We start from the raw sequence: 131,005 nt of genomic DNA, 5'->3' as shown, positions 1-131,005 counted from the left end.
CTGTCCATCACCAACTCCTGGAGTTCACTCAGACTCACATCCATCGAGTTGGTGATGCCATCCAGCCATCTCATCCTCTGTCATCCCCTTCTCCTCTTGCCCCCAATCCCTCCCAGCATCAGAGTCTTTTCCAATGAGTCAACTCTTCTCATGAGGTGGCCAAAGTACTGGAGTTTCAGCTTGAGCATCATTCCTTCCAAAGAAATCCCAGGGCTGATCTCCTTCAGAATGGACTGGTTGGATCTCCTGGCAGTCCAAGGGACTCTCAAGAGTCTTCTCCAACACCACAGTTCAAAAGCATCAATTCTTCAGTGCTCAGCCTTCTTCACAGTCCAACTCTCACATCCATACATGACCACAGGAAAAACCATAGCCTTGACTAGATGAAACTTTGTTGGCAAAATAATGTCTCTGCTTTGGAATATGCTATCTAGGATGGTCATAACTTTCCTTCCAAGGAGTCAGCGTCTTTTAATTTCATGGCTGCAGTCACCATCTACAGTGATTTTGGAGCCCAAAAAATTAAAGTCTGACACTGTTTCCACTGTTTCCCCATCTATTTCCCATTAGTGATGGGACCAGATGCCATGATCTTAGTTTTCTGAATGTTGAGCTTTAAGCCAACTTTTTCACTCTCCACTTTCACTTTCATCAAGAGGCTTTTGAGTTCCTCTTCACTTTCTGCCATAAGGGCGGTGTCATCTGCATATCTGAGGTTATTGATATTTCTCCCGGCAATCTTGATTCCAGCTTGTGTTTCTTCCAGTCCAGCGTTTCTCATGATGTACTCTGCATATAAGTTAAATAAGCAGGGTGGCTATATACAGCCTTGACATACTCCTTTTCCTATTTGGAACCAGTCTGTTGTCCCATGTCCAGGTCTAACTGTTGCTTCCTGACCTGCATATAGGTTTCTCAAGAGGCAGGTCAGGTGGTCTGGTATTCCCATCTCTTTCAGAATTTTCCACAGTTTATTGTGATCCACACAGTCAAAGACTTTGGAATAGTCAATAAAGCAGAAATAGATGTTTTTCTGGAACTCTCTTGCTTTTTCGATGATCCAGCAGATGTTGGCAATTTGATCTCTGGTTCCTCTGCCTTTTCTAAAACCAGCTTGAACATCTGGAAGTTCATGGTTCACGTATTGCTGAAGCTAGGCTTGGAGAATTTTAAGCATTACTTTACTAGCATGTGAGATGAGTGCAATTGTGCAGTAGTTTGAGCATTCTTTGGCATTGCCTTTCTTTGGGATTGGAATGAAAACTGACCTTTTCCAGTCCTGTGGCCACTACTGAGTTTTCCAAATTTGCTGGCATATTGAGTGCAGCACTTTCACAGCATCATCTTTCAGGTTTTGAAATAGCTCAACTGGAATTCCATCACCTCCACTAGCTTTGTTCATAGTGATGCTTTCTAAGGCCCACTTGACTTCACATTCCAGGATGTCTGGCTCTAGATGAGTGATCACACCATCGTCATTATCTGGGTCGTGAAGATCTTTTTTGTACAGTTCTTCTGTGTATTCTTGCCACCTCTTCTTAATATCTTCTGCTTCTGTTAGGTCCATACCATTTCTGTCCTTTATCGAGCCCATCTTTGCATGAAAGATTTCCTTGGTATCTCTAATTTTCTTGAAGAGATCTCTAGTCTTTCCCATTCTGTTGTTTTCCTCTATTTCTTTGCATTGATCACTGAGGAAGGCTTTCTAATCTCTCCTTGCTATTCTTTGGAACTCTGCATTCAGATGCTTATATCTTTCCTTTTCTCCTTTGCTTTTCCCTTCTCTTCTTTTCACAGCTATTTGTAAGGCCTCCCCAGACAGCCATTTTGCTTTTTTGCATTTGTTTTCCAGGGGGATGGTCTTGATCCCTGTCTCCTGTACAATGTCACGAACCTCATTCCATAGTTCATCAGACACTCTATCTATCAGATCTAGGCCCTTAAATCTATTTCTCACTTCTACTGTATAATCATAAGCGATTTGATTTAGATCATACCTGAATGATCTAGTGGTTTTCCCTACTTTCTTCAATTTAAGCCTGAATTTGGTAATAAGGAGTTCATAATCTGAGCCACAGTCAGCTCCTGGTCTTGTTTTTGTTGACTGTATAGAGCTTCTCCATCTTTGGCTGCAAAGAATATAATCAGTGTTCAATTTTTTTTTTTTTAACTTGGCTGCAAAGAATATAATCAATCTGATTTTGGTGTTGACCATTTGGTGATGTCCATGTGTAAAAATATTCACAACCTTTCATTAATTCCAATATGTCCTATATAGAAATGTAGCCTGTTTATTTGGAAATTAATATTTCCTAAGGTGCTACCACAAATGCTGTGGGATAAAATTCACGGTTTGTGTGAAGGTGAGTGCTGTAGGTGGAAAGGAGAAATAATGAGTTGTTAGAGATGGTCATTGTCATAGTGAGGTGGATGGACCACAATGGTGGCAACAAGTCCTCTGAGATGATTGACATGCTCCATCTTGGTGCTGATTTTTTTAAACATGTATTTACTTATTTGGCTGCATCAGATCTTAGTTGCAGCATGCAGAATCTTTTAGTTATGGCTTGTGAACTCTTAGTTGCAGCATGTGGGATTTAGTTCCCCAACTAAGGACCAAACCTAGGCCCCCTGCATAGGGAGTGTGGAGGCTTAGTCACTGGACCATCAAGAAAGTTCCTGGATGCTGTTTTGTATCTGACAGATGGCAGACATTTGCATGTGGAAAGACACAGACTGAAAGCACACCTAAACTTGGAAACTGCAGCCAGATTAGGAAGCTAAGTAGTACAGTGGGAGAAAGGGTAACTTAATGCTTAAGACTGTAACAGCGAAAGTGAAATTGTGTGTGGTGGGAGGGGGGAGGTTAACCAAAGTGAGCTGCTGCTGCTGCTGCTGCTGCTAAGTCGCTTCAGTCATGTCCGACCCTGTGAGACCCCCATAGACGGCAGCCCACCAGGCTCTCCCGTCCCTGGGATTCTCCAGGCAAGAACACTGGAGTGGGTTGCCATTTCCTTCTCCAATGCATGAAAGTGGAAAATGAAATTGAGGTCTCTCAGTCGTGTCCGACTCCTAGCGACCCCATGGACTGCAGCCTACCAGGCTCCTCTGTCCATGGCATTTTCCAGGCAAAAGTACTGGAGTGGGTTGCCATTGCCTTCTCCGAACCAAAGTGAGAGATTTTAAAAAATCCCTTGTGCAGAGATAATTAGCCACCAGCAAGTTGGAGTCACAGGTACCAGAGGAAAGCAGATTTATGCATAGATAGAAACGTTTCTTGGTGCAACCACGTAGATGCTTGACTTGGAGATTCCACAGGTGGTAATGTACAGAAAGATATTTTCTCAGATGCAGAGCAAAAGCAATCTCTGCAAATTCTATTCAATATCTTGAATAGGATACAAAGTACAGTGCCAAACCAAGATGGAGTATGCCAGAATTGAAACCAAGAGTACTGTCATGAAATACAACTAAGAAGGGAAAAACATAACATCTCCCATTTGAGGAAGTTGGCTACTAGGATAGTTAAGATAGAAAAGGTAAACTTCTCTAGGCTGGTGAACTTCAGAGATCTCTGGATGTATCTGGTTGAATGTGGGGCTCCAAGGTCACTCTGACAGATTAAATGTCGTTTTATATATATATATATATCAGATCAGTCGCTCAGTCATGTCCGACTCTTTCCGACCCCACCCCATGAATCGCAGCACGCCAGGCCTCCCTGTCCATCACCAACTCTCGGAGTTCACTCAGACTCACGTCCATCGAGTCAGTGATGCCATCCAGCCATCTCATCCTCTGTCATCCCCTTCTCCTCTTGCCCCTAATCCCTCCCAGCACCAGAGTCTTTTCCAATGAGTCAACTCTTCTCATGAGGTGGCCAAAGTACTGGAGTTTCAGCTTGAGCATCATTCCTTCCAAAGAAATCCCAGGGCTGATCTCCTTCAGAATGGACTGGTTGGATCTCCTTGAAGTCCAAGGGACTCTCAAGAGTCTTCTCCAACACCACAGTTCAAAAGCATCAATTCTTTGGCACTCAGCCTTCTTCACAGTCCAACTCTCACATCCATACTTGATCACAGGAAAAAAAAAAAATATATATATATATATATATATATATATATATATATGAAGTACACTTGGCTATAGAAGTAGTCATTGGCAAGGTCATCGTCATTGTGTGGTAGTAGTTGTGGTAGTAATTTTAATAGTTACTATAATTATTTTGAACGACATGATATGTGTCTCTTGATAGGTCTTGACTTAGGAATTTTATGTCCACGCTAATAAATACATACTTTTGGAGATATGGAAATGGTCAGGAAATGACAACCCACTCCAGTATTCTTGTCTGGAGAATCCCATGGACAGAGGAACCTGGCAGGCTATAGTCCATAAGATCGCATAGAGTCGGACACGACTGAAGCTACTTCTCATGCATGCACAGAAAGTAATGTTTGTTGAAGACTTCCTGGAGAAGAATTGGTAGCTATTATTTAGGCAGAAACAGGCCCCCCTGCCCAGCAGATTCTCTATAATTCAATTAACTAATTTCTATAAATCTACTGGGGCCCTATACAGGCCAAATAGCATGACACAGAATTCAGACTAAGAATACCTGGAAGTTGTTCTCTGTTACCTCCTTGGCAGATGTAAAGATGGAGATACTCTAGGGATTTTCCCACTGATGGTCCAGTGGGTAAGACTCAGCACTCCCAATGTAGAGGGCCTGGGTTCAAATCCTTGGTCAGGGAACTAGACCCCACATGCTGCAACTAAAGATCCTGTGTACCACAACTAAGACTTAGCACAACCAAATACTTAAAAAAAAGAAATAGAAAGAAAGAAAAAGAAAGAAAGAATGCTCCAGAGATCCAGCTTCTAAAAGAGTTATCCCCATATTTGCTCAATTAGAGAAGGGCAGAAGTAAGTTTTGGCTTCAGATAATGATTTTTTAAGAGACTGAAGTTTTACAGAGCTCAAATTTTTCCTCTTTACAAAGAGTACCAGTTTCCTCAATATTAATAAAAGTTGCTACAAACCCCTTCTACAGAAGGCATTGCCATTCTTGTGGTGGGGAGTAGAGGTAAGCCTAGACTTGGAGTCTGAGGGGAGACAGAGGCACAGGATGACTTACTGAGGCTCTTGACAGATATCTGAGTAGCATCTGCAACAGAGAGCTGCCCTTCCTCTATGTGTAAAAATACCACCTAGTTAGTGGCCTAGACTTCCTGGGGATGGCAGGTGCAGAGGGGCCCCCAAGAATCAGACAATTCATTTTGAAGCTTTTTACTTTCTATTTTAATTGTATGTTTGTGGATTTCCCAGAAGATGAATGGGTTATGACTTTCCATGTGGGAAGGACAATTACCGAGAACTGTGGACCATGGGTCATTGACTATCCCATCCCTTAATAGCATCACCTACAGCAGCTTTCTATGGATGTCTTCCTGGTAGCTAAATATCAGTTTGTGACAGAAAAATAAATAAGCACTAAGATCCAAATTATATCCTGGCTTTCAATCTCGATTTCCCTTTAGAGGTTTTTGCTCACTCTTCTAACATGCTCTCCTAGCAACTGTTTCCCAGTGCACATAGGTATAATCCCCAGTCAGAAAAAGCATTCATACATTCATTCAGGGATGGATAAATTTTACCTAATTTTTAAAATGCATAGCCAAACAGGTAAGAAGGGAAATTCCCATATTATAGATTTTAAAAAGGAAGTGAAAACAGAGTGCTAAACATGTAAATTACATTACTGTTCCCCTGGGGAGGAGTGGGGGAGAAAATATTACACTAAATAATTTTTATGGGCTTCACACTTAAAGTCCATATTGAATCAGGAGACAAAACCTTGTTCTTTACATCTGTGTCTCCATTCCTACCCTGCAAATAAGTTCATCAATACCATTTTTCTAGATTATATATATGTGTTAATATAAGATATTTGTTTTTCTCTTTCTGACTTACTTCACTATCTATCACAGGCTCTCAGTTCATTCACCTCACAGTTCTGCATTTGTACCTTTTGGAAAAATGAACTCACAGTCTATAGCAAAAAGAACTAGAAAGTAAAAATTCATGAAGAAAGAAACTGGACCAGAGTGATACTATCATCATAGCAGAATAAGAATTTTCTTCTGTCTTTCCTTTAAGACCACCAACTTAGACAATCACCAAAGAACAAGAGAGCCTTGTGGACATCCAGGAGTCCAGCAGAGAATTTTCAACACACTATTGAAGCAAAAATTCAGATGTTGGATAGACTGAAGGGGAATATTTAGGTGTGCTGTGTGACAGTGGTGGGGAGCAACTCAGAAAGTATCAGAAAGGACTCTCAGAGGGGACCAGAGGGACATAAATGTTACTAACTGCATCACAGAATCCATCGAGATGTCTGTCCATGAGCCACAAGGGATGGCATTTGTAAGTTCTTACACATCTGTAATTATTTAAATTTAAATTCAATTCTTCAATCAAGTGGCTGAATGGATAATAAAACAAGGCTTAACTCTATGCTGCTCAGAAGAGAGACACATCAATTATAAAGATACACACAGAACAAAATAAAAGAATGAAAAAACAAATTCTGAGTAAATGAAACCAAAATAAAGAAGCTATATTTATAGCAGACAAAATAGACTTTAAGTCAAAAGCTATAACTTTTGGACACAGTGGGGGACGGAAAGGGTGGGATGAACTGAAAGACAAAGAAGGTCATTTTATAGTCTGCAGCTGCTGCTGCTAAGTCGCTTCAGTAGTGTCCAACTCTGCGACCCCATAGACAGCAGCCCACGAGGCTCCCCCATCCCTGGGATTCTCCAGGCAAGAACACTGAAGTGGGTTGCCATTTCCTTCTCCAATGCATGAAAGTGAAAAGTGAAAGGGAAGTCGCTCAGTCATGTCCGACTCTTAGCGATCCCTTGGACTGCAGTCTACCAAGCTCCTCCATCCATGGGATTTTCTAGGCAAGAGTACTGCAGTGGGGTGCCATTGCCTTCTGGGTCAATTTACCAAGAAGATATAACAATTGTATTTATGTACCCAAATAAATACATAAAGCAAATACAAACAGAACTAAAGGAGAAATAAGCACCAATGCAATAACTGGGGACTTAACTACCCAGGGTCTACAATGAATAGATCATCCAGAGAATCAATAAGGAAAGAGCAAACTGGAACAACATTATAGACTTAATAGACCTGACAGACATATATAGAACACTCCATTCAAGAGCAAAAGAATATACACCGTTTTCAAGCACACATGGAACATTTTCTAAGCTAGATAATATGTTAGGCCACAATACAAGTTCTCAACAAATTTTAGGAGAAATAAATTATATCAAGTTTTTTTTTTCCTACTGTAATGATAAGAAACTAGAAATCAATCACAGGAGGAAAGCTGAAATTTTACAAATACATGGAAATTAAACAACATGCTTATGAACAACCAATGGAGCAAAGAAGAAAACAAAAGGGAAGTCAACAAAATATCTTTAGGAAAAATAAAATAAAAACATAACACACTATTACTTGGGAATGTAGCAAAAACAGTTTAATGAGTAAAGGTTATGCCTATAAAGTCCTAAATTAAAAAAAGAAAGAAAGAAAGAAAGACCTCATTGAACATCCTAGCATTATACCTCAAAGAACTAGAAAAACAAGAACAAATTAAGTTCAAAGTTAGCAGAAGTAAGGAAATAATAAAGATCATGCAAAAATAAATAAAATAGAGAATAGGAAAACAGTAGAAGACAATAAGAAACCTGGTTATTTGAATAGGTAAACAAAATTGACAAATCTATGAAACAAGAAAAAGAGGATTCAAGTAAATAAAATTGTAAGTGAAAAAGAGACATTACAACTAATAACACAGAAATACAAGGGACCATAGGAAACTACTATAAACAATTATATTACAACAAATTGGACAACATAGAAAAATAATTGATAGATTCCTAGAAACATGCATTTGAATAAATGCTTTCAAATCGTGGTGCTAGAGAAGACTCTTGAGAGCTCCTTGGACTGCAAGGAGATCAAACCAATCAATCTTAAAGGAAATCAACCCTGGATATTCATTGGAAGGACTGATACTGAAGCTGAAGCTCCAATATTTTGGCCACCTGATGTGAAGAGCAGATTCATTGGAAAAGACTCTGATGCTGGGAAAGATTGAAGGCAGAAGGAGCAGAGGGTGGCAGAGGATGAGATGGTTAGATAGCATTTCTGGCTCAATGGACATGAACTTGAGCAAACTCCACTAGATAGTGGAGGACAGGGAAGCCTGGTGTGGTGCAGCAACAAAACCCCATGGGCGGCAGAGCCTGGTAGGCTGCAACCCATGGGGTTGCTAAGAGTCAGACATGGCTGAATGACTTCACTTTCACTTTTCACTTTCATGCATTCGAGAAGGAAATGGCAACCCACTCCAGTACTCTTGCCTGGAGAATCCCAGGGATGGGGGAGCCTGGTTGGCTTCCATCTATGGGATTGCACAGAGTTGGACACGACTGAAGTGACTTACCAGCCGTAGCAGCAGCAAGGAAGCATTTAACAGGAAGCTTCCTGTGTTCTGTTTGGGATCTGTCATGAATCCTCTGTCCCTTATTAATTCCTGAATATTCAGAAATTAAGTGGCTTCAATGGCACCCCACTCCAGTACTCTTGCCTGGAAAAATCCCATGGATGGAGGAGCCTGGTGGGCTACAGTCGATGGGGTCACTATGAGTCGGACATTACTGAGCGACTTCACTTTCATTTTCCACTTTGATGCGTTGGAGAAGGAAATGGCAACCCACTCCAGTGTTCTTGCTTGGAGAATCCCAGGGACGGGGGAGCCTGGTGGGCTGCCATCTCTGGGGTCGCACAGAGTCGGACACGACTGAGGCGACTTGGCAGCAGCAGTAGCAGCAGCAGCAGCAGCAAACTACTCCTGGGGGCTTAGGAATGCATGCATTTCCTTCATTAGTTTTTCCATATGGTGATAAGTAACTATTTATGACCCTCTTCCTTTTTATGAACCATATGATAAAAGTGATTATTTACAACCCTCTGTCTTTGATATGGATTGCCTTATAATGTTTTGTAAGTGTGGAATTTTGATTTTTATCTCTGCTGAAAATAGTTACCTTGTAAGACAGTATAAATACCCACACAATGTTGAATAAAACACCTTTGCTCCATCAGATCTTGGGTCCCCGTGTCTTTCTTTCTCCCTCTTTCTTTCTCTCTCTCTCAGGCTAATTCTCTGGAGCACAGAGGCTCACTGAGCTCATTTTCTTACCCGGGCTTCTAAGACCCCCTGGTGAAGGCGCACTGTGCCTTCACCCCCTTGAGAGGGCGCTTGGTGCCTATGTGTAGCAGTGCAAGCCTTGTGTCAAAGGCTTTATTGGCTTTCTGCATAAACCAAGGAATATCAGCCTCTTTATTTCTCTCTTTTACTTTCTTATCGTCAACTCTGGACCACCAGGTTCTGGCCCATTAAAGGACCTCAACAATAGATGAAAAATTAAAGTTATAAAATTATCTCAGTAGACACAGAAAAGGCTTTGACAAAATGCCAAAATGATAACAACTTTCAAAATTGTATACAGAAGGAATGTACCTCCATATAATAAAGGCCATAAATGACAAATCCACAGCTAATGTCATACTTAAATGTGGAAGGTTGAAACTTTTCCTCTAACACCAGGAACAAGCAAGAGTGCCCACTCCTACCACTCCTATTCTGCTTAATACTAAAAGTCCTAGCCAAAGCTACTGGAAAACAAAAAATAAATAAAAGGCATCCAAATCAGAAAAGAAGGAAATTTGTGTTTGCAGATGACATGATTTATATATAGAAAACCCTGAAACTCCACCAAAAAAAAATTGCTAGAAATAATAAAATACAGTTAAATTTCAAAATAAAAAATAAAGACAAAAATCAGTTGCATTTCTATGCATTAACTATACATTATCTGAAAAGAATAGCATTAAAAGCAGTGAAATATTTAAGAATAAATTTAACCAAAGGGGTGAAAGATCTATGTATTTAAAACTGTACAACCTTGATGTAAGACATAGAAGACACAAATAAATGTGAATATTTCCTTTGTTCATAGATTTAAATAATTAATATTGTTAACTATCCAAAGCCATCTCTAAATTTAATGTAATTCCTATCAATATCCTAATGACACTCATTTCACAGAAATATAACAAAGAATTCTAAAATTTATATGGTGCTACAAGAGTCATCAAATAACCAAAGCAATATTGAGAAAGAAGAACAAAGCTGAAGACATCACATATCCAGATTTTAAACTATATTTCAAAGCTATTGTAATAAAAACAGTATGGTATTGACATAAAAACAGACACATAGACAAAGGAAACAGAATTGAGAGCCCATAAATAAACTCATGCATGTATGGTCAACTAATAGTTTACAGCAGAATGAAGAATACTCAGTGAAGAAGGGACAGTTTCTTCAATAAATGATGTTGGGAAAGCTGGATATTCATATTCAAAATAATGAAACTGGACTCCTATCTTACACTATTCACAAAACAAGACAAAAACAATCACATAGATACAAAGAACAAATTAGCAGTTACCAAAGGTGAAGGGGGGTGAAGATAGCAAAGTGGGTAAGGGAACTAATTATATAGTAATAGATTTAAAGTAAACTCTTGATGGTCAGCACACTGTAGTGTAAATGTAAGTCAAATTATAAATATACATGCTGCTGCTACTGCTGCTAAGTCACTTCAGTCGTGTCCGACTCTGTGTGACCCCATAGATGGCAGCCCACCAGGCTCTCCCGTCCCTGGGATTCTCCAGGCAAGAACACTGGAGTGGGTTGCCATTTCCTTCTCCAATGCATGAAAGTGAAAAGTGAAAGTGCAGTCGCTCAGTCGTGTCCGACTCTTAGCGACCCCATGGATTACAGCCTACCAGGCTCCTCCATCCATGGGATTTTCCAGGCAAGAGTACTGGAGTGGAGTGCCATTGCCTTCTCTGATAAATATACATATAAAATGTATACAATATTATAAACCGATGTTATCTCAATAAAAAAAGAAAAATAGAAGAAACACAAATGAGGAAAAAAATAAAGAATTTGACAAGTAGAAAATAAAGACTGGTAGCTCAAAAATGATTAAATGATAAATTTTATGTTATTTATATTTTACTAAAATGAAAAAGAAAAATGTGTTATGATTTATCATATCGTAGGATACTACACAGCCTTTTAAAATAGTACAGACTTTAAAATTTCATGATATTTTATTAAATATACGTACTTCTAAATATATTCACATGTATGTAGAAGTGTTTCTACAAAAAAAAAGAAAAATATCTGCAGAGTTAAGATTTTAACAATGCTAAGCTTTTAACAACTGGTACCACTTGTGGTGTTAACTTATAGGGAAGACTTTAACTTTTACATTATATAGTTTTTAAATGTTTTAGTTTATGTGTTAGCTTATGATTGTTTTAAAATTAAAATATGGACTTCAAACCATATTATCACATTTTCAAAAAATGTGTGAATTAAGGAAGAAAATATATTCCTAAAACTTCTAGAAGCTGCAACAAATATAGAACCGTGGATGTAGTGAAACTTACAAAGATTATATCTCATTATAAATATGGCAGCATCTAGATTAGCTTGTGCATATAAAATATGTCATTAAAACTGAATGCAACCACAACAGAATTTTATGTAACTTTGATTTAATTCTAGTTTGGTAATAGTGACTCAAAAATTCATTGAGTCACATATTTTATGGAGGAACAGGATGATCACTGTAAGAAACATGGCTTAGAGCTCTGTACTGTCTGCTCAGAGAAAGTACTTGCCAAAAAAGAATATGGATGCAGCTCTCTGTATGGAGCAGTCCCACAAAATCACTAACCTTGGGTTCATGCACTCTAGGCTTCACTGTCTCACTATCTCCAAGATCTCAAGTTCTTTTATTCCCATCCTGTTTCCACTTATAAAAAGAATTTAGAGCAGAGTTTGACCTGTACCTGAAAGAACTAATAGGAATCAAGCTCTAATAACAAAGTTTTTCCCACTCCTGAGTTCAGGTGGGTTCTTCCAGATGATCTCTTCAAAGCTTGAGCAAACTGCACTTCACAGTAGATGCAGAAATAGTTTTATGGAGGAAAGCACCTGGATGAGGTGTACTGGAATGCTAATTCTCCCAGGATCTCTGAAGGACATAATAGTTTTGAGGTTTGGAGTCATGGATGGTTTTCCAAGAGCAGAATCTTCTGTAACTCTACATAACATCATCATAGTCCATATCTGTAAGATCTGCCTTCTTCAGCCTGGAATATATGGCTGAGGAGTCCTAGAAGCAAAAGTAGAACTTGAGCAGGATAGAACATGGGTAGAACTTGAGCAGGGAAAACAAATAGAACATATTTTCGCAGGTTCTCTTTCTGATCTGCCTGGACACACCCTACCATGGTGCACCACTCGAGACAGAACACAGACCTTTCTGGAAGACTGTGGCCCTAGGCATTTTCAAAGGGCTTGCGTCACATTGTTAGGCTACAGACATGGTCTTGATGAGCTGTAAACTGAACTACGTATGCAAAACCTTCTTTCATTTTTATGGGTTTGTATTAGGCCATTCCATAGGCTATAATTGTTTAAGTGCATCAGAATTATGTATCCATAAACTAAACTTAGCCTGTCGCTAGAGTTTATCAAGGACTTGAATTCTGTTCAGAGACGATTGGCTGCCACACCACACAAGACAAAATTACAAAGCACCTCCTCTATTTGCATACATGCAAAGTTGGAGTTTCTACAATTTTCTGAAAGCAATTGTGTATTATTAGTGAAGTCTTGAATTGATCAAGGTTTAGAAATTACCAATTTTTCAATGACAAAAATCACTTTTAGTTTCATTTTATTCAATATCAATTTAGTTTTTGACATGTTGTTTAGCTAGCCTTACAGCACAAAGTGATGTATGCATGGTAAAACAGTATTTCAGAATAAAGATTTTCAAACCAATAGAACTTTTAGACTAAGCATGCACTACAGTTTAGCTACAAACCTTCATACATCCATTGCTAAAAAATATGCATATAAGAGCCTCTAGAATTATCTTGTAAAAAGATGCTTTACTGTTATAATTGGATGTTTTTATCCCCATTATGTGGGGAGATAAAATAGGAGATAGATGATGAGATCTTTTGTTTTTTCCAAGTGGCCATAGTTTTAGAAGTTTGAGACCCAGTCCCCAGAAGAAGGAGTGAAAGAGCAAGGAAGAAAGAACAAGGATTCTAACTCACCTTATCCCCAGGATGTGTCCCCAGGGGTTCTTCTGTGAAGACAAATATATGTGAGATTCCCTTTAGAGTCCTTCCTTAAATTAATGTTAATGAAGACTTCTTCCTCTCCTATATCCTGTAACTTGCATCCATTAATATTTTCTGTCTTACTTTTCTGCCATCACAAATATGGCTAGGAAAATTGGCACATGTGAGTGTGAGGGCCAGATGGTCCCTCCTAGCATTTGCTGTTGCTGTTTGATTGCTAAGTTGTGTCTGATTCTTTTGCAACCCCATGGACTGTAGCCCACCAGCCTCCTCTGTGCATGGGATTTCCCAGGCAAGAACACTGGAGTGGATTGTCATTTTCTGTTCCAGGGGATCTTCCTGACCCAGGGATTGAACCTGCAGCTCCTGCATTGGCAGGTGGATTCTTTACCACCGAGCACCAGGGAAGCTCCCCTGGCATCAATACCTCTCAGTATTTCTGTGTGCATCAAGCACAGGGTGGGACTACAGCCACAACTAGGCAACCACTTTGGGGTGCTATAGAGAATACAGAGTTGGTACCATTTCCAACGCTGCCAACAGACAGGGGGTGAGATACACAAGTTAGCATCATTACTAGGACCTACTCAAGGCAGCTTCCAGTCCACAGGCCAATCTTCAAATAGGCATAGCAATACTCATATTCAACTCCAAGGATAGAAGCAGCAGTGCCAGCTGCTATGTTGCCATACACAGTCACCGATTATCCTCCTGGCTCCAGGAAAGGCAAAATCAGAGACAAATTCACTCTCTCATGTCTCACCTGCTGCTGATGGCTGTTCCTGTTGCACACAGTACACCAAAGAATAAACCTCATCCCCACTTACAATATTCACTGAAAGAGAAAGAAGGAAGCCTCATTATATGACACAGTCCCTTCTTCTTGACATTTAATTCACTCTGTACCTACCACCTATCACAGCCATGAGGACAGAGGAGTCACTGATTTGTAGAGGTGGCAGGGACACAGCAGAGTCAGGTTCGGTTCAGAGACATCACCAGCCCCCTCTGCCTACTTTGGCCCAGGTCATTTGGGAAGCCTCACCATTTTCATAGTCAAAGTGTAGTTGCTCTGGGGCTTGTGAGTTGAAGTAGGTGGATTCTTGGGGTACAGGGCTGGGAATGCTCCTGAAAACACAGAAACATACGTTATCTATTGGATAGAATCCCAGATGTTCCAGACATAACTATCTGGGACCATGAGTAAAACAGTGTAGGAGAGAAGCCTGAAGGAGGAAATGTCCTGAGAGAATGCTAATTTATGTGGAAATCAGCAATCAGCACAGCTGTCTGGTACAAGCCACAGCTCTATGCTTGCAGTGAGCAGGGCATTGCAGAGCATCCCTAGAGTACATATTCCAGGAGTGTAAGGTTCTTATCTGACAGCTCTCTGTGGTATCGCCCACACCCAGGATAGTGCTATTTGCATAATAGGTTCTCAGTAAATATTGAATGAAAGAATAGTTGTTTACTCCAGATGGAACCAGTTGCTACATAGAACAAGCAGCTTGAGGAAGGAAAAGATAATGGTCTTGCATATGCATGTATAACTGAAAATTTTCAGTAAATCTGACTTGTAATTAGAATTACAAATAGATGAAATTAGTAATTTCAGCTATTTTGTTGTGGAAAAAAATCTGGCTTTTACTGGCAGAAATAATAACATGCTATAAAAATGTATCAAATAAATACTGATATTTCCCAATGAAAGTATTTTAAAAATCTTTTCCCCCTCTAAATCAACAAGGGCCTACTGTATAGCACAGGGAAATATACTCAGTGTTTTGTAATAGCGTATAAGGGGAAAGAATCTGAAAAAGAATATATTAAAATAGCTGAATAATTGTGCTATACACCTGAAAGTAACACAAATCAACTATACTTCAATAAAATAAAATCAAAAATAAAATTTTAAAAATATCTTCCTCCTTTAATCTTCTAAGAAACATCATCAAAAGTTTTTCAGTATGTTGATTGTTCTCTGGCCTGTATTCTGGAAATGTGTGTATATCTAAACTACTCTGAGATATTTCAAAGCTCTCAAAATCTTTACATGTGTTCATGATTTCTAGAACTCAACAAAATGATTTACATACTCTCAGATATTGGTTAATTGATCGAATAAATGTATGAAACTGGTCAATATAGTAGAGCTTTCTTATTCTGCAGATTTAGTGAAAGAGATAAATTAGGACAAATGATGACAGGATTTACATTAATTAGCTAATATATAAAAGAAGAGGAATAGCAAATGAAATTACCAGTGGAAGAACTCTGGAGTAGCAGTTTTAGGTATGATAAAACATGGAGAAAAGCTCACAAGAGAGAACAATTCCAAAAAATCTTTAATAGCTTTATCTATATATAATCAGTGCACAGAGAGCAAACAGAGGTCTCACCTGACTGCATCCTTGGCTGGTCGTCTTCCTACAAGTCAAACAAATGAACATACATGTCAGTGGAGGAACTCTCTCAGTGTTTTCATACAGTCCTTGTGCAAGGACTTGTCTTATTCTAGCATGCCCATTGCAAGGTGCTCTTTTGTGCCCAGAGTACATCCTGGCAATTATTTGGGCAGATCCTTCATACTGCAGTTGAAGCGCTTTAGGTCCAGAATAGTCAAATGAGTTGCCCAAAGGCAGTTAATATCAACTTTGGACTTGAGTCTAAGCCTCTGTACCACACCTATAACATTTTTTGGTTTTGGCTTTACAACCATACAATCTAATCCTGAAAGTGCTCCCCTGGTGGCTCAGACAGTAAAGAATCTGCCTGCAATGCAAGAGACCCAAGTTCAATCCCTGTGTTGGGAAGATCTCCTGAAGAAGGGAATGACTACCCACTCCAGTATTCTTGCCTGGAGAATTCCATGAACAGAGGAGTCTGGTGGGCTACAGTCCATGAGGTTGCAAAGAGTTGGATACAACTGAGCAACTAACACTCACTCTTCAACCTAATCCTATCATAACAAACTGCACTACCATAGACACATTATAGTTGGGGTGAGGTCTCCAAATATGCCTGAAAATCTTGGAATTTAAGTGAGAATCTCACATCTTCTCTTGCCCCATCTCCAACTTGCTCTATGAAGAACATGAAACCTGAGATTAAACATGCAAATAAATATGTAATTATCAGTTGAAATGAAGTGTGAAGCTATTGGTACTCTGATCAAGAACGTGTGCTATGATTTGCTTAGTAACTCAATTGTGTACAACCATGACCTCATGGACTGCAGCCTTTCAGGCTCTTCTGTCCATGGGGATTCGCCAGGCTAGAATATCAGAGTGGGTTGCCATGCCCTCCTCCAGAAGATCTTCCCAACCCAGAGATCGAATCCAGGTCTCCTGCATTGCAGGCAGATTCTTTACTGACTGAGCCACCTAAAACAGAATTGTAGGCTGTGTGGCCAGGTGAAGCCTCTTGGAGAAAATGACATTTAAACTGAAAAGTGACAAAGACAGCAATGAACAGACTGTGTGAATGCGTGGTTGAGCATGTCAGGGAGAAAAAAACATGTGTGACAGTATTCTAAGGCAAATAAGAATTAGTGCATTGACTTTAACTGGGAGATAGTCAGTGTAACTGGAACTGTTCATTGTATTTCTCTTCCAGTGGCTGATTAGTTATTTTAAATAGTTACATTTGTGTATAAACATTAAACCACTGAAGTTCAAGGTATCAGCTTAACCTCAACTGATAACATGTGGGGTTGAAGTGTTTTACTAAAAACTTTCACTACTTTAATAGATACTGACCCATGTGCTGGAAAGTTGAGGGGAGAGCCTGTGAGCAGATAAGTAGGCAAGGTAGCTAATGGAATATATTCATCCTTAATAGTATAGATGTCACAAATCTAGCCTTACTTCAGTGAAAACAAAGATCACAGTAACAAAATACCAATCTCTATAAATACTAACCTATTTTTCTCTTGAGCCAGCAGCAAAATAATAGGGCCAAAGTGGTGGGAGCAAGGATGCCAAGCACCAACTCAATGACTCCTGAAGTAAGAACTTCATTTCTGTCTTCCATAGGCACTGAAGGAAGAGACCTGTACATGAGCTGCCAAGGAGAAGGGCTTGGGTTTGGGGTGAAGATATTTTGAGCATGGATTGAGGCCATTCCTGCTCTTCCTGGGGCAGGTGGGATTTATTTATACACCCAGGGACATGCAACTTGTCACACTGATGAGAGGAGAAGAGAGGAACCAGCCTTGATGTCCTCATGGTCCCTTGCATACATCTCCCAGGACAGGACTACCTGCAAAGCCTCATCTTTGGTAGCATACCCACCGGAGACATTGTGGGGTCAGCAAAACTCTCCCAGGATGCTGAGAAGAAACACTGACCAAGACAGCTCCACAACTCAAGCTATACCTGTGATGTTGAGTGGTACCACCTCACTGCGCTGGGCCACCTGGCCATTGTTGGCCTCGCAGTAGTAGTTTCCAGAATCTTCTGCAGTCAGAGAGAGGTTGAAGGACACTCCTCCTCCAAAGGGAGCTGAGCTGTTCCCCAGGGCACCATCTTCATGATAAAACTGGTACAGGATCGGGGGAGAGCCTCTCTGGGCTTCACAGTGAAGTTCCACTATGTGCCCCACCACCAGCTGGGCTGCAGGAGCCCTGAGGGTGAGGACAGGGCGAGACACTGGAACTGAGAGATAGTAGACTGTCACAGGAGGTCTCTGATGATGCCACACTCCCAAGCCCTGCCCACAGAGGCTCAACCCCAGTGAACTTTCTCAGGGTGCCCCAGAGGAACACACTGGCTGAGCTGAAGGGCAGTGGAACTTACTTCTGACAGTGATGCTCACCAGCTCACTGAAGCTGGGCCCATAGCCATTGTCAGCTGCACAGTAATACTGGTCAGAGTCATTCTCTCTCACTGCAGGGATCTCAAACGTTGCCATCAGTGAATGCTGGGTCTTCATTTTCAGACTTAAACCCCGGGCTCCTCTGAACCAGAAGAAGGTGATATCTCCTGTGCCCTCAGTGACCAAACACACAAGAACCAGCTTCTCTCCCTCTATCAGGTGTCCACCTGGAGGTTGTATCTCCAAGCTCACATTACCGATGGGGACTCCTACATGAATACAAGATGACACAGGAAGGCCCTGAGTAGGAAAGGTTTCAGGGACAGGGTACTTGTGACAGTCCTGGAAGCAAAGGCCTCTGGTCAAGTCAAAAATTTATGTAAAGGTGGGATGAGGGACAGGTAAGGAGTCCTGCTGATTTGGAATTGGCACTGGTTGGGTTGAAGATGGCAGGGTAAGAAAGACACCATAATATTCCTATGGAGGATGCAGTGTCTTCTCCCTGCCTAGAATGGTGTAATTACCAGAACCGTGATCTCTCAAACTCCCATTTTTAAAGGCACAGTAGTATAGTGGTTAAAAGTCTATGTTACAAAGCAAACTGCCTGGGTTGGAATGTTGGTTCCAACTCTTCTTGTGTGTGCTTGCTTGTTTGAATTACTTAAGTTCTCTGAGACTCAATTTTCCACCTGTAAAATGGAGATGATAATGGTAGCTACCTCCTACAGTTGCAGGCTTTAATTAAACAACATGTGGGAAGCACTAGAACAGGGCCTGTGGCATATGAACTATCCAGTGGCTTTTGTAGAGATCCAGGTCCACAGTTTTGAGTTTTGAGCAAGTTTGGGAAAGCTCAGCTTTCGGGAGGTATTAACATTTGTTTATGGTAGCATGGATACCTCTTTGTTTGAGAGTGGGAGAGGATGTCAGAAATGTCCACCCTGATATGGGATAAATATGGTTCAGAATCACAAAACACCTTCAATTCCCTTTTATCTTTCAAAATCAGACCTCAACTTTTCTTCCATAAGCCTTTCCCCCTTGGCCTTTTCTTCAAAGCTTCCTCTTACCACCTCAGTCAGACTTATCCCTTCTCTACAGTTTCTATCAATAGTCAACCTGTACAACATGACCACCCTCATTGTTTTGGATGCCAACCGAGTGTCAGCTTCTCACAGTCAGGAACTATGTATTATGCAGCTTTCTCCTCCACACCCTCCAGCACAATGATGAAATACAGTAAGGTCTTTCTAAACATTCTCTTGTTTGCTTAAACAGGAATAGCAGGAATAAGGGAAGACTGCTTAAGAACTCTGATAAAATAAATATTAAGATGTTTCCTAAACATCTATTTTAAATACTATTTTTTTAGGTTGAATCAATCAAGTCTTAAAAGTTGAAAGTTATTTGAGTTTATTGTCAGTAAATTAAGAGATACTGTAACTTCACATGCCTCACTTTGACATTTATGGTGTCATCTATTAAAATATCCCTTATGATGTGGAAAAATTAAGATTCTCATATAGTTCTGGTGGAGTGAATGATTCAGCCACTTTGGAAGTCAGTCTGGCAGTTTGGTTACTATGTAACCCAGCACTTCAACTCCTAGTTCTAATATAAGAGAACTGAAAGCATATACCTATACAAAAATTTGTGCAGATTATCCATAAGTCAAAAGTTGAAATAACCGAAATGTCCATCAACTAATAAATTGATAAATAAAATGCAGTATATTCATACAATGAAATGTTATTCAGCTATAAAAGGGAATGAAATATTGATACATCTAAACATCAAGGAATCTTGAAAATATTGCCTAAGTGAAAGTAGCCAAAGGACAACATGTTATATGATTCCATTTATATGACATGTTCAGAATAGGAAAATCCATGGAGATAGAAAATACATGGGTGGCTGCATAGAGCTAGGGAGAGAGGAGGGGGAAATGGGGACTGACTGATAATGAATAAGGGATTTGTTTTGGGGATGATGGAAATGGTCTAAAGTTGATCATGGTGAAGGCTGCCTAACTGTGAATGTCCTAAAAATTAATCGTGCACTTCAAATGGGTGGATTTTGCACTATGTGACTTATATCTCAATAAAACTGTTATTTTAAAAAGTTAAAGAGATGTCCCTGGGAGTCCAGTGGTTAAGACTCTGACTTTCAGTGCAGAGGGGATGAGTTCAATCCTTTGTTGGGGAGCTAAGGCACCACATGCTGTGGGATGTAGCCAAAAGTTTAAGAAATTATCAACCAAAAAAAAAATTTTTTTTAATGACTCTGATGAAGAGAAGTTTAGGTGCATGCCTCAAACAGCATCCATGCATGCAGGAGCAGAACACAATAGTCAGGGAAGACCAGACTAATGTCTCTGCCCGTCTTGGCCCACCCCAGCAGTGGTCCCCACTGGCACTCACTGTGAACTTCTATCTGGACTCTTCGGCTCAATTTGGCTTTGATAGATGTTATCTTTGCTTGACACCAGTAGGACCCTGAGTCTTCCTTCCGCACGACAGGAATCCGGAATTCTGGGAGGCTATCCAAGGCCGGCCCTAGGGCTCGACCATCTTTGTAGAAGAGGAACTGGAGCTTGGCATCCAACTTCTGTGGAGGGGGCTGGGTCTTACAAGTCAGGGTCATTGTGTTCCCCTCTATGGGCCGAGAGGGGCTGACTATCAGAAACAGTTCTAGAGGGAAGAAATAAACACATATTCTAGGGCAATGGAGCTCAGAGATCCTGATCAGAGGCACTTTGTGTTCTCAGCAAGACTTAAAGAACCAGCTCATTGGACACACAGATCACTTCTCACATTACCACCCCGTCTGGACATGGCCCATGGGCTTCCAACTGCTCACACACAACTGTTCACATCCTGCCCCTACACAGTGCCACTTCCTTCCACAAGGCAAACCCTTCCCTTTGACCTGGCTCTTACTTTTTGAAGTTTCTATCCATGAACTGAAATTACTCTTGGAGACAACGCAGGGATACCAATGACTGACACTAGAGTTGGCACTGGAGAAGGCGAAGCTTGAAGTTTTAGGGAAATATACTTCATTTATCCTTGTGATAAGCCGTACTTGTCATTTTCTTCTGTTCCTCTTTCCCTGATGTCTCAGACCCACATTATCTCTTTCAGAGGTAGAATATGACACACGGAAGATCAGTCAGTTTGGGAAATACTCAGATGAACTTGATTTTTTAACTATTTTTTCCTGCCCCTTTTATTGCTATTCCTAATGGAAGGAACAAGCATGCACTTGCCAAGAAATAGTCTGCACCCACACACCCATGTGGCCCAGATCCCTTGCTCTGGGACCTCTATACAAACCCCTACAGAAGCCATGTATCCCTTTTTGGCCATAGGGGCTCTTTTCTGGATGAATTAAAGATGAGTAAAGTTGTATTCTGCTTTCATCTTACGTCCTTATCTATCCCACTTGCAGCAGTTCATGAAATATCAAAAGCCCTGATAGCATTTGCTCTTAGCATTTGTTTATCCAACCTTCAGAGACTCTGTTCTTTGAGAAGTTTTAAGAATATCCCTAAGAAAAGCATCTTTGTCTCCTTATCAGGTAAAAATGCTAGGTGTTCTAGATCACTGAGGGGTGATTCCTGGTCCAGTGTCTATAATCTCCAAGCCTTCCTATCGGAATGCTTTACCCTTGGACTTTTAACAATTCAATTCAACCGTGGTACCATGATAGCTCTGTTGGTAAAGAATTCGCCTGCAATGCAGGAGACCCCAATTCAATTCCTGGGTTGGGAAGATCTGCTGGAGAAGGGATAGGCCACTCTCTCCAGTATTCTGGCCTGGAGAATTCCATGGACTATCTAGTCCATGGGGTCACAAACAGTCACGACTGAGCAACTTTCAGTTTCATGGTACCAAAATGTTTGCCTGTGCTGAGGCATGGAATACCCTGTGCATTTAGTCATTTTCTCTCCTTGGAAAGTTGTAGTCCCCAGAGGACTGAGGAGCAACACAGTCTCGGGAGCAGGGCAGGAAAGGGAATTTTAAAAAGGCAACTGTAACCCACTCTTTTGAATGGGTCTGGGGTAAAGATGTGGTAGGACACTGGACAGGGCAGTTTGCACAGGTCCAAAGGTCAGTCTTGCAGTTCAGTTTGTTTCAGAAAATTCTCATTTACAGAGACTACCTGGCAAATTCCTGGTGGCCAAAGCTTTGATTCTTTATCCTGGATGTGACTTAAAATTTCTACTGAGGCTAAAATGAGTCACACACACTTGTGGAGTAAAAGTAGAGCCAGGTGCAAGGCATCATGGCATCAACACAAGGTGTGAATTAGTCTTGGACAAACATCAGGTGAGTAACTGAGTATTTCTGGTCATGGAATTCCTGTGTTTCCTAGTTGCACATTAAGCCTGTGTTGGAGTAGCAGGATAACCCCTTTTAAACCTGCACAAGAGAGCAGTCTTCAATATGTTGTTGTTGGTGGTGTTCAGTCACCAACTCAAGTCCAACTCTTTGTATCCCATGGACTGCAGTATGCCAGGCTTCCCTGTCCCTCACCATCTTCTAGAGTTTGCCCAAGTTCACGTCCATTGAATCGGTGATGCCATCCAACCATCTCATCCTCTGTCACCCTCTACTCCTTATGCTTTCAATCTTTCCCAGCATCAGGGTCTTTTCCAATGAGTCAGCTGTTCACATCAAGTGGTCAAAGTATTGGGACTTCAGCTTCATACTTCAGTGGAAGATTTCTTCTGCAGGGAAATTTCCTTCCCTCCTTGCCTGGTAAAAGTAAGACTGAATTGGGAGCAAAGTAATGAAATAAGCTTGCATCAACCAGAGTCTGAGAGAGAAATCACACTGAGATAACAATTATGGCTGCAGAGGAGGGCTGGAAATAAGAAGAAGGCAGTAGTCTACAATTTGTATGTGCCTCGAGCATTGGCTATAATGTTGTTCTCTGTGGAGGTATGATTTTGGCATTTTCTTCAGTCCTCTAGTGGTGAACCCAGCTAGGGAATACACAGGGGCTTTGGAGCTCTTTCAGCAGAAAGCAGAGATTCTTGCGATATCAGTCTTCAGCACTCCCCGACTTCCTTGTGCAAACAGCATCACCCTCCCTAAACTGAGATGTCCCCGTAAAAAAGACTGTCTAAAGAAGATCAGAGCAAGACCTGCTCTATCAGCTGAGTACATACATGACATGTGCAGAGACTGGTGCAAACAAAAGCAATCTGGGCCCAAGGGAGCTGCTGTCGTCTGTATACCAGATATCAGACAACCATCCACAGACCTCTTGCACTAGCTCAAGTAGCAAGATACCCACAGATCATGAAGAAGAAAAGGAAGTGAGACTCACCGGTTGATTCGCAGAGTGGAGCTGGGAGAGAATTCAGCAGAGATCCGTCAGTACGGGGTGGCAAATCCCAAACATACCTAAAGTTTAACTCCCCCGAGGATTTGCCCAACAGCTCACCTTCCTTTCCTTGTGCCCTTCCTCTCTCCTTTTTCTCTCTGTCCTTCTCTTTTTCCCTCCTTATCACTTTATTTTTCTATCCCTTCCCTGCCCTGCTTCCTTCCTCCTTTCTCTCTATTCCTTTTCCCCTATTCCACTTCAATCACCTGCCTACAAAATGATACACAGTTCTGTTTTGTGATCAAAATTTCCAATAGTTTCTCTCATCTGTGATTATGAGATGGTGTTTTTGTTCTGTAACTACTTAGTGACTTCCATCCTCAAGTGCATCATCCTCACCTCATCTCTCAGAAGTCTGATGATCCAGCTCTAAAGACTTGCTGACTCATCAGCAAGGAGAATGGATGGGGTCATACGTAAGACATAATGCCCCTTTATTTGACAACTTCAGAGCAGAGGAGGGTTAAGCCCAGAGAAAGAATTCAGATTTCTCCAAAGATTCTCTTATCTCTCAAGAATTTACCATATATAGCATATGGTTAAAAATGGAAAATTCTGGGGTAAATGTAGGCTTTGTAGTTAGGTGATGTTGATTTGAATCCTGGCTCTTCCTCCTATGAGCTGTGTGACTCTGGGAAAAACATTTTACCTCTCTGTGCTTTAGTTTCCTGTAAAATAGAGATAATAATAAACCTACCTCACAGAGTTATGTGAAGGTTAAATGAGTTGATATCCACAAAATGCTTAAAAGAATGTCTGGAATTCATCTAGCATTCAGTAAATTTTATCTCACTATTACTATCTATTTTGGCCCAGTTTACTCTGAGATGCCTACAGTTTTAGATTAAATGTTTATTTGAAAAATTAGTTCCTCAGGTACAAGAAGGTAATCAATGAGAGCTAGCATAGAAATATCAATAACCTCAGATTTGCAGATGACACCACCCTTATGGCAGAAAGTCAAGAGGAACTCCAAAGCCTCTTGATGAAAGTGAAAGTGGACAGTAAAAAAGTTGGCTAAAGCTCAACATTCAGAAAATAAAGAGCATGGCATCCGGTCTGATCATTGCAGATGGTGACTGCATCCATGAAATTAAAAGACGCTTACTCCTTGGAAGAAAAGTTATGACCAACCTAGATAGCATATTGAAAAGCAGAGACATTACTTTGCCAACAAAGGTCCGTCTAGTCAAGGCTTTGGTTTTTGCAGTGGTCATGTATGCATGTGAGAGTTGGACTGTGAAGAAAGCTGAACGCCGAAGAATTGGTGCTTTTGAACTGTGGTGTTGGAGAAGACTCTTGAGAGTCCCTTGGACTGCAAGGAGATCCAACCAGTCCATTCTGAAGGAGATCAGCCCTGGGATTTCTTTGGAAGGAATGATGCTCAAGCTGAAACTCCAGTACTTTGGCCACCTCATGTGAAGAGTTGACTCATTGGAAAAGACTCTGATGCTGGGAGGGATTGGGGGCAAGAGGAGAAGGGGATGACAGAGGATGAAATGGCTGGATGGCATCACCGACTAGATGGATGTGAGTCTGAGTGAACTCCAGGAGTTGGTGATGGACAGGGAGGCCTGGCATGCTGCGATTCATGGGGTCACAAAGAGTTGGACATGACTGAGCGACTGAACTGAACTGAACTGAGCATAAAAATTACATTTTATTTACTCATCAATACAACAAATAATTTTGAGTGCTTACTGTATGTCAGGCCTTGTACATTGCACTTAGGTTGCAGGAGTGACCTTGAACGACAATCTTTTCCATTAAGAAATTTATATTATAGTGGATGAGATTCAATTATAAAATAAATATGGGCTGATTAATGTTGAAGTTTGACAGAAACAACAAAATTCTATAAAGCAATTATCCTTCAATAAAAAAAATAAATATGCAACATGATCTCAGAGAATGGTCAGTGTTATATGAAAAATAAAACAGAAAAATGAGTTTCAGAGTATCTTGGGATGGTCTTGACTATTTATATAGATGTCAATTGAGTAGAAACATGAGTGAAATTAGAGAGCAGACCTTCTGAATATTGGGGGAAAAAACATTCCTGGCAGAGAAACAGTAAACAAAAAGACCTCAAGAGGAAATGAGCTTGTTCAAGGCAGAATGAGAAGACAGGTGCACCTGGAACTGTCTAGTTGAGGGAGAGAGTGGTTGATATTTTTGTGTGAGAAGTAAGCCAGAGCCAGTCACAGAAGGCTTGGTGGACTTGGTCATAGCTTTCGATTTTGTTCATGATGTAATTCGGGACCGTGAACAGTTCTGACTTGATATCTATTTGTAAAATCACTCTTCCACTGTAGCAAAACTACAGACTTGCAAGAAAAACAGGATGAAAATTAGTGGGAATTTAGTCTGGAAGAATGAGGATGGTGGCTTGGGTTAGGCAGTACTGGTTGGGCTGTGAAGGGGACAAATTTCAGTATAAGTTTGGAGGTAGAATCAATAGGAATTACTTGTGGATTGAATACAAAGTATAGAAGAAAGAGGAATTAAGTGTATCTAGGTGATTCAATATCAGAGTAATCCAAGCCTATGCCCCAACCAGTAATGCTGAAAAAGCTGAAGTTGAATGGTTATATGAAGACCTACAAGACCTTTTAGAACTAACACACAAAAAAGATGTCCTTTTCATTATAGGGGACTGGAATGCAAAAGTAGGAAGTCAAGAAACAACTGGACTAACAGGCAAATTTGGCCTTGCAATACGGAATGAAGCAGGGCAAAGATTAATAGAGTTTTGCCAAGAGAACACACTGGTCATAACAAACACCCTCTTCCAACAACATAAGAGAAGAATCTACACATGGACATCACCAGATGATCAACACTGAAATCAGATTGATTATATTCTTTGCAGCCAAAGATAGAGAAGCTCTATACAGTCAGCCAAAACAAGACCGGAAGCTGACTGTGGCTCAGATCATGAACTCCTTATTGCCAAATTCAGACTTAAATTGAAGAAAGTAGGGGAAACCACTAGACCATTCAGGTATGACCTAAGTCGAATCCCTTATGATTATACAGTGGAAGTGAGAAATAGATTTAAGGGACTAGATCTGATAGATAGAGTGCCTGATGAACTATGGAAGGAGGTTCATGACATTGTACAGGAGACAGGGATCAAGACCATCCCCATGGAAAATGCAAACAAAGCAAAATGGCTGTCTGGGGGGTGGTGCTTACAAATAGCTGTGAAAAGAAGAGAAGCAAAAAGCAAACGAAAAAAGGAAAGATATAAGCATCTGAATGCAGAGTACCAAAGAATAGCAAGGACAGATAACAAAGCCTTCCTCAGCGAACAGTGCAAAGAAATAGAGGAAAACAACAGAATGGGAAAGACAAGAGATCTCTTCAAGAAAATTAGAGATACCAAGGGAATATTTCATGCAAAGATGGGCTCGATAAAGGACAGAAATGGTATGGACCTAACAGAAACAGAAGATATTAAGAAGAGGTGGCAAGAATACACAGAAGAACTGTACAAAAAAGATCTTCATGACCCAGATAATCACGATGGTGTGATCACTGACCTAGAGCCAGACATCCTGGAATGTGAAGTCAAGTGGGCCTTAGAAAGCATCACTATGAACAAAGCTAGTGGAGGTGATGGAATTTCCAATTGAACTATTTCAAATCCTGAAAGATGATGCTGTGAAAGTGCTGCACTCAATATGCCAGCAAATTTGAAAACTCAGTAGTGGCCACAGGACTGGAAAAGGTCAGTTTTCATTCCAATCCCAAAGAAAGGCAAGGCCAAAGAATGTTCAAACTACTGCACAATTGCACTCATCTCACATGCTAGTAAAGTAATGCTCAAAATTCTCCAAGCCAGGCTTCAGCAATACATGAACCATGAACTTCCAGATGTTCAAGCTGGTTTTAGAAAAGGCAGAGGAACCAGAGATCAAATTGCCAGCATCCGCTGGCTCATTAAAAAGCAAGAGAGTTCCAGAAAAACATCTATTTCTGCTTTATTGTCTATGCCAAAGCCTTTGACTGTGTGGATCACAAGAAACTGTGGAAAATTCTGAAAGAGATGAGAATACCAGACCACCTGACCTGCCTCTTGAGAAACCTATATGCAGATCAGGAAGCAACAGTTAGAACTGGACATGGAACAGACTGGCTCCCAATAGGAAAAGGAGTACGTCAAGGCTGTATATTGTCACCCTGCTTATTTAACTTCTATGCAGAGTACATCATGAGAAATGCTGGACTGGAAGAAACATAAGCTGGAATCAAGATTGCCGGGAGAAATATCATTAACCTCAGATATGCAGATGACACCACCCTTATGGCAGAAAGTCAAGAGGAACTAAAAAGCCTCTTGATGAAAGTGAAAGAGGAGAGTGAAAAAGTTGGCTCAAAGCTCAACATTCAGAAAACTAAGATCATGGCATCTGGTCCCATCACTTCATGGGAAATAGATAGGGAAACAGTGGAAACAGTGTCAGACTTTATTTTGGGGGGCTCCAAAATCACTGCAGATGGAGACTGCAGCCATGAAATTAAAAGACGCTTACTCCTTGGAAGGAAAGTTATGACCAACCTAGATAGCATATTTAGAAGCAGAGACATTACTTTGCCAACAAAGGTCCATCTAGTCAAAGCTATGGTTTTTCCAGTGGTCACGTATGGCTGTGAGAGTTGGACTGTGAAGAAAGCTGAGCACCGAAGAATTGATGCTTTTGAACTGTGGTGTTGGAGAAGACTCTTGAGAGTCCCTTGGACTGCCAGGAGATCCAACCAGTCCATTCTAAAGGAGATCAGTCTTGGATGTTCATTGGAAGGACTGATGCTAAAGCTGAAACTCCAATACTTTGGCTACCTCATGTGAAGAGTTGACTCATTGGAAAAGACTCTGATGCTGGGAGGGATTGGGGGCAGGAGAAGAAGGGGACGACAGAGGATGAGATGGTTGGAAGGCATCACCGACTCAATGGACATAAGTTTAAGTGAACTCCAGGAGTTGGTGATGGACAGGGAGGCCTGGCGTGCTGCAATTCATGGGGTTGCAAAGAGTTGGACACGACTGAGCGACTGAAATGAACTGAACTGAGGAGATTACTAGGAAGAACGGTGGTGATGGTTACAAAAATGGAAGAATGGTAGAGAGAAATAGGTTAAGTTCCATGGTGGTAGTGGTGGTTCATGTAAATCAAAGGATCTATTTGGACATGTTGAGATTAAAATACATATTAGACAGTTGGATAGCAGTTGAATATATGCAAGGTGTTCAAAAGTGAGATCAATGTTGGATAAGTAACAATTTAAAGATGTTTAAAATGGTGCATAAAATGACTAAAGTATATAACTTGGGGAAATGAGTATGGATGGAGAAAAGTCTATATGCCAATCTTAGGAAAGTCAAACATTTTGAGATCAGTAAAGCATCTGGTATTAGGTTAGAAAGAAAACAAACAGAATATAATATTAAGAAGCCAAGTGGGAAAATATTTCCAGAAGTTGGAATGGTCAACTATGGTCTGAGATGTTGAATAAAATGAGAAATAAACATTGAATACTGGGTGAAGCAACATAGAGGTGGTTGATGATATTAATCAGAGCAGTTTTAGTGGAGTGGTAGAGGCAAAGATTGATTCAAGTGGAATCAAGAAAGGATAAGGAAGAACTATAAGGACCTAAAACTGTTTAACAATATCCAAGGGTTAGGAAGAGTTCACTCTAAAAGGATTGAGGACTTGAGGGAATTTTTTACATGATAGAAATATTCTGTACATTGATTGTGGTGATAGTTACATGACTCCAAACCTTTGTCAAAAATCAAAGTCCAGAGAGGCGGTCCTAAGATGGCAGACGAATAGGATAGGGAGACCGCTTTCTCCCCCACAAATTCATCAAAAGAACATTTGAGCGCCAAGCAAATTCTACAGAACAAGTTCTGAATGCTGGCAGAGGACATCTGGTGCCCAGAAAAGCAGCCCGTTGTCTTCAAAAGGAGGCAGGACAAAATATAAAAGTTAAAAAGAGAGACAAAAGAGGTAGGGACAGAGATCCGCCCTGGGAAGGGAGTCTTAAAAAAGAGAGAAGTTTCCAAACACCAGGAAACACTCTCTCCTGTGGGTCTGTGGTGAGCTTTGGAATCTCAGAGGGCAAAATAACAGGGAGGAAAAATAAATAAATAATTAAAACCCATAGATTATGTGCCCAACAGCAACTCCCAGCAGTGCAACAGCCCAGACGCTCGCATCCCCCACTAGCAAGCGAGGGAGAGACAGGGAGGACCAGGGGGCATTGCTTAGGATAGGGACCAGGCCTGAATGCCCTGAGGGCAATCTGAGGGAACTAGCTTGAGATAGCAACCCAGACTGTGGTTGCTATCCCACAATCCCACGAAAAGCCCTAACCACCGCCAGGCACGCTCACAAAACAAAGGACTGAGCAGAGCTATCCGGCTGCAGACCGGCCCATCCCCCACCAGAGACAGGCAGGCAAGGGTAGCCAGAGCCAGAAGGGGGCAATTGCGGTCCCAAAGAAGCATCCTATACCAAACTGCAGGCAGACTTCATTGCTAACCAAGACTTCTTGGGATTCTGGACTGTCGACATCCGCCGGGAGGGTCGCAGCCAGAATCAGCTTACCAGAAGAGAGAAGGCATGCCCGTTGTACACTCAAAAAAACCGAGCGGCTGGGACAGGGAAGGGGATAAGTCTCAGCCTTCAACTGGGGGCGACTACTCGCGCCAAGGACCTGGCAACATGAGCTGCTTGGACCTGGGACGGGCGCAAAACGCAGGCCCAACCAAGTCTGCACCATTGTAGAGTACCCTAGAACCTGAACCTGAGCGGCTTCGACCTGGGAAGTGCATGCAAACCAGGGCCCACATCAGACAGTTCCCAGCAGAGCAACCTAGAGTCTGAGCAGTGTAGACTGGGAAAGCACACACGCTGTGAGTGGGGGCAAACCCAGTGTGGCAGAATCACTGTGAACACACGCCAGTGATATTTGTTTGCAGTGTTCCTCCCTCCCCAAAACACGACTGAACAAGCAAGCCTAAAAAAAAGTGACTACCACCGTTCCGCTTGTGTCAGGGCTGAAATTAGACACTGAAGAGACCAGCAAACAGAAGAAGCTAACATAAACAGAGGGAACCGCTTTGGAAGTGACAGGTGGAAGTCCTGTAGTTAGCACCGACTACATAAGAAGGGGCCTATAGACCATAAGAAGTACAAGCCGAACCAAGGAACTATCTGAAAATTAACTGACCCCACACTGTCCGCAACAGCTCCAGAGAAAGTCTTAGATATATTTTAACTATAATCATTTTTTAAATTAAAAATTTTTTATTTTATTTTTTTTGTTATTTTTAAGTCCCCATTACTCCTTTAATTTTCATTTTTATAACCTACTATTACCCTGCAAAAAAAAAAAAAAAGAGAAAGACCCTATTTTTAAAGCAAACTTCATATATATACATATATATATATATATAATTCTGTGACTTTGTGTTTTCTTTGTTTGTTTGGTTTTTGTTTTTGTATTTTTTAATATTGTATTTTTGAGAATCTAACCTCTACTCAAGATTTTTAATCTTTGCTTTTTGGTGTTTGTTATCAACTTTGTACCTTTAAAAACCCAATCTTTAGGACCCAGTTTTACTTGGGAATGAGATCACTGGCCTGATTGCTCTCTCCCCCTTTTGACTCTCCTTTTTCTCTACCAAGTCACCTCTATCTCCCTCCTCCACCTTTTCTTCTCTATCCAATGGGGTGAATCTCTTTGTGTGTTCCAGGCTGTGGAGAACACTTAGGGAACTGATTACTGGCTGGATCTGTCTCTCTCCTTCTGATTCCCCCCTTTATCCTCCTGGCCACCTCTGTCTCCTTCCTCCCTCTTCTCTTCTCTGTAACTCCGTGAACATCTCTGAGGGATCCAGACTGTGGAGAGCACATAGGGAAGTGATTAGTGGCTAGCTTGCTCTCTACCCCTTGATTCCCCCTCTTCTCCTCCTGGTCACCTTTATCTCCCTCCTCCCTTTTCTCTTCTCCATGTAACTCTGTGTACCTCTCCGTGTGTCCCTTACTGTGGCGAAACTTTATACATCATTAACCTAGATGTTTTATCATCAGTGCTGTATAGATGGAGAAGTCTTGAGGCTACTGTAAGAATAAGACTGAAAACCAGAGGCAGGAGGCTTAAGTCCAAATCCTGAGAACACCAGAGAACTCCTGACTCCAGGGAACATTAATCAATAGGAGCTCATCAAACACCTCCATAACTACACTGAAACCAAGCACTACCCAAGCTCCAGAGCAAGACATACCACGCAAATTCTCCAGGAACATAATCCTGAGCCTCAATATACAGGCTGACCAAAGTCATACTAAACCCATTGACATCTCAAAACTTATTACTGGGCATTTCATTGCACTCCAGAAAGAAGAAATCCAGCCCCACCCACCAGAACACTGACACTAGCTTCCCTAACCAGAAAACCTTGACAAGCCACCATTCCAACCCCCTCCCCCTCACAGCAAGAAACCTCCACAATAAAGAGGAACCACCAACTGCCAGAATACAGAAAGGCCACCCCAAACACAGCAATATAAACAAGATGAAAAGGCAGAGAAATACCCAGCAGGTAAAGGAACAGGATAAATGCCCACCAAACCAAACAAAAGAGGAAGAGATTGGGAATCTACCTGATAAACAATTCCAAATAATGATAGTGAAAATGATCCAAAATCTTGAAAACAAATTGGAATTAGAGATAAATAGCCTGGAGACAAGGATCGAGAAGATTCAAGAAAGGTTTAACAAAGACCTAGAAGAAATATAAAAGAGTCAATATATAATGAATAATGCAATAATTGAGATCAAAAACACTCTGGAGGGAACCAACAGTAGGACAACACAGGCAGAAGATAGGATAAGTGAGGTAGAAGATAGAATAATAAATGAAACAGAGAGGATAAAAGAAAAAAGAATTAAAAGAAATGAGGACAGCCTCAGAGACCTCTGGGACAATGTTAAACACCCCGACATTCGAATCAAAGGAGTCCCAGAAGAAGAAGACAAAAAGAAAGACCATGAGAAGATACTTGAGGAGATAATAGTTGAAAACTTCCCTAAAATGGGGAAGGAAATAGTCACCCAAGTCCAAGAAACTCAGAGAGTCCCAAACAGGATAAACCCGAGGCAAAACACCACGAGACACATATTAATCAAACTAACAAAGATCAAACACGAAGAACAAATATTAAAAGCAGCAAGGGGAAAACAATAAATAACACACAAGGGGATTCCCATAAGGATAACAGCTGATCTTTCAATAGAAACTCCTCAGGCCAGAAGGGAATGGCAGGATATACTTAAAGTGATGAAAGAAAATAACCTACAGCCCAGATTACTGTACCCAGCAAGGATTTCATTCAAATATGAAGGATAAATCAAAAGCTTTACAGACAAGCAAAAGCTGAGAGAATTTGGCACCACCAAACCAGCTCTCCAACAAATGCTAAAGGATCTTCTTTAGACAGGAAGCACAGAAAGGGTGTATAAACTCGAACTCAAAACAATAAAGTAAATGGCAATGGGATCATATTTATCAATAATTACCTTAAATGTAAATGGGTTAAATGCCCCAACCAAAAGACAAAGACTGGCTGAATGGATACAAAAATAAGACCCCTATATATGTTGTCTACAAGAGACTCACCTTGAAACAAAGGACACATACAGACTGAAAGCGAAGGGCTGGAAAAAGATATTCCATGCAAATAGAGACCAAAAGAAAGCAGGAGTAGCAATACTTGTATCAGATAAAATAGACTTTAAAACAAAGGCTGTGAAAAGAAACAAAGATGGACACTACATAATGATCAAAGGATCAATCCAAGAAGAAGATATAACAATCATAAATAAATATGCACCCAACATAAGAGCACCACAATATGTAAGACAAATGCTAACAAGTATGAAAGGGGAAATTAACAATAACACAATAATAGTGGAAGATTTTAATACCCCACTCACACCTATGGATAGATCAACTAAACAGAAAATTAACAAGGAAACACAAACTTTAAATGATACAATAGACCAGTTAGACCTAATTGATATCTAAGGACATTTCACCCCAAAACAATGAATTTCACGTTTTTCTCAAGCACACATGGAACCTTCTCCAAGACAGATCACACCCTGGGCCATAAACCTAGCCTTGGTAAATTCAAAAAATTGAAATCATTCCAAGCATCTTTTCTGACCACAATGCACTAAGATTAGATGTCATTACAGGAGAAAAATTATTAAAAATCCCAACTAATAGAGGCTGAACAACACGCTGCTGAATAACCAACAAATCACAGAGGAAATCAAAAAATAAATCAAAATATGCATAGAAACGAATGAAAATGAAAACACAACAACCCAAAACCTATGGGACACTGTAAAAGTAGTACTAAGGGGAAGGTTCATAGCAATACAGGCTTACCTCAAGAAACAAGAAAAGAAGATGGCGGAGGAGTAGGACGGGAAGAACACTTTCTCCCCCACAAATTCATCAAAAAAACATTTAAGCGCCGAGTAAATTCCACAAAACAACTTCTGAATGCCGGCAGAGGTCATCAGGCACCCAGAAAAGCAACCCAAGTCTTGGAAAGGAGGTAGGAAAAAATATAAAAGACAAAAAAAGGGACAAAAGAGGGAGGGACAGAGTTCCGTCCCAGGAAGGGAGTCTTAAACAGAAAGAAGTTTCCAAATACCAGGAAACCTTCTCACTGCCGAATCTGTGCCGAGCCTTGGACGCACAGAGGGCAACATAACAGGGAGGAAAAATAAATAATTAAAACCCACACATTGTGAGCCCTACGGTAACTCCCCCAGCGGAGAAGCAGTGCAGACGCCTGCATCCGCCATTAGCAAGCGGGGGCTGGGCAGGGAGGCGCCGTGCGGGCTGCATCGCAAGAATCTGGCCTGAATACCCTGAGTGCTATCTGAGCGAAATAATCTGGGCTAGCAAACCAGACTGTGGGATATCTACCACGCGAAAAGCCAGCCCTAACCTATGACACCGCCAGGCCCATGCACGGAACAAAGGACTGAACAGAGATAGCCGGCGGCAGACCATCCCCCTCCGGTGACAGGCAGCCAGAGCCGGAAGGGGACAATCGCAGCCCCAGAGAGACATTATCCATAAAACTGTAAACAGGCTTCTTTGCTAACTAAAACTTCTTGGGGTCTGGACGGTCAACATCTGCCTGAGAAGGTGTGCCGGTGCACAACTAGATAACCGAGTGGCGGGGAGGCGATAAGTCGCAGCAATCGCGCGCGCAAAACACCTCATCACCTGAGCTGCTCGGATCTGGGAAGGGCACAAAACGCAGGCCCAACCGAGAGTCTGTGCCTCTGAGGACTACCCAAGTGCCTGAACCTGAGCGGCTTGGACCTGGGAAGTACAGGCAGCCCAGGGCCGGCCGCGGATGGTTCCCAGTGGAGCAACCTAGAGCCTGAGCAGCGTGGGCAGAGAGGCTACACGCGCCGTGAACGGGGGGCAGACCCAGTGTGGCTGAGGCACTGCAAGCACACGTCAGTGTTATTTGTTTGCAGCATCCCTCCCTACCTCCCCTCAGCGCAACTGAACAAGTGAGCCTAAAAAAAAAAAAAAGTGTCCTCCACCGTCCCCTTTGTGTCAGGGTGAAAACCAGACACTGAAGAGACCAGCAAACAGAAGAAGCTATAACAGCCTTGGAAGCTACAGGCAATAGATTAAAACCCTGTGGTTACTACCATCTACATAGGAAGGGGCCTATAGATCTTGAGAAATATGAGGCGGACCAAGGAACTAGCCAAAAATGAACTGAACCCACAATACTCAACAACAAAACCGGAGAAAGTCCTAGATATATTTTTACTATTTGTACGATCATTCTTTCTTTTTTTTTTTCAATTATTTTTTTAATTAAAAAAAATTTTTTAAGTCCTCTATTATTCCTTTAATTTCCACTTTTATAACCGATTACTTTGCAAAAAAAAAAGAAGACCCTATTTTTTTTTAAAGCAAACTTCATATATATATATATATTTTATAATTTTTTGATCTTTTTTTCCCCTTCTTTTCTTTAACATTGTATTTTTGAAATTCCAAACTCTACTCTAGATTTTTAATTTTAGCTTTTTAGTATTTGTTATCAATTTTGTACCTATAGTTTTTTTTGTTTTTGTTTTTATATAATTTCTGTGACCCTTTTTAATTTTTTCTTTTTCTTTTTCCTCTGTTTCTTTCTCTTCTTCTTTTAAATAACATTGTATACCTGAAATTCCAAACTCTACTCTAGATTTTTAATTTATGCTTTTTGGTATTTGTTATCAATTTTGTACCTGTATTTTTTTTTTTTTTATAATTTCTGCGACTTTGTTTGTTCTTTTTTTTTTCTCTCTCTCTCTCTTTCTTTTTCTTCTTCTTTTTTTAACATTGTATTTTTGAAATTCCAAACTCTACTCTAGATTTTTAACTTTTGCTTTTTGGTATTAGTTATCAATTTTGTACCTATATTTTCTTTATAATTTTTGCGACCTTGTTTGTTTTTGTTTGTTCCTTTTTTCTCTCTTTCTTTTCCTTCTTTTCTTTAACATCGTATTTTTGAAATTCCAAACTCTACTCTAGATTTTTAATTTTCGCTTTTATGTATTTGTTACCAATTTTGTACCTTTAAGAACCCAATCTTCACTACCCATTTTTCACTAGGGAGCGAGATTACTGGCTTAACTGCTCTCTTTCCCTTTGGACTCTCCTTTTTCTCCACTAGGTCGCTGGTGTCTCCTCCCTAACCCCTCTCTACTCTACCCAACTCTGTGAATTTCTGTGTCTTCCAGACGGTGGAGAACACTTAGGGAACTGATTACTGGCTGGATCTGTCTCCCTCCTTTTCATTCCCCCCATTTATCCTCCTGGCCACCTCTGCCACCTTCCTCCTTCTTCTCTTCTCTGTATAACTCTGTGAACAACTCTGAGCGGTCCAGTTGTGGAGTCCACATAAGGAAGAGATTACTGAATAGCCCACTCTCTCCTCTATTGATTCCACCTTATCTCATTCGGGTCACCTCTAACTCCCTCCTCACTCTTCTCTTCTCCATATAATGCTGTAAACCTCTCTGGGTGAAACAAGTTTCAGGGCAAGACATACCAAGCAAATTCTCCAGCAGCAAGGAACACAGCCCTGAGCTCCAAATACAGGCAGCCCAAAGTCACCCCAAAACCATAGACATCCCATAACTCATTACTGGACATTTCATTGCACTCCATAGAGAAGAAATACAGCTCCACCCACCAGAACACTGACACAAGCTTCCTTAACCAAGAAACCTTGACAAGCCACCTGTACAAACCCACACAGAGCGAGGAAATGCCACAATAAAGAGAACTCCACAAACTGCCAGAATACAGAAAGGACACCCCAAACTCACCAATTTAAACAAGATGAAGAGACAGAGGAATACCCAGCAGATAAAGGAACAGGATAAATGCCCACCAACCAAACAAAAGAGGAAGAGATAGGGAATCTACCTGATAAAGAATTCCGAATAATGATAGTGAAATTGATCCAAAATCTTGAAATCAAAATGGAATCACAGATAAATAGCTTGGAGACTAAGATTGAGAAGATGCAAGAAAGGTTTAACAAGGACCTAGAAGAAATAAAAGAGGGTCAACATAAAATGAATAATGCAATAAATGAAATTAAAAACACTCTGGAGGCAACAAATAGTAGAATAACAGAGGCAGAAGATAGAATTAGTGAATTAGAAGATAGAATGGTAGAAATAAATGAATCAGAGAGGATAAAAGAAAAACGAATTAAAAGAAATGAGGACAATCTCAGAGACCTCCAGGACAATATTAAATGCCACAACATTTGAATCATAGGGGTCCCAGAAGAAGAAGACAAAAAGATAGACCATGAGAAAATACTTGAAGAGATAATAGTTGAAAACTTCCCTAAAATGGGGAAGGAAATAATCACCCAAGTCCAAGAAACCCAGAGAGTCCCAAACAGGATAAACCCAAGGCGCAACACCCCAAGACACATATTAATCAAATTAGCAAAGATCAAACACAAAGAACAAATATTAAAAGCAGCAAGGGAAAAACAACAAATAACACACAAGGGAATTCCCATAAGGATAACAGCTGATCTTTCGATAGAAACTCTTCAAGCCAGGAGAGAATGGCAAGACATACTTAAAGTGATGAAAGAAAATAACCTACAGCCCAGATTACTGTACCCAGCAAGGATCTCATTCAAATATGAAGGAGAAATCAGAAGCTTCTCAGACAAGCAAAAGCTGAGAGAATTCAGCACCACCAAACCAGCTCTCCAACAAATACTAAAGGATATTCTCTAGACAGGAAACACAAAAACGGTGTATAAACTCGAACCCAAAACAATAAAGCAAATGGCAACGGGATCATACTTATCAGTAATTACCTTAAATGTAAACGGGTTGAATGCCCCAACCAAAAGACAAAGACTGGCCGAATGGACACAAAAACAAGACCCCTACATATGTTGTCTACAAGAGACCCACCTCAAAACAGGGAACACATACAGACTAAAAGTGAAGGGCTGGAAAAAGATTTTCCATGCAAATAGGGACCAAAAGAAAGCAGGAGTAGCAATACTTATATCAGATAAAATAGACTTTAAAACAAAGGCTGTGAAAGGAGACAAAGATGGTCACTACATAATGATCAAAGGATCAATCCAAGAAGAAGATATAACAATTATAAACATATATGTACCCAACACGGGAGCACCGCAATATGTAAGACAACTGCTAACAAATATGAAAGGAGAAATTAACAATAACACAATAATAGTGGGAGACTTTAATACCCCACTCACACCTATGGATAGATCAACTAAACAGAAAATTAACAAGGAAACACAAACGTTAAACGATACAATAGACCAGTTAGACCTAATTGATATCTATAGGACATTTCATCCCAAAACAATGGATTTCACCATTTTCTCAAGTGCACATGGAACCTTCTCCAGGATAGATCACATCCTGGGCCATAAATCTAGCCTTGGTAAATTCAAAAAAATAGAAATCATTCCAAGCACCTTTTCTGACCACAATGCAGTAAGATTAGATCTCAATTACAGGAGAAAAACTATTAAGAATTCCAACATATGGAGGATGAACAACACGCTGCTGAATAACCAACAAATCACAGAAGAAATCAAAAAAGAAATCAAAATTTGCATAGAAACTAATGGAAATGAAAACACAACAACTTAAAACCTGTGGGACACTTTAAAAGCAGTCCTAAGGGGAAAGTTCATAGCAATACAGGTATACCTCAAGAAACAAGAAAAAAGTCAAATAAATAACCTAACTCTACACCTAAAGCAACTAGAAAAGGAAGAAATGAAGAACCCCAGGGTTAGTAGAAGGAAAGAAATATTAAAAATTAGGGCAGAAATAAATGTAAAAGAAATGAAAGAGACCATAGCAAAAATCAACAAAACCAAAAGCTGGTTCTTTGAGAAGATAAATAAAATTGACAAACCATTAGCCAGACTCATCAGGAAACAAAGGGAGAAAAATTAAATCAACAAAATTAGAAATGAAAATGGAGAGATCACAACAGACAACACAGAAATACAAAGGATCATAAGAGACAATTTTCAGCAATATATGCAAGTAAAATGGACAACTTGGAAGAAATGGACAAATTCTTAGAAAAGTACAACTTTCCAAAACTGAACCAGGAAGAAATAGAAAATCTTAACAGATCCATCACAAGCACAGAAATTGAAACTGTAACCAGAAATCTTCCAGCAAACAAAAGCCCAGGACCAGACGGCTTCACAACTGAATTCTACCAAAAATTCAGAGAAGAACTAACACCTATCTTGCTCAAACTCTTCCAGAAAATTGCAGAGGAAGGTAAACTTCCAAACTCATTCTATAAGGCCACCATCACCCTAATACCAAAACCTGACAAGATGCCACAAAAAAAAAAAAAAAAGAAAGAAAACTACAGGCCAATATCACTAATGAACATAGATGCAAAAATCCTTAACAAAATTCTAGCAAACAGAATCCAACAACATATTAAGAAGATCATACATCATGACCAAGTGGGCTTTATCCCAGAGATGCAAGGATTCTTCAATATCTGCAAATAAATCAATGTAATACACCACAATAACTAATTGAAAAATAAAAACCATATGATATCTCAATAGATGCAGAGAAATACTTTGGCAAAATTCAACATCCATTTATGATAAAAAAAAAAAAAACAACCCTCCAGAAAGCAGTAATAGAAGGAATATACCTCAACATAATAAAAACTATATATGACAAACCCACAGCAAACATTATCCTCAATGGTGAAAAATTGAAAGCATTTCCCCTAAAGACAGGACAAGACAAGGGTGCCCACTCTCACCACGACTATTTAACATAGTTTTGGAAGTTTTGGCCACAGCAATCAGAGCAGAAAAAGAAATAAAAGAAATCCTTATTGGAAAAGAAATAAAACTCTCACTGTTTGCAGATGGTATGATCCTCTACATAGAAAACCCTAACGACTCCACCAGAAAATTACTAGAGCTAATCAATGAATACAGTAAAGTTGCAGGATATAAAATTAACACACAGAAATCCCTTGAATTCCCATACACTAACAATGAGAAAACAGAAAGAGAAATTAAGGAAACAATTCCATTCACCATTGCAATGAAAAAATAAAATACTTAGGAATATATCTACCTAAAGAAACAAAAGACCTATTTATAGAAAACTATAAAACACTGGTGAAAGAAATCAAAGAGGACACTAATAGATGGAGAAATATACCATGTTCATGGATCAGAAGAATCAATATAGTGAAAATGAGTATACTACCCAAAGCAATCTATAGATTCAATGCACTCCGTATCAAGCTACCAACGGTATTTTTCACAGAGCTAGAACAAATAACTTCACAATTTGTATGGAAATATAAAAAACCTCGAATGGCCAAAGCTATCTTGAGAAAGAAGAATGGAACTGGAGGAATCAACCTGCCTGACTTCAGTCTCTACTACAAAGACATAGTCATCAAGACAGTATGGTACTGGCACAAAGACAGAAATATAGATCAATGGAACAAAATAGAAAGCCCAGAGATAAATCCACACACCTGTAGACACCTTATCTTTGACAAAGGAGGCAAGAATATACAATGGAGAAAAGAAAAAAGCCTTCAGAATGGGAGAAAATAATAGCAAATGAAGCAATGGACAACGACTTAATCTGAAAAAATATACAAGCAATTCCTGCAGCTCAATTCCAGAAAAATAAACGACCCAATCAAAAAATGGACCAAAGAACTAAACAGACATTTCTCCAAAGAATTCAGATAGCTAACAAACACATGAAAAGATGTTCAACATCACTCATTATCAGAGAAATGCAGATCAAAACCACAATGAGGTACCATTTCACGCCAGTCAGAATGGCTGTGATCCAAAAGTCTACAAGCAATAAGTGCTGGAGAGGGTGTGGAGAAAAGGTAACCCTCTTACACAATGGGAATGCACCAACTAGTACAGCCACTATGGAGAACAGTGTGGAGATTCCTTAAAAAAAAAAAAAAAAAAAACTGGAAATAGAACTGCCATATGACCCAGCAATCCCACTGCTGGGCATACACACTGAGGAAACCAGAATCGAAAGAGACACATGTACTCCAATGTTCATCGCAGCACTGTTTATAATAGCCAGGACATGGAAGCAACCTAGATGTCCATCAGCAGATGAATGAATAAGAAAGCTGTGGTACATATACACAATGGAATATTACTCAGCCATTAAAAAGAATACATTTGAATCAGTTCTAATGAGGTGGATGAAACTGGAGCCTATTATACAGACTGAAGTAAGTCAGAAAGAAAAACACCAATACAGTATACTAAAAGATATGCAGATGACACCACCCTTATGGCAGAAAGTCAAGAGGAACTAAAAAGCCTCTTGATGAAAGTGAAAGAGGAAAGTGAAAAAGTTGGCTTAAAGCTCAACATTCAGAAAACGAAGATCATGGTGTCTGGTCCCATCACTTCATGGCAAATAGATAGGGAAACAGTGGAAAGAGTGTCAGACTTCATTTTTGGGGGCTCCAAAATCACCAGAGGGTGACTGCAGCCATGAAATTAAAAGACGCTTACTCCTTGGAAGGGAAGTTATGACCAACCTAGATAGCATATTCAAAAGCAGAGACATTATTTACCAACAAAGGTCCGTCTAGTCAAGGCTATGGTTTTTCCAGTGGTCATGTATGGATGTGAGAGTTGGACTGTGAAGAAAGCTGAATGCTGAAGAATTGATGCTTTTGAACTGTGGTGTTGGAGAAGACTCTTGAGAGTCCCTTGGACTGCAAGGAGATCTAACGAGTCCATTCTAAAGCAGATCAGTCCCGGGTGTTCTTTGGAAGGACTGATGCTAAAGCTGAAACTTCAGTACTTTGGCCACCTCATGTGGAGGGTTGACTCACTGGAAAAGACTCATGCTGGGGGGGATTGGGGGCAGGAGGAGAAGGGGACGACAGAGGATGAGATGGCTGGATGGCATCACCGACTTGATGGACATTAGTTTGAGTGAACTCCGGGAGATGGTGATGGACAGGGAGGCCTGGCGTGCTGCAATTCATGGATTCGCAAAGAGTCAGACACGATGGAGCGACTGAACTGAACTGAACGGAACGCATATATGTGGAATTTAGAAAGAAGGTAACGATAACCCTGTATACGAGACAGCAAAAGAGACACAGATGTTTTGAACAGTCTTTTGGACTCTGTGGAAGAGGGCGAGGGCGGGATGATATGGGAGAATGGCATTGAAACATGTAAAATATCATATGTGAAACGAATCGCCAGTCCAAGTTTGATGCATGATACAGGGTGTTTGGGGCTAGTGCACTGGGATGACCCAGAATGATGGGATTGGGAGGGAAGTGGAAGAGGGGTTCAGGATGGGGAACACATGTACACTCATGGCAGATTCAAGTCAATGTATGGCAAAACCAATACAATATTATAAAGTAAAATAAATAAATTAATTCATTTTAAAAATTAAAAAGTTTAGATTATAAAAAAAATCAAAGTGCATCAAAAACTGAATCTTACTACAAAGAAAATTAACAACGAATTTTAAAAAGAAAGTATGGGAGGATGCCAGGTAAAGATAGCAACTCACTGAAAACTATAAAGGGATACATTGAATCGTGAAGCAAATGGAGGTCACATTTCTATGATTTTAAAATAGAAGGTATTATAACATATTTGTATATTTATAGGAAGAGCCCAGGATGGAGAAACATTTTGATGATGGAGCCAGGGAGTCTGGGCCCAATGCACAAGTGGAGAGTCCTGCCTTCAATAGGATGAGGGAAAATATATCCATAATAGGGGGAGAAAAGGCACAGTATGTAAACACAGAGGTGGCAGGTTGATAGATACTGCAGTGGGAAGATGAAGAAATTTCCTTTTGATTGCTTTTCTTTTCCTCAGTGTTCTAAATTAAGAGCAACAAGAGAAAAGTTTGAGGAGAAAGGAGGGAGTATGAGGAAGTGGTCATCAAGAATGGAAGAGCTTTGACTCCAAAAGAATAGGATTGTGTGGCACCTCTGATAGCCACCTAAGATTGGTGTACTATGTTTAGAAAAAAATAAAAGCAGCAAGATTGTGCCTTTTGTTTCGGGTCACATTCAGTTGCTCAGGCACAGGTGTAAAGCATGCAGAAAAGAATGTTAGTCAGAAGAGCACTATGGGTAAGAGAGGTGATTATGTATTTGAGAGTATTGTGATGAAATCTGTGAAGTGAGGACACAGAGTGTACTAATTTACAATGGAAAAGTAAGACTGGGGAGTGGAAGGCACGTTGAATATGGAGCATTAGACAAAGTGAGCTGGAAATATGCTGTAATTGGATGGGAAGGTGGATGCTGAAATCAGACTTTGGAAGTGGGACAGTTGTTGGTAATCACAAGTTTTGGGGTTTGATGGTAGAAATAGGGGAAGCCAAGGAAGGATGGGGGCTTCCCTGATGGATCAGATAGTAAAGAATCTCCCTGCAATGTGGGAGACCCAGGTGATTCTTGGATCAGGAAGATTCCCTGGAGAAGGGAATAATTACCCACTCCAGTATTCTTGCCCAGAGAAAGAATTCCATGGACAGAGGAGCCTAGCAGGCTACAGTCCATGGGATTGCAAAGTCAGAGACAACTGAGTTACTAACACACAACACAGGAAGAAAATAGAGAAATCATTTTAATGATAAGAAGGGAAAGAGACTAAGAGGCCAATTTGTTGTATGAATTATCTTTGTGGCTATCAAAACCATCAAGAACAAAGTCAGAATCAATAGAGGAAAGAAAGACAGAAAGTGAACACTTGCTATGAGATAAAAAAATAAAATGGCAGTTTTCTTCCAAAATCTGGCTCTCCATTATCTATAACTTTCTGCCCAGCTCTGAGCCCTCAGTGGGGAGTAAAGCTCTGAGCACACCTGACTATCACTGGGCAGAAACTCAGTCCTGAGAAACCCCAAATCTTCAGAAGGCAGGGCGCTAGGGGATAGAATCCCACACCTTTCTCTGAGTTGTCCTACTCACCACAGATCAACAGCAGAAGCCTCAGGAACATGAGGACCAGGTTGGGCAGTGGACATGGAACTGAAGGTACTGTCTCATCAAAAAAGAATTCATCTTAGAGTCAAGAGGATGTGGCTTGTCAGAAGTTTGAGGAAGTCAGGATCAGAAGTCACATGATCGGAAGCACACATGTACAGAAATAGAAGGAACAAGAGTCTCCTGAGAGCCACTCTATTTCGTCTGCTCTGGAGGTCAAGAAGATTAAATACACTCCTGTTTATAGCTTGGTTCTATTTCCAAATTTTGAAGACAGTGCATATTAATACATCAGCACCTTCTTTAAGAACTCAGGTAGCTTAAAGTAAATTTCCCAAAGGCAGATTCTGACTGATAGGCGTCTCATCAGGCAGTGGTCCTGCTGAAATTCAAATGGCATGTTTGTCACCTTTGGTAAGTGTGTCTTCTCAACCATATCTAATCAGCACATCCTTTTGCCTTGCAGCAGCCTCAACTGTAGTCACCCTACACACACAAGTGTCACTAAGGCAGGGACGAATGGGCTGTCACCCAGGTTGTGGGTAATGTGTGACAGTAGTTGCACATGATTGAAACAATCATCATGTGTTGATTGAAACATGAAATCAACCACTGGGCATGAAAACAACTGAAAAATAAAATCATGGGAAATTACAAACTAAGAAACATTTATAAGTGAAATTCAGGAACTATGCATATGCAAATTATCTTCTGGGCATTTGACGTAAGTTCACCATTATCACTAACCCTGGCATTTGTAATATGGTTCCTCCCCTCTCCCAAAATTAGGATATTTGTAATCTCTCCCATTTCTTCCCTTAACACCTTGGGGCTACCAGTTCTCCACACTTGAAGACTGTATGTAACTCAGACTGTGCATTAGAAGGGAATAAGCCATCTTAATTTTCAACATTTCTTCAATCTTTGAGTATGTAGAAGTAAGAATGTGTGGAAGCTAAGGTATTAGGGGATATGGGAAGATGCTTTTCAGTAATGACATCCAAGTCCAGGTATCGAGTGCAAAGAGGAAGATTAAGAAAAGAAACAAATGGTCTAATAATAACCTAAATAATAACCTAAATAGAAATGAATTTGTAAAAGAGTAGGCATTGGAGAAGGAAATGGCAACCCATTCCAGTGTTCTTGCCTGGAGAATCCCAGGGAAGGGGGAGCCTGGTGGGCTGCCATCTATGGGGTCACAGAGTCAGACACGACTGAAGTGACTTAGCAGCAGCAGCAGCAGGCATATATTTGGGCTTCACTGGTGGCTCAGATGGTAAAGAATCTGCCTGCATTGCAGGAGACTAGGTTCAATCCCTGGGTTGGGAAGATCCCCTGGAGAAGGGCATGGCAACTCACTCCAGTATTCTTGCCTGGAGAATCCCATGGACAGAGGACCCTGACAGAAAAAGAAAGAAACAAATGGTCAATGATGTGCAAAGCTGGAGGCAAGAGGAGCTATGTTGGGACTAGACTAAAGGCCCCCAGGAAATTGCCACAAACAAGACAGGTGTGCCACAGCTTTGTTTATTTATTTGGGAAAGCCTGTGTAGGGATGAATTCACCTAGTTTAAAGTTTCAGAACAAGGCATAAAGTTCAATGAGCAATGTGGAGCCCTCTGAACTCAGAGCATAAGGCTATGTTTCTGCGTACTCTGTGCTGTTTCACACCTCTTTCCTGAGCTCATACGTGTGCCTTCATATTTTCTTCAGAAGAAAATATCTGTACATTTCTTCTCCATGGGTTTAAAAATGGCATTATTTATTAAGTTCTAACATGTTTATTTTTATAACATTAACCCATACATATCTACTGAGAAGTGGAACATACATTTAAGTTATGTAATACTATGATGAAATGAAAAACCATGAGCCCACCCACAAAGATTCTAATGAGGTCAGTGGGGGTATGAGCAGATTAAGGAGGCACTGGGTGAAAGGGCACACTGCTAAGAAAGCAGAGGAATATGAAAATGAGTGCTGTCACTGGGGCTCCAACAGCAGAATAAGAATTTACCCAAAAGGATGCTACTATTGGAAAATCAGCATCTTTTGCTCCATAGAGCAGTAATGAGGGCACAGAGGTGATTTGAACTCAAATGCAAGAGTTTAGAGAGTGAAGTACCACATCACGATGCAGAGTAGAGGTCTGCAGTTCTGATGAGTCATATCTAACAAATACCAGTTTCTGCAGGGGAAGCTGTGTTGGTTAATTTTAACCAACTTGGCTGAGCTATGGGGCCCAGATATGCAGCAAAAAAAAAGAAAATTTCATTCTGTATATTATGGATGAAGAAAATGTGGTCCATAGAGGAGAAGAAACTTGTTACAAGTCATTGTAGTAGACTGGATTACTGCCTCCTTTGGCTCCCTACCTGTAAGAGAACTGTATGTGCTTTCTCATTGTCAGGTGATTTGCTCAAGTATCCTTTGGGAGGAGTGGATGTCCCTAATTCACTGGCTTTGGGCTTGGCTATGGGGCACGCATTGGCCAAAGGAACTTAAATGTACAAGGTATTTGCTGCATCCAGATACTTAATTGCAGTTCCATGGTTTGGCTTGACTGCTGCTTCAATCTGTTTCCTAGAATGAGATGACAGAGAAAACCTGAATCCAGCCCGTAACCAAAGCCAAACCATGCTGAGGGCAGAGGAACACAGGAAAACCCAACTACCTGCAGCCTTTGGTTAGTCTGAAAGTGCAAGTTGCTCAGTCATGTCCAACTCTGTGACCCCATGGACAGTCCATGGAATTCTCCAGCCCAGAATACTGGAGTGGGTAGCCTTTCCCTTCTCCAGGAGATCTTCCCAACCCAGGAATCAAACCGGGGTCTCCTGCATTGCAGGCAGATTCTTTACCAACTGAGTTATCAGGGAAACCCTCAGTCAGGGCAAGAAATAAAAGCTTACACTGTAAGTCGTGAGATACTGATATGGTTTATTAGCACAGTGAAAGCTAATACAGTCACACAACAGATTTGTGGCCGGGTACTACAAATATACATTATCACTTTGACTTTGTCTTCAAGTTAATATTACTCATTTATTTATTGGATCTCTGCTCTGGACTGTTATTCCTCTATTCCTCAGTTTTCATAAAAAGGAGAGATTTTTCTCTTCATAATTCAAGAAGAATAGTATCAAGGAGATGTGACTTATTAATATTTGATTGACAAATAAAGGAGAAACTATTGAGCATGCCTGCCCTGGTGCCACCTGGGCTTTCTCTTTGAGTTAGAAGGCTTCATCATGCTCTAATCTGCCACCATCCATACAAAAGAGTCTGTCCCTGTTGCAGAGGCCCATGGCTGTCCAGACTGCCTGTGGCTGGGATGGTAAACTTACTTAGTACAGTAGTGAGTTAACAGAGAACGCACTGAGGTCACATAACTGAAGCCACTCCCTCCAGATAATTTTTATTGGTTAGAAAGCTGAAGTTTCATTCTCCTCTACATGACTCCTGCTACTCTCAGTTTGTTTCAAACTGGAGTGAGTAAGAAAGGGGTGTTACTTATTGGTCTCTGAAAATGGCAACATGTGCCATGAACCATACAGCAAGCTGGATTTACAGAAAAAAAATTTTAAGGCGTGTTTCTTAAGTGTCAGAAACCCACAGTATAATAAGAGAAGAGAGATATATAAACAAAACACAGTGAAGTGTGACTAGTGAGGACTGAAATAGTCACAAGTATAGAGGAAACAGCGGAGAGTCTACACGTGCTATCAAACAGGGTAGAAACTAACAACGAATGTCTTTAGAGCATTTGAAATATAGATACTCCAAACTGAGATCCACTGTGAGTATAAATTACATTTTGGATTTTGAAAGCTTCAGTTTAGTTTAGTTCAGTCACTCAGTCGTGTCCAACTCTTTGCGACCCCATGAATTGCAGCACACCAAGCCTCCCTGTCCATCACCAAATCCTGGAGTTCACTTAAACTCATATCCATTGAGTCGGTGATGCCTTCCAGCCATCTCATCCTCTGTCATCCCCTTCTCATCCTGCCCCCAATCCCTCCCAGCGTCAGAGTCTTTTCCAATGAGTCAACTCTTCACATGAGGTGGCCAAAGTATTGGAGTTTCAGCTTTAGCATTAGTCTTTCCAATGAACACCCAGGACTGATCTCCTTTAGAATGGACTCGTTAGATCTCCTTGCAGTCCAAGGGACTCTCAAGAGTCTTCTCCAACACCACACTTCAAAAGCATCAATTCTTCGGTGCTCAGCTTTCTTCACAGTCCAACTCTCACATCCATACATGACCACAGGAAAAACCATAGCCTTGACTAGACGGACCTTTGTTGGCAAAGTAATGTCTCTGCTTTTGAATATGCTATCTAGGTTGGTCATTGCTTTCCTTCCAAGGAGTAAGCATCTTGATTTCATGGCTGCAGTCTCCATCTGCAGTGATTTTGGAGCCCCCAAAAGTAAAGTCTGACACTGTTTCCACTGTTTCCCCATCTATTTCCCATGAAATGATGGGACCAGATGCCATGATCTTAGTTTTCTGAATGTTGAGCTTTGAGCCAACTATTTCACTCTCCTCTTTCACTTTCATCAAGAGGCTTTTTAGTTCCTCTTCACTTTCTGTTATAAAGGTCGTGTCATCTGCATGTCTGAGGTTATTGAAATTTCTCCCAGCAATCTTGAATCCAGCTTGTGATTCTTCCAGCCCAGCATTTCTCATGATGTACTCTGCATAGAAGTTAAATAAGCAGGGTGACAATATACAGCCTTGACATACTCCTTTTCCTATTGGGAGCCAATCTGTTGTTCCATGTCCAGTTCTAACTGTTGCTTCCTGACCTGCATATAGGTTTCTCAAGAGGCAGGTCAGGTGGTCTGGTATACCCATCTCTTTCAGAATTTTCCACTGTTTCTTGTGATCCATACAGTCAAAGGCTTTGGCATAGTCAATAAAGCAGAAATAGATGTTTTCCTGGAACTCTCTTGCTTTTTCGATGATCCAGCAGATGTTGGCAATTTGATCTCTGGTTCCTCTGCCTTTTCTCAAATCAGCTTGAACATCTGGAAGTTTATGGTTCATGTATTGCTGAAGCCTGGCTTGTAGAATTTTGAGCATTACTTTACTAGCCTGTGAGATGAGTGCAATTGTGCAGTAGTTTGAGCATTCTTTGGCATTGCCTTTCTTTGGGATTGGAATGAAAACTGACCTTTTCCCTGTGGCCACTGCTGAGTTTTCCAAATTTGCTGGCATATTGAGTGCAGCACTTTCAGAGCATCATCTTTCAGGATTTGAAATAGATCAACTGGAATTCCATCACCTCCACTTGCTTTGTGTAGGTCTTCATAGAACCATCCAATTTCAGCTTCTTCACCATTACTGGTTAGGGCATAGGCTTGGATTACTGTGACATTGAATGGTTTGCCTTGGAAACAAAAAGAGATCATGCTTATATTGTTGTAAAATGCTCCTTAGTACTTACCCGAAAGAGTTTAAAACTTATGGCCACACAAAAATCTGCACACAGATGTTTATAGCAGCTATATTCACGATTGTCAAAACTTGGAAGCACCAACATGGGATTCAGTAGATAAATGTATACAAAAAAGTGGCACATGCAGACAATGGAATATTAGTACTAAAAAGAAATAAGCTATCAAGAAACATTAATAGATATCACTAAGTGAAAAATCAATCTGAGAAGCATATATACTGTACAATTCCAATGATATGACTTTCTTGAAAAGTTAAAGCTTTTCAGTAAAAGGATCAGTAGTTGCTAGGGGTGGGAAGAAAGTGAGGGATAAATGAGGATTTTTAGGTAATGAAACTGTTCAGTATGATACTATAGTGGGAAATACATGTTTATAAATGTACCCAAACCCATAGAACAACATCAAAAGAGTCTTAATGCAAAGTATGGGATTTGGGTGATAATGGTATTTCACTGTATTTTCACTGTTTTTAACAAATATACTACTCTATTGGGAATGCAGAGAATGGGGAAAGTTATGCATGTGTGAGGGCAAAAGGTGTATGGGAAATCTTTGTACCTTCCATTCTGTTTTGTTGTGATCCTACAATTGTTCTTAAAAAAAATAAAGTCTTAAGATATATACTTTAAAATGTTGGCAAAGAATTCTCCATGAGCACCTTGCATAGTTTCTAGAAAAAAGGGGGACTCAGAAGACTACCAAAATAAAAATACATTAATTAATTATAGTTAATTTATAGTAAAAATAAAATGAGTGGGCCAAATTTCATGTTTCATAATTAGCATGGAATACTAGATATCTAGAGGCTTTGAGGAAACCCCATGATCATTAGAAATTTGGGGTAGGGGAGAATGAAATTTTGCCATTTGCAGAGACATGGAAGGGCCTAGAGACTGTCACACAGAGTGAAGCAAGTCAGAAAGAGAAAAACAAATATCATATAATAGTGCTTACATGTGGAATCTAGAAACATGGTACAGATAAAGTTATTTGAAAAGCAGAAATAGAGACACAGGTGTAGAGAACAAACATAGAGACACCAAGGTAAGAACAAGGGGATGGGATGAATTATGAGATTGGAATTGTCGTATATACAGCACTACGTATAAAACAGATAACTAATAAGATACTACTGTACACACAGGGAACTCAGTGCACTGTGGTGAACCAAATGGGAAGGAAATCCAAAAAATGGGATATATGTATACATATAGCTGATTCACTTTGCTGTACAGCAGAGACTAACAACATTATAAAGCAACTATACTCAACTAAAAATTAAGTAAAAATAAAATGCATGATATTTAGAAAAAAATTTTTTTCTGGCTATCTTTAAAGGAATGCAACCGATTTTTTTAAACACTATTTATCACTTTGTTAATCAGACTAAACTGTTGTAAAAACCACCCCAACATCTCACTGACTTAATACAAATAAAGTTTATTTTTTATTCACAACACAGTCAGCAGAGTATGAGTCATTCAGAGATTCACATAATCATTCAAAGACCCAGGCTCCTTTTAATCTTCTCAATCAGCCCTCCCCTAGAACTTTGGGGTCTTCTCTAACAAGTCAGTTAGGAACAGAAACAGCATGGAGAAGGCAGACTGTTGTTACCTGCCTTGATGTGAAGTGGCATCATTTCCGCTGTGAGAATAGCCCCACCTAGATAAAAGGACCCCTGGCAGCCCTGGTGGCTGGAGGAGCCTGGGACCACCAGGAAACAAGTCCAAATGGGGACTGAGTGTGGCCAATTTGCAGCTGCAGCCTCAGGGTAAATTTCCAGTCCAGGAGAAAAGTGTCTCCCTCCCTACTGGAGATTATGTAGGTGCTTGTGTTTGGTTCCAGCTCCACGGGGCCTGGAGGCCCACTGCTGCTCAGGACTCCTGTAGGAATATGTAGTGAGCATGTGTGAGCTGAGAAGTTTGGGCATTGCTAGAATCTGGAATGGAGCAAGGGTCAGGAGATGCCAGTTACAGGACAGGTTCTGCGGGAATAATGCATATGCCAACTGGCAACTCCTAAAATACTCAAGGGGTAACATTTTCATTGAATGCAGAGGTCCACTTTACTCCATTGCCTTGCCAGGGCAGGGGCAGGAATCTGGCTGGGGTACCTTCTAGTAAGACAAACCTGGGATGGACTCGCGGCATGTCCAGGAAGAAGAAACACACATGACTGTTCACGAGCACTCAGTCATTGTCACTATGCTAATTTCTTCAGGCTCTGATACACTATTTTTACACATGTCCACTTTGGAAATCAAGATAAACAGCCATATTCTTGGGTCAGGAGACACTTTTCTCCTGGACTGTGCTAGCAGGCTAGTGTCAACCTTGTCCTTCAGCTTCTCAATTTCCTCTTTAATGACACATTCTTATTAGACCTCTAAGTCTACCTTTTAGGCTTGTCATGTCTTGCCTTCTTGCTTTTTTGGATCAGTTGGCCTCCTCCAACAGCTGTTGCTTTTATCTGATTGGTTCTCAGGTGTATTATTGGCTAGAATTTTACTAAAGAACTTTTAATGTAAAATTAAAAGGAAATCAAAGTTTCTTTTGTGAAATTCCAACCTTGTTCTACTCTACTTAGGATAAAAGAGCTTTTCAATGACTCAGTCAAGGCAGTTCAGCAGGTCTCTAGATTCTGCTGGGTTGGTCAAAAAGTTCATTCAGATTTGTCCATAAGATGTTATGGGAAAACCCAAATGAACTTTTGGCCAACCCAATTGATATTACATGGTTTAGGGACCATGATACTAATCTGTGAGGAAAATCAGGAAGACCTGAGATAACTGATCAAACAGAGGCAAAATCTCTTTGAGTAGACACGATCAATATCAAAGTGTCCATTAGGTCATCTTCTTCTCTTTTGTTAAGCTAAGTTTCTCTATTTTTCCCATGATAGGAAATAGGGAGAAAGTTCTCCATCCAGAGGAGAGAACTATATTACACACATGACTGCATCTGCCAGCAGGTTCTCTTCTAGCTAATCCTACCTGTAAGGCCACCCCTGTAAACTGATGCACCTGCTTTCCCCTTGGGTAGAAAGAGCATACCACACAGAGAGGCAACTCTTGAGACTGTTTAACATCTACTTTATTAGCAAGCATAAACGCAGACACATAACAGGTACTCAACTCAGTCTCAGAGCCTGAGGTTTTTAGTTTGTAGAACCAAGCCATGATTCTCTCCTTAGTATCATTCTGTCTTGCATCAGACTTACAGACCCTAAAATCTGAGTTGACAAAATGATATCATCCGATTGGCATGAGGCACAATGATGGATTCCCCCAAATTCTTTCTGCATCTCTTCCTTTTCCTTCTAGTCTCAGGTCCATACATTTTTCCTGGGGAAATTAAAATACATTTGTGGGATTCTTCTTGTTAAATGCACACCATGTTGGCAAGTTGTATATGGATAGTCAACAAAGGTATTTTATTATGGGCATTCAGAGGGTGTGATATTTCTTTTCCAAGTGTCATGAAAAGGTCTAGGATTACAGGATACTGCTCTGCTCTAGAAAGAATGTGTCTGTTTCTATCAGACCACAGGAGAATAGTGAGATGTTAATTGTTGAAGGTTAAGAAAAAGTGTTGAAGGCTTGAGAAAAAGCATTCAAAGAGCTTTCCCTCAAGTTTCATCTCATTATTTACCCATATTCCCCTTCAAATGTTCCTTTTGTTGTCTCCTTCCTTTCATGTTCTTTTTTTTTTTTTTTTGGTTTTAATTTTATTTTATTTTTAAACTTTACATAATTGTATTAGTTTTGCCAAACATCAAAATGAATCCACCACAGGTATACATGTGTTCCCCATCCTGAACCCTCCTCCCTCCTCCCTCCCCATACCATCCCTCTGGGTCGTCCTAGTGCACCAGCCCCAAGCATCCAGTATCGTGCATCGAACCTGGACTGGCAACTCGTTTCTTACATGATATTTTACATGTTACAATGTCATTCTCCCAAATCTTCCCACCCTCTCCCTCTCCCACAGAGTCCATGGGTTTGGCCTTAGAAATGTCCTGTAGTGGTCAAATGAACAGACCTGGGGATCCCAGGCTGGTTAAAAAGAAGCAGGAGGGGCCAGAATCAATGCCAGAGGGTCAGCAGTGAAGAGCAGGTGACTGGGAGGTCATCTTCCTTGGCAAGAGAGAATTCAACAACTCATATCTCCAGGAGGTGATGGGGGTGCTTGGCTCTGAGAGCAGAGTATTCAGATTCTTGCTTAGGGGCTGAGGCCTGCAGGCCCAGCACTTGCACTAAGCCATTTGAGGCCAGGAGAAAGCAAAGGACACTCAGGCCCTGCCGGAGTCAGGCCAAACATCAAATGTCAGGCTGCCCTTCTGTAAAGAGAAGAAGAATGTACAGTAAGGATGGGGACAAGTCAAGAAGGGATTATCTCATTCAAGCTCAAAAAGGTCAAGAAAGAAGAGTGGTTCCCAGAATAGGAAAGAGAGACCCTCCCAGATCCTAATCACATACCTATCTCACACTGATGTGAACCACGTCAGAATCTAGTTCAGTGCCCCAGATGTATTCAACCAGCTCCCATGTGAATCACAAACCATATTCACTTATATTAGCACTTCTCACCCTCCACAATCACAAAGCTCTTCGAGAGAAATGGAGCAAGTATCTCCTTTTTACTAGCTAAAATTAACTAGCCTCATAATGGCAGGCTCAAGATTCAAACACTAGTCTTCCATGACTAAAGCCCTCCATTTCTGGGCACTAGCTGCTCTTCATATTTTTGATCATCTCTCAGCTCTTACACAATTCCCTGAGTAGGTAACCAGGCAGCCCTGCACGTCACATCCCACACTAATTACAAAGCTTGGGGCATCAGAGTTGTGACTCTCTTGGGTCAGCCACCCAAGGGCTATGCTTAGCATTTCCTGACTCATATGGGGACAAGATTTCTGCCTTTACTCTCCTGTGAAGTGAAAGTTAAAGTCGCTCAGTCGTGTCCAACTCCTTGAGACCCCATGGCCTATACTGTCCATAGAATTCCATAGGCCAGAATACTAGAGTGGGGTAGCCTTTCCCTTCTCCAGGGGATCTTCCCATCCTGGGATCAAACCCAGGTCTCCCACATTGCAGGCAGATTCTTTACTAGCTGAGCCACAAGGGAAGCCCAACAGTAGAGGGAGGTCTACAATTTACAGCTGGAATCCTGGCTTCTCTGAAAAGACACTCTCATGGATATTCACAAAGAGACCCCTCCCCTAGCCCCGTTCCCACAGATTAATTTAAAATCTGGGTAGTGACAATAGGTAGAAAGAGGTGGGACCATCTCCTACAGTTTTAACTTACAGTTTGAGACCTGGGGTCCTCTAAGTCAACTAATCCTGAGCTGAGCCAAGACTGGTCATTTTAGTTCTGCTCCATCGTTTGAAAACAATTTTTATGATTTTGGAAAGTTGCTTCTTTTCTCTGACTCTTACTCTCTTCAGATTTAAAAATGGTGTCAATTGAATAATTTTCAAAACCTCTTTTGTTCTCACATGCAATAACTGTATGGTATGGGATTTTTAAACTATTATTATCATTCTATCCACGACTAGGATTCTCAATAATTCCTTGAAGTAACATAAAGTAGGTGACTATTATGGGCAGCTGTGCAGCACTAGTAGAATAACCCTTACCCTCAGAGTTCACACCCCACCACCAGCTTCTTCACCTTCGTCCATGCCAGTCCCCATGGGGACTGCCCAATCTACAAGGCTTACCCAAGCAGAATACGACTATATCTTCCTTGTGGTTGCAGTCATGATACCCCCCAGAACCTATGCTGACACTGCTCCAGGGACTGCTCTTGCCCTTTGCAATGGACATCATCTAGCCGGATATGCCCGTCTCCAGGGACAAACTTTCTCCGTGCTTTGACAGATACAAAGATTGGCTTTCCACAGTCCAGTTGCCCGCACACCACGTGCTCCTCCTTTGTCCCCCAGCCATCATCACAGACAGAGCCCCATATGCCCCTGTGCAGCACCCCAGTCGCCCAGAGCAGCTGGTGTCTCCGTTTACCGGCCTCTATTTAAGGGATCTGCCGAGGCAGGGCATGGAGTGGGGAATGGAAAGAAGAAAAAAAATCGTCTACAGTTTAGTTCAGTTCAATCCAGTCGCTCAATCATGTCCGACTCTTTTTGACCCCATGAATCGTAGCACGCCAGGCCTCCCTGTCCATCACCAACTCCCAGAGTTCACCAAAATTCATGTCCATCGATCGGTGATGCCATCCAGCCATCTCATCCTCTGCCATCCCCTTCTCCTCCTGCCCCCAATCCCTCTCAGCATTAGAGTCTTTTCCAATTAGTCAACTCTTCATATGAGGTGGCCAAAGTATTGGAGGTTCAGCCTCAGCATCAGTCCTTCCAATGAACACCCAGGACTGATCTCCTTTAGGATGGAGATCTCCATGCAGTCCAAGGGACTCTCAAGAGTCTTCTCCAAAACCAGAGTTAAAAAGCATCAATTCTTCGGTGCTCAGCTTTCTTCACCGTTCAACTCTCACATGCATACATGACCACTGGAAAAACCATAGCCTTGACTAGATGGACCTTTGTTGGCAAAGTAATGTCTCTGCTTTTTAATATGCTATCTAGGTTGGTCATTGCTTTCCTTCCAAGGAGTAAGCATCTTTTAATTTCATGGCTGCAGTCACCATCTGCAATGATTTTGGAGCCAAAAATATAAAGTCTGACACTGTTTCCAATGTTCCCCCATCTATTTCCCATGAAGTGATGGGACCAGATGCCATGATCTTAGTTTTCTGAATGTTGAGCTTTGAGCCAACTATTTCACTCTCCTCTTTCACTTTCATCAAGAGGCTTTTGAGTTCCTCTTCACTTTCTGTTACAAAGGTCGTGTCATCTGCATATCTGAGGTTATTTATATTTCTCCCGGCAATCTTGATTCCAGCTTGTGCTTCTTCCAGCCCAGCATTTCTCATGATGTACTCTGCATAGAAGTTAAATAAGCAGGGTGACAACATACAGCCGTGACATACTCCTTTTCCTATTGGGAGACAGTCTGTTGTGTCATGTCCAGTTCTAATTGTTGCTTCCTGACCTGCATATAGGTTTCTCAAGAGGCAGGTCAGGTGGTCTGGAATTCCCATCTCTTTCAGAATTTTCCACAGTTTATTGTGATCCACACAGTCTAATGCTTTGGCATAGTCAATAAAGCAGAAATAGATGTTTTTCTGGAACTCTCTTGCTTTTTCGATGATCCAGCAGATGTTGGCAATTTGATCTCTGGTTCCTCTGCCTTTTCTAAAACCAGATTGAACATCTGGAAGTTCACATTCATGTATTCCCAAAGTCTGGTTTGGAGAATTTTGAGCATTACTTTACTAGCATGTGAGATGAGTGCAATTGTGCGGCAGTAAAACTGACCTTTTCCAGTCCTGTGGCCACTGCTGAGTTTTCCAAATTTGCTGGCATATTGAGTGCAGCACTTTCACAGCATCATCTTTCAGGTTTTGAAATAGTTCGACTGGAATTCCATCCCCTCCACTCTCTTTGTTCATAGTAATGCTTTCTAAGGCCCACTTGACTTCACATTCCAGGATGTCTGGCTCTAGGTCAGTGATCACACCATCGTGATTATCTGGGTCATGAAGATCTTTTTTGTACAGTTCTTCTGTGTATTCTTGCCACCTCTTCTTAATATCTTCTGCTTCTGTTAAGTCCATAGCATTTCTGTCCTTTATCGAGCCCATCTTTGCATGAAATGTTTCCTTGGTATCTCTAATTTTCTTGAAGAGTTCTCTAGTCTTTCCCATTCTGTTGTTTTCCTCTATTTCCTTGCATTGATCAGTGAGGAAGGTTTCTTATCTCTCCTTGCTATTCTTTGGAACTCTGCATTCAAATTGGAATATTTTTCCTTTTCTCCTTTGCTTTTCACTTCTCTTCTTTTCACAGCTATTTGTAAGGCCCCCTCAGACAGCCATTCTGCTTTTTTGCATTTCTTTTCCATGGGGATGGTCTTGATCCCTGTCTCCTGTACAATGTCACAAACTTCCGTCTATAGTTCATCAGGCACTCTTTCAGATCTAGTCCCTTAAATCTATTTCTCACCTCCACTGTATAATCATAAGGGATTTGATTTAGGTCATACCTGAATGGTCTAGTGGTTTTCCCTACTTTCTTCAATTTAAGTCTGAATTTGGCGATAACGAGTTCATGCTCTGAGCCACAGTCAGCTCCTGGTCTTGTGTTTGCTGACTGTATAGAGCTTCTCCAACTTTGACTGCAGAGAATATAATCAATCTGATTTCAGTGTTGAACATCTATGATGTCCATTTGTGGTGTCTTCTCTTATGTTGTTGGAAGAGGGTGTTTGCTATCATCAGTGCGTTCTCTTAGCAAAACTCTATCATCCTTTGCCCTGCTTCATTCTGTACTCCAAGGCCAAATTTGACTGTTACTCCAGGTGTTTCTTGACTTCCTACTTTTGCATTTCAGTCCCCTATAATGAAAAGGACATCTTTTTTGTGTGTTAGTTCTAAAAGGTCTTGTAGGTCTTCATAGAACTGTTCAACTTCAGCTTCTTAAGCGTTACTGGTTGGGGCATAGACTTGGATCACCATTATATTGAATGGTTTGGCTTGGAAACAAACAATCATACTGTCATTTTTGAGATTGCATCCAAGTACTGCATTTCAGACTCTTTTGTTGACCATGATGGCTACACCATTTCTTCTAAGGGATTCCTGCCCATAGTAGTAGATATAATGGTCATCTGAGTTAAATTCACCCATTCCAGTCCACTTTAGTTCCATGATTCCTAAAATGTTGACATTCACTCTTGCTATCTCCTGTTTGGCCCCTTCCAATTTGACTTGATTCAAGGACCTGACATTCCAGGTTCCTATGCAATATTGTCTTTACAGCATCAGACCTTGCTTCTATCACCAGTCACATCCACAACTGGATATTGTTTTTGCTTTGGCTCCATTCCTTCAATCTTTCTGGAGTGATATCCCCACTGATCCCTTGTAGCATATTGGGATCTGGGGAGTCCCTTTTCCAGTATCCTATCATTTTGCCTTTTCATACTGTTCATGGGGTTCTCAAGCCAAGAATACTGAAGTGGTTTGCCATTCCCTTCTCCAGTGGACCACATTCTGTCAGACCTGTCCACCATGACCTGTCTGTCTTGGGTGGCCCCACACGGCATGGCTTGGTTTCATTGAGTTAGACAAGGCTGTGGTCCATGTGATCAGATTGGCTAGTTTTCTGTGATTGTGGTTTCAGTGTGTCTGCCATCTGATGCCCTCTCACAACACCTACCATCTACTTGGGTTTCTCTTATCTTGGACGTGGGGCATCTCTTCACAGCTGCTTCAACAAAGCACAGCCACTGCTCCTTACCTTAGACAAGGCCGCCCCTCCTGACTTTGAACCTTCAAATCCCATCAACACTTCTGTAGCTCTCTACCTGCTTGTGTTTCTGTGATCATAGCCCTTCCTCTAGTTTCCAATCCATGTGCCAGGTCTGTTCCCTTAACTAAGACCTTTTACTTTCCCATCTAGTTTATAAAAGTCTAATACTTATGAATGGCTTTCTAGTAGCTTTTTTTTTTAATTGAAGACTTCAACAAGTACATGGAACTGTGTGTCCTATCCCTATTATATAGAATTCAATATAATACTTTATAATAATCTAGCACTTAATACTGCTTGAAGCATGTTCATATACAAAGGTAAGTATCATTAGCTGCATTTTAAAAACAAGAGAATTGATGAGCAGCACAATTAAATAGCTTTGCCATGGTTATTTGCTCCATGACCGCTGAGCGTAGTCACTCAGTCCTGTTTGACTCTGCTCCTCTGTCCATGAGGATTCTCCAGGCAAGAATACTGGAGTGGGTTGCTGTGCCCTCCTCCAGGGGATCTTCCCCACCCAGGGATTGCACCCACGTCTCTAAGTCTCTGCATTGGCAGGTGGGTTCTTTATCACTAGTGCCACTGCTCAACCAAGGAGGAGTAACAGTTCTAGATGAGGATATATTTGTCTCCAGGGTTCACAGTTGAGAAACGTGAGAACTGAAGGACAAGGAATCAGTTAACCATTAATTCATGCTGGAGAATAAAGATAAAGAGGACAAAGAGTGGTCATGCGGGATATGGGCAGTTGGCATATAGTCTTTGAGTCCTGCCATACTCACTCTCACACATTGCCCCTGCATCCTCACTGTGGGAGCAATCAAAAACGTCTTCCACCCGGTCACATTCAATCAATTTATCTTCCGTCCCACTGCAGTTGACATCTTGGATGAAGATTTTTTGTTTTTCATCTGCCAATGGCTTATACAAATTACCACTTGGTGTCCCCTTGGCTGCTCCACAGCCCAGCTCCCGGCACACCACTTCCGCGTCTTTCATGTTCCAGCTGTCGTCACACACAGTGCCCCACTCGCCATTCCGTTCCACTTCCACCCGCCCTTCACAGCGATGGGGACCTCTCACCAGTCGCACTTTGGGAGGAGACTCTGCAAAGAAATGAGATATTGGTTGGAGATTAGGAGTGGCCCAGAGAGCACTCAGGCATGTATGCAGTCTTCTTGGAATTCTTCTACCACTTTCAGGATGTGGAAAACTGAAGGGTGAGAAAGTGGGAGTCAAAAGGGAAGACAAGGAAGAGGAGCTCCAGGACTCCATCTCTGAGTTCTGGTTCTGCTACTCTCTTGTATTATTATTATTATTATTACAATTTAATCTGTAATTTTACTTGGCCCTTGGTGAAACTTGGAAAAACAGGCTTAATATCCCTACCTTTGGATTTGGTACAAACAAGTGCTTCATATGACTATTTCAAAAGTATACTTTCTAACAGGAATTAAGATGCACCATGCTATAATGACCATATCAATAAATATGCTGCATAAAATTTTAGTTTGTCTTGTAATTCCCTTCCAGCCAAACAAAGTATAGCATACATACATGTATTTTGTCTGAAATCTGAACAAAATCTGTATTTCAGTTAATAATACTGTATCACAAGTTAGCTCCCTGTTTGTTTGGTTTTTCTTAACAACATAGTATTCCTTTATATTCTCAGAACTGGATTAGAACTTTCAAGCCATATTCAGTTTTTTTTTTAATCTAAGATAAGAAACTTTCTAGATTACCAGAAGTAATCCTAGATGCCAAAATATGTGGACCTGAATCAAGGTTTTGAGTGAATATAAATTAGAAATTTAGCATTCTGTTCACACTAGGTCAAACAAGTGAAGTCAAAATGTCATAAGTGTTTTAGCTAAGCAAAAAACCATAAATTTTCTAAAATATATGTATTATACAATCTATATATATATATATATATATATATATATGTATACAAAAGGTTTTCTACTATGCTTGATAAAGGCTTGAGAGAGAACATCAAAAAAAAAAAAAAAAGACTGAGAAACTGGAAAACATAAACAAAATGAAAACTAAAACATGAAGCACTGAACATGAAATAGAAAAATTGAAACAGACCAGATAAAAGTAAAAGGTCATCATACATCCGGTTGTTTTTAAACATGGTGGCTCATTAGAAATATATCCGTGGCTTTGGAAATAAAAAGCAGTCCCTCAGCATTTGCACTTTTCAAAAATTTCCAAGATAATTCTAATATGCATCTGGATTTTGAAAAGTGACTACAGGTTTTTCTATTAAATGGCAGTGGGCCTAGGGGAGCTATCCCACTTTGAAGGTCAGGAAGGGCGGCAGTGAGGAAATACCCGTCGTCCAAGGTAAGGAGCAATGGCTGCGCTTTGCTGGGGCAGCCGTGAAGAAATACCCCACGCCCAAGGTAAGAGAAACCCAAGTAAGACAGTAGGTGTTGCGAGAGGGCATCAGAGGGCAAACACACTGAAACCATACTCACAGAAATCTAGTCAATCTAATCACACTAGGACCACAGCCTTGTCTAACTCAATGAAACTAAGCCATGCCTGTGGGGCAACCCAAGAGGGGCGGGTCATGGTGGAGAGGTCTGACAGAATGTGGTCCACTGGAGAAGGGAATGGCAAACCACTTCAGTATTCTTGCCTTGAGAACCCCATGAACAGTATGAACAGACAAAATGATAGGATACTGGAAGAGGGACTCCCCAGGTCAGTAGGTGCCCAATATGCTACTGGAGATCAGTGGAGAAATAACTCCAGAAAGAATGAAGGGATGGAGCCAAAGCAAAAACAATACCCAGCTGAGGATGTGACTGGTAATAGAAGCAAGGTCGGATGCTATAAAAAGCAATATTGCATAGGAACCTGGAATGTCAGGTCCATGAATCAAGGCAAATTGGAAGTGGTCAAACAAGAGATGGCAAGAGTGAATGTCAACATTCTAGGAATCAGCGAACTGAAATGGACTGGATGGGTGAATTTAATTCAGATGACCATTATATCTACTACTGTAGGCAGGAATCCCTCAGAAGAAATGGAGTGGCCATCATGGTCAACAAAAGAGTCCAAAATGCAGAACTTGGATGCAATCTCAAAAACGACAGAACGATCTCTGTTCATTTCCAAAGCAAACCATTCAATATCACAGTAATCCAAGTCTATGCCCCAACCAGTAATGCTGAAGAAGCTGAAGTTGAACAGTTCTATGAAGACCTAAAAGACCTTTTAGAACTAACACCCAAAAAAGATGTCCTTTTCATTATAGGGGACTGGAATGCAAAAGTAGGAAGTCAAGAAACACCTGGAGTAACAGGCAAATTTGGCCTTGGAATACGGAATGAAGCAGGGCAAAGACTAATAGAGTTTTGTCAAGGAAATGCACTGGTCATAACAAGCACCCTCTTCCAACAACACAAGAGAAGACTCTACACATGGACATCAACAGATGGTCAACACCGAAATCAGATTGATTATATTCTTTGCAGCCAAAGATGGAGAAGTTCTATACAGTCAGCAAACACAAGACCAGGAGCTGACTGTGGCTCAGAGCATGAACTCCTTATTGCCAAATTCAAACTCAAATTGAAGAAAGTAGGGAAAAGCACTAGACCATTCAGGTATGACCTAAATCAAATCCCTTATGATTATACAGTGGAAGTGAGAAATAGATTTAAGGGACTAGATCTGATGGATAGAGTGCCTGATGAACTGTGGAATGAGGTTCGTGACATTGTACAGGAGACAGAGATCAAGACCATTCCCATTGAAAAGAAATGCAAAAAAGCAAAATGGCTGTCTGGGAAGGCCTTACAAATAGCTGTGAAAAGAAGAGAAGTGAAAAGCAAAGGAGAAAAGGAAAGATATAAACATCTGAATGCAGAGTTCCAAAGAATAGCAAGAAGAGAAAAGAAAGCCTTCTTCAGCGATCAATGCAAAGAAATAGAGGAAAACAACAGAATGGGAAAGACTAGAGAACTCTTCAAGAAAATCAGAGACACCAAAGGAACATTTCATGCAAAGATGAGCTCGATAAAGGACAGAAATGCTATGGACATAACAGAAGCAGAAGATATTAAGAAGAGATGGCAAGAATACACAGAAGAACTGTACAAAAAAGATCTTCATGACCCAGATAATCACGATGGTGTGATCACTGACCTAGAGCCAGACATCCTGGAATATGAAGTCAAGTGGGCCTTAGAAGCATTACTATGAACAAAGCTAGTGGAGGGGATGGAATTCCAGTCGAGCTATTTCAAAACCTGAAAGATGATGCTGTGAAAGTGCTGCACTCAATATGCCAGCAAATTTGGAAAACTCAGCAGTGGCCACAGGACTGGAAAAGGTCAGTTTTCATTCCAATCCCAAAGAAAGGCAATGCCAAAGAATGTTCAAACTACCTCACAATTGCACTCATCTCACATGCTAGTAAAGTAATGCTCAAAATTGTCCAAGCCAGGCCTCAGCAATATGTGAACCGTGAACTTCCTGATGTTCAAGCTGGTTTTAGAAAAGGCAGAGGAACCAGAGATCAAATTGCCAACATCCTCTGGATCTTATAAAAAGCAAAAGAGTTCCAGAAAATCATCTATTTCTGCTTTATTGTCTATGCCAAAGCCTTTGACTGTGTGGATCACAATAAACAGTGGAAAATTCTGAAAGAGATGGGAATACCAGACCACCTGATCTGCCTCTTGAGAACCGTATATGCAGATCAGGAAGCAACAGTTAGAACTGGACATGGAACAACAGACTGGTTCCAAATAGGAAAAGGAGTTCGTCAAAGCTGTATATTGTCACCCTGCTTATTTAACTTATATGCAGAGTACATCATGAGAAACTCTGGGCTGGAAGAAACACAAGCTGGAATCAAGATCGCCGAGAGAAATACCAATAACCTCAGATATGCAGATGACACCACCCTTATGGCAGAAAGTGAAGAGGAACTCAAAAGCCTCTTGATGAAAGTGAAAGAGGAAAGTGAAAAAGTTGGCTTAAAGCTCAACATTCAAAAAAAAGAAGATCATGGCATCCAGTCCCATCACTTCATGGGAAATAGATGGAGAAACAGTGGAAACAGTGTCAGAGTTTATTTTTCCGGGCTCCAAAATCACTGCAGATGGTGACTGCAGCCATGAAATTAAAAGATGCTTACTCCTTGGAAGGAAAGTTATGACCAACCTAGATAGCATGTTCAAAAGCAGAGACATTCCTTTGCCAACAAAGGTTCGTCTAGTCAAGGCTATGGTTTCTCCTGTGGTCATGTGTGGATGCGAGAGTTGGACTGTGAAGAAGGCTGAGCACCGAAGAATTGATGCTTTTGAACTGTGGTGTTGGAGAAGACTCTTGAGAGTCCCTTGGACTGCAAGGAGATCCAACCAGTCCATTCTGAAGGAGATCAGCCTTGGGATTTCTTTGGAAGGAATGATGCTAAAACTGAAACTCCAGTACTTGGGCCACCTCACGCGAAGAGTTGACTCATTGGAAAAGACTCTGATGCTGGGAGGGATTGGGGGCAGGAGGAGATGCGGATGACAGAGAATGAGATGGCTCGATGGCATCACTGACTCGATGGACGTGAGTCTGGGTGAACTCTGGGAATTGGTGATGGACAGGGAGGCCTGGCATGCTGTGATTCATGGGGTTGCAAAGAGTCAGACACGACTGAGCGACTGATCTGATCTTAATGATATGGAATTCTTTCATTTCTCTATTGACCAGAAAAATGGCCAATGGTATTAAGCGACTACTAGTTACATGATCTCAATAGTAAAAGATGTTTATTAGTTTCACAATCAATAGCCAGACAAAAAATAGAAGATAATGACAATTGCAAGCCATAGTGGAAACATGATTATCCTAGCAATATAAAATAATTACATACAATTTGGGGACTAAAGTAGAGTACTGTGATAAGTGTAAGTGCATACATGCACATGTTCTCATTCACCCAGTCAGTCTAAGCCTTGTGGTTGGTGTATTAATTCATTTACATTTAAGTTAATTTTCCATATGTATGATCCTATTACCATTTTCTTAATTGTTTTAGGTTTATTTTGTGTATGTCTTTTCCTTCTCTTGTGTTTCCTGCCTAGAGAAGTTTCTTTAGCATTTATGTAAAGCTGGTTTGGAAGTGCTGAGCTCTCTTAACTTTTACTTGTTTGGAAAGCTTTTGATTTCTCCATCAAATCTGATTGGGAGTCTTGATGGGTAATGTTTTCTTGGTTGCAGGTTTTTCTTTCTTCACTTTAAATATATCATACCATTCTCTTCTGGCTTGTAGAGTTACTGTTGAGAAATCAGCTTACAACCTCATGGGAGTTCCCTTATATGTTATTTGTCATTTTTCCCTTGTTGCTTTTAATATTTTATCTTTGTCTTTAACGTTTGTCAGTTTGATTACTATGTGTGTGTCTCATTGTGTTCCTCCTTGAATTTATCCTGCCTGGGATTCTGCACTTCCTGGACTTTTTTAACTATTTCTTTTCCATGTTAGGGAAATTTTCATCTACTTTTCAAATATTTTCTTGGGTCCTTTCTCTCTCTCTTCTCCTTCTGAGGCCCCTATAATGCAAATGCCGGTGTGTTTACTGTTGTCCCAGAGGCCTCTTAGTCTGGTCTTCATTGTTTTCATTCTTTTTTCTATATTCTGTTCTGTGGCAGTGATTTTCACCACGCAGTCCTCCAGGTCACTTATCTGTTCTTCTGCCTCAGTTATTCTGCTACTGATTGCTTCTAGTGTATGGTTCATCTCTGTTGGTTTTCTAGTTCTTACAGGTCTTTGGTAAACATCTCTTCCATCTTCTCCATTCTATTTCTGAGATCCTATGATCTTTACTATCATTATCTTTACTATCATTATTCTGAATTCTTTTACTGGAAGGCTGCTGATCTCTGCTTCATTTAGTTGTTTTTCTGGGGCTTTATCTTGTCCCTTAATCTGGGACATAACCCTGTGATTTTTCATCCTGGTTAACTTTCTGTAATGTGGTTTTCATTCTAGCCACTGTGGGATTGTGGCTCTTTGACCAGAGATTGAACCTGTTCCCCCCGCACTGAAAGCATGGAGATGTCTAGATATAATTTGGGCTAAACAACCTGACTCTCTCTCTCAGTATCAATGATCCACTCCCAATCATCCTTGCTACTTCCCATGACATTTTCCCATGTCCAAGAACCTAGCTCAGAAGAAATACAGAGAGTGCTGAGTAAGGGAAGAGTCAGAGCCTCAAAGTCTCAGAGCCCTAAAACTGGGTGTAGAAGATTCTAAGTGTTGGGAGTGGGAGATGGGCTTCACAGAGTCTCCAGATAAGTTCTGAGGAAACCAAGACTTATTCATGGAGTATAGAGGACTGCGTAGGGAGACAAGGGAAAAGCTTATCAGGAATCAAATTTCTGGACACTACATTCCAAGTACTGTTTTATGAACATAGAGAACAGTGATGATCAAGATAGCTGGCATCGCTGTCCTCAAGAAGATTCTATTTAATAGGCTTGAAGCAATCCCATCAAGTCCTCTCAGCCCCAGAGAGATATAGTGATAAAGAAGATCTAAGTTTGCCAAGCCTCCAGGGAGAGCGGTGCTATACCTGGAGGGACAACATTTGGACACTTGGCTTTTGGTCTATCAGACTATGAACAGTGTATGACAACATGGGCTAAATGGGATGACTCAGATACCTATATGAATGAAACACAATTCTGAGGACCCAAATCTCTACTGCATATATACACACACACACACACACACATATATATATATATATATATATATATATATATATATATATATATATATAGTAGTTGTTGTATTTCTGTCATATATTTGCTTTCTATGCATTAATAATTTTCTGTGTGTTTATCTCCTTTTCCATTAGACTGTGATTTGGCTAAGGGACTAGTATATGCATGTATGTGTATATATATATATATATGTTAATATAATCTATATATAATTTTGTATATGAATATGTGTATAGATATAGGCTTCTCAGGTGGCTCAGTGGGTACGGAATCCACCTGGGTTCAATCCCTGGGTGGAAAAGATCCCCAGGAGAAGGGCACGGTAACCTACTCCAGTATTCTTGCATGGAGCATCCCATGGACACAGAGATTGGCAGACTACAGTCCATAGGGTCACAAAGAGTCAGATACAGCTGAAGAGACTGAGCATGCACTCATGCATACATATATATACACAGTTGTTGTGTGTTCGTTTCCTATGAGCATCTCCTGTCTACCTAACTAAATGATAAACTCCTTGAGATCTGATAAAATTGCATTATATTTTGGGAGCTCATTTCTTCCCCATAACTTCATCTGAGCTTTCGATACAAATGTTTAGTGGTTATTAGATCTGCGCATGTTTGTGCGTGTGAAGAAGAGAATCAGGTTCTTGGATAGATTGAAACAAAGAAAAACTAAGATTGAAACTAAGACAAAATCATTGGTTCAACCAAGTGTGCGTGCTAAGTTGCTTCAGTAATCTCTGACTCTGTGTGACCCTATGGCCTGTAGCCCGCCAGACTCCTCTGTCCATTGGATTCTCCAGGCAAGAATACTGGAGTGGGTTGCTGTGCCCTCCTCCAGGGGATCTTCCCCACCCAGGGATTGCACCCACGTCTCTAAGTCTCTGCATTGGCAGGTGGGTTCTTTATCACTAGTGCCACTGCTCAACCAAGGAGGAGTAACAGTTCTAGATGAGGATATATTTGTCTCCAGGGTTCACAGTTGAGAAACGGTGAGAATTGAAGGACAAGGAATCAGTTAACCATTAATTCATGCTGGAGAATAAAGATAAAGAGGACAAAGAGTGGTCATGCGGGGTATGGGCAGTTGGCATATAGTCTTTGAGTCCTGCCATACTCACTCTCACACATTGCCCCTGCATCCTCACTGTGGGAGCAATCAAAAACGTCTTCCACCCGGTCACATTCAATCAATTTATCTTCCGTCCCACTGCAGTTGACATCTTGGATGAAGATTTTTTGTTTTTCATCTGCCAATGGCTTATACAAATTACCACTTGGTGTCCCCTTGGCTGCTCCACAGCCCAGCTCCCGGCACACCACTTCCGCGTCTTTCATGTTCCAGCTGTCGTCACACACAGTGCCCCACTCGCCATTCCGTTCCACTTCCACCCGCCCTTCACAGCGATGGGGACCTCTCACCAGTCGCACTTTGGGAGGAGACTCTGCAAAGAAATGAGATATTGGTTGGAGATTAGGAGTGGCCCAGAGAGCACTCAGGCATGTATGCAGTCTTCTTGGAATTCTTCTACCACTTTCAGGATGTGGAAAACTGAAGGGTGAGAAAGTGGGAGTCAAAAGGGAAGACAAGGAAGAGGAGCTCCAGGACTCCATCTCTGAGTTCTGGTTCTGCTACTCTCTTGTATTATTATTATTATTATTATTATTATTATTATTATTATTACAATTTAATCTGTAATTTTACTTGGCCCTTGGTGAAACTTGGAAAAACAGGCTTAATATCCCTACCTTTGGATTTGGTACAAACAAGTGCTTCATATAACTATTTCAAAAGTATACTTTCTAACAGGAATTAAGATGCACCATGCTATAATGATCATATCAATAAATATGCTGCATAAAATTTTAGTTTGTCTTGTAATTCCCTTCCAGCCAAACAAAGTATAGAATACATACATGCATTTTGTCTGAAATTTGAACAAAATCTGTATTTCAGTTAATAATACTGTATCACAAGTTAGCTCCCTGTTTGTTTGGTTTTTCGTAACAACATAGTATTCCTTTATATTCTCAGAACTGGATTAGAACTTTCAAGCCATATTCAGTTTTTTTTTAATCTAAGATAAGAAACTTTCCAGATTACCAGTAGTAATCCTAGTAGCCAAAATATGTGGATCTGAGTCAAGGTTTTGAGTGAATATAAATTAAAAATCTAGCATTCTATTCATACTAGATAAAACAAGTGAAGTCAAAATGTCATAAGTGTTTTAGCTAAGCAAAAAATCATATGTTTTCTAAAATATATGTATTATACAATCTATATATATATACATGTATACAAAAGGTTTTCTACTATGCTTGATAAAGGCTTGAGAGAGAACATCAAAAAAAAGACCAAGAAACTGGAAAGCATAAACTAAATGAAAACTAAAACATGAAGCACTGAACATGAAATAGAAAAATTGAAACAGACCAGATAAAAGTAAAAGGTCATTATATATCCAATTATTTTTAAACATGGTGGCTCATTAGAAATACATCCAGAGCTTTGGAGATAAAAAGCAGTCCCTCAGTATTTGCACTTTTCAAAAATTTCCAAGATAATTCTAATATGCCTCTGGATTTTGAAAAATGACTACAGGTTTTCTATTAAATGGTAGTTTTAGTGATACAGAATTCTTTCATTTCTCTGTTGACCAGAAAAATGGCTAATGATATTAAGTGGCTACTAGTTACATGATCTCAATAGTAAAAGATGTTTATTAGTTTCACAATCAATAGCCAGACAAAAAATAGAAGATAATGACAATTGCAAGCCATAGTGGAAACATGATTATCCTAGCAATACAAAATAATTACATACAATTTGGGGAGTTAAGTAGAGTACTGTGATAAGTGTAAGTGCATACATGCACATGTTCTCATCCACCCAGTCAGTCTAAGTCCTGTGGTTGGTGTATTTAATTCATTTACATTTAAGTTAATTTTCCATATGTATGATCCTATTACCATTTTCTTAATTATTTTAGGTTTATTTTGTGTGTGTCTTTTCCTTCTCTTGTGTTTCCTGCCTAGAGAAGTTTCTTTAGCATTTGTGTAAAGATGGTTTGGAGGTGCTGAGCTCTCTTAACTTTTACTTGTTTGGAAAGCTTTTGATTTCTCCATCAAATCTGATTGGGAGTCTTGATGGGTAATGCATTCTTGGTTGCAGGTTTTTCTTTCTTCACTTTAAATATATCATACCATTCTCTTCTGGCTTGTAGAGTTACTGTTGAGAAATCAGCTTACAACCTCATGGGAGTTCCCTTATATGTTATTTGTCATTTTTCCCTTGTTGCTTTTAATATTTTATCTTTGTCTTTAACGTTTGTCAGTTTGATTACTATGTGTGTGTCTCATTGTGTTCCTCCTTGAATTTATCCTGCCTGGGATTCTGCACTTCCTGGACTTTTTTAACTATTTCTTTTCCATGTTAGGGAAATTTTCATCTACTTTTCAAATATTTTCTTGGGTCCTTTCTCTCTCTCTTCTCCTTCTGAGGCCCCTATAATGCAAATGCCGGTGTGTTTACTGTTGTCCCAGAGGCCTCTTAGTCTGGTCTTCATTGTTTTCATTCTTTTTTCTATATTCTGTTCTGTGGCAGTGATTTTCACCACGCAGTCCTCCAGGTCACTTATCTGTTCTTCTGCCTCAGTTATTCTGCTACTGATTGCTTCTAGTGTATGGTTCATCTCTGTTGGTTTTCTAGTTCTTACAGGTCTTTGGTAAACATCTCTTCCATCTTCTCCATTCTATTTCTGAGATCCTATGATCTTTACTATCATTATCTTTACTATCATTATTCTGAATTCTTTTACTGGAAGGCTGCTGATCTCTGCTTCATTTAGTTGTTTTTCTGGGGCTTTATCTTGTCCCTTAATCTGGGACATAACCCTGTGATTTTTCATCCTGGTTAACTTTCTGTAATGTGGTTTTCATTCTAGCCACTGTGGGATTGTGGCTCTTTGACCAGAGATTGAACCTGTTCCCCCCGCACTGAAAGCATGGAGATGTCTAGATATAATTTGGGCTAAACAACCTGACTCTCTCTCTCAGTATCAATGATCCACTCCCAATCATCCTTGCTACTTCCCATGACATTTTCCCATGTCCAAGAACCTAGCTCAGAAGAAATACAGAGAGTGCTGAGTAAGGGAAGAGTCAGAGCCTCAAAGTCTCAGAGCCCTAAAACTGGGTGTAGAAGATTCTAAGTGTTGGGAGTGGGAGATGGGCTTCACAGAGTCTCCAGATAAGTTCTGAGGAAACCAAGACTTATTCATGGAGTATAGAGGACTGCGTAGGGAGACAAGGGAAAAGCTTATCAGGAATCAAATTTCTGGACACTACATTCCAAGTACTGTTTTATGAACATAGAGAACAGTGATGATCAAGATAGCTGGCATTGCTGTCCTCAAGAAGATTCTATTTAATAGGCTTGAAGCAATCCCATCAAGTCCTCTCAGCCCCAGAGAGATATAGTGATAAAGAAGATCTAAGTTTGCCAAGCCTCCAGGGAGAGCGGTGCTATACCTGGAGGGACAACATTTGGACACTTGGCTTTTGGTCTATCAGACTATGAACAGTGTATGACAACATGGGCTAAATGGGATGACTCAGATACCTATATGAATGAAACACAATTCTGAGGACCCAAATCTCTACTGCATATATACACACACACACACACATATATATATATATATATATATATATATATGTATATATATATATATAGTAGTTGTTGTATTTCTGTCATATATTTGCTTTCTATGCATTAATAATTTTCTGTGTGTTTATCTCCTTTTCCATTAGACTGTGATTTGGCTAAGGGACTAGTATATGCATGTATGTGTATATATATATATATATATGTTAATATAATCTATATATAATTTTGTATATGAATATGTGTATAGATATAGGCTTCTCAGGTGGCTCAGTGGGTACGGAATCCACCTGGGTTCAATCCCTGGGTGGAAAAGATCCCCAGGAGAAGGGCACGGTAACCTACTCCAGTATTCTTGCATGGAGCATCCCATGGACACAGGAGATTGGCAGACTACAGTCCATAGGGTCACAAAGAGTCAGATACAGCTGAAGAGACTGAGCATGCACTCATGCATACATATATATACACAGTTGTTGTGTGTTCGTTTCCTATGAGCATCTCCTGTCTACCTAACTAAATGATAAACTCCTTGAGATCTGATAAAATTGCATTATATTTTGGGAGCTCATTTCTTCCCCATAACTTCATCTGAGCTTTCGATACAAATGTTTAGTGGTTATTAGATCTGCGCATGTTTGTGCGTGTGAAGAAGAGAATCAGGTTCTTGGATAGATTGAAACAAAGAAAAACTAAGATTGAAACTAAGACAAAATCATTGGTTCAACCAAGTGTGCATGCTAAGTTGCTTCAGTAATCTCTGACTCTGTGTGACCCTATGGCCTGTAGCCCGCCAGACTCCTCTGTCCATTGGATTCTCCAGGCAAGAATACTGGAGTGGGTTGCTGTGCCCTCCTCCAGGGGATCTTCCCCACCCAGGGATTGCACCCACGTCTCTAAGTCTCTGCATTGGCAGGTGGGTTCTTTATCACTAGTGCCACTGCTCAACCAAGGAGGAGTAACAGTTCTAGATGAGGATATATTTGTCTCCAGGGTTCACAGTTGAGAAACGGTGAGAATTGAAGGACAAGGAATCAGTTAACCATTAATTCATGCTGGAGAATAAAGATAAAGAGGACAAAGAGTGGTCATGCGGGGTATGGGCAGTTGGCATATAGTCTTTGAGTCCTGCCATACTCACTCTCACACATTGCCCCTGCATCCTCACTGTGGGAGCAATCAAAAACGTCTTCCACCCGGTCACATTCAATCAATTTATCTTCCGTCCCACTGCAGTTGACATCTTGGATGAAGATTTTTTGTTTTTCATCTGCCAATGGCTTATACAAATTACCACTTGGTGTCCCCTTGGCTGCTCCACAGCCCAGCTCCCGGCACACCACTTCCGCGTCTTTCATGTTCCAGCTGTCGTCACACACAGTGCCCCACTCGCCATTCCGTTCCACTTCCACCCGCCCTTCACAGCGATGGGGACCTCTCACCAGTCGCACTTTGGGAGGAGACTCTGCAAAGAAATGAGATATTGGTTGGAGATTAGGAGTGGCCCAGAGAGCACTCAGGCATGTATGCAGTCTTCTTGGAATTCTTCTACCACTTTCAGGATGTGGAAAACTGAAGGGTGAGAAAGTGGGAGTCAAAAGGGAAGACAAGGAAGAGGAGCTCCAGGACTCCATCTCTGAGTTCTGGTTCTGCTACTCTCTTGTATTATTATTATTATTATTATTATTATTATTATTATTACAATTTAATCTGTAATTTTACTTGGCCCTTGGTGAAACTTGGAAAAACAGGCTTAATATCCCTACCTTTGGATTTGGTACAAACAAGTGCTTCATATAACTATTTCAAAAGTATACTTTCTAACAGGAATTAAGATGCACCATGCTATAATGATCATATCAATAAATATGCTGCATAAAATTTTAGTTTGTCTTGTAATTCCCTTCCAGCCAAACAAAGTATAGAATACATACATGCATTTTGTCTGAAATTTGAACAAAATCTGTATTTCAGTTAATAATACTGTATCACAAGTTAGCTCCCTGTTTGTTTGGTTTTTCGTAACAACATAGTATTCCTTTATATTCTCAGAACTGGATTAGAACTTTCAAGCCATATTCAGTTTTTTTTTAATCTAAGATAAGAAACTTTCCAGATTACCAGTAGTAATCCTAGTAGCCAAAATATGTGGATCTGAGTCAAGGTTTTGAGTGAATATAAATTAAAAATCTAGCATTCTATTCATACTAGATAAAACAAGTGAAGTCAAAATGTCATAAGTGTTTTAGCTAAGCAAAAAATCATATGTTTTCTAAAATATATGTATTATACAATCTATATATATATACATGTATACAAAAGGTTTTCTACTATGCTTGATAAAGGCTTGAGAGAGAACATCAAAAAAAAGACCAAGAAACTGGAAAGCATAAACTAAATGAAAACTAAAACATGAAGCACTGAACATGAAATAGAAAAATTGAAACAGACCAGATAAAAGTAAAAGGTCATTATATATCCAATTATTTTTAAACATGGTGGCTCATTAGAAATACATCCAGAGCTTTGGAGATAAAAAGCAGTCCCTCAGTATTTGCACTTTTCAAAAATTTCCAAGATAATTCTAATATGCCTCTGGATTTTGAAAAATGACTACAGGTTTTCTATTAAATGTTAGTTTTAGTGATACAGAATTCTTTCATTTCTCTGTTGACCAGAAAAATGGCTAATGATATTAAGTGGCTACTAGTTACATGATCTCAATAGTAAAAGATGTTTATTAGTTTCACAATCAATAGCCAGACAAAAAATAGAAGATAATGACAATTGCAAGCCATAGTGGAAACATGATTATCCTAGCAATACAAAATAATTACATACAATTTGGGGAGTTAAGTAGAGTACTGTGATAAGTGTAAGTGCATACATGCACATGTTCTCATCCACCCAGTCAGTCTAAGTCCTGTGGTTGGTGTATTTAATTCATTTACATTTAAGTTAATTTTCCATATGTATGATCCTATTACCATTTTCTTAATTATTTTAGGTTTATTTTGTGTGTGTCTTTTCCTTCTCTTGTGTTTCCTGCCTAGAGAAGTTTCTTTAGCATTTGTGTAAAGATGGTTTGGAGGTGCTGAGCTCTCTTAACTTTTACTTGTTTGGAAAGCTTTTGATTTCTCCATCAAATCTGATTGGGAGTCTTGATGGGTAATGCATTCTTGGTTGCAGGTTTTTCTTTCTTCACTTTAAATATATCATACCATTCTCTTCTGGCTTGTAGAGTTACTGTTGAGAAATCAGCTTACAACCTCATGGGAGTTCCCTTATATGTTATTTGTCATTTTTCCCTTGTTGCTTTTAATATTTTATCTTTGTCTTTAACGTTTGTCAGTTTGATTACTATGTGTGTGTCTCATTGTGTTCCTCCTTGAATTTATCCTGCCTGGGATTCTGCACTTCCTGGACTTTTTTAACTATTTCTTTTCCATGTTAGGGAAATTTTCATCTACTTTTCAAATATTTTCTTGGGTCCTTTCTCTCTCTCTTCTCCTTCTGGGACCCCTATAATGCAAATGCCGGTGTGTTTACTGTTGTCCCAGAGGCCTCTTAGTCTGGTCTTCATTGTTTTCATTCTTTTTTCTATATTCTGTTCTGTGGCAGTGATTTTCACCACGCAGTCCTCCAGGTCACTTATCTGTTCTTCTGCCTCAGTTATTCTGCTACTGATTGCTTCTAGTGTATGGTTCATCTCTGTTGGTTTTCTAGTTCTTACAGGTCTTTGGTAAACATCTCTTCCATCTTCTCCATTCTATTTCTGAGATCCTATGATCTTTACTATCATTATCTTTACTATCATTATTCTGAATTCTTTTACTGGAAGGCTGCCGATCTCTGCTTCATTTAGTTGTTTTTCTGGGGCTTTATCTTGTCCCTTAATCTGGGACATAACCCTGTGATTTTTCATCCTGATTAACTTTCTGTAATGTAGTTTTCATTCTAGCCACTGTGGGATTGTGGCTCTTTGACCAGAGATTGAACCTATTTCCCCTGCACTGAAAGCATAGAGATGTCTAGATATAATTTGGGCTAAACAACTTGACTCTCTCTCTCAGTATCAATGATCCACTCCCAACCATCCTTGCTCCCTCTCATGACATTTTCCCATGTCCAAGAACCTAGCTCAGAAGAAATACAGAGAGTGCTGAGTAAGGGAAGAGTCAGAGCCTCAAAGTCTCAGAGCCCTAAAACTGGGTGTAGAAGATTCTAAGTGTTGGGAGTGGGAGATGGGCTTCACAGAGTCTCCAGATAAGTTCTGAGGAAACCAAGACTTATTCATGGAGTGTAAAGATTGCATAGGGAGACAAGGGACAAGCCTATCCAGAAACTTCTGGATACTACATTCCAAGTACTATGTTATGAACACAGAGAACAGTGATGATCAAGATAGCTGGCATTGCTGTCCTCAAGAAGATTCTATTTAATAGGCTGGAAGCAATCCCATCAAGTCCCCTCAGCCCAGGAGAGATATAGTGATAAAGAAGATCTAAGTTTGCCAAGCCTCCAGGGAGAGCTCTGTTGTACTTGGAGGGACAGTATTTGGACTCTTGACTTGTAGTCTATCAGACTATGAGCAGTATATGACAACATGGGCTACATGGGACGACTCAGATACCTATATGAATGAAATACAATTTCTGAGGACCCAAATTTCTAATGCCTATATACATATACATATATATATATATATATGTGTGTGTATATATATATATAATTGTTGTTGTATTCCTTTATTCCTTTCATATATTTGCTTTCTATGCATTAATAACTTTCTGTGTGTCTATGTCCTTTTCAATTAGACTGTGATTTGGCTAAGGGACTAGTCTATTATATACATATATATTAATATAATATATACTATATATATAATTGTTGTATATGAATATGTGTATATATATATATAGGATTCCCAGGTGGCTCAATGAGTTCAGAATCCACCTGGGTTCAATCCCTGGGTGGAAAATATCTCCTGGAGGAGGGCATGGCAACCCACTTCAGTATTCTTGCCTGGAGCATCCCATGGACAGAGGAGACTGACAGACTACAGTCCATAGAGTCACAAAGAGTCAGACACAACTGAAGCGACTGAGCATGCACTCATGCATACATATATATACACAGTTGTGTGTTGGTTTCCTATGAGCATCTCCTGTCTACCTAACTAGATGATAGACTCCTTGAGAACTGAAAACCTTACATTATATTTTGGGAGCTCATTTCTTCCCCATAATTCCAACTGAGCTTTAGATACAAATGTTTAGTGGTTATTAGATCTGTGCATATTTGTGTGTGTGAAGAAGAGAATCCGGTTCTTGGATAGATTGAAACAAAGAAAAACTAAGATTGAAACTAAGACAAAATCATTAGGTCAACCAAGTGTGCATGCTAAGTCGCTTCAGTCGTGTCCAATGCTGTGTGACCCTATGGACTGTAGCCCACCAGACTCCTCTGTCCATTGGATTCTCCAGGCAAGAATAGTGGAATGGGTTGCTGTGCCCTCCTCCAGGGGATCTTCCCCACCCAGGGACTGAACCCACATCTCTTAAGTCTCTGCATTGGCAGGTGGGTTCTTTATCACTAGTGCCACTGCTCAACCAAGGAGGAGTAACAGTTCTAGATGAGGATATGTTTGTCTCCAGGGTCCACAGTTGAGAAAGGGTGGGAAGTGAAGGAAAAGGAATCAGTTAATCATTAGTTCATGGGGGAGAATAAAGATAAAGAGGACAAAGAGTGGTCATGCGGGGTATGGGCAGTTGGCATATAGTCCTTGAGTCCTGCCATACTCACTCTCACATATTGCCCCTGCATCCTCGCTGTGGGAGCAATCAAAAACATCTTCCACCTGGTCACATTCAATCAATTCATCTTCTGTCCCATTGCAGTTGATGTCTTGGATGAAGATTTTTTGTTTTTCATCTGCCAGTGGCTTATACAAATTACCACTTGGTGTCCCCTTGGCTGCTCCACAGCCCAGCTCCTGGCACACCACTTCCACGTCTTTCATGTTCCAGCCATTGTCACACACAGTGCCCCACTCGCCATTCCGTTCCACTTCCACCCGCCCTTCACAGCGATGGGGACCTCTCACCAGTCGCACTTTGGGAGGAGACTCTGCAAAGAAATGAGATATTGGTTCGAGATTAGGAGTGGCCCAGAGAGTACGTATGCAGTGTTTTGGAATTCTTCTACCACTTTCAGGATGTGGAAAACTGAAGGGTGAGAAAGTGGGAGTCAAAAGGGAAGACAAGGAAGAGGAGCTCCAGGACTCCATCTCTGAGTTCTGGTTCTGCTACACTCTTGTATTATTATTATTACAATTTAATCTGTAATTTTACTTGGCCCTTGGTGAAACTTGGAAAAACAGGCTTAATATCCCTACCTTTGGATTTGATACAAATAAGTGCTTCATATGATTATTTCAAAAGTATATTTTCTAACAGGAATTAAGATGCACCATGCTATAATGATCATATCAATAAATACGTTGCATAAAATTTTAGTTTGTCTTGTAATTCCCTTTCAGCCAAACAAAGTATAGCGTACATACATGCATTTTGTCTGAAATTTAAACAAACTCTGTATTTCAGTTAATAATACTGTATCACAAGTTAGCTCCCTGTTTGTTTGTTTGTTTTTAATATAAAGGTTTTTCCTTTATATTCTCAGAACTGGATTAGAACTTTCAAGTCTCATTCAGTTTTTTGTTTTTTTTTTTTAATCTAAGATAGTAAACTTAGTAGATTACCAGCAGTAATTCTAGAGGCCAAAATATGTGGATCTGAGTCAAGGTTTTGAGTGAATATAAATTAGAAATCTAGCGCTCTGTTCATACTAGGTCAAACAAGTGAAGTCAAAATGTCATAAGTGTTTTAGCTAAGCAAAAAACCATAAAATTTCTAAAATGTATGTATTATACAAACTATATATATATATATATGTATACAAAAGGTTTTCTACTATGCTTGATAAAGGCTTGAGAGAGAACATCAAAAAAAAGACTGAGAAACTGGAAAACATAAACTAAATGAAACTAAAACATGAAACACTGAACATGAAATAGAAAAATTGAAACAGACCAGATAAAAGTAAAAGGTCATTATATATCCAGTTGTTTTTAAACATGGTGGCTCATTAGAAATACATCCGGAGTTTTGGAGATTAAAAGCAGTCCCTCAGAATTTGCATTTTTCAAAAATTTCCAGGATAATTCTAATATGCATCTGGATTTTGAAAAATGACTACAGGTTTTCTATTAAATGGTAGTTTTAGTGATACAGAATTCTTTCATTTCTCTATTGACCAGAAAAATGGCCAATGGTATTAAGCAGCTACTAGTTACATGATCTCAATAGTAAAAGATGTTTATTAGTTTCACAATCAATAGCCAGACAAAAAATAGAAGATAACTACAATTACAAGCCATAATGGAAACATGATTAACCTAGCAATACAAAATAATTACATACAATTTGGGGAGTTACATAGAGTGCTGTGATAAGTGTAAGTGCATACATGCACATGCTCTCATCCACCCAGTCAGTCTAAGTCCTGTGGTTGGTGTATTTAATTCACTTACATTTAAGTTAATTTTCCATATGTATGATCCTGTTACCATTTTCTTAATTGTTTTAGGTTTATTTTGTGTGTGTCTTTTCCTTCTCTTGTGTTTCCTGCCTAGAGAAGTTTCTTTAGCATTTGTGTAAAGCTGGTTTGGAGGTGCTGAGCTCTCTTAACTTTCACTTGTTTGGAAAGCTTTTGATTTCTCCATCAAATCTGAATGGGAGTCTTGATGGGTAATGTTTTCTTGGTTGCAGGTTTTTCTTTCTTCACTTTAAATATATCATACCATTCTCTTCTGGCTTGTAGAGTTACTGTTGAGAAATCAGCTTACAACCTCATGGGAGTTCCCTTATATGTTATTTGTCATTTTTCCCTTGTTGCTTTTAATATTTTATCTTTGTCTTTAACGTTTGTCAGTTTGATTACTATGTGTGTGTCTCATTGTGTTCCTCCTTGAATTTATCCTGCCTGGGATTCTGCACTTCCTGGACTTGTTTAACTACTTCTTTTCCACGTTAGGGAAATTTTCATCTACTTTTCAAATATTTTCTTGGGTCCTTTCTCTCTCTCTTCTCCTTCTGGGGCCCCTATAATGCAAATGCCGGTGTGTTTACTGTTGTCCCAGAGGCCTCTTAGTCTGGTCTTCATTGTTTTCATTCTTTTTTCTATATTCTGTTCTGTGGCAGTGATTTTCACCACGCAGTCCTCCAGGTCACTTATCTGTTCTTCTGCCTCAGTTATTCTGCTACTGATTGCTTCTAGTGTATGGTTCATCTCTGTTGGTTTTCTAGTTCTTACAGGTCTTTGGTAAACATCTCTTCCATCTTCTCCATTCTATTTCTGAGATCCTATGATCTTTACTATCATTATCTTCACTATCATTATTCTGAATTCTTTTACTGGAAGGCTGCCGATCTCTGCTTCATTTAGTTGTTTTTCTGGGGCTTTATCTTGTCCCTTAATCTGGGACATAACCCTGTGATTTTTCATCCCAATTAACTTTCTGTAATGTGGTTTTTGTCACACGAGTGTATGTTTCTCGGTTCTTTGTCTCGTCACAACAAAGATTTGGAGCGACAGACATTAAAGCCCTCAGTGTGTCACAGCTCTCAGGTCTTGGAGAGCTGTGTTATACATAGGTAAAACAGGGAAAAGGAGTCCAAAATGGTGGTGGCTAAAAGACAAGGAAGGTCAAAGGAAGGTCCGAGGACCAGAATGAAGACTTCAGGCAGAACAAACAGCACTCCTGGCTAAGTCCAATTTGCACAGGGCAGGCCCAGGTGGAGGAAAAAAACATAAAAGGAGGAGCCAAAGCTCTTTCTCATGAACTCTCTCTCTCTCCCGCTTGTGTGTTCTCTCTCTCTCTGTCTCTCTCTGTCTCTCTCTCCCTCCCTCCCTCCCTCCCTCCCCGCCCACTCCTCCACTCTCTTTTCTTCGAGTCTTTGTGTTGGCATGCCCTCACACTTCGAGGATGGATTCTCCTGCTATCTTCTAAATAAAATAGAGCTGTAACACTGATTTGCCTAAGAGCTATAATATGGTTTGTCCAAGACCCGAGAGCTGTGACGCCCTGAGAGCTTTAATGTCCGTCACTCCAAATCGTTGTTGTGATGAGACAAACAACCGAGGAACATACACTTGTGTGACAGTTTTCATTCTAGCCACTGTGGGATTGTGGCTCTTTGACCAGAGATTGAACCTATTTCCCCTGTACTGAAAGCATGGAGATGTCTAAATATAATTTGGGCTAAACAACCTGACTCTCTCTCTCAGTATCAATGATCCACTCCCAACCATCCTTGCTCCTTCTCATGACATTTTCCCATGTCCAAGAACCTAGCTCAGAAGAAATACAGAGAGTGCTGAGTAAGGGAAGAATCAGAGCCTCAAAGTCTCAGAGCCCTAAAACTGGGTCTAGAAGATTCTATGTGTTGAGAGTGGGAGATGGGCTTCACAGAGTCTCCAGGTAAATTCTGAGGAAACCAAGACCTAGACATGGAGTATAGATGACTGCGTAGGGAGACAAGGGACAAACCTATCAGGAAACTTCTGGATATTACATTCCAAGTACTGTTTTATGAACACAGAGAACAGTGATGATCAAGATAGTTAGTTAGCATTGCTGCCCTCAGGAAGATTCTATTTAATAGGCTGGAAGAAATCCCATCAAGTCCCCTCAACCCAGGAGAGATATAGTGATAAAGAAGATCTAAGTTTGCCAAGCCTCCAGGGAGAGCTCTGTTGTACCTGGAGGGACAACATTTGGACTCTTGGCTTGTGGTCTATCAGACTATGAACAGTATATGACAACATGAGCTACATGGAATGACTCAGATACCTATATGAATGAAATACAATTTCTGAGGACCCAAATTTCTACTGCCTATATATATATATATATATATATATATATATATATATATCGGAGAAGGGAATGGAACCCCACTCCAGTACTCTTGCCTGGAAAATCCCATGGGCGGAGGAGCCTGGTAGGCTGCAGTCCATGGGGTCGCTAAAGTCGGACACGACTGGATGACTTCACTTTCTCTTTTCACCTTCATGCATTGGAGAAGGAAATGGCAACCCACTCCAGTATTCTTCCCCAGAGAATCCAGGGATGGGGGAGCCTGGTGGGCTGCCATCTCTGGGGTCGCACAGAGTCAGATACGACTGAAGCGACTTAGCAGCAGCAGCAGCAGATATATATATATATATATATATATATATATATATATATATATATAGTTGTTGTTGTATTCCTTTATTCCTTTCATATATTTGCTTTCTATGCATTAATATGGAGAAGGCAATGGCACCCCACTCCGGTACTCTTGCCTGGAAAATCCCATGGATGGAGGAGCCTGGTAGGCTGCAGTCCAGGGGGTTGCTAAGAGTCGGACACAACTGAGCGACTTCCCTTTCACTTTTCACTCTCATGTATTGGAGAAGCAAATGGCAACCCACTCCAGTGTTCCTGCCTGGAGAATCCCAGGGACGGGGGAGCCTGGTGGGCTCTGTGCTATGGGGTCGCACAGAGTCGGACATGACTGAAGTGACTTAGCAGTAGTAGCTGCATGCATTAATAATTTTCTGTGTGTTTATCTCCTTTTCATTAGACTGTGATTTGGCTAAGGGACATACGTGTGTGTGTATATATATAATCTATATATAATTTTTATAAGAATATGTGTATAGATATAGGCTTCCCAGGTGGTGCAGTGGGTACAGAATCCACTTGGGTTCAATCCCTGGGTGGAAAAGATCCCCTGGAGAAGGGCACGGCAACCTACTCCAATATTCTTTCACATAGCATCCCATGGACACAGGAGATGGGCAGACTACAGTAAATAGGGTCACAAAGAGTCAGATACAACTGAAGCGATGAGCATGCACTCATGAATACATATATATACACAGTTGTTGTGTGTTGGTTTCCTGTGAGCATCTCCTGTCTACCTAACTAGATGAGAGACTCCTTGAGAACTGATAAAATTACATTATATTTTCGGAGCTCATTTCTTCCCCATAACTATATCTGACCTTTAGATACAAATGTTTAGTGGTTATTAGATCTGTGCATATTTGTGTGCGTAAAGAAGAGAATCAGGTTCTTGGATAGATTGAAACTAAGAGAAAATCATTAGGTCAACCAAGTGTGAGTGCTAAGTTGCTTCAGTAATGTCCGACTCTGTGTGAACCTATGGACTGTAGCCCACCAGACTTCTCTATCCACTGGATTCTCCAGAAAGAATACTGGAGTGGGTTGTTGTGCCCTCCTCCAAGGTATCTTCCCCACCCAGGGATTGAACGCACATGTCTTAAGTCTCTGCATTGGCAGGTGGGTTCTTTATCACTAGTGCCACTGCTCAACCAAGGAGGAGTAACAGTTCTAGATGAGGATATGTTTGTCTCCAGGGTCCACAACTGAGAAACGGTGAGAAGTGAAGGACAAGGAATCAGTTAATCATTAGTTCATGGGGGAGAATAAAGATAAAGAGGACAAAGAGTGGTCATGTAGGGTATGGGCAGTTGGCATATAGTCTTTGAGTCCTGCCATACTCACTCTCACACATTGCCCCTGCATCCTCGCTGTGGGAGCAATCAAAAACGTCTTCCACCCGGTCACATTCAATCAATTCATCCTCCGTCCCATTGCAGTTGACATCTTGGATGAAGATTTTTTGTTTTTCATCTGCCAGTGGCTTATACAAATTACCACTTGGTGTCCCTTTGGCTGCTCCACAGCCCAGCTCCCGGCACACCACTTCCGCATCTTTCATATTCCAGCCGTCGTCACACACAGTGCCCCACTCGCCATTCCGTTCCACTTCCACCCGCCCTTCACAGCGATGGGGACCTCTCACCAGTCGCACTTTAGGTGAAGACTCTGTAAAGAAATGAGGTATTGGCTGGAGATTAGGAGTGGCCCAGAGAGCACTCAGGCATGTATGCAGTCTTCTTGGAATTCTTCTACCACTGTCAGGATGTGGAGAACTCGAGGGTGAGAAAATGGGGGTCAAAAGGGAAGACAAGGAACAGGAGCTCCAGGACTCCATCTCTGAGTTCTGGTTCTGCTACACTCTTGTATTATTATTATTACAATTTAATCTGTAATTTTACTTGGCCCTTGGTGAAACTTGGAAAAACAGGCTTAATATCCCTACCTTTGGATTTGGTACAAATAAGTGCTTCATATGATTATTTCAAAAGTATATTTTCTAACAGGAATTAAGATGCACCATGCTATAATGATCATATCAATAAATACGTTGCATAAAATTTTAGTTTGTCTTGTAATTCCCTTCCAGCCAAACAAAGTATAGCATATATATGTGTATACATGCATTTATGTCTGAAATTTGAACAAACTCTGTATTTCAGTTTATAATACTGTATCACAAGTTAGCTCCCTGTTTGTTTGGAACATCATAGTATTCCTTTATATTCTCAGAATTGGATTAGAACTTTCAAGCCATATTCAGTTTTTTTTAAATCTGAGATAAGAAACTTTCTAGATTACCAGCAGTGATCCTAGAGGCCAAAATATGTGGAACTAAGTCAAGGTTTTGAATGAATATAAATTAGAAATATAGCATTCTATTCATACTAGGTCAAACAAGTGAAGGCAAAATGTTATAAGTGTTTTAGCTAGGCAAAAAAATCATATATTTTCTAAAATATATATATTATACAAACTATATATATATTTATATGTATACAAAAGGTTTTCTACTATGCTTGATAAAGGCTTGAGAGAGAACATAAAAAAAAAAAAGACTAAGAAACTGGAAAACATAAACAAAATGAAACTAAAACATGAAACACTGAACATGAAATAGAAAAATTGAAACAGACTAGATAAAAGTAAAAGGTCATCATATATCCAGTTGTTTTTAAACATGGTGGCTCATTAGAAATACATCCGGATCTTTGTAGATAAAAAGCAGTCCCTCAGCATTTGCATTTTTCAAAAATTTCCAGGATAATTCTAATAAGCATCTGGATTTTGAAAAGTGACTACAGGTTTTTCTATTAAATGGTAGATTTAGTGATACGGAATTCTTTTATTTCTCTGTTGACCAGAAAAAATGGCCAATGGTATTAAGCGGCTACTAGTTACATGATCTCAATAGTAAAAGATGTTTATTAGTTTCACAATCAATAACCAGAGAAAAATAAAAGATAACTACAATTGCAAGACATTACAGAAACATGATTAACCTAGCAATATAAAATAATTACATAGAATTTGGGGAGTTACTTAAAGTGCTGTGTTAAGTGTAAGTGCATACATGCACATGTTCTCATCCACCCAGTCAGTCTAAGTCCTGTGGTTGGTGTATTTAATTCATTTACATTTAAGTTAATTTTCTATATGTATGATCCTGTTACCATTTTCTTAATTGTTTTAGGTTTATTTTGTGTATGTCTTTTCCTTCTCTTGTGTTTCCTGCCTAGAGAAGTTTCCTTAGCATTTGTGTAAAGCTGGTTTGGTGTTGCTGAGCTCTCTTAACTTTTACTTGTTTGGAAAGCTTTTGATTTCTCCATCAAATCTGAATGAGAGTCTTGCCGGGTAATGTATTCTTGGTTGCAGGTTTTTCTTTCTTCACTTTAAATATATCATACCATTCTCTTCTGGCTTGTAGAGTTACTGTTGAGAAATCAGCTTACAACCTCATGGGAATTCCCTTATATGTTATTTGTCATTTTCCCCTTGTTGCTTTTAATATTTTATCTTTGTCTTTAACGTTTGTCAGTTTGATTACTATGTGTGTGTCTCATTGTGTTCCTCCTTGAATTTATCCTGCCTGGGATTCTGCACTTCCTGGACTTGTTTAACTATTTCTTTTCCATGTTAGGGAAATTTTCATCTATTATTCGAATATTTTCTTGGGTCCTTTCTCTCTCTTCTCTCCTTCTGGGGCCCCTATAATGCAAATGCCGGTGTGTTTACTGTTGTCCCAGAGGCCTCTTAGTCTGGTCTTCATTGTTTTCATTCTTTTTTCTATATTCCGTTCTGTGGCAGTGATTTTCACCATGCAGTCCTCCAGGTCACTTATCTGTTCTTCTGCCTCAGTTATTCTTCTAATGATTCCTTCTAGTGTATGGTTCATTTCTGTTGGTTTTTTAGTTCTTACAGGTCTTTGGTAAACATCTCCTCCATTTTCTCCATTCTATTTCTGAGATCCTATGATCTTTACTATCATTATCTTTACTATCATTATTCTGAATTCTATTACTGGAAGGTTGCCTATCTCTGCTTCATTTAGTTGTTTTTCTGGGGCTTTATCTTGTCCCTTAATCTGGGATATAACCCTGTGATTTTTCATCCTGATTAACTTTCTGTAATGTGGTTTTCATTCTAGCCACTGTGGGATTGTGGCTCTTTGACCAGAGATTGAACCTATTTCCCCTGCACTGAAAGTATGGAGATGTCTAGATATAATTTGGGCTAAACAACCTGACTCTCTCTCTCAGTATCAATGATCCACTCCCAACCACCCTTGCTCCTTCTCATGACATTTTCCATGTCCAAGAACCTAGCTCAGAAGAAATACAGAGAGTGCTGAGTAAGGGAAGTGTCAGAGCCTCAAAGTCTCAGAGCCCTAAAACTAGGTCTAGAAGACTGTATGTGTTGGGAGTGGGAGATGGGCTTCACAGAGTCTCCAGATAAGTTCTGAGGAAACCAAGTCTTAGACATGGAGTATAGAGGACTGTGTAGGGAGACAAGGGAAGAGCTTATCAGGAAACAAATTTCTGGATACTACATTCCAAGTACTGTTTTATGAACACACAGAACAGTGATGATTAAGATAGCTAGCACTGCTATCCTCAAGATAATTCTATTTAATAGGCTTGAAACAATCCCATCAAGTCCTCTCAGCTCCAGAAAGATATAGTGATAAAGAAGATCTAAGTTTGCCAAGTCTCCAGGGAGAGCTCTGTTGTACCTGGAGGGACAACATCTATATTTGTTGCCTGTCAGTGGTCTATCAGACAATGAACAGTATATGACAACATGGGCTACATGGAACAACTCAGACACCTGTATAAATGAAATACAATTTCTCAGGACCCAAATTTCTACTGCCTACTTTGTCTCAACTCTGCACAAACCCCCTAGAACTTGGCATCAACCCCAGATGTAGTTGGGTGAAAGATGTCTGATCTGGTTGATTTTAAACTGCATTGTGAAGTTTATATTTGGTTTATTCATTTCATTTTGTTTCTCTCCTCTTCGTCAATACTTTCTTGAAGGAAATAACATGAGGACTGGAGGTGAGAGACAAAAATTAAAATGGAACTATAAAAAACTAAGAAAAGTTCCTATTGTTGCACTCTGAAGTTTAAGGCATATATATATATATATATATATATATATATATATATATATATAATTCAAGAAAAGCCATCTGGAATAATTCATGGATCATTATAACTAAGATTAGAGTTTAGATAGGCATTATTGTATGCTCTAGCAAATATTAGATATCAGGATCATATGCAGGCTATTTTATTTTACTTTGAGTTATAAAATTTGGGATTTACTTTTTATTTGGCCATGCCACGTGGCATGTGGGATCTTACTTCCTCAACCAGGGATCAAATCCAACACCCTGCATTAGAAGCGTGGCATCTTAACTGCTGGACCACCAGGGAAGCCCTCAAATTCTGGTTTTAAATAAATTTTCCTTTTCCATGAGGTGGAGGACTAGATCACATTGTAGGAGAAAAGAAATATGTTTAAGAGAGAGAAAGAGAATATGTATCAAAGAAATGAGCTAAAGGGAAAAGAAGGGCTGAGAAGATTTAAAAGTTAGAGAGAAGAACAAAGGAGCCCATCAGGGCAGTTGTGTCCTAGACAGTGTTTTAGCCTACTTTATTAGCTGAGGGCTTGAGAGACAAGGACCCAGGGTGGGTCCTCCCTCCCTGGGTATAAAGAGAGCAGCCATCTCCTGGCACTTGCAGCAAGGCATAACTCTGGAGGCCAGAGAAGAAAAACCAGATCATCTGTGTATTGGACTGGGACCCAGAAGCAGCATTTCTTTAAGGAAGCAAACTGATCCAGCAGGGTGTAAGATCCTCCACATTCATAGCAGAGTTTGCAGCTGCCCCTCTTTCATAAAGCCTCTACTATCAAGAGAAAGAATAGCTGAAGAGATAGTGTCAAAGGAACTCATAATCCTCAACCAGTCCCCTTGATTTTTGGACCATCAGAGGCTTCCTCTTCCACAGACTAATTCTCTTTGTGTCTCCCCATTCTCTCCTCAGTCGAACCGTTTGTGCTCTGCTGAAAGACCCCTTGAAGAGGTGGGCAGTGAAATCCAGCCTGCACTCTGCTGATGAAACCATGAGGTGCACAGAGGCTGGTGCATTTCTAGTTCAATGAGACCATTAAAGTTGGCAGAGAGACCAGGAAGTAGTAGAATACAGAAGGGCAGAAGAAAGTTTATTTCCCAGGAGGTGAGGTGTCTTCTGAGCCTGAAAGAAAGCCATCTGCTTTGTTACATAATGGAGCTAGAGCTGGGCTAACATCTTGGGTCACACAGGCCAAATGGAGAGGAATCCCTTTGCAGTATAAACCACTCAAATTTTCTCTAAGTTTTGGAAGTGCAAAACTACCCATACAAGACTGAGTAGGTGGGTTGGGAAACCAGAAAGAAAATCTACTAGTGCTCTTTTGAACCACAGCCTCTCTCCCTGGCCCCAGGAATTCAAAATTTCCACTCTCCGGAGCTGAAAGCCCACCCTCTTAGGACCCCAAAAAATCTTACCCAGAAGTCCAGGTCCAGTGCAAAAGCCTGAGAAAATAAAAAAGAGAGAAAGACAGAGAGAAGTGAATGAGATCAAGTAGTCAACTGCCAAAGCTTTGTTCAAAAACACAACTCTCTGGAAAGTTTTGTTGAACTTTGTGAGACAGAGAGGTAATTACACAGCCTCCAAGGTTAGACCTTGTTAAGACCTCCTCCTTCTCCTCCTAGAATGACTAGCCTAAAAAAGCACAAGGACGCTGACTAAGAGCCAAAAAGACCCACTCTGCATGGCTAACTAGATCTATCATGTTCCCTTTCCATCTGATGTTGGCTCTACCCCAGGCATGGATAGATTTGATTTTCGGTTTTAATCTATTAGATTGATCGATGATGACCACCTAAACTAGAAGTGTGGTGATGTAGTATCTGAGTCCAATAGGAAAACATGTTGGAGATTTCTGGGAAGATGTGTTGGGGCCACTGTGAGAGAAGCAAGAGAGACTCCATCTGGAAGCCTGTCATCCATCTTAAAGACTGGATGTGAACTAGGACTGAACCCTGCCCAAGAGTGAGAAAACCGTTGCTAGTGCAAACCAGGTCTGCTGGAGACTTTCCTCCCTACAGATGACAAATGGAGATTGTAGTTGAGGTCAGACTGCCCCGGTTAGATTAACCATGGAGATATCCCCCTTGATGTATAATCATTGCCCCCCCCCCCCAACCCTTAACCTTAATGGTTTGTTCTCCTAAGACCCATTTGTTGTAAAACTCAGTCATATACAACAAAGAGGTTGCTAACATGTAACCAGTCACATAGCGGGGTGGGGGCGGGGGTATAAAACTGGGCCTCTCAGAAACATCAGGGTCCTTGTTGGGAACTATTCCCCTTGGACCCGCTGGCATAATAAACTGTACTCCACTGTCTTGAGTTTCCTCCGAGGTATGTTTTGCGACTCCGGATTCCACAAGAGATGCACGGTTGAGGGGGATAAAGATGTCTTAAAAAGCATATGAGAGGGTAACAGACAGGAAGGCTAGGGGTCTCCAAGTGGAAGAAACAAACTACAGGTGTCAAATGTTTTTGTTTTTTTTTTTCCTTCTCTACTCCACGCCCAAGGTCAGGGGCGGCGGCCGAGAGGAGCAGCCCCCACTTCCAAAGAGTGGTGGCTGCGCAGGCGCAGGAGGGCCTAGAGGAGCTACTCCACATTCAAGGTCAGGAAGGGTGGCAGTGAGGAGATATCCTTCATCCAAGTTAAGGAGCAGAGGCTGCACTTTGCTGGAGCAAACGTGAAGAGATACTCCACGTCCAAGGTAAGAGAAACCCAAGTAAGATGGTAGGTGTTGCAAGAGGGCATCAGAGAGCAGACATACTGAAACCATAATCACAGAAAACTAGTCAATCTAATCACACTAGGACCACAGCCTTGTCTAACTCAATGAAACTAAGCCATGCCCAGTGAGGCCACCCAAGACAGGTGGGTCATGGTGGAGAGGTCTGACAGAATGTGGTCCACTGGAGAAGGGAATGGCAAACCACTTCAGTATTCTTGCCTTGAAAACCCCATGAACAGTATGAAAAGGCAAAATGATAGGATACTGAAAGAGGAACTCCCCAGGTCAGTAGGTGCCCAATATGCTACAAGAGATCAGTGGGGAAATCACTCCAGAAAGAATGAAGGGATGGAGCCAAAGCAAAAACAATACCCAGTTGTGGATGTGACTAGTGATAGAAGCAAGGTCCACTGCTGTAAAGAGCAATATTGCATAGGAACCTGGAATGTAGGTCCATGAATCAAGGCAAATTGGAAGTGGTCAAACAGGAGATGGCAAAAGTGAACGTCAACATTATAGGAATCAGCAAACTGAAATGGACTGGAATAGGTGAAGTTAACTCAGATGACCATTATATCTACTACTGTGGGCAGGAATAACTTAGAACAAATCTTGTAGCCACCATGGTCAACAAAAGAGTCCAAAATGCAATACTTGTATGCAATCTCAAAAACAACAGAATGATCTCTGTTCGTTTCCAAGGCAAACCATTCAATATCACAGTAATCCAAGTCTATGCCCCAACCAGTAATGCTGAAGAAGCTGAAATTGAATGGTTCTATGAAGACCTACAAGACCTTTTTAGAACTAACACCCAAAAAAAAAAAAAAAAAAAAAAGTCCTTTTCATTATAGAGGACTGGAATGCAAAAGTAGGAAGTCAAGAAACACCTGGGGTAACAGGTAAATTTGGCCTTGGAATACGGAATGAAGCAGGGCAAAAGGTAATAGAGTTTTGCCAAGAGAACGCACTGGTCATAGCAAACACACTCTTCCAACAACACAAGAGAAGACTCTACACATGGACATCACCAGATGGTCAACACCGAAATCAGATTGATTATATTCTTTGCAGCCAAAGATGGAGAAGCTCTATATAGTCAGCAAAAATAAGACCAGAAGCTGACTGTGGCTCAGATCATGAGCTCCTTATTGCCAAATTCAGACTTAAATTCAAGAAGGTAGGGAAAAGCACTAGACTATTCAGGTATGACCTAAATCAAATCCCTTATGATTATACAGTGGAAGTGAGAAATAGACTTAAGGGACTAGATCTGAAAGAGTGCCTGATGAACTATAGACGGAGGTTTGTGACATTGTACAGGACACAGGGATCAAGACCATCCCCATGGGAAAGAAATGCAAAAAAGCAAATGGCTGTCTGAGGAGCCCTTAAAAATAGCTGTGAAAAGAAGAGAAGTGAAAAGCAAAGGAAAAAAGGAAAGATATAAGCATTTGAATGCAGAGTACCAAAGAATAGCAAAAAGAGATAAGAAAGCCTTCCTCAGTGATCAGTGCAAGGAAATAGAGGAAAACAACAGAATGGGAAAGGCTAGAGATCTCTTCAAGAAAATTAGAGATACCAAGGAAACATTTCATGCAAAGATGGGCTCAATAAAGGACAGAAATAGTATGAACCTAATAGAAGTAGAAGATATTAAGAAGAGGTGGCAAGAACACACAGAAGAACTGTACAAAAAAGATCTTCATGACCAAGATAATCACGATGGTATCATCATTCACCTACAGCCAGACATCCTGGAATGTGAAGTCAAGAGGGCCTTAGAAAGCATCACTACAAAGCTAGTGGAGGTGATGGAATTTCAGTTGAGCTATTTCAAATCCTGAAAGATGATGCTGTGAAAGTGCTGAACTCAATATGCCAGCAAATTTGGAAAACTCAGCAGTGGCCACAGGACTGGAAAAGGTCAGTTTTCATTCCAATCCCAAAGAAAGGAAATGCCAAAGAATGTTCAAACTGCCGCACAATTGCACTCATCTCACACGCTAGTAAAGTAATGCTCAAAATTCTCCAAGCCAGGCTTCAGCAATACGTGAACCATGAACTTCCAGATGTTCAATCTGGTTTTAGAAAAGGCAGAGGAACCAGAGATCAAATTGCCAACATCCGCTGGATCACGGAAAAAGCAAGAGAGTTCCAGAAAAACATCTATTTCTGCTTTATTGTCTATGCCAAAGCATTAGACTGTGTGGATCACAAGAAACTGTGGAAAATTCTGAAAGAGATGGGAATACCAGACCACCTGACCTGCCTCTTGAGAAACCTATATGTAGGTCAGGAAGCAACAGTTAGAACTGGACATGGAACAACAGACTGGTTCCAAATAGGAAAAGGAGTACATCAAGGCTGTATACTGTCACCCTGCTTATTTAACTTCTATGCAGAGTATCATGAGAAATGCTGGGCTGGAAGAAGCACAAGCTGGAATCAAAATGGCCAGGAGAAATCTCAATAACCTCAGATATGCAGATGACACCACCCTTATGGCAGAAAGTGAAGAGGAACTAAAAAGCCTCTTGATGAAAGTGAAAGAGGAGAGTGAAAAAGTTGGCTTAAAGCTCAACATTCAGAACACGAAGATCATGGCATCTGGTCCCATCACTTCTAGGGAAATAGATGGGGAAACAATGGAAACAGTGTCAGACTTTATTTTTGGGGGCTCCAAAATCATTGCAGATGGTGACTGCAGCCATTAAATTAAATGACGCTTACTCCTTGAAAGGGAAGTTATTACCAACCTAGATAGCATATTCAAAAGCAGAGACATTATTTGCCAACAAAGGTCCATCTAGTCAGGACTATGTTTTTTCCAGTGGTCATGTATGGATGTGAGAGCTGAACTGTGGAGAAAGCTGAGAGCTGAAGAACTGATGCTTTTGAACTGTGGTGTTGGAGAAGACTCTTGAGAGTCCCTTCGACTGCAAGGAGATCCAACCAGTCCATTCTGAAGGAGATGAGCCCTGGGATTTCTTTGGAAGGAATGATGCTGAAGCTGAAACTCCAGTACTTTGGCCACCTCATGCGAAGAGTTGACTTACTGGAAAAGACTCTGATGCTGGGAGAATTGGGGGTAGGAGGAAAAGGGGACGACAGAGGATGAGATGGCTGGATGTCATCACCGACTCGATGGACGTGAGTTTCAGTGAACTCCGGGAGTTGGTGATGGACAGGGAGGCAGGTCCACAGGTCATCGCAGGTGTGCTGCGATTCATGGGGTGGCAAAGAGTCAGACACGACTGAGCAATTGAACTGAACTGATACAAAATTAAAAGGAGGGCTTTTTAAAAAATTCTGTGTTGCCATGGCAACACCTGGTTCCACTTGAACTTAACTTTTCTCAAATTTTGAGCTAACCAGTGCATTTTTCTTATGGAAATGTTTTTCTTAAGCTATGTTAATATATTTACCTTTCTTCAAGTCAATTCTCCTCAGAACACATAGTGGCTCAACACATCTGTGTTTTACTCATGGAAATGTTCTCTTAAGCTATGTTAATGAAACTATGTATTTGCTTGGAAATCTGCCTTTCTTCAAGATTAATGTCAATTGTTCTATGGCCCGGGATGACTCACCTTGTGTCAATGCTATCTCAAAATGCATGTTGTGGGTGAAGGGCCTGGTGTCACTCTCAGCTTTGAGGCTTCTTTTTTTTTTTTCTCTCTCTCTCTCTAATTAGCAGCTTGATAATAGGTATATAACTCCTTGCTCAAAACTATCAAGGGGATATTCTTTCTGCCCCCTTCTGATGTATATGTCAGAAGCTTTCTCTATCTATTTTATACTTTAATAAAACTTGATTACACAAAAAGCTCTGGCAACCCAGCCTCATCACTGGCCCCAGGTTGAATGCTTCTCCTCCAGAGGCCAAGAATCCCAGCATCATTCACAGTTCATAGCAGCAACCTTTCACATAGAGGAAAATGGCAGTATTTTTCTGTGTTCACTGACACTGCATTTAGACAATGGTGAGCAAACTTTTGTGTGAAAGGCCAAATAGCAAATATTTTAGGCTTCATGGGCTACACAGTCTCTGTTATAACCAATCAGCTCTGTCAATGCAACCATATACATGTAAATGAATAAGCCTGGCTGTGTTCCAATAAACCTTTATTTATGAATGATTAAATTTAGATTTCATGTCATTCTCATGTGTCACAAAATATTATTCTTTTGACTTTTCCCACAGTTTAAAAATGTAATATCCATTCTTAGTTTGCAGGCTGTAGTTTGCTGAACCTGGTTAAGAGTCCAGAAAGCAGTTCTATGTTAATTCCCAAACTTCCAGGTTTAAGTATCAGCACATCTTTGAATGATCAGAGTTTCTTCTTACAAGGTCTCTTTGTAATCAGACTCATCTACTCATTAGGCTCCATCCCAATGCAAACTTTGAGAGATGGTGAAGGACAGGGAAGTCTGACATGCTGCAGTCCAGGGGGTCGCAAAGAAACAGACACGACTTAGCTACTGAACAACAGCAAATGCTATAGAGAGAGTCCTATGACTGTCAGTGGTCTCTGAAACCCAGTATTTTGAACTTCAAAACTCATCATCCCCCAACACCACCCCATCTTATAGGATCTTACTGAAGGAGTTAGTTTCATTGGACTTCCAGCCTAGAGCTTTTTAGGCAAATCCATGTATTTCATTTACTTATCCTGGAATATTTTCTTCCAAATATTTGCTTTGCAAATAATTGGTTGATAACAACATGATTCAAAAAGACTTTGTCTGCAATTGTCTAAAACTCAAGGTTATATCATGCATAGCACTCTACAAGTCTAATAAAGAACAGAAAGCATGTATATATGCAAAGGAAACTGAATGTGAGGAGCCTGATAGGTGTGAAAGTGACAGAGCCCAGAGGTGACTTGAGAACTCTGTAGTGGGGTTGATCACCATGAGTATCACAGATCAGAAAGACTTCATGAAGGAGGTGCAACTGAAGATAAGCCTAAGAGATTCAATAGTAACTTCACAACAGGAGGTGGGGGACTATCTGCTAGGTAACATAAGGGGTGTATGGGCATTTAGGACTGTGACCAGCACTGTGCATAGAACACACAAATGCCCAACTGAGAGGCCAGTAGGTTTCAGTGGTATACTGGATCATCAGGAAAATTAAAATGGATGTAACTGATTAGGGAAGGGACCTAGCAGGCTCTTTTATCTTGTGGAAAGGCTCCTAACAAACCTCTGAGGAACATAACATTACCTCATAGATATGAGAATGAAATTTTGGAAGGATGTGGTAACCTTAAAATTCAGACAGCTAAGAAATCAAAGAGCAAAGATTGAAATCCAGATCGCTTTGATTCCAAAATCTCAACTGACTTTAAATTAATCTGAGCAATAAGAAACTGGGAAAAAACTAGGGAAACACATGATTTGAGAGGAATCAATATGATCAAAGAAAGGTGTTTGTCCTGCAGTTCTACTTCCTTTTCTTGCTATTACCCATGGTCCATTTATTTGTTTTTTTATAAATAGTGCATTTAGGAAAATTTGTGTGAAAAAGCTATAGTATAAATTATCATTGAATTGATCATGTGAATATAGGGAAATAGAAAGTTTTCTGGTAATCAAGGTGAATTATGAATTGAGTATAGATCAAAAGGCTTTGGAATAATTACCAGATATAGAGAAAGGAGAGTAGAGACTTTCCTTGAAAGATACCTAGATCTGTACCAGATGGGCAAGGAAAGGCTTCCCCCAATCAAAGTTCCAGAGTATTCTGAAGCCTGGACCTTAAGGAGCAGAAATACTCACCAAAGATCAAGAAGAAAAACAGAGCCATGTCCCAGATGGCTGAAGATAGTGAACTGAAATGTAAGGCTGGAAGGAGGCCCCACAACAGGAATATGCAGCTTTGGTTGCAAGTGTGCTGTGAGGAGGGAAAGATCCTGTCTGTACCAGAGCCTTTATCAGTCAACCAAAAATCAATGGGCTCAGAGGTCAGGACTGACAGAGCTGGATTTGCTGAATTCAGCATGTCCCAAAGGAAGGGAGGTGGCTGGAATTGGCAGAAAGGTGATGAAAACAAAAGAAAACAAACAAACAAAACATCCAAAGCTGCTACCTTTGGTTCTGCTGTAATCCCAGCTCCATGGAGCTCTGCTTTAGTCCCCTCATTATGTAAACAAGGAACACAACTCCCATAAGGAAAGGCAAGTACCAAGAATAAGGGCCATTTCACATTAGAAGATCAAGCAATGCTTGATCCTCATGTATGGTTTGTGGGGGTTAATAAGCCAATTTCAATTCTTTCCTTCCAGATGGAAGTGACTGGAAAATATAGAGGCCAAAGATCATAGAACAATTCCAAAGTTGCCCTTGAAGTCACCATAATTCAGAGTCAGGATGGCAATCCAGAGTCAAGGTGCCAATCTTTACAAATATGGTTTAATTTATTTCTCTCAAACCAGCTTCTCCAGTGCTAAGTAGAGGGCCTAGTACACGGATCTGCTCTTCTGTGCTTGTCCTGGATTATGCCCATCTTTGGAAACTGAATGGAAGCAGGTTCTTGTCGTAATGAAATCAGGTTGTTCTTAAGTCTAAGATATGATGGACAGGGAGTTCCAGAAAAACATTTACTTCTGCTTCACTGACTACACTAAAACCTTTGTGTGGATCACAACAAACTGGAAAATTCTGAAGTGCGAGACCCAGACCACCTTACCTGTCTCCTGAGAATCTTGTATGCAGGTCAAGGAGGAACAGTTAGTATAGGACAGGGAGGTATATTCAATATTTGTAGTACCCTATAAGGGAAAAGAATCTGAAAATATACGTGTGTTTATAACTGAATCACTTTGCTATACAGTTGAAACTAACACAACATTGTAAATCAACTATACTTCAATAATAATAATGGTGGAAAGAAAAAACTAAACAGCCTCTTGATGAGGGTAAACAAGGAGAGTGAAAAAGCTGGCTTGAAATACAGCTTTAAAAAAATCCAATATCATAGCATCTGGTCCCATCACTTCATGACAAATAGATGGGGAAACAGTGGAAACAGTGAAAGACTTTATTTTCTTGGGCTCCAAAACCACTGTGGGTGGTGACTGAAGCCATGAAATTAAAAGACGCTTGCTCCTTGGAAGAAAAACTGTGACAAACCTAGACAACATATTGAAGAGCAGAGACATCACTTTGCCAACAAAGGTTCTTATAGTTAAAGCTATGGTTTTTCCAACAGTCATGTACAGATGTGAAAGTTGGACCATAAAGAAGTCCCAAAGAATTCATGCTTTAAAACTGTGGTGCTAGAGAAGACTCTTGAGAGTCCCTTGGACTGCAAGAAGTTCAAACCAGTACATCCTGAAGGAAATCAGTCCTGAATATTCATTGGAAGGACTGATGCTGAAGCTAGAACTCCAATACTTTGGCCACCTGATGCAAAGAGCTGACTCATTGGAAAAGACCCTGGTGCTGGGAAAGATTGAAGGCAGGAGGAGAAGAGGATGACAGAGGATGAGATGGTTGGATGTCATCACTGACTCGATGGACATGAGTTTGAGCAAGCTCTGGAAGTTGGTGATGGACACTGAAAACTGACGTGCTGCAATCCATGGGGTTGCAGAGGGTCAGACACAACTGAGCGACTGAACTGAACTGAACTAATTGTAATAGCATGTAAACACAGCTATAAGAAAGGAAAGTATAAGAAACTTTGGGAACACAATTGAAGAAATGATCACCTTTATTTGGAGCTAATAATAGACTTCAGAGAGATGATGACAGTTGAACAGGAATTAAAGAATAAATAGAATGGAGAATCAGAATGAGAAAAGACTTTGTTGTCCATATGTAGACAAATGAAACAGCATTACCTGTTTACACAATAAGAACTATTATGGAATGACTGAATCACAGACTGTGTGGTGGTCAGATGTCAGGAGACACTGATGTTGAATTTTAAAAAACACTAGATGATATAAAAGTATTAGTAGGATCCGGATGGTGAAAAGTTATAAATAGCTTTGTAAATGCTTATTACTCACATTCTACCTTCTGCAGATTCTGAAATGATGCAGTAACAGACACAGAATTCAGAAAAGGCTCAGAATATTAGCTTTACTGGAATCTACATTAGGTTGCAACTGGGATCCAAGAACCTATACATTTATCTTTATCCTTCAGGAGTCACACGTGCCCTACTGATCACACATGAAGGAGAAAAGACTTCATATATCCTGTGGGCAGACAAATCGACCAGAGAGCTCAAGCTTCAAGACTGAGATATATTTCTCCCCAACTCATATGGAAAATTAAGTGAAAGAAAAGGAGAGAAAAATAAAGATGAAAGTTTTTTCCAGACTATAGTATTTTATTAACAGAGTCAAGAACATGAAGAAAGAGAAAGGAAGCTGTTTTGGCCAGAAAGAGCATTATGCTAAGGACAGACACACAGACACACAAAATGAAGGAGCATATGCAGTTTAGAAGGCTTTCCAGGTTGTGCTAGTGGTAAAGAACTCACCTGTCAATGCCGGAAACATAAGAGATGTACATTCAATCCCTGGGTAGCAAAGATCCCTTGAAGGAGGGACCCTCTCTGAGTCTTCACTAGAGTACTCAGAGTGGGGCTTTAGGGTCTCTAAGAGAAAAACCTGGCAGGAAGTAAGTATTCTGTCTATCTGGGGTTTGCATTATGAAAAGACAATCTGAACAGCTAATAGGATACTAAGTCAATCAGCCACCCACAACCATAATAATGGGATAGGCTATTTTTCCAGAAAGACTCAGTCCTGGCACTTGTGCTGGGACAAGGATTTTAATGTGCACCTATCTTATATAGAATTGCCTTTAGAGCTGGGTGGGACTGAACCCACAAGTGAGAGCCACTAAACTGAACTGAGAACCTTGGGGTCTTCTCTAACAAGTCAGTTAGGAACAGAAACAGCATGGAGAAGGCAGACTGTTGTTAGCTGCCTTGATGTGAAGTGGCATCATTTCCGCTGTGAGAATGGTCCCACCTAGATAAAAGGACCCCTGGCAGCCCTGGTGGCTGGAGGAGCCTGGGACCACCAGTAAACAAGTCCAAATGGGGACTGAGTGTGGCCAATTTGCAGCTGCAGCCTCAGGGTAAATTTCCAGTCCAGGAGAAAAGTGTCTCCCTCCCTACTGGAGATTAAATAGATGCTTGGTGTGTGGCTCCAGCTCCACAGGCCTGGAGGCCCACTGCTGCCCAGGACTCCTGTAGGAATGTGTAGTGAGCATGTGCATGCGGAGCAGCTTGGGAGTTGCTAGAATCTGGAATGGGGCAAGGGTCAGGAGATGCCAGTTACAGGACAGATTCTTCGGGAATAATGCATATGCCAACTGGAAACTCCTAAAATACTCAAGGGGTAACATTTTCATTGAATGCAAGGGTCCACTTTACTCCATTGCCTTGCCAGGGCAGGGGTAGAAATCTGGCTGGGGTACCTTCTAGTAAGACAAACCTGGGATGGACTCGCGGCATGTCCAGGAAGAAGAAACACACATGACTGTTCACGAGCACTCAGTCGTTGTCACTATGCTAATTTCTTCAGGCTCTGATACACTATTTTTACACATGTCCACTTTGGAAATCAAGATAAACAGCCATATTCTCGGGTCAGGAGACACTTTTCTCCTGGACTGTGCTAGCAGGCTAGTGTCAACCTTGTCCTTCAGCTTCTCAATTTCCTCTTTAATGACACATTCTTATTAGACCTCTAAGTCTACCTTTTAGGCTTGTCATGTCTTGCCTTCTTGCTTTTTTGGATCAGTTGGCCTCCTCCAACAGCTGTTGCTTTTATCTGATTGGTTCTCAGGTGTCTTACTGGCTAGAATTTTACTAAAGAACTTTTAATGTAAAATTAAAAGGAAATCAAAGTTTCTTTTGTGAAATTCCAACCTTGTTCTACTCTACTTAGGATAAAAGAGCTTTTCAATGACTCAATCAAGGCAGTTCAGCAGGTCTCTAGATTCTGCTGGGTTGGTCAAAAAGTTCATTCAGATTTGTCCATAAGATGTTATGGGAAAACCCAAATGAACTTTTGGCCAACCCAATTGATATTACATGGTTTAGGGAACATGATACTAATCTGTGAGGAAAATCAGGAAGACCTGAGATAACTGATCAAACAGAGGCAAAATCTCTTTGAGTAGACACGATCGATACCAAAGTGTCTGTTAGGTCATCTTCTCTTTTATGAAGCTAAGTTTCTCTATTTTTCCCATGATAGGAAATAGAAAGTTCTCCATCCAGAGGAGAGAGCTGTATTACACACATGACTGCATCTGCCAGCAGGTTCTCTTCTAGCTAATCCTACCTGTAAGGCCACCCCTGTAAACTGACGCACCTGCTTTCCCCTTGGGTAGAAAGAGCATACCACACAGAGAGGCAACTCTTGAGCCTGTTTAACATCTACTTTATTAGCAAGCATAAATGCAGACACATAACAGGTACTCAACTCAGTCTCAGAGCCTGAAGTTGTCAGTTTGTAGAACCAAGCCATGATTCTCTCCTTAGTATCATTCTGTCTTGCATCAGACTTACAGACCCTAAAATCTGAGTTGACAAAATTAAAATGATATCATCCAATTGGCATGAGGCACAACGATGGATTCCCCCAAATTCTTTCTGCATCTCTTCCTTTTCCTTCTAGTCACAGGTCCATACATTTTTCCTGGGGAAATTAAAATACATTTGTGGGATTCTTCTTGTTAAATGCACACCATGTTGGCAAGTTGTATATGGATAGTCAACAAAGGTATTTTATTATGGGCATTCAGAGGGTGTGATACTTCTTTTCCAAGTGTCATGAAAGGTCTAGGATTACAGGATACTGCTCTGCTCTTGAAAGAATGTGTCTGTTTCTATCAGACCACAGGAGAATAGTGAGATGTTAATTGTTGAAGGTTAAGAAAAAGTGTTGAAGGCTTGAGAAAAAGCATTCAAAGAGCTTTCCCTCAAGTTTCATCTCATTATTTACCCATATTCCCCTTCAAATGTTCCTTTTGTTGTCTCCTTCCTTTCATGTTCTTTACAGACATGTAGGTTTGGTCTTAGAAATGTCCTGTAGTGGTCAAATGAACAGACCTGGGGATCCCAGGCTAGTTAAAAAGAAGCAGGAGGGGCCAGAATCAATGCCAGAGGGTCAGCAGTGAAGAGCAGGTGACTGGGAGGTCATCTTCCTTGGCAAGAGAGAATTCAACAACTCATATCTCCAGGAGGTGATGGGGGTACTTGGCTCTGAGAGCAGAGTGTTCAGATTCTTGCTGAGGGGCTGAGGGAGTGGGAGCTGAGCCTGCAGGCCCAGCACTTGCACTAAGCCATTTGAGGCCAGGAGAAAGCAAAGGACACTCAGGCCCTGCAGGAGTCAGGCCAAACATCAAATGTCAGGCTGCCCTTCTGTAAAGAGAAGAAGAATGTACAGTAAGGATGAGGACATGTCAAGAAGGGATTATTTCATTCAAACTCAAAGAGGTCAAGAAAGAAGACTGGTTCCCAGAATAGGAAAGGGAGGCCCTCCCAGATCCTAATCACATACCTATCTCACACTGATGTGAACCACGTCAGAATCTAGTTCAGTGCCCTAGACATATTCAACCAGCTCCCATGTGAGTCACAAACCATATTCACTTATATTAGCACTTCTCACCCTCCACAATCACAAAGCTTTTCCAGAGAAATGGAACAAGTATCTCCTTTTGACTAGCTAAGATTAACTAGCCTCAGAATGGCAGGCTCAAGACTCAAACACTAGACTTCCATCACTAAAGCCCTCCTTTTCTGGGCACTAGCTGCTCTTCATATTTTTGATCATCTCTCAGCTCTTACACAATTCCCTGAGTAGGTAACCAGGCAGCCCTGCATGCCACATCCCACACTATTACAAAGCTGGGCTTCAGAGTTGTGACTCTCTTGAGTCAGCCACCCAAGGGCTATGCTTTGCATTTCCTGACTCATATGGGGACAAGTTTTCTGCCTTTACTCTCCTGTGAAGTGAAAGTTAAAGTTGCTCAGTCATGTCCAACACTTTGAGACCCCATGGACTATACTGTCCATGGAATTCCATAGGCCAGAATACTGGAGTGGGTAGCCTTTCCCTTCTCCAAGGGATCTTGCCATCCCGGGATCAAACCCAGGTCTCCCACATTGCAGGCAGATTCTTTACTAGCTGAGCCACAAGGGAAGCCCAACAGTAGAGGGAGGTCTACAATTTACAGCTGGAACCCTGGCTTCTCTGAAAAGACACTCTCATGGATATTCACAAAGAGCCCCCTCCCCCAGCCCCATTCCCACAGATCAATTTAAAATCTGGGTAGTGACAATAGGTAGAAGGAAGTGGGACCATCTCCTACAGTTCTAACTTACAGTTTGAGACCTGGGGTCCTCTAAGTCAACTAATCCTGGGCTGAGCCAAGACTGGTCATTTTAGTTCTGCTCCATCATTTGAAAACAATTTTTATGATTTTGGAAAGTTGCTTCTTTTCTCTGACTCTTACTCTCTTCAGATTTAATATAAAGGTGTCAATTGAATAATTTTCAAAACCTCTTTTGTTCTCACATGCAATAACTGTATGGTATGGGATTTTTAAACTATTATTATCATTCTATCCATGACTAGGAGTCTCAAGTAATCCCTTGAAGTAACACAAAGTAGCTAACTATTATGGGCAGCTGCGCAGCAGTAGTAGAATAACACTTACCCTCAGAGTTCACACCCCACCACCCGCTTCTTCACCTCCCTCCATGCCAGTCCCCAAGGGTTCAATCTACGGAGCTTACCCAAGCAGAATACAACCACATCTTCCTTGTGGTTGCAGTCATGATACCCCCAGGACCTATGCTGACACTGCTCCAGGGACTGCTCTTCCCCTTTGCAATGGACATCATCTAGCCAGATGCGCCCATTTCCAGGGACAAACTTTTTCCGTGCTTTGGCAGGTACAAAGATTGGCTTTCCACAGCCCAGTTGCTGGCACACCACCTGCTCCTCCTTTTTCGCCCAGCCGTCATCACAGACAGAGCCCCATATGCCCTTATGCAGCACCTCCAGTCTTCCAGAGCAGCTGGTGTCTCCATTTACCAGCCTCAATTTAAAGGGATCTGCAGGGTCAGGGGATGGAGTGGGGCATGGAAAGAAGAAAAAAAAAAAAAAAACATCATCTACATCCTCATTCAAATCCCATCAGCACTTCTGAAGCTCTCTACCTGCCTGCATTTCTGTGATAATAGCCCTTGTTCTAGTTTCCAATCCATGTGCCCCAGGTCTATTTCTTAAATAAGACCTTTTACTTTCCCATCTAGTTTATAAAAGTCTAATACTTATGAATGACTTTCTAGTAGTTTTTTTTTTTAATTGAAGAGTTCAACAAGTACATGGAATTGTGTGTCCTATCCCTATTATATACAATTCAATATAATTATATTTTATATTAATCTAGCACTTAATACTGGAGAAGGCAATGGCACCCCACTCCAGTACTTTTGCTTAGAAAATCCCATGGACAGAGGAGCCTGGTGGGCTGCAGTTCATGGGGTCGCTAGAGTTGGACACGACTGAGTGACTTCACTTTCACTTTTCACTTTCATGCATTGGAGAAGGAAATGGCAACCCACTCCAGTGTTCTTGCCTGGAGAATCCCAGAGAGGGGAAGCCTGGTTGGCTGCTGTCTATGGGGTCGCACAAAGTCAGACACGACTGAAGCGACACAGCAGCAGCAGCAGCAGGAGCAGCACTTAATACTGTTTAAAGCATTTTCATGTACAAAGGCAAGTATCATTAGCTACATTTTAAAAACTAGAGAATTGATGAGCAGCACAATTAAATAGCTTTGCCATGGTTATTTGCTCCATGAGTGCTAAGCTTAGTCACTCAGTCCTGTTTGACTCTGCTCCTCTGTCCATGAGGATTCTCCAGGCAAGAATAATGGACTTGGTTGCCCTGACCTCCTCCAGGGGATCTTCCCAACCCAGGGATTGAACCCAGGTCTTCCACATTGTGGGCAGATTCTTTACCATCTGACACACCAGGGAAGCCCAAGAATTCTAAAGTAGGTAACCTATCCATCTCCAGGGGATCTTCCAGACCCAGGAATCAAACCAGGGTCCCCTGTATTGTAGTCAGATTCTTTACCAGCTGAGCTACCAGAGTAGTTCTTTATAAACACTGATTAAATAGAACTCTATTTAATCAAATTCATGAATAAACCTAGTCACTGGACTTATAGGTATTACCTTCACATTCAACCCATGTATCCTCATCATGGGTGCAGTTATTATACCCCTCAAGCCCAGAAAGGCAGTGTTGAAGGTCTTCTTCCTGTCCTGAGCATGATACATTGCTCAGCCAGATGAGTCCTTGGCCCTGGGTATCCTTGTTACAACATCTTTTGATCAGTGTGGCCTTCCCACACCCCAGTTGCCGGCACACCACCTTCGCAGCTGAGAGATTCCAGCCTGCTTTGCACACGGTGCCCCATTGCTTTTGGTGCTTCACCTCCAAGCGCCCCTTGCAGCGCCCAGGGCCATCAACCAGCCTCACAGTCCCTGGAATTGTGGGAAAAGAAAGATTAAGTTTCTGCTCCCTGCAAGAACATAGCCTTCCCACATAAGGGGGCTCCTAACTCTGAATCTTTCTCAGAAATAAGAATGAGACGTCAGCATCGGGCACAAACATTTGGTGACTGTTTGTCTAATAACAAACTGTGGGATAACAAAGAAAAACATAGACTAGTCCCTTAGGCAAATCACAGTCTAATGGAAAAGTAGATAGACACGCAGAAAATTATTAATGCATAGACAGCAAATATATGAATGGAATAAAGAAATATAGCAATTATATGTATACAATTGTTGTATATGTGTGTGTGTGTGTATGTATTGGCTTCCCAGGTGGCTCGGTGGGTACAGAATCCACCTGCAATGCAGGAGACTCAGGAAACCTGTCTGGGTTCAATTCCTGAGTGGAAAAGATGTCCTGGAGGAGGGCACGGCAACCCACTCCAGTATTCTTGCCTGGAGCATCCCATGGACAGAGGAGACTGGCAGACTACAGTCCATAGGGTCACAAAGACTCAGACACAACTGAAGTGACTGAGCATGCACTCATGCATATGTATATATACACAATTCTTGTGTGTTGGTTTCCTATGAGCATATCCTGTCTACCTAACTAGATGATAGACTCCTTGAGAACTGATAAACTTACATTATATTTTGGGAGCTCATTTCTTCCCCATAACTCCATCTGAGCTTTAGATACATATGTTTAGTGGTTATTAGATCTGTGCATATTTGTGTGTGTGAAGAAGAGAATCCGGTTCTTGGATAGATTGAAACTAAGAAAAACTAAGATTGAAACTAAGACAAAATCATTAGGTCAATCAAATGCGTGCTAAGTCGCTTCAGTCATGTCCAACTCTGTGTGACCCTATGGACTGTAGCCCACCGAACTCCTTTGTCCCTTGGATGCTCCAGGCAAGAATACTGGAGTGGGTTGCTGTGCCCTCCTCCAGGGGATCTTCCCCACCCAGGGACTGAACCCACATCTCTTAAGTCTCTGCATTGGCAGGTGGGTTCTTTATCACTAGTGCCACTGCTCAACCAAGGAGGAGTAACAGTTCTAGATGAGGATATGTTTGTCTCCAGGGTCCACAGTTGAGAAACGGTGAGAAGTAAAGGACAGGAATCAGTTAACCATTAGTTCATGGTGGAGAATAAAGATAAAGAGGACAAAGACTGGTCATGCGGGGTATGGGCAGTTGGCATATAGTCCTTGAGTCCTGCCATACTCACTCTCACATATTGCCCCTGCATCCTCGCTGTGGGAGCAATCAAAAACATCTTCCACCCAGTCACATTCAATCAATTCATCCTCCGTCCCATTGCAGTTGACGTCTTGGATGAAGATTTTTTGTTTTTCATCTGCCAGTGGCTTATACAAATTACGACTTGGTGTCCCCTTGGCTGCTCCACAGCCCAGCTCCCGGCACACCACTTCCACGTCTTTCATGTTCCAGCCATTGTCACACACAGTGCCCCACTCGCCATTCCGTTCCACTTCCACCCGCCCTTCACAGCGATGGGGACCTCTCACCAGTCGCACTTTGGGAGGAGACTCTGCAAAGAAATGAGATATTGGTTGGAGATTAGGAGTGGCCCAGAGAGTATGTATGCAGTGTTTTGAAATTCTTCTACCACTTTCAGGATGTGGAAAACTGAAGGGTGAGAAAGTGGGGGTCAAAAGGGAAGACAAGGAAGAGGAGCTCCAGGACTCCATCTCTGAGTTCTGGTTCTGCTACACTCTTGTATTATTATTATTATTATTTAAACTGTATTTTCATTTGGCCCTTTGCAAAACTTGGAAAAACAGGCTTAATATCCCTACCTTTGGATTTGGTACAAATAAGTGCTTCATATGATTATTTCAAAAGTATATTTTCTAACAGGAATTAAGATGCACCACGCTATAATGATCATAAATACATTGCATAAAATTTTAGTTTGTCTTATAATTACCTTTCTGCCAAATAAAGTATAGCATATATATATGCATTTTGTGTGAAATTTGAACAAAATCTGTATTTCAGCTAATAATACTGTATCACAAGTTAGCTCCCTGTTTGTTTGTTTTAACAACATAGTATTCCTTTATATTCTCAGAATTGGATTAGAACTTTCAAGCCTCATTCAGTTTTTTTTTAAATCTAAGATAATAAACTTTCTAGATTACCAGCAGTGATCCTAGAGGCCAAAATATGTGGAACTATATCAAAGTTTTGAGTGAATATAAATTAGAAATCTAGCATTCTATTCATACTAGGTCAAACAAGTGAAGGCAAAAAGTCATAAGTGTTTTAGCTAAGCAAAAAATTATATATTTTCTAAAATATATATATTATACAAACTATATATATATGTATACCAAGGCTTTTCTACTATGCTTGATAAAGGCTTGAGAGAGAACATCAAAAAAAAAAAATGATGGAGAAACTGGAAAACATAAACTAAATGAAACTAAAACATGAAGCACTGAACATGAAATAGAAAAATTGAAACAGACTAGATAAAAGTAAAAGGTCATCATATATCCAGTTGTTTTTAAACATGGTGGCTCATTAGAAATGCAACTGGAGCTTTGGAAATAAAAAGCAGTCCCTCAGAATTTGCATTTTTCAAAAATTTCCAAGATAATTCTAATATGCATCTGGATTTTGAAAAGTGACTACAGGTTTTTCTATTAAAAGGTAGTTTTAGTGATATGGAATTCTTTTATTTTTCTGTTGACCAGAAAAATGGCCAATGGTATTAAAAAGCCACTAATTACATAATGACAATAACAAAAGATGTTTTAGTTTCACAATCAATAGCCAGACAAAAAATAAAAGATAACTACAATTGCAAGGCATTATAGAAACATGATTAACCTAGCAATATAAAAAAATTACATATAATTTGGGGAGTTAAGTAGAGTGCTATGATAAGTGTAAGTGCATACATGCACATGTTCTCATCCACCCCGTCAGTCTAAATCTTGTGGTTGGTGTATTTAATTCATTTACATTTAAGTTAATTTTCCATATGTATGATCCTGTTACCATTTTCTTAATTGTTTTAGGTTTATTTTGTGTATGTCTTTTCCTTCTCTTGTGTTTCCTGCCTAGAGAAGTTTCTTTAGCATTTGTTGTAAAGCTGGTTTGGTGGTGCTGAATTCACTTAACTTTTGCTTGTTTGGAAAGCTTTTGATTTCTCCATCAAATCTGAATGGGAGTCTTGATGGGTAATGTTTTCTTGGTTGCAGGTTTTTCTTTCTTCACTTTAAATATATCATACCATTCTCTTCTGGCTTGTAGAGTTACTGTTGAGAAATCAGCTTACAACCTCATGGGAGTTCCCTTATATGTTATTTGTCATTTTTCCCTTGTTGCTTTTAATATTTTATCTTTGTCTTTAACGTTTGTCAGTTTGATTACTATGTGTGTGTCTCAGTGTGTTCCTCCTTGAATTTATCCTGCCTGGGACTCTGCACTTCCTGGACTTGTTTAACTATTTCTTTTCCATGTTAGGGAAATTTTCATCTACTTTTCAAATATTTTCTTCGGTCCTTTGTCTCTTCTCCTTCTGGGACCCCTGTAATGCAAATGCTGGAGTGTTTACTGTTGTCTCAGAGGCCTCTCAGTCTGGTATTCATTGTTTTCATTCTTTTTTCTATATTCTGTTCTGTGGCAGCGATTTTCACCATGAAGTCCTCCAGGTCACTTATCTGTTCTTCTGCCTCAGTTATTCTGCTACTGATTCCTTCTAGTGTATGGTTCATCTCTGTTGGTTTTTTAGTTCTTACAGGTCTTTGGCAAACATTTTTTCCATCTTCTCCATTCTATTTCTGAGATCCTATGATCTTTACTATCATTATCTTCACCATGATTATTCTGAATTCTTTTACTGGAAGGTTGCCTATCTCTACTTTCTTTAGTTGTTTTTCTGGGGCTTTATTTTGTCCCTTAATCTGGGACATAACCCTGTGATTTTTCATCCTGATTAACTTTCTGTAATGTGCTTTTCATTCTAGCCACTGTTCGATTGTGGTTCTTTGACTACAGATTGAACCTATTTCCCCTGCACTGAAAGCATGAAGATGTCTAGATATAATTTGGGCTAAACAACCTGACTCTCTCTCTCAGTATCAGTGATCCACTCCCAACCATCCTTGCTACTTCCCATGACATTTTCCCATGTCCAAGAACCTAGCTCAGAAGAAATACAGAGAGTGCTGAGTAAGGGAAGAGTCAGAGCCTCGAAGTCTCAGAGCCCTAAAACTGGGTCTAGAAGACTGTACGTGTTTGGAGTGGGAGATGGGCTTCACAGAGTCTCCAGGTAAATTCTTTTTTTTTTTTTTTTAAACTTCCTTATGCATTTAGTTTATTTTTTAAACAGCAATTTGTGCTGTATTTAAGTCATTTACATATGTGTGTGTTACCTGCTAAATTAAGAATCTTTGAATGTCAAGAAGCAGATATTATTCAAGTCTCTATATTACCCAGAGTACCTCCCAGTTCAGTTCAGTTAACTTCAGTAGCTTAGTCATGTCTGATTGTTTGTGACCCCATGGACGGCAGGACGCCAGGCTTCCCTGTCCATCACCAATTCCCAGAGCTTGTTCAAACTCATGTCCTTCGAGTCAGTGATGCCATCCAATTATCTCATCCTCTGACATCCCCTTCTCTTCCTGCTTTCAGTTTTTCCCAGCATCAGGGTCTTTTCCAAGGAGTCAGTTCTTTGCATCAGATAGCCAAAGTATTGGAGCTTCAGCTTCAGCATTAGTCCTTCCAATGAATTTTCAGGACTGATTTCCTGTAAGATTGACTGGTTTGATCTCCTTGCAGTCAAGGGACTCTCAAGAGTCTTCTCCAACACCACAGTTCAAAAGCATCAATTCTTTGGTGCTCAGCCTTCTTTATGGTCCAGCCCTCACATCCATACATGACTACTGGAAAAACCATAGCTATGACTAGTTGGACCTTGGTTGGCAAAGTAATGTCTGTGCTTTTTAATATGTTGTTTAGGTTGGTCATGGCTTTTCTTCCAAGGAGCAAACGTCTTATAATTTCATGGCTGCAGTCACCATTTGTAGTGATTTTGGAGCCCAAGAAAATAAAGTCTGTCACTCTTTCCATTGTTTCCCTGTCTATTTGCCATAAAGTGATAGGACCGGATGCCACGGTCTTAGTTTTCTGAATGTTGAGTTTTAAGCCAGCTTTTTCACTCTCCTCTTTCACTTTCATCAAGAGTTTCCCCAGTTTCTTTTTGCTTTCTGCCATAAGGGTGATGTCACCTGCATGTGGTGGGGGTGGTGGTTTAGTCGCTAAGTCGTGTCTGACTATTGCAACCCCGTGGACTGTAGTCTGCCAGGCCCTCTTGTCCATGGGGTTCTCCAGGCAAGAATACTGGAGTGGGTTGCCACTTCCTTCTCCAGGTCCAGGTAAATTCTGAGGAAATCAAAACTTAGACATGAAGTACAGAGGACTGTGTAGGGAGACAAGGGACAAGCCTATCAGGAAACAAACTTCTGGATACTACATTCCAAGTACTGTTTTATGAACACAGAGAACAGTGATGATCAAGATAGTTAGCATTGCTGTCCTCAAGAGGATTCTATTTAATAGGCTTGAAGCAATCCCATCAAGTCCTCTCAGCCCAGAGAGATATAGTGATAAAGAAGATCTAAGTTTGCCAAGCCTTCAGGGAGAGGACTGTTGTACCTGGAGGGACAACATTTGGACTTGTGGCTTGTGGTTTATCAGACTATGAACAGTATATGAAAATATGGGCTACAATGAATGACTCAGATACCTATAAGAATGAACTACAATTGCTCAGGGCCCAAATTTCTAATGCCTATATATATATATATGTAATTGTTGTTGTATTCCTTTATTCCTTTCATATATTTGCTTTCTATGCATTAATAACTTTCTGTGTGTCTATGTCCTTTTCAATTAGACTGTGATTTGGCTAAGGGACTAGTCTATTATATACATATATATTAATATAATATATACTATATATATAATTGTTGTATATGAATACATGTATATATATATATATATATAGGATTCCCAGGTGGCTCAGTGAGTTCAGAATCCACCTGGGTTCAATCCCTGGGTGGAAAATATCTCCTGGAGGAGGGCATGGCAACCCACTCCAGTATTCTTGCCTGGAGCATCCCATGGACAGAGGAGACTGGCAGACTACAGTCCATAGAGTCACAAAGAGTCAGACACAACTGAAGCGACTGAGCATGCACTCATTCATACATATATATATACACAGTTGTTGTGTGTTGGTTTCCTATGAGCATCTCCTGTCTACCTAACTAGATGATAGTCTCCTTGAGAACTGAAAAACTTACATTATATTTTGGGAGCTCATTTCTTCCCCATAATTCCAACTGAGCTTTAGATACAAATGTTTAGTGGTTATTAGATCTGTGCATGTTTGTGTGTGTGAAAAAGAGAATCAGGTTCTTGGATATCAGGTTCTTGGAATCAGGTTCAGGTTCTTTGTTTTCTTGAAACAAAGAAAAACTAAGATTGAAACTAAGACAAAATCATTAGGTCAACCAAGTGTGCATGCTAAGTCGCTTCAGTCGTGTCCAACGCTGTGTGACCCTATGGACTGTAGCCCACCAGACTCCTCTGTCCATTGGATTCTCCAGGCAAGAATAGTGGAATGGGTTGCTGTGCCCTCCTCCAGGGGATCTTCCCCACCCAGGGACTGAACCCACGTCTCTAAGTCTCTGCATTGGCAGGTGGGTTCTTTATCACTAGTGCCACTGCTCAACCAAGGAGGAGTAACAGTTCTAGATGAGGATATGTTTGTCTCCAGGGTCCACAGTTGAGAAAGAGTGGGAAGTGAAGGACAGAAATCAGTTAACCATTCGTTCATGGTGGAGAATAAAGATAAAGAGGACAAAGAGTGGTCATGCGGGGTATGGGCAGTTGGCATATAGTCCTTGAGTCCTGCCATACTCACTCTCACATATTGCCCCTGCATCCTCGCTGTGGGAGCAATCAAAAACGTCTTCCACCCGGTCACATTCAATCAATTCATCCTCCGTCCCATTGCAGTTGACGTCTTGGATGAAGATTTTTTGTTTTTCATTTGCCAGTGGCTTATACAAATTACCACTTGGTGTCCCCTTGGCTGCTCCACAGCCCAGCTCCCGGCACACCACTTCCACATCTTTCAAGTTCCAGCCATCATCACACACAGTGCCCCACTCGCCATTCCGTTCCACTTCCACCCGCCCTTCACAGCGATGGGGACCTCTCACCAGTCGCACTTTGGGAGGAGACTCTGCAAAGAAATGAGATATTGGCTGGAGATTAGGAGTGGCCCATACCATACTCAGGTATGTATGCAGTCTTCTTGGAATTCTACTACCATTTTCAGGATGTGGAGAATTGAAGGGTGAGAAAGTAGTGGTCAAAAGGGAAGACAAGGAACAGGAGCTCCAGGACACCATCTCTGAGTTCTGGTTCTACTACACTCTTTTATTATTATTATTATTTAAACTTTTTTTTTTTTTTTTTTTTTTGGCCCTTGGTGAAACTTGGAAAAACAGGTTTAATATCCCTACCTTTGACTCTGTATTTGTGGCCTGTGGTCTATCAGACTATGAGCAGTATATGACAACATGGGCTACGTGAAACAATTCAGACACCTCTGTGAATGTAATACAATTTCTTAGGACCCAAATTTCTACTACTTTGTCTCAACTCTGCACAAACTCCCTAGAACATGGCATCAACCCCAGAAGAAGTAGTTGGGTGAAAGACATCTGACCTGGTTGATTTTAAGCTGCATTGCGAAATTTCTATTTGATTTATTAATTTGTTCTTGTTTCTCTCCTCTTTTCTATAATTTCTTGAGGGAAATTACATGAGGAATGGAGGTTAGAGACAAAAATTAAAATTGAACTATAAAAAACTAAGAAAAGTTACCATTGTTGCACTCTGAAGTTTAAGGCATGTGTATATAATTCAAGAAAAGTCATCTAGAAATAACTTCTGGATCATTGTAAGTACGATTAGAGTTTGGATAGGCATTACTGTTTGCTCTAGCAAATATTTGATATCAGGATCATGCACAGGCTATTTTATTTTATTCTGAGTTATAAAATTCTGGGTTTATTTTTTATTTGGCCATGCCACATGGCATGTGGGATCTTACTTCCTCAACCAGGGATCAAATCCAACACCCTGCATTGGAAGCATGGCATCTTAACTGCTGGACCACCAGGGAAGCCCTCAAATTTTGGTTTTAAATAAGTTTTCCTTTTCCACGGAGTAGAGGACTAGATCACATTGTAGGAGAGAAGAAATGTGTTTAAGAGAGAGAAAGAGAATATACATCAAAGAAGTGCAGCTAAAGGGAAAAGAAGGGCTGAGAAGATTTAAAAGTTAGAGAGAAGAACAAAGGAGCTCATCAGGGCAGTTGTGTCCTAGACAGTGTTTTAGCCTACTTTATTAGCTGAGGGCTTGAGAGACAAGGACCCAGGGTGGGTCCTCCCTCCCTGGATATAAAGAGAGCAGCTGTCTCCTGGCACTTGCAGCAAGGCATAACTCTGGAGGCCAGAGAAGAAAAACCAGGTCATCTGGAGTATTGGACTGGGACCCAGAAGCAGCATTTCTTTAAGGAAGCAAATTGATCAAGCAGGGTGTAAGATCCTCCACATTCATAGCAGAGTTTGCAGCTGCCCCTCTTTCATAAAGCCTCTACTATCAAGAGAAAGAATAGGTTGAAGAGACAATGTCAAAGAAACTCGTAATCCTTAACCAGTCCCCTTGATTTTTGGACCACCAGAGGCTTCCTCTTCCACAGACTAATTCTCTTTGTGTCTCCCCATTCTCTCCTCAGTTGAACTGTTTGTGCTCTGCTGAAAGTCTCCTTGAAAAGGTGGGCAGTGGCCACTGAAATCCAGCCTGCACTCTGCTGATGAAACCATGAGGTGCACAGAGGCTGGTGCATTTCTAGTTCAATGATAACATTAAAGTTGGCAGAGAGACCAGGAAGTAGTAGAATATAGAAGGGCAGAAGAAAGTTTATTTCCCAGGAGGTGAGGTATCTTCTGAGCCTGAAAGAAAACCATCTGCTTTGTTACATAATGGAGCTAGAGCTGGGCTAACATCTTGGGTCACACAGGCCAAATGGAAAGGAATCCCTTTGCAGTATAAACCATTCAAATTTTCTCTAAGTTTTGGAAGTGGAAATCTACCCATATAAGACTGGTGGGTTGGGAAACCAGAAAGAAAATCTACTGGGGCTCTTTTGAACCACAGCCACTCTCCCTGGCCACAGGAAATCAAAATTTCCACTCTCCAGAGCTGAAAGTCCACCCTCTTAGGACCCCAAAATTCTTACCTAGAAGTCCAGGTCCAGTGCTAAAGGCTGAGCAAATAAAAAAGAAAGAAAGAGAGAAAGAAGTGAATGAGATCAAGTAGTCAATTGCCAAAGCTTTGTTCAAAAACACAACTCTCTAGAAAGTTTTCTTGAACTTTGTGAGACAGAGGTAAATACACAGCCTCCAAGGTTAGACCTTGTTGAGACCTTCTCCTTCTCCTTCTCCTTCTCCTTCTTCTTCTCCTAGAATGACCAGGCTAAAAAAACACATGGAAACTAAGAGCCAAAAAGATCCATTTTACCATGGCTTATTAGACTTATCATGTTCCCTTTCCATCTGATGTTGGCTCTACCCCAGGCATGGATAGATTTGATTTTCGATTTTAATCTATTAGATTGATCGATGATGACCACCTAAACTAGAAGTGTGGTGATGTAGTATCTGAGTCCAACAGGAAAACATGTTGGAGGTTTCTGGGAAGATGTGTTGGGGCCACTGTGAGAGAAGCAAGAGAGACTCCATCTGGAAGCCTGTCATCCATCTTAAAGACTGGATGTGAACTGGGACTGAACCCTGCCCAAGAGTGAGAAAACCTTTGCTAGTGAAAACCAGGTCTGCTGGAGACTTCCCTCCCTACAGATGACAAACGGAGATTGTAGTTGAGGTCAGACTGCCCCGGTTAGATTAACCATGGAGATATCCACCTTGATGTATAATCATTGCCCCCCCACCCCCCTTAACCTTAATTGTTTGTTCTCCTAGCACCTATTTGTTGTAAAACTCAATCATATACAACAAAGAGGTTGCTAACATGTAACCAGTCACATAGCGGTGGCAGGGGTCAGGTGGGGGGGTGTATAAAACTGGGCCTCTCAGAAACATCAGGATCCTTGTTGGGAACTATTCCCCTTGGACCCACTGGCATAATAAACTGTACTCCACTCTCTTGAGTGTCCTCTGAGGTATGCTTTGCAACTCCGGATTCCACAACAGATGCACGGTTGGGGAGGATAAAGATGTCTTGAAAGGCATATGAGAGGGTAACAAGCAGGAAGGCTAGGGGTCCCCAAGTGGAAGAAATAAACTACAAATGTCAAATGTTTGTTTGTTTGTTTTCCTTCTCTATACAAAATTAAAAGGAGGGTTCTTTTAAAATTCTGTGTTGCCATGACAACACCTGGTTCCACCTGAACTTAACTTTTCTCAAACCTTGAGCTAACCAATGCATTTTTCCTATGGAAATGTTTTTCTTAAGCTATGTTAATGTATTTACCTTATTTATGTTTCTTCAAGTCTGTTCACCAAAGACTCAGAACCCATAATGGCTCAAAACATCAGTATATTTTACTCATGGAAGTGTTCCCCTTCAGATGTCTATGTCAGAAGCTTTCTCTATCTCTTTTATACTTTAATAAAACTTGATTACACAAAAAGCTCTGGCAACCCAGCCTCATCACTGGCCCCAGGTTGAATGCCTCTCCTCCAGAGGCCAAGAATCCCAGCATCATTCACAGTTCATAGCAGCAACCTTTCACATAAAGGAAAATGGCAGTATTTTTCTGTGTTCACTGACACTGCATTTAGATAATGGTGAGCAAACTTTTGTGTGAAAGGCCAAATAGCAAATATTTTAGGCTTCATGGGCTATACAGTCTCTGTTATAACCAATCGGCTCTGTCAATGCAACCATATACATGTAAATGAATAAGCCTGGCTGTGTTCCAATAAACCTTTATTTATGAACGATTAAATTTAGATTTTGTGTCATTCTCATGTGTCACAAAATATTATTCTTTTGACTTTTCCCACAGTTTAAAAATGTAATATCCATTCTTAGTTTGCAGGCTGTAGTTTGCTGAACCTGGTTAAGAATGCAGAAAGCAGTTCTATGCTAATTCCCAAACTTCCAGGTTTAAGTATCAGCACATCTTTGAATGATCAGAGTTTCTTCCTACAAGATCTCTTTGTAATCAGACTCATCTACTCATTAGGCTCCATCCCAATGCAAACTTTGAGAGATGGTGAAGGACAGGGAAGTCTGACATGCTGCAGTCCAGGGGATTGCAAAGAGACAGACACGACTTAGCTACTGAACAGTAGCAAATGCTATACAGAGAGTGCTGTGACTATCAGTGGTCTCTGAAACCCAGTATTTTGAACTTCAAAACTCATCATCCCCCAACACCACCCCATCTTATAGGATCTTTCTGAAGAAGTTAGTATCATTGGACTTCCAGCCTAGAGCTTTTTAGGCAAATCCATCTATTTCATTGACTTGTCCTGGAATATTTTCTTCCAAATATTTGCTTTGCCTTATGATCCACTGCTGGGCATACACACTGAGGAAACCAGAAGGGAAAGAGACACATGTACCCCAATGTTCATCGCAGCACTGTTTATAATAGCCAGGACATGGAAGCAACCTAGATGTCCATCAACAGATGAATGGATAAGAAAGCTGTGGTACATATACACAATGGAGTATTACTCAGCCATTAAAAAGAATACATTTGAATCAGATCTAATGAGATGGATGAAACTGGAACCTATTATACAGAGTGAAGTAAGCCAGAAAGAAAAACACCAATACAGTATACTAACACATATATATGGAATTTAGAAAGATGGTAACAATAACCCTGTGTACAAGACAGCAAAAGAGGCACCGATGTATAGATCAGTCTTATGGACTCTGTGGGAGAGGGAGAGGGTGGGGAGATTTGGGAGAATAGCATTGAAACATGTATAATATCATATATGAAACGAGTTGCCAGTCCAGGTTCGATGCACGGTACTGGATGCTTGGGGCTGGTGCACTGGGACGACCCAGAGGGAGGGGAGGGGAGGGAGGAGGGTGGAGGGTTCAGGATGGGGAATGTGGGTATACCTGTGGTGGATTCATTTCGATATTTGGCAAAACTAATACAATATTGTAAAGTTTAAAAATAAAATAAAATTAAAACAAAAAAAAAGAAAAAAAAATAATTGGTTGATAACAACATGATTCAAAAAGACTTTGTCTGCAATTGCCTAAAAGTCAAGGTTATATCATGCATAGCACTCTACAAGTCTAAAAAAGAACAGAAAGCATGTATATATGCAAAGGAAACTGAATGTGAGGAGCCTGATAGGTGTGAAAGTGACCAAGCCCAGAGGTGACTTGAGAACTCTGTAGTGGGGTTGATCACCATGAGTATCACAGATCAGAAAGACTTCATGAAGGAGGTGCAACTGAAGATAAGCCTAAGAGATTCAATAGTAACTTCACAACAGGAGGTGGGGGACTATCTGCTAGGTAACATAAGGGGTGTATGGGCGTTTAGGACTGTGACCAGCACTGTGCATAGAACACACAAATGCCCAACTGAGAGGCCGGTAGGTTTCAGTGGTATACTGGATCATCAGGAAAATTAAAATGGATGTAACTGATTAGGGAAGGGACCTAGCAGGTTCTTTTATCTTGTGGAAAGGCTCCTAACAAACCTCTGAGGAACATAACATTACTTCATAGATGAAAATGAGATTTCTGAGGGCTATGATAACTTTAAAATTCAGACAGCTAAGAAATCAAAGAGCAAAAACTGAAATCCAGATCTCTTTGATTCCAAAATCCCAAAATATTCTAAATTAATCTGAGCAACAAGAAACTGGGAAAAACTAGGGAAACACATGAAATACATTTGAGAGGAATCAATATGATCAATGAAAGGTGTTTGTTCTGCAGTTCTACTTCCTTTTCTTGCTATTACCCATGGTCCATTTATTTGTCTTTTTATAAATAGTGCATTTAGGAAAATTTGTGTGAAAAAGCAATAGTATAAACTATTACTGAATAAATAGTGTGAATATAGGGAAATATAAAGTTTTCTAGTAATCAAGATGGATTATAAATTGAGTATAGATTCCAAGAAGGCAATGGCAACCCACTCCAGTACTCTTGCCTGGCAAATCCCATGGACGGAGGAGCCTGGTGGGCTGCAGTCCATGGGGTCGCTAGGAGTCAGACACGACTGAGAGACTTCACTTTTACTTTTCACTTTCATGCATTGGAGAAGGCAATGGCAACCCACTCCAGTGTTCTTGCCTGGAGAATCCCAGGGACGGGGGAGCCTGGTGGGCTGCCGTCTCTGGGGTTGCACAGAGTCGGACACGACTGAAGCGACTTAGCAGTAGCAGCAGCATAGATTAAGTGGCTTTGGGGATTTAGAATAATTACCAGATATAGAGAAAGGAGGAGTGTAGGGAAGAGCCTTTCCCTGAAAGATACCTAGATCTGTACCAGATGGGCAGTTCCAAGGTACTCTGAAGCCTGGACCCAAAGGAGCAGAAATACTCACCAAAGATCAAGAAGAAAAACAGAGCCATGTCCCAGATGGCTGAAGATAGTGAACTGAAATAGAAGGCTGGAAGGAGGCCCCACAACAGGAATATGCAGCTTTGGTTGCAAGTGTGCAGTGAGGAGGGAAGGAGGCAAGTCTTGTCTGCAGCAGAGGCTTTATCAGATGACTAGAAACCAATGGGCTCAGAGGTCAGGACTGATAGAGCTGGACTTGCTGAATTCAGCATGCCCCAGAGGAAGGGAGGTGGCCGGAATTGGCAGAAAGATGAAGAAAACAAACAAAAATCCAAAGCTGCTACGCTTTGGTTCTGCTGTAATCCCAGCTCCATGGAGCTCTGCTTTAGTCCCCTCATTATGTAAACAAGGAAAACAACTCCCATAAGGAAAGGCAAGTACCAAGAATAAGGGCCATTTCACATTAGAAGATCAAGCAATGCTTGATTCTCATGTATGGTTTGTGGGGGTTAATAAGCCAATTTCAATTCTTTCCTTCCAGATGGAGGTGACTGGAAAATCTAGAGGCCAAAGATCATAGAACAATTCCAAAGTTGCCCTTGAAGCCACCATAATCCAGAGTCACGATGGCAATCCAGAGTCAAGATGCCAATCTTTGCAAATATGGCTTGATTTATTTCTCTCAAACCAGCTTCTCCAGTGCTAAGTAGAGGGCCTAGTACATGGATCTGCTCTTCTGTGCTTGTCCTGAATTATGCCCATCTTTGGAAACTGAATGGAAGCAGGTTCTTGTCATAACGAAATCAGGTTGTTCTTAAGTCTAAGATATGATGGACAGGGAGTTCCAGAAAAACATTTACTTCTGCTTCATTGACTACGCTAAAACCTTTGCGTGGATCACAACAAACTGGAAAATTCTGAAGTGCGAGACCCAGACCACCTTACCTGTCTCCTGAGAATCTTGTATGCAGGTCAAGGAGGAACAGTTAGTATAGGACAGGGAGGTATATTCAATATTTGTAGTACCCTATAAGGGAAAAGAATCTGAAAATATACGTGTGTTTATAACTGAATCACTTTGCTATACAGTTGAAACTAACACAACATTGTAAATCAACTATACTTCAATAATAATAATAGTGAAAAGAAAAAACTAAACAGCCTCTTGATGAGGGTGAACAAGGAGAGTGAAAAAGCTGGCTTGAAATTCAACTTTAAAAAAACTAATATCATAGCATCTGGCCCCATCACTTCATGACAAATAGATGGGGAAACAGTGACAGACTTTATTTTCTTGGGCACCCACTGTGGGTGGTAACTGAAGCCATGAAATTAAGATGCATGCTCCTTGGAAGGAAGGTTATGATCAACCTAGACAGCATATTTAAAAGCAGAGACATTACTTTGCCGACAAAGGTCTGTCTGGTCAAGGCTATGGTTTTTCCAGTAGTCATGTATGGATGTGAGAGTTGGACTATAAAGAAAGCTGAGCACTGAAGAATTATTGCTTTTGAACTGTGGTGTTGGAGAAGACTCTTGAGAGTCCCTTGGACTGTTAGGAGATCCAACCAGTCCATCCTAAAGGAGATCAGTCCTGGGTGTTCATTTGAAGGTCTGATGTTGAAGCTGAAACTCCAATATTTTGGCCACCTGATGCGAAGAACTGGCTCATTTGAAAAGACCTTGATGCTGGGAAAGATTGAGGGCAGGAGGAGAACAGGATGAGATGGTTGGATGACACCACCGACTCAATGGACATGAGTTTGGGTGGGCTCCGGGAGTTGGTGATGTACAGGGAGGCCTGGTATGCTGCAGCTCATGGGGTTGCAAAGAGTCAGACATGACTTAGCGGGTGAACTGAACTGAACTGCTCCTTGGAAGAAAAGCTGTGACAAACCTAGACTGCATATTGAAGAACAGAGACATCACTTTGCCAACAAAGGTTCTTATAGTCAAAGCTATGGCTTTTCCAGTAGACATGTACAGATGTGAGAGTTGGACCATAAAGAAGGCTGAGTCCCAAAGAATTCATGCTTTAAAACTGTGGTGCTAGAGAAGACTCTAGAGAGTCCTTGGACTTCAAGAAGATCAAACCAGTGCATCCTAAAGGAAATCAGTCCTGAATATTCATTGGAAGGACTGATGCTGAAGCTGAAACTCCAATACTTTGGCCACCTGATGTGAAGAACTGACTTATTGGAAAGACCCTGATGCTGGGAAAGACTGAAGGCAGGAGAAGAGGATGACAGAGGATGAGATGGTTGGATGTCTTCACTGACTCGATGGACATGAGTTTGAGCAAGCTCTGGGAGTTGGACAGGGAAACCTGGTGCACTGCAATCCACGGGGCCCAGAGGGTCAGACACAACTGAGCAACTGAACTGAACTGAACTGAACTAATTGTAATAGCATGTAAACACAGCTATAAGAAAGGAAAGTATAAGAAACTTTGGGAACACAATTAAAGAAATGATCACCTTTCCTTGGGGCTAATAATAGACTTCACAGAAATGATGACAGTTGAACAGGAATTAAAGAATAAATAGAATGGAGAATCAGAATGAGAAAAGACTTTTTTGTACAAATGAAACAGCATTACCTGTTTAAGCAATAAGAACTACTATGGAATGACTGAATCACAGACTGTGTGGTGGTCAGATGTCAGGAGACACTGATGTTCAATTTTAAAAACACTAGATGATATAAAAGTATTAGTGGGATCCGGATGATGAAAAGTTATAAATAGCTTTGTAAATGCTTATTACTTACATTCTACCTTCTGCAGATTCTGAAATGATGCAGTAACAGACATAGAATTCAGAAAAGGCTCAGAATATTAGCTTTACTGTTGAGGAATCTACATTAGGTTGCAACTGGGATCCAAGACCCTATGCATTTATCTTTATCCTTCAGGAGTCACACCTGCCCTACTGATCCCACATGAAGGAGAAAAGACTTCATATATCCTGAGGGCAGACAAATCCACCCGAGAGCTCAAGCTTCAAGACCGAGATATATTTCTCCCCAACTCACACAGAAAATTAAGTGAAAGAAAAGGAGAGAAAAATGAAGAGGAAAGTTTTCTCCAGACTCTAGCATTTTATTAACAGAGTCAAGAACATGAGGAAAGAAAAAGGAAGCTTTTTTGGCCTTGGCCAGAAAGAGCACTATGCTGACACACACACACAGAAAATGAAGGACCATATGCATTTTAGAGGGCTTCCCAGGTTGTGCTAGTGGTAAAGAACTCACCTGCCAATGCAAGAGACATAAGAGATGTAGGTTCAGTCCCTGGGTTAGGAAGATCCCTTGAAGGAGGGAGTGGCAACCCACTCCAGTACTCTTACCTGGAAAACCCCATGGGCAAAGGAACCTGGCAGGCTACAGTCCATTGAGTCCCAAAGAGCTGGACACTCCTGAAGTGACTTAGCACAACACAGCAGCATGCATTTTGGAACATTCATTCTGACTGCAATGTGGAGGAGGAATTGGGATGGGGAATGTCTGGAGCCAGGAAGATTCATGAAGAAACCACTGCACCAGTCCAGAAAGTACAGAAGAGAGTCTAAACCAACAGGATGGTAAGGGGAGTCCAGGGGAGGGGATGGATATGAGAGAGAGTTAATTATAAAATCTACAAGAAGACTTTGCTCTTTGAGGAGTAAATGATCATTTAAGATGATTTTCAGACTTCTGAAAGGAAAAAATGTGACAGAGGTGAAAATAAAGATAAATATCAGCAATAGTAGGTAGAATCTAGACACTACATCTGCTAGTGTTTTGGGGGTGAAATGGAGGATGAGTTGCTTAGCAGGAGCCAGAGAGGTTGGTTGGACAGGAAGCTTCTGAAAGTTGGTAAGGGTCTAATGTAATCACCTGAGAGGAAAGGGGGCCCTGGTAAAGACAAGTATTGGACTGAGAGCTTGCATTTGTTAAGCAGCATCAATATGCCCTGCTGCAAGGTCCTTTCAAGCAGCCATCAGAGGGTCCGTGAGAGATTATCAGCCTGCCTGATTCAGAGTTGGAGTTGTATAAGAAAAGTATGTTGGGAGTCTGACACAGTCAGGGAGTTTGAAATGAGGAAGCAACTCAAGTGGCCCGCAAGACTTAGATATCAGGAAATGGGCTGATAAAAAGTGAAAACAAAAATAAGTGGTAGGAGAGAGGATCTCACTAAGGAGGGCTGGGGAAAGGAAAATGTTAGAAAGTTCAAGGCATGGAAAGTTTTCAGAGATTTGGAGAGTGGTATTTATGGTTTTAGAGGAGAAATAGTTCCGGACAATGACAAGTTTCAAGTCAGGAGACTGAAAGAGAGTGAAAGTAGAAGTTTCAGAAGCTGAGGAGTTTAGCGAATTGAGAATGGATTATCAATGTGAGGTCTACCCAGGTGAGGGAGATGGAGTGGGATGCAGGGAGTGGTAAGCCTGTGTGGAAGTAGATAATTATCTGGAGAACATCAGTATATAACAACATAAGAGTACAGAAGACTCTCTCTGAGTACTCTAGTGAAGGATAAGCTCCAAGTTCAGCTGGTTTAGCATCAAGGTGTGGAGAAGGCAATGGCACCCCACTCCAGTACTCTTGCCTGGAAAATCCCATGGACCGAGGACCCTGGTGGGCCGCAGTCCATGGGGTCGCTAAGAGTCAGACACGACTGAGTGACTTCACTTTCACTTTTCACTTTTATGCACTGGAGAAGGAAATGGCAACCCACTCCAGTGTTCTTGCCTGGAGAATCCCAGGGACGGGGGAGCCTGGTGGGCTGAGTCGGACACTACTGAAGTGACTTAGCAGCAGCAGCATCAAGGTGAAATCCCTCTGAAATATAACTGAGTCTGTCAATTATTAGTGGTCTCTATGAGAACAGGAAATCACCTGAGCTGTTGCCCAGGAATTCCCAATGTTTGACATGCAATAAATGCTTGTTGACTCTGAATGAATAAATGATTGTAGTGGCAACCAAAGAAGACCAGTGAGCCTTTAGAATCATAAGAAACATCATCTCTTGTCCATCATGTCCACGCTGTCTTACATGGGCTGGGAGACAGGGGCTTTAGGGTCTCTAAGAGAAAAGCCTGGCAGGAAATAAGTATTCTGTCTATCTGGGGTTTGTATTATGAAAAGACAATCTGAACAGCTAATAGGCTACTAAGTCAACCAGGCACCCACAACCATAATAATGGGATAGGCTATTTTTCCAGAAAGACTCATTCCCGTCACTTTTGCTGGGACAAGGTTTTTAACATGCACCTATCATGTATGGATGTGAGAGTTGGACTGTGAAGAAGGCTGAGTGCCAAAGAACTGATGCTTTTGAACTGTGGTGTTGGAGAAGACTCTTGAGAGTCCCTTGGACTGCAAGGAGATCCAACCAGTCCATTCTAAAGGAGATCAGATCAGCCCTGGGATTTCTTTGGAAGGAATGATGCTAAAGCTGAAACTCCAGTACTTTGGCCACCTCATGCAAAGAGTTGACTCATTGAAAAAGACTCTGATGCTGGGAGGGATTGGGGGCAAGAGGAGAAGGGGACGACAGAGGATGAGATGGCTGGATGGCATCACTGACTCTATGGACATGAGTGTGAGTGAACTCCAGGAGTTGGTGATGGACAGGGAGGCCTGGCGTGCTGCGATTCATGGGGTCTCAAAGAGTCGGACACGACTGAGCAACTGATCTGATCTGATCTGATCTTACACAGAATTACCTTTAGAGCTGGGTGGGACTGAACCCACAAGTGAGAGCCACTGTGGTCTGCTTCCTGGGTGAGAAAAGGTGAAGACTGACATTCTGAGATGATTGTCGGAATGACTGGGGCTCTTTCAAGCTCCCTTTCTATAGTAAGGCAGGTCATATATTTTTTTTTGGGGGGGGGGGGGGGGCGGGGATCTAGAAAACAGGATCCTGGTAGGATTGGCTGCTCTTTCCTGTAAATATATGTAAATCTGTAAACACCTGCAAATATAATGACACCATTGATTCCTTCTGTTGCTCTCATTTGTTTACCTGCCTCCCTTCCCCATAGTGACCAGGATGAAGAGGAGCTCAGAATAAGGAAGATCCAGGACTTGGGATTCAGGGAACTTTAGCACAGTCTTCAGGTATTTAGAAGAAAATTATTTTACGTATCCTGAAGAGATAAAAAGACTTACATATGGACACTTCCTAAAAGCATTTATTTTCAACTCATCATGAGAAAATCTGAAGACAAAGTAAGTTGTTTCAGAGGACGTATAATTGCAGGTGTTTTTTCATGTGGTATCTTAATAGATTCCATTACTTATGGTTAGATGATTATTCGGAGAAGGCAATGGCACCCCACTCCAGTACTCTTGCTTGGAAAATCCCATGGACGGAGGAGCCTGTTAGGCTGCGATCCATGGGGTCGCTAAGAGTCAGACATGACTGAGCGACTTCACTTTCATTTTTCACTTTCATGCATTGGAGAAGGAAATGGCAGCCCACTCCAGTGTTCTTGCCTGGAGAATCCCAGGGATGGGGGAGCCTGGTGGGCTGCTGTCTATGGGGTCGCACAGAGTCAGACACGACTGAAGTGACTTAGCATAGCATAGATGATTATTATTATCTTGTCACCAAGTCTCAAAATTGCAAAAACATTCTAAAAACGGTCAGAAAAAAGATCCTAAGTCTTTCTTAAAATATCAGCATTGCCTCTGTCAGGCTGAGAGCCCTTGTGCATGCTAAGGGACAGGCAGGGCACCTGAGCTGTGGCCTCCCTCAGGACATGACAAAGTCTTAATGGCCTCTAACTCCCCAGGTACCTGAAGTGAGAAATCCAAGAGAGAGGAGAATGGGTGATGGCAGCCAAAAGAGTAGAGTGCACAGGGAGGAAACCCAGTAAACTTGACTTTCCTGTGTGCATCCTTCCTGGCTGTCCATGTCCTGCTGGTAGAAGACTGGCCCTGGCTGTCCTTATGGCCTTGGTGTGCTGTCTGCCCAGGGTACTTAAACCTGCTTTTCTGGACTTTCCTACAGCTCTACTTACAAACAGGCATTACATTGTGAAGGCTAAATGCTTGTGCTTTGGAGGGAAGCTAACCTTGTTACAATTCCAACTCAGTCACTTAATAGCCATATGACCTTAAACAAGTTACTTTGACCCTTTTGGATAGTTCTGTTAAAGAGTATTTATACTGTTTTTGCTAGAATGATCAATTTTCATTTCTGCCTTTTATTGAATAAATATTTAACTAGTTTAATCTTGCTTAATCCACTTTCATGTTCCTTTTTAAAATGGGAAATCAAAAATGACAGCAAAGCAAGTAGCTTATACAGTGATTCCTCAGATAAGCCAGCTCATTTCTTAGTGCCTTCATTAGTTTTTCTGTGCTCCAAAGTTGGCTGGACATCCCTGATCCTAAACCTAGTCCTTCTGAAAGATATTCCCATGTTTAAAAAGCCCCTATTCTGGTAATGTAGGAATAAAAGGTCAGTATGTGACTCATTGGAAAAGACCCTGATGCTGGGAGGGATTGGGGGCAGGAGGAGAAGGGGACGACAGAGGATGAGATGGCTGGATGGCATCACAGACTCGATGGATGTGAGTTTGAGTGAACTTCTGGAGTTGGTGATGGACAGGGAGGCCTGATGTGCTGTGATTCATGGGGTTGCAAAGAGTCGGACATGACTGAGCAACTGAACTGAACTGAACTGATGTGACCCATGAGAAGAGAGCAAGAGGAGCTGTCTGATGAACCAGCTCCAGATTGGGAAGTTTCCCAGGGGTTACTGGATGTCACTGCACTATGCTGCCTCATTACGATGCTTCAATAAAACAATAAATTTTTTAAGTATATAGAAATTGTAAATATCTATGCAGCCAACATCAGAGCACCTAAATACATAGTGTAAATATCAACAGATACAAAGGGAGGATTAGACAGCAAAACAATAATAGGAATTCCCCAGGAGTCCAGTGGTTAGCATTCTGCACTTCCACTGCAGGGGGCACAGGTCTGAACTAAGATCCCCTATGCAGCACAGCACAGCCAATGATAATTAATAATAATAATAAACTTCAATACCCCACTTTCAACCGCAGATAATCATCAATAAAGAAAAACAATATGGAAATATTGAATGAAGCTACACATTAGACCAAATAAACCAAACCTAAAAGAGGAAAAAAAAAATATTTTCTTCTCAAGTGCATATAGATTGTTCTCCAGGATAGAACATATATTAGGACTTAAAAAACTGGAAAAAGAACAAATTAAGCCCAAAGTTAGTAGAAGGAAGTGAATAACAAAGATCACGAAAAAAAAAAAAATCAATGAAATAGAGATTAGCGAGGTAATAGAAAAGATCAATGAAACTAAGAGCTAGCTTTATAAAAAGGTTAACAAAACCTAACAAAACTTTAGCTAGACTAGGAAAAGAGAGGATTCAAATAAATAAAAACACAAATGAAAGAGAAGACATTACAATTAATATCACAGAAATACTAAGGATCATAAGAAACTACTATGAACAATAGCATGACAATGGATTGGAGCTAGTGGTAAAGAACCTGCCGGCCAGTGCAGGTAGACGTGAGAGAAGTGGGTTCGGTCCCTGGGTTAGGAAGATCCCCCAGAGTAAGGCCTGGGAACCCACGCCAGGATTCTTGCCTGGCGAATCCCATGGACAGAGGAGCCTGGCAGGCTGCAGTCCATAGGATTGCACAGAGTTGGACACGACTGAAGAGACTTAGTATGCATGCATGGTTTAGGAAACCCAGAAGAAATGGATAAATTCCTGAAACACACAAGGTATAAAGACTGAATTGTGAAGAAACAGAAAACTTTAAAAATTCAACAGTGGAAAAGATTGACTCAGTAATCAAAACTCCACAAGTAGAAAAATTGAGGACCAGATGGATTTATAGGAAAATGCTTCCAAACATTTAAGGATGAATTAATACCAATCCTCCCCAAACTCTTCCAAAAGATCAAAGAGGAAGGAACCCTTTCAAATTCATTTTATAATACCAGCATGGAAGATCCCCTAGAGAAGGAAAAGGTAACTCACTCCAGTACTCTTGCTGGAAAATCCCATGGACAGAGGAGCCGGGTAGGCTACAGTCCATGGGGTCACAAAGAGTCTGACACAACTGAGTGACTTCACTTTACCCTTGGACTAAAGACAGACAAGGAAACTAAAAGTAAAGAAAATTACCAGCCAATATCCCGGACATGACTGAGTACACAAGTACACACTTAACCCAGAAAAACATAGATGCAAAAATCCTCAACAATGTATACTAGCAAACAGAATTCAACAGCATATTAGAGGATCATAAACCACAATCAAGTGGCAGTTATTCTTGGGGTGCAAGATAGCACAGCATTACACAAATCAATAAATGTGATACAACTCGGAAACAAAATGACACAGGGACTTCGCTGGTGGTACAATGGCTAAGACTCTGTATTCCCTGGACTTCCAGGGAATTCCCCATCATTTTCTTTCATTTCTTCTTTTCTTTATTTGAGTTGATGACTACTTATTGATACCTAAAAATGATTGGAAATTTTAGACGACGTCCTACAGATTTCTTTTAATGGTGAAAAGCAAAAAGATTCAATAAAGGGTAAGTTACTAAAAATAATAAAATTAATTTCTGAAAAAGAAGAAACCTAATAAACTGAACTTTAACAACTCAATAATGCTTTGTGAAGAGAGGTTCACTTTGGAAATAAGAAGAGATGAGTACTGTAAAATTGGGCATTAGGAGAAAAAAGTTTGTGGCAGAGATGACTACTGTCCAGGTTGTTGCTGTTCAGTCACTCAGTTATGTCCAACTCTTTGCAACTCCATGGACTGCAGCATGCCAGGCCTCGCTGTCCCTCACCATCTCCTGGAGCTTGCCCAAGTTCATGTCCATTGCATTGGTGATGCCATCCAGCCATCTCATCCTCTGATGCCCTCTTCTCCTTCTGCCCTCAATCCTACCCAGCATTGGGGGCTTTTCCAATGAGTTGGCTATTTGCATCAGGTGACCAAAATACTGGTGACCAAAACACTATCCGGGTCACAGGGGAGAAAAGGACAGGGTACAAAGGGCATGCTGGTCATAATGTGACTCCCATTCACAACGAAAACTCTGGTTTATGCCAATGAATGTTTGTTTTGAAAACACGAATGGTCTGATATTGGGTACTTTACATTTCAATATCAGACATATGTGAAGGATGGATTAAGCTTTCATGCCACAACTCAGATGTGAAAGAATTTAAACTTTCTTTTTTATCTTCATAACCAATCACATCTTAATTTTGAGTTCTGACCCTTGCTGATTCATAAGAAAAAAATTGTGCTTGATCTGAAAGTCAGTGTGGTTTGGTGAGAATAAGCCTACAGTGAACACTGTCTTCTCTATTGGATAACAGAAATTAGCAACAAGATTTACATGTTTCTGCAATTAAGCAAAGCAACTGGCTAATAGGGAAATCTTGGGAGAAATTTCTACCCAAAGAAATTCAATACATTTTCACCCCATTAGGGCATGATGTGACTTGTAGATCCAAGGGAGATAATGGAGATGTTTTTGTTGCAGCTTGTAGCTGGTAACAAAGGGTAGTTGTTTTTGCCTCATTTGTATGGAAAACTGTACAAAGCCTCCCTGCTGCCTGCCTTCGGGTTATTCAGCAAACAATGGGGGTTCAGATCTGAAAAGTTTTATCCAATCTTGGAGGCTCTGATATTAACAACTGGAACTACCAAAGTCCATTTAAGGTTCAAGTCTCACTCAAAGTGAAAAATATCAATGTATTAATAAGAACCACACCCAGGGCAGGATCCAACTGTGAACCCCGAGAAGACTGTTTCTAAGAACTGACCATGTCCCCACCCACACCACAAGACTTCTTTCCCTTGGATCTTTTCCCCAGATGTTGTGCAACACTTGAGCAATTCTATAAATTTGTGCAACACTTGGACAACTCTCCATAAATTTCTGCCACTGTGAAAGAAATATTAATGGAAATAACCTACAGCTGTGAAACTGTTTACCTTCAACTGGGACTTGAACCCACATGGCTGGAATTCAAACCCAGCCAAAACCCAGTTTGGGACTCTAACCCATGTGTCTGGGACTCAAAACTAGCTAAAACCCTGCTTGGGACTCTAATCCACATGGTTGGGACTCAAACCCAGCCAAAATCCACAGTACCCAGTTTGAGGACCTAATGAAGTTCAGGTTCTTAATGTCTCATTGCAGGAAGAATTCAGTGAGAGACAAAGTGATAGCTACTAAGTGGATTTTTTAGAGAGAAACACACTCCAAAGACAGAATTTAGGCCATCTCAGAGGCAACTCTGGCAGCCCCAAAATGTGGTGTGGTTAGCTTTTATGGGCTGGGTAATTTCATAGGCTAATGAGTGGGAGAATTATTCCAACTATTTTGAGGAAGGGGTGGAGATCTCCAGAAGTTGGGCCACTGCCCACTTTTTGTCTTTTGATTGTGCCTTGGAACTGTCATGGCACCTCTGCATGTGTCATTTAACTTGCTGATTGAGGATCAAGGTCTAGTCTAAATTGATTTGTCTGCCATCTTGGACCCATTTGATTCTAATCCTTTTATGTTGTATCCCTGGGCTATGTCATTCTTTGAAAAGTTGTACCCTGCCCCCTTACCTCCTGTTTCAATCCCCACCTGAGAGATTTTACTCCCACATTCTTATGAGAAGCCGAAGGAGGATGGTTCATTTTCTGTAATTGCTTCAAGGCTGAGTAGGGGCATTAACCCTGCCTGTCAAGGGGTAAAAATCTCTAATACCTGATCCAGGGGTCCCAAGGGCAGGGCAGCTCCTTGTTTTAATCCATATGGGCTGGAATCCCCACAGAGCCATCATCTTGATGTGAAACTGTTGTAACTGTTTCCTTAGCCTTCTTATGAATCTTCTTGATGATAAAGCACTATTTGAACTAGCACCAGGGTACAAAAATATCTATAAATGACAAAAGACTTAAAAGACATGGCTAATGTAATCAATAAAGATTGGTTACAATAATCAGAATTACAAATGATTATGTTTAACATAGCATACCAAATAATCCTATGGCTTCTCTCTTGACTCATTAACCTCCTATTTTTACCCCAATCTCCTTGGTATAGCAAGGCTGTGGCATTTCCTCTATCAAGTCTGGGGCATTTAAAACTGCCTGTATTTTATCTGTTGGTATTTGAGCTGCTTTCATTGCTTCTTGGTCAGCTCAGCAATTTTTTTCAATTTAGACCTGGGAATCTGAGACTGATGTTCCCCATGGTGAACTACAGCTTTTTTTTTTTTTTTTTTTTTAAAGAATCTTGTTTAGTAACCGTTGGCTGGATACCTTTGACCAGGCCTGGAACCTTGATATTACATATTCCAGGGTATACTAAGGTATATCTCAACTTCAAATTCAATCTGTCCCTTTCTGCTTTCTGTAAGAACTATTTGGAAAGGAGGGTGGTTCCTTTGCCCCTTGAGAAACAGTGGCCTCTAACTTAGTTAATAAATCTCTTCCCATTAAAGGGATGGGACAATGAGGCACAAACAGAAGCAAATGTAAAAACTGACCATTAGAATTGCACAAAATGGGCTCCAGAAAACTGCCCGTTTCTCTCTGACAACCCTATTACATATTCCTTATGATTGCTAAGGTTTCCAATCCTTTGGGTTAAGACTGAGAAGGCTGCACCAGTGTCTATAAGAAATTCTATCAAATGGCCAGCCACATCAATGATGGCTTGAAGCTAGACATTAGTTTTGTAGATAATATTTCTAGGCAGAGCCACTTTAAGCCTCGGCACCATTAGTCTTCTTTTGATTGCAAAACTATCGATGGCTGAGGGGCCCCCATTGCTCCCTGGCATCTGGGGCATTCCCTCTGCCAATGCCCTGGCTGTTTGCAAAGGACACATCAATCACAATCCTTCCTCCAGTGCCCCTTTTGTCCATACAAGATACACTGGCCTTGTACGGGTACCCATGGGCCTTGTGGTCTGCCAGGACCAGAGGGCAGCCTCCTAATTGGTGGTCTTTGAGGGACAAAGGCATTGCAATCATTTGGGTCTTTTGCATATTTCTCTGCATTCAGCCTTTTGGGCCATATCCCTATTATTGAAAACCAAATACACCAATTGGAGCAAATCATTCATTGGACTTCAAGGCCCAGC

General features: G+C 40.8%; 2 protein-coding genes across 7 annotated transcripts; both read right to left on the bottom strand.

Moving 5' to 3' along the window:
• Positions 1–11,713: 11,713 nt before the first annotated feature.
• LOC113884632 (Fc receptor-like protein 1) lies at positions 11,714–44,293 on the bottom strand. 2 transcript variants are annotated; one of them, XM_027529335.1, is made up of 11 exons: positions 44,195–44,293; positions 23,488–23,508; positions 20,571–20,840; positions 18,132–18,419; positions 17,712–17,990; positions 17,256–17,372; positions 15,735–15,762; positions 14,381–14,463; positions 14,099–14,170; positions 13,309–13,340; positions 11,714–12,353 (listed from the first exon to the last, which is right to left on the bottom strand). In XM_027529335.1, the coding sequence occupies exons 1-11, from the start codon at positions 44,223–44,225 to the stop codon at positions 12,282–12,284; spliced, it is 1,293 nt and encodes a 430-aa protein (XP_027385136.1). In that variant the 5' UTR covers positions 44,226–44,293; the 3' UTR covers positions 11,714–12,281. The 2 variants fall into 2 exon arrangements, with proteins under 2 accessions (XP_027385136.1, XP_027385146.1); XM_027529345.1 differs by lacking the exon at positions 23,488–23,508.
• A 9,384-nt stretch (positions 44,294–53,677) lies between these two features.
• CD5L (CD5 molecule like) lies at positions 53,678–118,064 on the bottom strand. Of its 5 annotated transcripts, XM_027529293.1 has the most exons (9): positions 117,889–118,063; positions 113,572–113,598; positions 111,181–111,504; positions 105,445–105,768; positions 77,290–77,613; positions 72,626–72,949; positions 67,940–68,263; positions 59,844–60,167; positions 53,678–54,009 (listed from the first exon to the last, which is right to left on the bottom strand). In XM_027529293.1, exons 1-9 carry the CDS (start codon positions 117,914–117,916, stop codon positions 53,990–53,992), a joined length of 2,019 nt encoding a protein of 672 aa, XP_027385094.1. In that variant the 5' UTR covers positions 117,917–118,063; the 3' UTR covers positions 53,678–53,989. The 5 variants fall into 5 exon arrangements, with proteins under 5 accessions (XP_027385094.1, XP_027385103.1, XP_027385110.1 ...); XM_027529302.1 differs by lacking the exon at positions 113,572–113,598 and having other exon boundaries at positions 117,889–118,064; XM_027529309.1 differs by lacking the exons at positions 105,445–105,768; positions 111,181–111,504; positions 113,572–113,598; positions 117,889–118,063 and adding exons at positions 83,126–83,449; positions 88,338–88,364; positions 95,436–95,576.
• Between the last annotated feature and the right edge of the window lie 12,941 nt (positions 118,065–131,005).

The sequence above is a fragment of the Bos indicus x Bos taurus genome, chromosome 3 (genome assembly GCF_003369695.1).
Source record: "Bos indicus x Bos taurus breed Angus x Brahman F1 hybrid chromosome 3, Bos_hybrid_MaternalHap_v2.0, whole genome shotgun sequence".
Lineage (NCBI taxonomy): Eukaryota > Metazoa > Chordata > Mammalia > Artiodactyla > Bovidae > Bos > Bos indicus x Bos taurus.
The sequence above is the reverse complement of the archived record's forward strand: the minus strand, read 5'-3'. Positions and strand labels throughout refer to the sequence as shown.

Bases quoted from the DNA above. Each gene is read 5' to 3' on its own strand.
- CD5L (XM_027529293.1), bottom strand. From the start codon at position 117,916: ATGGCTCTGTTTTTCTTCTTGATCTTTG. The intron at 72,950-77,289 runs GTGAGTATGGCA...ATTTCTTTGCAG, and splicing joins TGCAGGGGCAATATGTGAGA to AGTCTCCTCCCAAAGTGCGA. The intron at 54,010-59,843 runs GTGAGTATGGCA...TTCTCTTTACAG, and splicing joins TGCAGGGGCAATGTGTGAGA to AAGGGCAGCCTGACATTTGA.
- LOC113884632 (XM_027529335.1), bottom strand. From the start codon at position 44,225: ATGTTCCTGAGGCTTCTGCTGTTGATCTGTG. The intron at 18,420-20,570 runs GTGAGTGCCAGT...GTATTCATGTAG, and splicing joins AGTCCAGATAGAAGTTCACA to GAGTCCCCATCGGTAATGTG. The intron at 14,171-14,380 runs GTGAGGCTTCCC...TTTCTCTTTCAG, and splicing joins ACACTTTGACTATGAAAATG to TGAATATTGTAAGTGGGGAT.